The sequence below is a fragment of the Indicator indicator genome, chromosome 2 (genome assembly GCF_027791375.1).
Source record: "Indicator indicator isolate 239-I01 chromosome 2, UM_Iind_1.1, whole genome shotgun sequence".
Classification (NCBI taxonomy): Eukaryota; Metazoa; Chordata; class Aves; order Piciformes; family Indicatoridae; genus Indicator; species Indicator indicator.
The window spans coordinates 14442368-14586546 of record NC_072011.1 but is presented as its reverse complement, the minus strand read 5'-3'; the positions used below and the strand labels follow the sequence as shown (position 1 = coordinate 14586546).

Below are 144179 nucleotides of genomic sequence, written 5' to 3'. Positions count from 1 at the left end.
TCACCAGGGCAGAGTAGAGAGGTAGAAGAACTTCCCTCGACCTGCTGGACACACCTTTCTTGATACATCCCAGGATCCCATTGGCTCTCTTGGCCACAAGAGCACATTGTTGTTCCATGGAGAACTTGCTGTCCACCAGCACTCCAAGGTCTTTCTCTGTGGAGCTGCTTTCCAGCAGGGCAGCCCCTAACCTGTCCTAGTGCCTGTTGTTATTCCTCTCCAGATGTAGGACCCAGCACTTGTCCTTATTAAACTTCATGAGGTTTGCCTGCACCCAGCTCTCCAGCCTGTCCAGCTCACATTGGATTAATGGCATAGGACACCCTCATTTCATGACAAGAGAACCCACATACATGCTTAACTTACAGAAGTAAGTTCTCTGCCTGCTCAAACTGCAGCTATCCAAGTGAAGAAGCCACCACTCCCCATTCAGCCCCTGGTCTTCCCAGTACCTTATCATCAATTCCACCAGTTTAATACCTCAACTATTTTGCCAGTGTACCAGCTCATGTGAGCATTTACTAATTCAAGCTGGAAGCTTTGGAGTTAGTTAAGAAAATGCTCAAGCAAACCAGATCAGTTTGACCTGGCTTTGTTCAGTGGGTGACTATGTGGGCAGCTGTGCCAGCTGAGTAGAGGAGCAACCACTAGAAAGCAGGTGAGTTCATTCAGATCTGCTGGGAATGCAAAATCCCTACCCCTGTGCAGCTGCACCTCCAACGGGATGTGATGCATCATCAGCTGCTTGGACCCTTCCTCCCACAAGCTCAGGTTATTATGCTTGATAAAGTTCTTCTCTTGAGGCTTTGGTAAACTTTTCCAAGTGCTCAGCAGAGTAGTAATTGTTAACAATAATATTTACACGGGTGTATGAACTTCCTACATGCACTGTTCTGACATGCCAGGCAAATGTTACAAGGATTAAGGAGAAGAAAAATGCAGCACCACAGGAACTTGGTTAAAGCATACCCATCTGTATAATATTCAACCAGGGAAAACAAAGCAGACAAAAGTCTTTTCTAATCCTTAAAGATTAAGAAGCTTAAATCCGTCATGTAAAGACATTTTGTCTTATTATACCACCCTACTGCTGAGAAGCTGCTATAGAACAGAATAGAATAGAATAGAATAGAATAGAATAGAATAGAATAGAATAGAATAGAATAGAATAGAATAGAATAGAACAGAATACAATAGAGCAGAACAGAATAGGAATAGAATAGAATAGAATAGAATAGGAATAGAATAGAATAGGAATAGAATAGAATAGAATAGAATAGAATAGAATAGAATAGAATAGAATAGAATAGAATAGAATAGAATAGAATAGAATAGAATAGAATAGAATAGAATAGAATAGAATAGAATAGAATAGAATAGAATAGAAATATGGTAGAGTAGGGTAAGGTAGGGTAGGATAGGATAGGATAGGATCAGATAGGATAGGACAGGGTAGGATAGGACAGGACAGGATAGGATAGGACAGGACAGGATAGGATAGGATAGGATAGGATAGGATAGGATAGGATAGGATAGGATAGGATAGGATAGGATAGGACAGAACTGAACCAACTACAGTATTTCAATTGGAAGAAACCCACAACTATCATCTAGTCCAACTGCCTGACCATTTCAGAGCTGATCAGAAGTTAAAGTATACTGTGAAGGGCATTGTCTAAATGCCTCTTTAACACTGACAGGCCTGGGGCACTGACCATCTCTCAAGGAAACCTGTTCCAGTGTATGACCACCCTCTCCGTCCTAATGTCCAGTCTAATCCTCATCTAACGCAGCTTTGAACCACTCCCAGAGAGAAGATATCAGCACCTCCCTCTCCATATCCCTTCCTCAGGAAGCTATAAAGAGCAATGAAGCTACCCCTTAGCTTCCTTTTCTCCAAACTAGGAAAGCTCGAAGTCCTCAGGCACTCTGCACAGGACATCCCTCCCAGGCCTTTCTCTAGCTTTGTTGCCCTCCTAATGCATTCAAGGATCTTCACATCCTTATTTAATTGTGGGACCCAGAACTACACACAGCAGAGAGGTCACACCAATGCTGAATACAGTGGGATAATCAAGTCTTTGGTGGGCTGGCCATGCTGTGTTTGGTGCACCACAAGATGCAGTTTGCCCTCTTGGACTCCAGGCTACTCTGCTGACTTGGATTGAGCCTGTTGCTGACCAGCACTCCCAGATCCTTTCTGCAGGGCTGCTCTCCATCCACTCCTCTCCCAGTTTATACTTGTGCCCAGTGTTACTGCATCCTAGGTGCAGGATCCAGCATTTGGACTCATATTACATCCCATTAATCATTACCCAATGGCCCAGTTTACCTACATTTCTCTGCAGGACCCTCAAGAGAGCAAACCTGTTAATGGTACATTCAACTCCAGCATAAATACATTGCACAGAAACATATCTTACAGGGCATGTCCCAGGGGTACTCCAACCAGCAAAGTCTGAACAATAAATGTGTGACAACCATTTTCAAGTCCATCAGATAGACATTTGTGTTTTAAAAACTTCAGTCACAGCTAATGATTAACCACTTAACTCCTAAAACTTGTGAAGCATCTACTACATGGTCCCAAAACCCAGGGGCAAGGTTAAGACACTGTGATGAAGTTCGTATGGTTTGTGCCCTTGCACTATCGACTCCAGGACTCAAAAAGCCTCTCTGAAATACCTCCCATAGCGCCAGTGCAGTGTGCACCTATGGCAGTCAGAGGGAGCAGCAGCACTGTGGAGGAATGTCAAGGCTCAGCGTTGGGACCTCATTATGGCACCACAAGTTTTCAAAAGTGCAGTACAGACGTCTCTGGGTCTTGTTCCTGCATGTCCATTTTCTAATTGGTGCAGTTAAACCAGTGCAAGTTCTCGCACGCATATTTGTCATGCCCTGATCTCTGTCAAAACAATCAGAAGAAAATGAGAGTTCACAGTTGTACTATGTTTTTTTCTGAAGATTATACACTCTCACTTTAAAATCTGGACCACTTTCTCTGGCTTGACTCATAAAACTATACTTCCACGGATCAGTAGGTGAGTGGAGGGAAGAGAGAGGATTCAGTATTAATCTGGCCTGGGAAGCCCAGCTGCTTTAGGTGTAGGTGTGTGTTTGCACAGATGTGTCAGCTGAGCTTTGAAGGGACAAGAAGTCAGTCGTGCTCTCAGCCCAGGGACAGAACAAGGCTGGACTCTCCAGCATTCCTCTCCTGCCAGCACATTTTCACCAGAGAAGGTCAGGGATGGAGCATGCCAAAATCCACACAAACAACAAACCTCCACTGCAATCCATGAGGAGCAGAGTACAGCATGTAAGCACTCAGCAGTTCACAGGTGTTTTTGCATTGGGCTGTGCCCAGTGCTACAGCTATTAACTCCTACAGGTTCTAGGGATGGTAATGACAAGGAGAGACCAAAAGAAGACATTTGTACTTGACAATAGATTCTCCCAAGCCAAATTTTGTATTGCAAGTAAACTAAACTAGTCATCAAAGCCTTTGAAACTCTCCCTGTCTTCACCAAAATGCTAATTCTACCCTTCCACTGCTCTGTTGCATGAGGACATTCCTCCCTCCAAACGTGCTCTGCTGTACACTCTCCAGAGGTGAAGTGAGATGTTAATTTTCCCATCACCTCTTTCATGTCTTCAGCCTTCAGCCAAATCTCCATACCTTGTTGTATGAGTCAGATTTCAGATTCTTTTCTTCCTGTGAAAGAGATTGAGAGGGTAATACCTCATTAATAAGAATATCATAATCCTCAGTAAGAATTCCTTGTTAGTGAGAGCTCTGTTAAATACAACCAGACAAATTTATACAGTATTTGTTCTCAGTAACACCTGTACTCTGAATTTCTGATGTCCAGCAATTTTCTGACATACTAGTACAAATCCTCTTCTGGAAAAAGCAGGCAGAGCAACATTTCCACGAACTTCAGGAGCCAGAGGACAGCTACAATGCCAAGCTCCTGGCTTGGCTTCCTGGCTGTGCTGCAAGCTACTTCTTTCTCATTTGTTCCAGCCACAGATGCAATGTCGGCTCCTGAAAGCTTATTCTGTTAGGTTCTTCCCAAAGAGCAGAAAGATGGCTGAGTGATCCCACTTCACCTGCTCCACCTCCATAGACATGATGCTTCCTACCACTAAGCAGCCACATCACAGCACTACCAATATGCCCCCACTGACCTTCTTCCAGCACACTAGTAATGAAGCAAGGACCATCAGGAGATGCTCCCCTGGGCAACAGCCATTATGCCATTGACATCCAGCAGAAGGGGCAGTTAAGTGTAATTCCTTTTGTCCTTTCTTTTCCATGCAAATCTTGTAGAAAAGTAGTCCTCAGAAGGAGGACACAAGCATGTTACTGATGAGGCAGACAGAGCACAGAGGCAAAATAACTCAGCTCATACATACCCATGCTGTCCCTCTCCAGGACTTGCTGCACCCTCTCTGCATTGCAACGTGCACCTGCAAGCACTGATGTGCAGACCCAGCTTGACAAGTCTGGAAGGAGCAAGGTCCATGCCTCCCCAGCTATGAGCATCCCATTAGCCTCAGCACAAGCAGGAGGGAAAAGGTAAAGTGGAACAGGGACATTTCTAGGCAGAGCCACAGGAAGTTAAATCCAACAAGGCAAAAGTACTGCCAATTTTTAAGTGAGGACTGCTTACAAAAACATCAGGAAAAGCTGCCATAAAACTTTGGAAAGGAAGTGCCTCTTACTCTGCACTTTACTTGTACTCCAACCAACCTGGCTGCTGCACTACATTCAGCAGTGAATTGTAGCTTGCATGGTACTGACCATTGAGTTCCCATGTCCTCCCCAGCCATATGCCAAGGTTTGCAGCCTGCTCCCTTACAACCACTGGCCCAACCAGTCAGCCTAGCCCTGACTGCACCAATTGGAAAGGCTGCCCAGTGGAAAGACTCCCACATAGTTCAATATATTCTTTGGCAGAGAAATGAGATTAAAATGCAGGCTAAACTCAGCTACTATTTGTGTAACTGGAGTATCCTGGTTACAGAGCTTGTAACCATAGCAATCATTTAAACAAAGCTTTAAAGAAAATATTCTCTCATTATTAAAATGTTGATCCTTGATTCTGATTCAGTTTATTATCTTCCTCTTGTCTCCAGTCTCAGAGGTATTGTCTGTTTCAAGGTCTTACAGCAGGAGCAGAAAAGGAAAAGCTTGCCTCAGAGCTGCTGAGTATCCTGAACTAGTACTTGTGTCTTGTGCCAATAGATTGATGCTTCCTAAGCAATCAAATATGAAAGGATGTTTGTCATGTGGGGACTGAGAGATTGGAGGACATTACACAAGTAATCAGCTATTAGGGACCTCTCTCAGACAAAGTCCCAGGCAATTAAACTGAGCCTACTATTAATCACATTCCAAACACAAGGTATTACTTAGGATGGAGCCCAACTGATTTAAAAGCTCAGGCTAAAAAAAAAAAAAAAAAGAAAAAAAAGAAAAAAGGGGGGGGGGGGGGGAAGGGAAGGCAGAAATATTTGGAAATTTGTATTTAAGTCTCCTTGATTTTAAGACTTTGGAGACCTTCTATCTCCAAAGTCTCCATTCCGTAGTTATAGCTCCTGTATTACCAAGAGTCATGCAGGCATCGCACAGTGGCAGCACTGATTTGTTATTCTCTGCCTGATAATCAGGGAGATTTTTATTTTGAAAAGATCCTTGCAGGAGCCTTTTTTTTTTTCCCCAAACGCTTGTTAAATGAGTATGTAGCCAGGAAAATGGGACACAAGCAGTAAGATGGATGTGATCTGCACACGTGTTTTTCTCACAAGAAAACAAGTGTGGTGCATGTTTAACAAAAGGGAGTAGCTTCAGGGTCACATTATATAATGGAGACAGATGTAAACTCTTGAATATACAGCACTCCAGGCAAGTACATTACAAACAGGAAACATTTTTCTTCATGGGAGGAAGGAGCAAATTTTTTTCTTAGATCATGGCTCGAGAGCTACCCCTGGATGCCACCACAGCTGGTTCAGCTCCACAAGCTTTGCTCACAGGAGTGCTGCATCAGGCCGTTTGTGGGTTAAGGAGCTATATGAGCTACTGTAGTTTCTCTGCACATCCCATTGATGTTGGTTGGACATCACTGAATGAAAAGTGAGTGTGCAGGAAACCCAGTGACTAATACAAGCATCTGAGGCCAAAAAATACTAATGTACCAAGTCAATGACAAAGCACAACAATTGCAGCCTTAACAGGAAAGCAGGTTTTGTTTTTTATGGCCAAGTTTTACTAGCATCAAAATGAACAAAATTTGTTTCACAGAATACTGTCAGAATAGAAATAAAGTAAGAATATAGCTGTGTGAAACCTGGAGACGTATTTTTAGGTGTACACACCTACACACATATGCAGCCTGAATATTTCATTCCTCTCTTCTGATACAATCAGGGATGCCTCCAGCAGGAACATGAGCCCAGGCATGCTCCCAACCCAATTTGCCTGTGACACGCCTATTTTAACTACAGACTCTACCATGTAACAGCTTGAAAAGCTTTATTTCAGTGACGTTTTCTTTCCTCTGCGTTCTCACGATGCTATTCAGCCTCTTTTAGCAACACAGTAATTACCACAGCAGATCAAGCCTGAAGTTCTGCAATCCAGTACCAAATCTGGGAAAGACTGCAGTAATTAAGCTAAGGGAACAGCCTCCCTGAAATACTAATTCTCATTTAGTGTTCTTTCATAGGCTTAAGGCTTAAACCAGGACCCAAGATCCCTTTGGCAAAATATCAATATGGAATCACTGAATTCACTTGTAATTACTCAGTGGTAGCTTATTTATGTTTCCACCTCATAAACAGTTCCTACTTTATTGAGGCAGCTATCCACAGTACTTCTTAGAATCATAGAATCAGTCAGGGTTGGAAGGGACCACAAGGATAATCTAGTTTCAACCCCCCTGCCTTGGGCAGGGACACCTCACACTAGATCAGGCTGGCCAGAGCCTCATCCAGCCTGGCCTTAAACACCTCCAGGGATGGGGCCCCAACCACCTCCCTGGACAACCCATTCTAGGCTCTCACCACTCTCGTGGTGAAGAACTTCTTCCTCACATCCATCCTGAATCTCCCCACTTCCAGCTTTTTCTTGCAATTAACACAACACACAGCTTTTCAGCTTTAAGGTTATCCAAGCCAGTCACAGTTATCTGCTACCAAAATTAACCCTGAACAGCTACGGCTGGCTTTTTAGAGAGTGTTTCTAATCTCTATATCACACCTCAGCTCTCCCAAGCCATGGCAGATCGCTTTACTTTTTTTACATCTGCATTGCCTTGATCGTTCACATCCTTCCTGAACTTCTCCGTGGCAATACGCGAAGGCTGAGAAAATCATGCTGTAAGCAGAAGGAGAATGGTTTGCTACCACGCATCATTAGCTCATTTGTCTGCTGAAAACATGACACAAGAAGCAAGGATTTGAGGCTCCCTCCCTTGCAACGGGGTTTCTGAAATTAAGTGCTCATTTGTAACAAGAGAAACTCTTTTGCCTAGTGTTACTGTATTGTGTCATCTCTTATAAAAGCCCTTCTGATACTATTCAGGCACCAGAGGGCATACTTTGATTAAAAGATTCGAGCAGAAGTGAAGGATCATCCACACTGGTCACAGTCAGTGCAGCACTGAGGCACTCTGCCTGGGTGAAGGCAAACCTCATGAAGTTCAGTAAGGACAAATGCAGGGTCCTGCACCTGAGGAGGAATAACAACAGGCATCAGTACAGGTTAGAGATTGCCCTGCTGGTAAGTAGATCCATGAGAAAGACCTTGGAGTCCTAGTGGACAGCAAGTTCTCCATGGAACAACAATCTGCCCTTGTGGCCAAGAGAGCCAATGGGATCCTGGGATGCATCAAGAAAAATGCATCCAGCAGGTCTAGGGAGGTTCTTCTCCCTCTCTACTCTGCCCTGGTGAGACCATACCTGGAGTATTGTGTCCAGTTTTGGGCTCCCTGATTCAAGAGACAGGGATCTGCAAGAGGGAGTCCAAAGGAGAGCCACGAGGATGATTAGGGGACTTGAGCATCTCCCCTATGAAGAGAGACTAAGAGACCTGGGGCTGTTTAGTCTTGAGACTGAGAGGGGATCTGATCAATGTGTATACATATCTAAGAGGTGGGTGTCAAGTGGATGGCACCAATCTTTTCAGTGGTGCACAGTAGAGACAACGGATATAAACTTGAATATAGAAGGTTTCACCTCGCCATGAACAGAAACTTCTTTACAGTGAGGGTGACAGAGCACTGGAACAGGCTCCCCAAGGCAGTTGTGGAGTCTCCTTTTCTGGAGACTTTCAAAACCTGCCTGAATGCATGCCTGTGCAGACTACCCTAAGTAGTCCTGCTTTTGGCAGGAGGGTTGGACTCAATCTCTAGAGGTCCCTTCCAACCTCTAACATACTGTGGTACTTGTGATTCTGTGAAACTGCTCCCACAGGACACACTGTGCTGCAGGAGGGGCACCTCCAATGTCAACAAAGTGAACAGGACTTCTTCAGTTTGCAAGGGGACATAAGACACCCATACACACTTTTAGTACAGCAGTCTTCAAAATTATACATCAAAGTTTCATTTTAATTGACATGGAAAACTTGCTCTCACTGTGTCCTTTAATACTTATGGCAACTAGAGTAAGTCTCTCTACAAAGATCTGGCGTAATAAACCAGGCAGGAAAAGGAGGGAAAAAGAATCCACACTGTTAGCTGTCAGGTATTTATTTTTTTTTTTTTAATACAGAGAAGTCACAACAAAATATTCTCTAACAACACACGCAAATGATATCATAACCAATTATTTTAATTTCATCAACATTCATTTGCTATGTACATATTCTTCCATCTGCAAAAGTGCAATCCAAGAATGTCTCAACAAGAATCTTTATGGACAAGTGTATTTCTGAGGGGTTTTCTCACCAGTGGCCTTACAACAACATGTTTGTCCTCAGTTATCTGGTACAGCAAAATGAAAGGTACATGGGCAACAAAAAATATAAATTGGGTCAGATCTTTCCCTTGTAGGAATATTCCCCATTTTCCCAATTAATTTCATTATGAATACACTACTGGAGATGTTAATGCAAATAGACTATAGGATAGTCTATGGGCTGGCTATAGAACACTGTAGTTTTAATGCCTCTGCAGCATTAGATAGCACAAGAATTTCAGGCTGTTCACCTTGGTAGCTGTCAAATTATACAGCAGCATGTAAAAGATGTTCATCATGTTATCAAAATTTACTTCTAAATGTCCTACCAATAGATGAATTATTTTTGTACACATTCAAAATATGAAGTCCATCTTAATGCAAGCCTCTCCTATGGAAAACAAGAGTTAACTACTGGAAAGAAAAGCATCTGCACATGCAACTCCTATTACTATCACAAGGAGTATCGTGCACTTAAGAACTCAAGTACAATGAACCTCCAAATTCAGAAGATTGTATTCTTGGTTACAAAACATATTTCAGGCACAACTTAATCTAACCACAGGCCAGATTAAAAGGAACAAACAGCATCAGAAAAAAAGAAAGAAAGAAACTTAATGAAGAATAAACTTTAGCCAAACAAGCAAAGCAACTTGTTGCTGGTCCACTGCAGCTGGCATTGGTGTAACTTGGTTTGTGGTAAACACACCAGGACAGTGTTAGAAGTCTCTCAGAGCCCCTCCCATAATTCTCCTTAAAAAGGAAACAGGTTTTCCCCAAATTGTCATTAACACAGGAACCCCAGGGATGTGCTTCAGACCCAAAACCAAGCTCAGGAGCCAGGACAGAAGGAAGGGAGTGCCAGTGATGAGGGCAGCCAGAGCTTGCTAACACTGTTACTCAGACCAGCAGCAGATCACCAGTGTAACTGTACAAGATAGATAGTCCAGATGAGAAAACCATCAATGTGAGCTGGCTTGATTGCCAATGCAAGACCCCTGTGCAGCTTCAGAATGGCTAATATTAAAAGGAGCTAATTCTGCAGTGACAACAGCCAGGAAATAAAACTGTGAACTCAGCATTTTTATGCACAAAAAACCCATGGGTATTCAGTTTCAGTTTTATGTGCACGTCAATTTCTTAATTTAGGAGAACGCATCATTCTCAGCTTCTTTTTTTGCTTTCTTTCCCAGGGTGGCAGAGTATCAGGGCCATTTTCAAGATCATGACTTACTCTTTTGAAAAGACTCTAATTTGGGGAAAAAAAAAAAATTGAGACTAAACAAAAAATAATCCCACCTTGTAAACAGAAACAAACCCCACACCTCCTGAAAGGACAAACACTCCATAAATACACTATGGAGAAAGGCAAAAGTAACAAACCTTCCCTAAATCTCAACTGGCTTAAGAAATCAAACAAAAGATTAATGACCTATTTTAAAAATTTTGGCTATGTGAAGAAGAAATGGGAACAATGAAACAAGAACTGCAGAGTCTACAGGACAAAGCCCTGATATAAATTCACTGCCTGATGCACAGTCTGTGCACAGAAGCATGTAGAAAGTAAATACACTAAATTTGCTTTCTTTAGAAGTCTCCCAAGTTTTTAGATCTTGGACTTAATGCAATTTTGAAAGCTAAAGGTCCAGCCAACTGTTTTAAGAAGCAATGCCACGTTTCCTACTCAGTATCTCTCAGCTCTTACAGGTCTGACAGCCCAGATCCCACTTCATGGTCCTCCTTCCACTTCAGTCACACCAGTCCACAACAGGCAGCAAAGCCTCAGCCTCAGCATACAAACACAACCCCATTCAGCAAAACCTCTCCCTTCCGTAAAATGCCTGTGAAGAAATACCTTTAAACAAAGCATTTTAAGATCTCTGCATTGTTTTGGTATGAACAGATGATGTGGCTGGGCACATTACAGCCCCAGTGGAAGCAGCACTATTGCCACACAGTCCATCAGTGAGGACAACACACACCAAACACACATAGCAGGAAGACATTATGCACCACCATCACCATCCCACCCCCACCCCCCCCAAAATAAAAAAAATTAAAGACTGCATTTTCTGGCATACATTTACATTCACTTGTCACAACATCTTAGTTTACCCCATCTTGGGAAATCTGAAAGCAAGCCTGCTGAGGCAACTGGCAGCACAGGGCCAGCTCCTGTGCCCATGGGAACCGATACAAAAGGCTGAATGAAGTGAACAGTAACAGGGTGGTTTCTTTCCAAGGATTTCCCATTTCCACTAAGCTGGAGGGAGAACAACCCTACACAATTACCCACTTTTTAAGTGGACATATTTATTTGCCCTCTATGTCTCCCCACACCCTTCCTATAAAGTGAATTACGATTATACAAAAAAATAAAATGAAGTAATTTTTAGCTGAACTCTACCCCACACTGGGGATATATTCAAAGGCCATTAAATTGGCTTGCCTCCAACCTTTACAGAGATCTTGTCAGGACGATTCTGGTTTTAACAACATGTATATATACATATTAATATGTACACAGACAAAGAAGCTGCTCTTTCAGTTAGAAAAGAAATTAAATTTCATCACAGAATGAATCCTATAAAAAGATATGTAATAAAGTTGAAATACCCATAAAATAGCTATTACTAAAGCAAAGCTTTCGTCAATAAGCCTCCAAAACTTTAAATGAAGAAAATGGCTTCACGAAGTGGTAGTCTAAATTTCCACAGTGAGGACACTGCTGGACGTTGCTGTATTCGGAGAAATACTGCATGCCAATCCGTACATCTATTACTGGCTTCCCACAGTGCTTACAGTTCAGTCGAGCCTGCAAAAAAAAAAAAAACACAAACAAAAAAACCCTTTTGAAATAATGAAACTCGCCTCCGCGCCTTGCCCTTGAAAGAGAGGGCCTCACATGCAGCCCCTGGCCCTGCCCACCCGAGCAGGAGAAAGGGTAAGGCACGAAACCGGCAGTAATGGGACCTGCTGGTAAGGATATTCCTCATCTGGAACAGCAGCTCACAGACATACATGATGTTTTTCACATGAAACACCACCACCAAATTCTGGAGAGCAGGCTACCTCCCACTCTGACTGCTGAGGGGTAGAGAACTAACAGAGTTCATATACGCAAATCATTTTTTGTGTGTCTTAATCTCTCAATCAATTCCTCAATCCCCAACACAAGAAGTGCTGTCTCAATGAATCATTAACGAAGCCACAAAGTGAAGAGAGAATTTTACACTTGTGCCATGCAATTCAACCATTCAACCATTTAGGCTGATATTTGAACATGACCTGTCCATGAAATCTACCAGCTTTTAGCTTAATAAATGTATAAATTGATCTGCTTTATCAGCATGGCATGCTATTGTATCACTTTAAGTATCTATTTACACATTTATAATACATATCAAGTTATACAAACTAGATAGCACTTCAAGCACACAAACTCGTCTACAAAATCCAACTGAGAAAGGACCAACATTAACTGGGTGGAGATGAAAAATAGTTACAGGTCAAGGGTGAGGACACATTGAGCTGTTAAACGTTCAGCAGTAACAAAAACAAAAGAAGCCTTCAGAAGAAATCTAGCTGATAAACCCAACCCATCTGATGTAAAGAAATCAACAGGCAGTGTGAAAGCTCAGCAGACTGTTTGAAATACTCAAGAGAAGGAATTTGACACTGTAAAGGAGCTCAAGAGTAAAGGTGGAAAATGAGCATCGTGGGCTTATGATGTAGCACAGCTTAACCCCACAGCAGCTCTTTGCTGAAAAGAGCAAAACAGTATTTTCTGTGGCAATCTTGATTTCCATAATTTTCCTGGGGAAGAAATTATTAAACTATTATTGTTGTTGAGACCACACTTAAAAAGAAACAAAGCACCAACTCCACAGCCATCTGCTCTGCTTGGAAAGCAGAAATCCTAAGAAATACAATTCTAGCAGGGGATGGATTTATATGATTGTAACTGAAGTGTTTTCCCCCTTGCTAATGTCCAGCACATCAGCCAGGTGGTAGTAGCTTGTCAGTGGCTGCAGTTCATTATCCTACATCCACATTTGTGATGTGTAATTAAGTATTTTGAAATAAGGTGTGAAACTACTCAAAATAAAATCAGCAAGGCAATTTGGAGTTAAATTATATACCATATTTAAATGTCATTCCTCTGTATGCATGGAATCATCTGTAACAATCATAGTGAAACAATAATGTGTATTATCTAGCAACCACAGTCACTGCAGCTAATGATTTCATAGTCAGTTCTATTACTTACCATGTACTGTCACACTGTCCATTAATCACATAATTAAGGCTTTTCTATAATGAGACCTTAATTCTTGCCTTGTACCTTCAACAGAAGCAATTCAGATTTAGATTTGATGGATTTTGCAGATCTAGCTAGTCAGCATCAATGTTTTATCTTTAGAAGTCCCTATTTAAAAAAAATATTGAGCTTAAGAGGTACTAAATTTGGAGGCAATATCTGTCTTTAGTTATCATTTTTATAAATGTAATTTTAATCAGTAGCAGCAACATCACTTGTCTGGTAAGCAATAGGTTTTGGTAAATATGTCACATTTAAAATGAAACAGCATTTTGCATATTGACAAAGCTGCGGTTTAGATTGCTCCTAAGCACACACATTACCACAACCTGATCGTACTTGCAGTGTGTGTATCTCTGCGAGGCCCCTGTCCTAAACCAGTAACGACTTGTGGGTGCCTGAAGGTAATGACCCAGTCCAGAGCATCCCAAGTAGGGCACTGAGCCACTCCCAGACAAATGCTTTTTCCATGGCTGTCTACCCCTACCTGCACAAAAAAAGTGTTCTGCCCATCACATGGACAATTCTCTTGGATACTGATTACCCTGCTGCCTCAGGCACATATCTATTCTGGAGTAACCCCCAGACCTTGGGTCTTTCTCACCCAAAACATAGATTAGGTGAGCATTTAATGAAAATTAAGCTGCTTCAGGCTGTGGTGGATTACCACCACCACAATCACAGCAAAGAGTAGGTAAAGGTGGGTAATGTCCAAGCATGTGGACACTTTAGACCCTTTCATTCCCTTGGAGTTTTTGATGCAATTATCTTAAGGTAAAACATAATTCAAGCAACTAAAAGAAATCTGAATATATGAAACATCTGCTCAAAACATGCAATTGTTATTAAATTCCTACTGGAATTATATATGATGTCAAACATACTTGCTAGTGGTCATCCTAAGCATCAGTTTTAATTGTGAATGTTTTAAAAAAGGCTTTATTAAGAAACATAACATTAACCCCTGACCACTACATTGCTTTTGCCTAGCTAAATGCTGTTGTGCCTCCTAAATCAAGACAAAGGGAGAGGGACTTTCTTGTATTGGACTCAGAGGTACAGGCTGGAAAAGGATAGAACAAGGGAAGCAGAAGAGACACACAAACCTCGGCTTTATTTACCATCAGTTGCAATTTCACCTTCCGAGCCTTATTTACGTAGGGTACTAACCTGACAACAGGGAGATGCTGCCAGAATATCGTAGGTATACATAGTTCCCAGCTGATGCCAGCTTCCATCCCATCGGGACTTGCACTTAATGCAGATAATTTTGTGAACCCCTTCTAAGCAGTCTACACAAACAGCATAGAGGTGCATAAGCCTTCCTGTGGACAGGAAAGACACTTCTTAAGCAGACTAGAACAGAAGATTAAAACACATTTCCAGCAATGTGTGATCTGACCTTTAGTGATATAAATCACACCTTATTAAAATATTTTCTTTTTTATTAAAAAAAAAAGGAAGAAGAATGAATGATGAAGTAAAAAATGTTTCTCTATGGGAAATATATAGGGCTTAGCTGAGGCTATTTTCCATGGATACAAAACTCGGGAATCAGTTATCATCCTGCCCACACTCCCTTTCTCCATTTGCTGGGAGATCTTAGCAAAATATTTTAAAGAAGGAGTTACTGAAGCTCCATGAACAGACATCAGGTTAAACCATATGACCATCTGCACTATATCCAAAACCAGGATTGTGCTCTAGCTTCATCCCCATTTGCCAGAGGAAGTGGAAAAGTGTTGAGGCTGATTAGCAAGCTGGGTACAGATTCATTTAACAACTTGACAAAATCTTCCAGCAAAGAGGGAACTAAGGACCTTATATTCCTCATGGAAAAAAGCAACAGCCAGAAGAGCGATTTTTTTTGCATGTACTTTTTCCTGAACATTGATTAACAGTAAGTATGTTTTAAAGCATTATATATTACACATACCCAGACTTTAACATGCCCTTCAGAACTATGAATCCACCATGCCTTACCATGACCTTAGGATCTGTATGCACAATGATTTTCAAAACCTGTGCCATACTGACTTCCATAAAAATCAAGTGGTTCAGACTTGAAAATGAAACATCTCCTCTACATAAATGTGACTAAACTCACCAATGCATAACTCAAGATGCAAATTTCACACAAAACAGAAAGACCCACACAGATGACAAAAATATGGCATCTAGATTATGCCAAATTTGTAGCCATTAAATTTTTTTGTAGTTTAATAGTTGGTTATCAGAATTGGGCTGACAGAGTACTAATTCTGTAATATATTTTGCACTGCTGCGTAAGACAAAGCTAAGCTGTAGTGCAGTTACAGATCAGCTACAAAACAGGACTGCATGTAGTATGTGTTTATGTTGGACTGCAATTTCTGCTCTTCAGCACTGAACACATCACAAGCTGTAATTTAATGAACATGCACACCTTGTGCATCTTCTAGACAAAAGGGAATAAAATATCAACAATTTAGGATCAGTCCATATCAGACACTTTCAAAATTCATTATTTGGTTTTAAATTTCATTTAGTTTTTAAGGCAACTATTTTTTAAAAAATCAGAAGAAAAACACAATTCTTCTTTAAAAAAAAATATACATATATATATATCTGCTAAATAAACTTGCTAGTGTGAGCTGGTAAAAATTGAGTTATTCCACCTAGGCATGTTCAGCACTAGAAAATGTGATGTGATGAGACTAAAGAGCAAATATAATAAACTGTGTTCCCAAATTGAACACCTGAGATTGGAGAAGTTTAAATAATTCCATGCACAGAAGTTTTGTGTTGTGCAGAAAGATAAAATAACTTTTCCCTGGCTGAAGTTCTGCACTGTTCCTGCACATTAAAATGCTGCATTTTCCCACCATTTAATTTTCAGGATCCATGTCATATAGAAAATGAGGCACCTGATATCTCAAATATGCCTGAAGTAAAATAGTTTTCTGTAACAACCTGGAACAGCACCTTGCAAGCTCAATTTCATTTCAAAGAGTACTCCTGGTGATAAAACATTTTACCCAGGACAGGAGGTAAAAATGTTAACAATTAATTATTGATGGCATCTTGCTGGAGCAAATTTTTCAGCTGTACTGTCCAATAGGTAAGGAGCAGTTAATTTTAAAAAATTAAAAATTAATTATTAAAATTAAAATTTCACAGAGTCTCATTCTTAGTGGCAAACGTTAACAACTGATGAGTCTCATTATTACTAAAGCAGGTATTAGCACTGATAACATCACACAAGCACATTGTGCATGCCCACCAAAGCAAGTCAGCATTCTTATCTCACATATGTGTATCCTGTTTTTCCTGGAGCTTTTTTAGCTTGCATATCTGCCTATTACTTTTTCTCCTTAAAGTACATTAGGCAAGATGGAAACAATAATGTTTAGGGACGTAGTGCACAGTGATCTAAGAAAAAAAAGAATTTAAAAAAATACAGAGCTTGTTGAGCAAAGGAATGTTACATGACACATATTACAGCTCTGCATGAGATACAGTAAATTTTATTTAAAGGAGAAAAATTAAAATGTTAAAATACTTCCTGTTAATGCCTTCCCAAAGTACCTTTCAATATATTTTCAAAAAACCAAACTACTCGGACTTATTTTAGCCATGCTGGCTGACAAACAGGCTGCGGGACAGACACATTTTACTGTGTACCACCCTGATTATTTAGTTTGGGGCACAGCTTTCAGGGGGAGCTGAAGCTCATCCTAACCCACACCAATTTGCTTCTCTAGGAAGAGAAAATTAATACACGCTTTGGTCTCAACACAGCTCAGAGCTGGAACACGATTAGGATAAAGTCCAAGCAGGTAAGAGTTTGGAAATAAGTCTAAAATCCTCATTAAACCGTTGCTGATTCAACCTACCATATTAAAAGCCTACTTTTACTATGCTGAACTTCTCCAGGCTGGTACTAACATAGGCCAGATCACAGACTTTTTTATATAAAAAAAAATATTTTGCTATAAGTCAAAATCTCTAATCTGAAAGCAGATGAGAGTCATATTATTATCTCTCCAGTGGTACAAATATAACTTTCAGCCACGCTGCAGCACAGCATGCTTAAATTTAAAAGTTTAAAAGGTTGATGCATGTATCTTGGAGTAAAGCTCACAACAGCATGCACACAATGCCAAACAGATTGGCTGGAAAATCATTCCATGGTCTACCTAGAAACCAGAGGAGAAATTTCTTAGTTGCAAACCCGAACACAAGGCATGAATCTTTCTACATGGCATTTGCTTTTTGTAATTCCTTCTAAGTGTTTCAATCTGATTCACATGATTTGGATGTGACTCCAAGCTTTACAGAACTGCTTAAAAACGCAGAATTGGGATGAAAAATCTATAATGAGGGGGACAGGGCACAGAAGGCAGATCCATCATTTATGAGACCTAGCATGACTGACAGACAACCTGTACCTTGAAGGTGACAGGGAACATCATATTCAATCTCATCGTGTCTCGATGGGCTAAGGAACAGGGTCCCATCCACCAGCGGAAACTGTTCAAACACTGGCAGCACCCTGTGGCATAGCGCACAGTTTACAACGTTCCTGTGGCTGGCACTAAGAGCAGCAAGGATGAACTTCCGAAGGTCCTCCCCTTGGCCCACCTGGGCATCGTCTTCCATCCGCACATGGAAAGTATTCAATTTATGCCTGGGGATGTGGGTAAGCAGCTCAGAGAGGTCGAGCCTCCTCAAAAACTGCACGGGGGCATCAAAGTGTCCCGATCTATGCGCTTGCAAGCCAGCCGCTCCGTAATCAAAATGCGCATTCCTGAACATGCCCCCACCAGCCACATTCTTCTTATGGGGCTCCAGGTGAATGGCGTTCTTCAGAAACTCTCCCAAGTATCGTGAGGAACGAGGGCCACTGAAATGCGTGGGGGCAAGAATGGAGTAGCCAGTGGGTGGGGACTGGCCAGGAGAGACACAAGGTGAACGAACCGCATAGCTGCCACCCATGACCCCCTTCTCCTGGGAGTTCTGCCTGTCCATCGAGTGCCTTCGCTGGAGATCATTACTTAAGCCTTTTTGTGGCTTGTTGGCTGGCCTGCCCTTTTTGGCCTCCTCTGCTGACTCTGCCATTGACCTTCCTGTACTTTTCTCCAACACTGATTTCTTCTTCTTATCATCCTGCATTCGCTTCACCTGGTACCAGTCTGTGTCCTTCTTTAAATGACCCTGCCCACACCGACAGGAGCAAAAGCGAAAAGCCAGGTCATATCCTTTCTTTGTCCACATGTTCTGACGACACTGCTTTTCGTTCCAGCTCCTGGCTCTGCCAATGCAATTGAACTGGACAAGAATGCTGCTTTCCCATTCATAGAAGCACTGAAGGTGCATCCAAGTGCTGTACGGGCAATGCTCATTGTTGCATATAACTTTCTGGTAGTCATCCTTCTCCAGGTCCACCGGCCTCCCAAAGCTACAGATCAGTGGAGTAGCACAAGGGGCTTCTGTGGAAGGTAAAACAGATGCATTAGTAACTTCATGGCCCAGTTACTGCAATACTTCTTTAAACTCCGTGCCAAATACGCACGTGAGCTCTTACTCATGATCTGTATTATCGCAGGGCTCACAAGCACTACCTCTGGATCAGGGCAAAAAGCAGTCTTTGACAAAAAAGAAGTTAAGTATGTGAAAGGAGATACAAAAATGAGGGAACAAAGGAACAAAATGACACTGCACTTTATTTAATATTCCAAATCAAAGAAGCTCAGAAACATTAGCCCTCCTCAAGGGTTTGCAGATACCATTGCAAGGCCTTAAGATGTAAGGGGAAAGCTCTGTGGATGTTTCTGGAGGGTTGCTTTTGAAGCCTGAGAGGCAACATGGGGAGAACACAAAGAGATGTTTGTTTGAAAAACAAGTAGGCAATACAGCCTGGCTTAGCAATCACAGGGAGAAGCAGGAATTGATCTTTTCTTTGGGACTGATCAAGAGACAACAGCTAGGGAGAGAAGGAGGAAGCAATGACTTTGAAAAGCAAGACAAATAGCTTATGTTCCCTGTACAGAAAGGAGGGCCTTTGTTACAGTGCTCAGGCAAATACAGACTACACCACCATCACTGACCTCCTGAATAACTCAGTTTCACAAACCAAATAGTTCTGCAACACAGTCAGTTCAAGAAAACCAGAAATGCCATGTGGTCTTCTATCAGCAAAGTAGCAGCCTTTGCTATGTCCTTGAGCAAAGAACAGTTTACTTCAATTCTCTCCCTGCAACTCTACCAGCTTCTACACAAAAATGCTCTAGAAAAAAATGTTCTGCATTTATAAACCAACAATATTTTCCCTTCCCTCACCAAAGTATCATGAACTATACACAACTGCAGCCAGAAGGCACAGAAAAGACAGGAAATTTTCAGCTGGAGTTTCTATTGGCTCTTAGGAGTTTCTAATTATAAAGTTTTAGATGCTTACTCAAGTACTACAAATATTTCTCCTCTGTATTTCTGATTTCCTACTTCCTCCACTTCACCAAAAATTACTGATCCAACAAGACTGGCAGGCTGCCTTTTAACTTCTCTACTGCTGCATTCTAATACTATCAGGCTTCTTCAGGGTCTTCAATGTTCAAGTCCTACCTCACCCTGTTCAAAACAGTGCAAATAGGTTCCCTGCAGTTTCCTGGTCTCCACCACAGCTTCAGGACTGGCAAAAGAAGTACATCGAGGCTTGTGGGGACAGGCTGCCATGATCTAGATTTTCTTCCTTAGGATTTCAAATTTCTGCCTGGCATTGCTTTCAATCCTCCCTGGTCACTGCTAGCACAAATACTACTAAAGAATTTGCAGTGGGATGATAGGGTTTACATTGTTACACTTACTTTTACTCAGACTCTCAGTAATACACACACAACCCATTATCATTTGTCCTGTTGCAGCAATACACATCCCAGATGCTTTAAAAAAAGAGATATGTGCTGTGCTAGTGGTTTTGCCCTTTCCCAACAACCTTTTTTAAAAAAAATTTAAACATACAAATAATAATAACAAAAAAAAAAAATCTTCAAGGTTACCTTCAGAGCTACCATAATCTTTAATTTACTGAAGGGCCCAGAAGAGACAGGCACCAAGAGCATGTGAAAATTTTTCTGAGCCATTGCCTGGAAGATGCCACAGCCTTCACCTCATTTTTCTGCCTTTGTTTCTAATGCCAGAAGCTGCACAGTTGCACAGAGTTTTCTGCAGTACTTTTCCTTCAGGGACTACCCTATAAACTGAAAGCAAAGCACATTCCCCAAAACACTATCTTAAAGCAGAAAAAGCCTATTTTATTTCAAAATATGGACATGTTCAGTCATCAAAACAGATTACCAGAACAGAGATGAGAAGCTTTCCCTAGGGGCTCTTTGGAAGTTCCTTCTATACATGTGACTTATATTCTTACTAGTTGTCTCAGGTCTCTCAAAAGCCCACTAAGAAGATGCAGGCTTTGAGATGTCTTTCAGAAGCATTTTATTAGCGACTAATGACTAGTTTTTTCCTCTTTTTTTTTTTGGTTGTGTATAATTGAGTCAAGAGCAACAATGAATGGTAATTTACCTGCTCTGAAACAAAACCTGTTGTTTCACCAGTTCACAAAGTTCCCCCACCCATTCTCCCAGACTTCAAGTCGCAGTACACCACACCAAGCACCTCTGCAAAGTTTTTCTTTGTTGTCAGTCATTCTTTCATTATACTTAAGGTCTAAAAGTACAGTTTGCAATTATAGAATTGTTATGCAATTCATCTCAGAGAAGCCAGTTAAACCGAAACCTTTACAGGCAAATTATCAGAAGTCAGATGTGCAGCAAGATACAAGAGGTACCAGTATGAACAGTCCTCACTTACGCATTTCCTGTATTCATCTATTTTGGTACATATTCCTTTCCACCACTACCAGGAGGCAGGAAGAAAGAACATGCCAAAAATCCACTTATGCTCCCCTTGTGTTTTGGAGTGTAAATGTTCTAACAGTAGCAGGTGTAATTATAGCTGACAGCTGAGAAAATTGCTATACAGACGAGTCTAGAGATCTCCACTTTAGAATAAAGACTTTACACTTGTTCATGCATACTGGCATAGTTAACTGACTAAAAAGGAGAAGTGTTTCCTTGGTTTTCAATGCAAAACATATCATCCCTACCTCTCTGAGAAAGTTTACAGCCTCTTCATTATGTGGACAAAAAATTAAATTAATAAAATAAGTGGTTGAAATACAGGAAAAAAAAAATCACAGCCTGTGTATTCCACCACACACATCCACAATTATTTAATTGTATTCATGTCCTGGGTGTCTAGAGGCTATTGTGAAGACGACTTCCAGCAGATTTTTTCCCCTTTTCCTGGTTGCTCAAGGCTGTGGAATGAGATCTTTTCCAGCTTCTCATTGGGAACATACAGATGCCAGATTACCTGAGGAACTTCGCACACTGCCTAACAATGAACAAGAAAAAGCTTCAAGTTATGACCCTGATAAAAACAGTGCAGTATTTCCATAACAGAAACTGAGAGCCTAACATGGCTAATGAAAGTTAACTCAGTAGAAAGTTCTACTACTCCTGCAGTATCCTCACATTTAAGAAAGTACTATCCGAAAAGCGTATGTAAAACCTCAGGCCAGCATTTTGTTCTGCCTAATATTTCAAATTCCAGTAGGTCTATCTGTACAAAACAGACTGTGTAGGACTGAATATCCCTTGCAGACTTCTCTCCGTCCATGTCTCCTGCCAAATATAGTAATGCCACATGTTCCTGCATAAAGAATAAATGAGAAACAGAAAACAAGGCAAATTTTTGGTGCACCATTCCCAGTTCACAGCAACAGGTATGCCTCAGAAGCAAAAGAGCCAGCATTCACGTCACTTTAGTACGGGAGCCACATTAGCAAACCCAACCCTTGAAAGTACTCTGGGTTATTTAATCATGTTACAAATGAGACAGCATTACAAAGAACTACAAAACTTTAAAAATTCTTGTTATCAAGCCCTTCTATTTTGCATTAACTAGAAATACATTTTGATACTATTCTTCACAAAGTCAGAGCCAGGATCATTTTCTTAATGTTTTATGGTAACAGGACGATTATTGTCAAGTAAGACAATAAAGGGGATTAAATAGAAATTCCCATGGCCAAATTGCCCATCCACACCTGCAGCCCCAAGCTTATTTGTTACCAAAATACAAGAAGATCCTAGCAAAGCTGGCAGCTTGTGGCTTGGACAGATTCACTCTGAAATGGGTCAAGAACTGGCTGGAGGGCTGGGCCCAGAGAGTGGTGGTGAATGGTGCCACATCCAGTCACTGGTGTCCAGGGATCAGCGTTGGGACCCATCCTGTTCAATATCTTTACTGATGATCTGGACAAGGGAATTGAGTCCAGCATCAGTAAGTTTGCAGATGACACCAAGTTAGGAGCAGATGTTGATCTGTTAGAGGGTAGGAGGGCCCTGCAGAGGGACCTTGACAGGCTGGATGGGTGGGCAGAGGCCAATGGGATGAGATTTAATAAGGCTAAGTGCAGGGTTCTACACTGTGGCCACAACAACCCCAAGCAGCGCTACAGGCTGGGGACAGAGTGGCTGGAGAGCAGCCAGACAGAGAGGGACCTGGGAGTGCTGGTTGATAGTAGACTGAACATGAGCCAGCAGTGTGCCCAGGAGAGCCAATGGCATCCTGGCCTGCATCAGGAATAGTGTGGCCAGCAGGACAAGGGAGGTTCTTCTTGCCCCTGTGCTCAGCACTGGTCAGGCCACACCTTGAGTCCTGTGTCCAGTTCTGGGCTCCTCAATTCAAGAGAGATGTTGAGGTAGTGGAACGTGTCCAAGAAGGGCAACAAAGCTGGGGAGGGGTCCGGAACACAAGCCCTGTGAGGAGAGGCTGAGGGAGCTGGGGATGTTTAGCCTGGAGAAGAGGAGGCTCAGGGGTGACCTCATTGCTGTCTACAACTACCTGAAGGGAGGTTGTAGCCAGGAGGGGGTTGGTCTCTTCTTCCCAGGCAACCAGCAGCAGAACAAGAGGGACACAGTCTCAAAGCTGTGCCAGGGGAGGTCTAGGCTGGATATTAGGAGGAAGTTCTTCACAGAGAGAGTGATTGCCCATTGGAATGGGCTGCCCAGGGAGGTGGTGGAGTCACCAACCCTGGAGATGTTCAAGAGAAGACTGGATGAGGCACTTGGTGCCATGGTCTAGTTGACTGGATAGGGCTGGGTGACAGGTTGGACTGGATGATCTTGGAGGTCTCTTCCAACCTGGCTGATTCTATGATTCAATTTACTTCAAGGGACTAATAGCTCAACAGATTTCTGGTTTCCAAAGTTATGAAACAGAACTTCAGGAAAAATGAAAGATTACCAGGTTTCAGAGCAGTATCCGTTATCCCAGAAGGCTGTTCAGAAAGAATGCCTAAATGGTCATAAAAATATCCCCTTTTTACCTCTCTGTCTCTAGATGGTTTTTACAGCCTAAGAGAAGAAAACAAGACAGCATGCAGTTCTGGGCAGCAGAACAGCTTCAGCAGACACACGGCTGTAACAGACTGCCAAGTTGCAACTACAATTGCATGCTGCTTCTTTCATGAATTTATGTCTCCACATAAAAAACAAAGGCTTTACCATACTTCATGGACATGAGCTTGATCAGTAATTGTGAAAATAGTTGCAAGGGGCAGCATGTAAATGTCTTCTAAACCAGAAATAACACACAATATCCCAAACAAATGTAAATTTGGGCAAAGACAGCCCATTGGTTTTAACAAGGTTATGGTTTCTGTTTGACAGAAGTACCATAAAATTAATTTTTCTTTCAAAAATGAGAACATCACAGATGACTGCAAGAAAGCTGGTTTGGATGTTTTGGTTTTTCTCAGTTTTTCTGTTCAGGTTTATAAACATGAGTAAAAGCCAGGAACAGAAACAGGCAGTTGAGATAAATCTCCTTCAACAACCACCTCCCAACACATTCATCAGTTTCTACCTTTCAGTAAAAAAGAAAGAGGGTATGTGAAGATCACCCTTCCCATTTTATAACCCAAACGAAGGCAGCAAAACAGCAGCTGCCTGAGGAACTTCCCTCTGGTGAAGTAAATGGAGGAGAATGTTGTTTACTTCTGTTTACACACCCATCATAAAACCAAAGATGCACCCAGCAAGCCAAATGCAATGACTCCATGGCTTCAGTTTCGTGACTGCTCTCATTTGTTCCAAGTACTCAAAGCAGATGCCTAAAGCAAAATTTGCTCTTCCCCCACCACATTCCCACATTATCCATTGTGTTAAGCACAGAGTTTTTCAGTCACTGGACAGAAAGAGATAATTATTTCCTGTACTTGTCAGCGTAGGTTTCAGTTCACCACATAGATTTGTGATCATTGGTCTAGCTTGGGGGTGTTAAACATCTGAGGCTGGGGGCAGAGGAGGAAGAAGCACAGCAGCTGTGAGAAGAGACTGCTGCTGCTGTCATCTTCAAACAACTGTCAGGCAACAGTAGGTTGTTATGGTGCTAGAAAAAGAAATTATTAAAAAAAAAAAGTAAGATCTTGGCACTGGACCAGCTGCAAGACATTTATTATGGCTTCCTTTCAGACTACCATTACGCCAGAATCTCATCAGCTATGCCAAGGACATTAGCAAAGCCAGAAGGGTACCTGTGGGACACATGCTTTGCAAGTCAAGCACTTTAACCTCTACTACCACTTTCAAATGAACAGTGCTCTCTTCAGAACCCTACACAACTAGGAATTGTTCACTCTGGCAAGCTCAAACCAGAGCCGAGTCATTTCTGGGGAAGGCTACTCTCTACTCACCATCTGCATGAATCTTCTGGATTTCCTTTGCCATCAGCATAGCTTCAGTTTAACTGAAGTTATACAATATTATTGTGCTAATACTGTAATGCAGCTGTAGAAAATAAACCACCAAATAACAAAATAATAGACTGAACAAAACACTTGTCCAGTGTTGGTGAACCCAGAATACAATCTAATATTCAGAAGATTGCCAAGATGTGACAAATATTGCTGCACACATAACTGGTTAAACAGCACAAATAATATAGCAATACAGAAATGATGATCCACCTTCCTAAAAGCCTGAATGCAGTAGGAACAATACAATGGGCAAAAATACGTCACAAGTGGATCCAAAAGGCAAGCTTGGATCTTCAGTGCAGCAACAACAAACTGCTGACAATTTCAAAACAGCTAAGCTCATGGCTTATATTGATCACACTGATGATGACTGATATCTCTCCAAAACTTCTTAGGCAATCTTTGCAGACTGATCAAGATGAAAGTTTCCAGTCATTCTGCAGGAAGAAGGGAAAAAAACAAGACAGCACTACCTAATAAGCTGCCTAAAACACAGGATTTCTTGTGTGTCATGAGACTCCTCTTTAGTTCTTGGAAAGGGAAGTCAGCATTGGCATTTCATCTCCAGTGAGAAACAGACCAAGCTCAGGCTGGTGTGACATCCAAGACAGACCCACCTGAAACATCCTCTGAGAGTCACTGATTCCAGGCAATGCCTCATTGCAATGGGAGTCTGACTGATAGCTTCCCATGTGTTAAACTCTACATACTCACACGTCTATCTGGAGCTCCATCCTGTGCCCAAGGACTAAGCAGCTTCAGTCAGCATTTATGCTCAGAAAGGACTTAAAGAGAACAACGCCATAAGCAGCCTGGCTTTCCCTGACACACTTAGCCCATGTACAAGACACTACTAGTTCTATTAGGCAGCTAGTCACATGAAGTGATCACCTTTCCCTAGAAAAGATTTCAGGTAATTTGGAGTTGCTAAACCCTAATTCACCTCAGAAGTCAGGTAACAGGACTCCTGAAGGGCTCAGCAGATGCTAGAACTATGTTTGTGCACTTCAGTTCTGCAGACCTCAAAGGGAGTCTCTTTATAAAAGAGAAACAAAACCAAGAAAAAGCCCAGCAACTACACAGCAGTGGGAAGATGCCATGGAAATCATGAAGGCTTAACTCGTACCTGCCACATTAACGCCTTCTACTTGCAGCATAGTCAGAGCTATTGCCCATTTATGAGATCAGCTATTAGCATACGGTACAAAGTCAATTATCTGCATCTCTTATTCAACCACCTACTCCCAAGCTCAGCCATAACCCCACCAAAGTAAGTCAGAAAGTCAAGGGCAAAACTGTACGAACTAAGAAGGACAGACACTTACATGTGCACGGTTCTGCAGCTTGCTTACACAGCCATCTGTATGCCAGGCTGGACCAACTGCCTATACTGCTGAAGTTCATCATAAGAATTCACACGGTCTTACAGAAGTCACTGTAATCTGGGTAGTTATCATCTAGCCAACTGAGTCAACTTCTTTCCATTTAACACCTGCCATGCAAACACAGAGAACAACTCGATCACCAGCTCTGGCTTTTGTTTAGGATATATAGACCTCCTCTGCATAGAATCTTGCCCTAGCTTGTGCTGCAATATCCCCAATCCAACTGCAAACATCACCAGTTCACAGTACAAAAGAGAACAGGTCTGAGCCTCTACCTGTATCTGCACCAGGACAACTAATGGAAATGCACTCCTGATACTCTCATGTGAATTCTGAGTTGGCTTAACCAGGTCAGGTGACAATTGGTCTGCTGTGCCACAAGCAGTTGTGCCCAGGCCAGGAAGACTCACACTCCTCAGCAGGAGGTGGGTTCTTCCAGTGACCCCTATCATGGTAAATGCAGTAATCAGTTACCATTTCAAGACTGGTGGGGATTAATGTTATTTTGAACACTGGCTGTTGCTTTGTCCACACAAGAATCATCCTCACAGAAAAGCATTTCAACCGTAGCCTTCCAATAGCTTTTAAAAACTTGAAATGCTATAGAAAGCCAACCCTGAAGCCTCATGAAATAAACATCCTAATAACTCAAGCAGACACTAATGCACCTGCTCTAGCAAGTTTTCAGCAGCAAATTCTAACTCACGGTGGGAAAAAAGAGCTAACTGTGGCAAGCAGCAGATGCCCTAATACCAAGCACGGATGTAAACCAACACTGAAGGCTGGACATGACCATATTCAGAGCTAGGTAGCCACCAGAGAGGAGAGGCGAGAGGAGGAGAAAAAGGCTAAAAGGTTGAATCAGGTGGCATCACCACGTCATTCAGTTTCAAGTCTACGGATGTTCATGTCATTACTCTGTCCTTCCCAAGTTTCAGTATGATAGTATTTTACTTTCTATGCTAAAGGCTAAAGCAGCTGGTAGAAACTCAGTGAGAAACAGCAGATGCAGTCACCCTAGCTGCAGTACCTAGCATCACTGCAACAAAGCAGCTCTGAAGTGTGGAGCTGTCGGTTCCGATAGACATCTCCCTCATGACACTGTGCTGGCTCCCAGCCCTGCCCATGTGCCATCTTTGGCATCTGTGCAGAGACCTTGACTGTACATTGCTCCCAAAATGGGTATCAGTAGCACAGAAGTGTTGATAGGGAGCACAAGGTACACTCAATAGCTGCTTGAAGCTACCTCCTATCCCGACAGGCATTCAAGACACAAACAGCAATAGCCCTCTCAAGCCCTGGAAGTAGGACTGATAGACCTGACCACTGTAGGAGACAAAGAGAAAGGTAAAGGCTGAAGTGAATACTCGCAAGGCAAATGTCACCAAAGTCTGCCAGAAAATGCCAATGCTCCAAAGTCCCACAAGCCTTCAAAACAGAATTAGCTACTCCAGTAACCAGATTACTCCTTTAAAAACCCTTTTAATATTATGTTAATTTCTATCAAAACTGTTTAAAGAAAGCCCATGCCCTACTAATTCTGCTGTAATTTTGACACCTTGCAGATTAGATGGAGGATTTTACTCTTGAGACGGATTCAAAGTTTACCTCTATTTTTTTCCCCTCACATATACTGCAGGAAGAAAAGCAGAGGACAGATGTCTGCCAGTCATCACAGTACTTTAATATCAAAGGATGTCTCAATATGCAAGGCTGTAAGTGAGGCTGAGGAAAGCTTACAAATGTCTCAAAGGACTAGAAATCGTTTTGTCACAACTTGTTAGATCACAGGGAGGAAGATACAAGATGAGTACAGACAAAGTGGAGCAACCAGTTCAAAAATCGTATTTCCTCATATGAAATCTAACAAACACTAAGCCTAATCTTTGCGCATGCAAGCACTACACTTGAGCAAATGACTAATAACGTGAACATAGAATGCTGTCAGGGCACCAGTGGCCATTCTGATAGCAAATAACTGTTAAAAAAAAATAGATGGGTGTGTACTTCCTTGCATGAAAAGATCGTATTTATTTTATTCAGTAATACCATAGACCTGATTCCATTTGCAAAGATCTGCAGTGCATGAATTGCATTTGCTACAAAAGCAAGTAATTGCATAGTTTTAAAAATTCTAAAACTAACATGAAAGTCCTTTTGAACTTGATTTGCATTGATAAATATAGTGAAATTTGCATTCAATTATTTCTGCAGTCGGAAGAACTCAATGGAGTTACAAAGCAAAATGGTTTTAATTCAGAAAACTAATAGGTATTAAATTTTGTAGTGACTGCAACAGAATGGAAACAATTTTCCAGGTGGTCTCACTGATCTCAATGGGAATCCCTTAAACTAAGTAATAAGAAGGTGCCAATACTGAATATCACTAGAGTGCCAAACTGGAACTGTATGCTATTTACAGCAGGGAACATTTGACAGCAAATATTAATCTGTACCTTAACATTACAGCAAATTCATGCTCTAAAAATACATTTTTAAATTAAATATTGCACTGCCAAAATGTTTGGCCCTCTTTAACTCTCCCACCTCAAAAATATAGCTTTTTTTTTTAAATCTTAGTTGTTGGCCAGTCACAGCTTTCAATGTTAGTCACTGCTGTGATGACTGATTTTCTTCCACATATATTTGTCCTACATTAGCATTTTTATTTGAAAGTAAATCAGTCTTACAAATTTGTGAAACTCAGGTGAGAGTGCAGAAGCACAGCTGGCCTTTTAAAAATACAGACAAGTTCAGAGCCTGGCCAGCTGTTCACACAACCCCTCAACTGTTGTGACAGGAACTCTCACCCTGGGAAGCTATGCTCTAGTGAGACCTAAAACAACCACCTCCACCAGCTCCCCTGCAGCCTTTTTCCCCTGAACAACTCCAGTGCCTGGGGATCCTGTACAAGTCTGACCTCTGGCAACTTCACCTGACAACCCACCAACTCACTAGCTCAATCACTTCTGCAGTTTAAGGGCTCACCTGTGCCAGAGGGCAAAAGGTATGGTCTTAAAACAGCCGGCCAACATACTGTAAAACAATGATTTAGACGCAGTTAAGCCGTATATTTTTTTAGTTTAGTTTAGCTGACTATAATGAATTCCAGGTTAAAGAAGAAAAGCACAGATATAGAGAGCCAGCTTCTCCCATCTTCGCATAGCACCAATGCTGGAGAGATTATAGTGACCAGGACATGGGGACGAAAGAGTAAGGTGCTAAGATAGTGAATATCAAAAGCAGGAAGAGGACTTGGGTCTACTGGACAATGAGACCAAAAATGGTAACAAGGCAAGGAAAATAGATGGAAGAAAGAATTTTAGAGTCAGAAACAACTGTATGTGGAGACCAGAGCGAGAAGTTTATAGGATAAAGGGATAAAACAGTGGGAGCTGAGAATGTAAAAGTGCCCAGGTTCAGCAAGGCTGAAACAGAGAAGGAATTTGACACTCAAAGCCCTCAGATCTGAAGTAAACCCTGTGGACTTTCCTCTTCTGCTGCTCAGGGCAAATTATCCACAATATGTGTTGTCCCCTCACACTTGTTTATATCTACAATAAAGGTAACCAACTACTGCCATTGTGAACACTGGTAATACCCAAGGCTGGAGTCAGGGGGGTAAGTGTAGAATCTCACAGAGCTGCTGGAGTAATTTTACATGGTGACAACTCAAGACTTTCCAGTTTGATTAAGAAAAGTAACCAAGAAAATTAGCTATAAAATTTAAAAGATACCAGGAATCTCATTCAACCACTCTGAAGGCAAGGAATCCAAGAAATGAGGCTTTTTGTGACATTGCATTTCAGTCTCCCTGTGCACTGCAATACTGTTAACACACATACGACCTGTCCCTCATTCAGTGCAGAACATGGATGCACTTTGGTCAAGAAAGATTTATCTAACATACACAGAATTCCTGCTTGGTCTGATAGAAGAGATACAAAAAGAGGGCACAGCTATAGAACGTGAACTACCCTCGTAGGCGTCATCCCAATATCTGCTGAAAAGTTACAGTGCAGATGGACAAAAGCTGTCATATCTGGTCAGTGGTTATGCTCTCCACCTTCCTGATCCTCATGTGGAAGTCTAGAACTTTTTGATCACAGCTTGAGCTCTAAACACGTAAAAATTAAAACACTATCCAAAAAAGTATAAGCAGATGACTTTTTCTGGAGCAGGGGAAAAATGATTCTACAATTCTTAATCTTCATGCCGAAACATGACTGACACTTTGAGCAAAAATTGCACAGGGATTGAAGCTAAATTTGCAAAACATAAAATGGAACAACTTTCCATCGTAAAGGGAGTGCTCCGATAGCAGTTCCGTATTACGTGGCACCGCTAGTCAGAGCTGCACAGAGAGGCCGAGGAAATTAAAAATTCTGTTTCGTTATGACACACAGATGGGGGGCATGAACAATACGAGGACTACATAATGAACTGTGATGACTTAAAAAAAAAAGTACCTGAATCATGAATCCTTCCCTGAATGAAGAGGGTCCTGATGGGACTGTATAATTAGACTGTCATATTGACACGATGCAAAGCGAAGGTTTGCCTAGACAATCTTAATTTTGCAATTCTTAAATCTACTGCTTTCATCTCTGCATACTTCTCTCTTGTCACATTAATGAAAGAAAACAGGTTATGTTCTAATGATCATCTACTGCTTTTCCAGCATAGAGTAGGAGAGTGGGAATACTAAACACATGCAAATTACTCTAGAACAACACAGAATCACAGAATGCTTTGGGTTGAAAGGGACCTTTAAAGGTCCTCTAGTCCAACATACAGTGATGATGCAGGAGAGAAGAGTGAGCCCAGGGATGACAGACCCACAGGACCAGTGAGCCTGTAAAGCACAAATCACAGCATGCAGCTGCACAGTCCAAAATCAGTACAGTGAAGAGCTTCCCTGAACCCAGCACATTTAATCCACAACTCAGATAGTCTCCCACAAATAATCAAGAGTTGAATCTGTACAGCAGAACTCTATTAACCTCATAAATTCCTGCAGCAGCCGTGTCCTCCATAAACTGCTCAGTGATCAAGCAACTCTACACGCACAGCCTTTTACAAACATCTTGAGCCTAGTAATGAGGTACTTGCCTCCAAGGCCCTGGTTACACTGCATAGCTTCATTTCAGATTCATCCGTTTGGAAGACTTGAGGGAATCCGTTATCATCATCGAATCCTTTCCTTGTACATGAGAACCAGATTCCCAGCTCTGTAGCACAACAGGAGCAGTTTCCCCTTTCATCTCCTGAACCCAAACTGCCAAAAGCTTTGGACTTATCAGTGACAATACAATTCATGAGACTTCCAGCACAAGATTATCTGATGGACAGTAGCTAGCAATCACATCCCCAGTCTTTATGACTATCTGAAATGAAAGATATGACTAGATATAATGATCCTGTCAAGCTAAACATCAGGTGCGCTGACCAGGCCCTTACAGCGAATTCCAAAGCCAGTCTTGTACCTCTTTTGAGAGAGGGGAAAAAAAAAGAGGGGAGGGAGGGGAATTCAAGGAAAGTGTCAAGGATGCTTCTGACCACTGAAGTCATACAGAAGCAGGGAGAAAGAGAATAAAGGAACATGTAAGGTTAGCTCTCAGAAAGGCAGTCTCAACTTCTGAGGAAGCTGGCCAGCATAGACGAAGGATATGTAATGTACCTGGGACACACAGTCTTACAGATGAAGAAGTGACAACCCATCCATCTAGCAAGCTGTACCACTACCAGGGTTCACTGGCATCACCCTCAGTGGCATCTGCACAAGAAACAACACTTCAATATCTTAATGCTAAACAATTACACTAGAAATGAATCTCTGCTTTCACTTCTACTTCGGTGTAAAATTTGGAAACAGTCTCCCTACCTTAAAAATCAAATAAAAGCCAACAGTGACATGTATGAGACACCACCTTCAAAGCAGACGTTGCACATGTTACATCACCAGACTGAAGTAATCAAAAAAACCCCAAAGCTCTACAAATCCTCTAACTCCTGCTAACCTTTCTCAGTATTTTGTTTTTCTGTTGTTCGTTTGGTTTTGTTCTCCCTTGTACGCTCACTTAGAACAAATAGTAAGAAAACACAAAACCAAACAAACTCAAAAAGGAAATTCTAAGCATTCCCTAATTCTCTCTGAACTAAATAATATTCTTACAAAAGCAGTCTAGCAAAAACCTTGTAAGTTACAGTAATTTGTAATTAACTGCTAATATTTCTAAGGAAAAGTTTCCAGGAATAGGGCATCTTGAAAACTGAAATAAGATGCTTGGCTAACAGTAGTCAGGCAAAACTACCACTACAAAGTACGAAACCAGCTGTAGCTACACACCTACTTTTCCAAAGCATTTAGAACAAAAAGCATAAGCCCAACTTAGGATGGGAAAAAAGTACAGTAGGGACTCTGCACTGTAGTTCGTAAATCCAATATAGCACAACTAAGATGGGGGTTGGGGGCTTGTTGGCTTACCAAAAAGTGATAAAAATCCTAGCCTACCTTGAGTTTTAACCTGAAATATAGTTCTGCAGCAGGACTATCTCCAAAAGTGGATAGCAACATAAGTTTCTGCAATAAAACACCTCACCAAAATTGCTCTAATCCAAAAAAAAAAACAACCCACAACCAACCATCCGATGGCAGCATAAAATGGTTGATGAAAACTTAATATACTACCCTGACAAAATGCTGTAAAACGGCAAGTAAACCGGACCTAAAAGTGGGACTCCATTTTTATTTGTGCTGAAATAAAGTCGGGATTTTAAAACTAAGCATTGAATAAGCCGCGACGCGGCCGGAGCCGGCGGAGCCGCAACTCCCGTCTGCCGCCGGGGATGCTCAGTCCAGCTGACCGAGCTCCCGGCTGGGGGACCCCCCCTGCGCTTGCCCGCAGCTAAGGCGGACGGGCGCTGCGGAGCAAGCAGGTTCCCGCAGCCCGCGCGCCTTTCAGCACTGCCGCCGCGGAGGCCCCCGCCCTCCGGCGGGTCACCGGGCGGGGACACCCTGCCGAACAGCCCCCCGCCCTGCCGCGCGTTTCGGGGAAGTCCCAGCGGCCGGAGCAGCCGCGCAGGGCCTCGGACGGCGGCCACTACCTTATACTCCTAGCCCCGCCGTCGCCCCCATCCGCACTCCCGCACATCTCCTCTCGTCGGGAGTTCCCTCGCCCCACCAGGCTCCTCCACGCCACCTACACGGCCCTCAGCCGCTGCCTGCGCCACGGCGGGCAGCCGGAGGCCGCGGGGCCCGGGCCACCGCTCACCGTTCTTGATGTCTCCGGGTGCCGCGCCGCCTGCAGCCGCCGCGCCGCCCGCTCCGCCGCCCGCCCCACTGCCACCAGCCGCCGCCGCTCCGGCTCCGCTGCCAGCCGCAGTGCCGCCGCCCGCGGCCGCCGCGGCTCCGGTGCCCGCCGCCGCCCCGTTCTCCTGCTCGTCGCCGCTGCTGTTGGCGCGCTTGTTCTTCTTGCCCTTGCCGCCCTTCTGGTTCGGCATCGCGGGCCCAGCCGCCGCCGCGGCGGGGCGGGCGGCGGCGGCTGCGGAAGGCGCCGCCGCCGCTACCTCCGGCTCATGGCAGGTCCACAGCGACCGCTCTGCGCTGCGCCGCGCCCGCGGTGGGCGGCGGGGCCCGAGGGGGCCGGAATGGGGAGGGAGAGAGGCGTGTCGCGCTTCGCCGGCCGCCGCCGCCCCGCTTTCTCCCAGAGCAGGCGCGGGCACTAGCGGCGACGGGAAGCGGAGTGCATTGGCCGGAGGGGGGCTGGGGCTAAGCCAGGAAGGAGGAGCGGGAGGGGCTTATCGGGAGGGAGAAAGCCCCGCTCTTGACAGCACGGTGTGGGGGGCTGTTGCTGGTAGTACGAGGACGGGAAGGCGACGGCACCTCCCGGGAGGGGGCAGAGCGCTCCCCGCCACCAGGAGCTAGCGCAGGAACCAAAGCTAGCCCCTGCTGCAGCAGAGGCGGAGTAGGCGGCCTCGCCGGGAAGCTGCCGCCGTGGACCGTACCGAGAGCCGGGGACAGGGCGGCGAGCGGTGGGATGTGGGGACGAGCAAGGGGAGCTCGGGGCTCAGCGGATGCCAAGGGTTCCCGTGCGCGCTTCTCTCCGGAGCCCGGGTAGCCGCTCTCCCGTCTCGGTAGCCCTGGCGGCCTGAGCGGGCAGCAGCTGGAAGGTGCAGGAATAAAAAGGGAAGGGGGAATCAAATTAATGCAGTCTCGTGTTTAGAGGGAGCGGGTTAGGGAGCGAAAAAAGCCTCACAACATCAGAGCTCTGACTGGAGGTTCTTCATCTCGGGTATTTTCTGGTGTGGGTAGCTCCGCGGGTGCTGCGTAGTTGGGGTGAACCTTTAGGATGCTGCGTAGTTGGGGTGAACCTTTAGGATGTGAGTTAGATGAAGACTGTCAAACTTTCACAGAGGGAAGACACCGCGCCTCAACAGAAGCGTTGTCGAGGGGCAGCAGCCTAAGCTTCTGCAGGAGCCTCGGCTCGGTGGGAGCCATTGCAGAAAATTGATAACAAATATTCACGGGATTCCTGCACCCAGGCAGGAGAGGTGCTGCCAGTCAGCTGCAAAACAGCAGCACTTGTAACGTGCTGTTGCCTGGCTGACGAGCAGTGGCTCCCTTCTCCTGAGTGGCATTTGCTGGTGTGCTCATCTTGTTACCTACCAGTTTGTCCAAACAGAGAATAAAATATAAAGCCAGTTGTAAGAATGGCATGCCAGCTCCCAGGCTGAGAAGTTATTCAGGGATCCTTTACGTGCACGTAAATGATTTTTTTTTCCTTCTCGCCCAGACCCTGCAGATTAGGTTTCCATGATTTCCTTTTGGAAGAAGTACACAGGCCTGCGAGAATACACCTTCATAGAGCAGTTACAGTTACTGGTCTGTGGCTGGAAGGACAAGAGCTGCCTGGGCCCTAGAGGTCAAAACCAGTACTGAGGTCTGTCTCATGGGAAGGTGTGGGATAACTGCCTAGCTTACCATGGGATAGGAATGCAGGTTAATTTAGTGCACTTCAGGAACAAGGTTGAGATGCTTATAACCAAGAGATGCTTATGTTCTCTGGGAATGTAAATCCACAAAACTGGCCTGCCAAGCAGCTGAAGGAGAGAGTCTTGTGAAGATAAAACAACCCTGTTTCAGTTAAAAGAGATGTAGCAAGGCTAAAACAATGAAAACACACAGCTTCAAAACAGATTTTGAGGGCTATAGTGCCCAAGGGAAGACCTTTCCCTAATTAACTGCAATTTTAATACTAGAGCTGACACCCCTCAACATGATAATGAGCCAAATGGAGTACATGCTGAACATACATGACTGTTACTCATGCTAAACATTACCTGGAAGGCAGAGAGAGCCAGGGTTAGGGTATTTTCAAATACTGTTGTATTTTCAAATATTCTTGAAGGAACTATTGCAAGAAGTTTTGAGTCCCATGGCCTAGTTTCTTCACCTGAAGACAATATTTAGAGATGTTTTAAAGCAGTTTCCTGTGTTGGTGGAAACCAATGGAAATTATGTGCTTCTCAGTATCTTGCATCCCTGTAGCTAAATGTCCTGCCACCCATAGTTCACAGCTTTGACACTTCTTAATTGCATTTCTGTCTAGAAACCAAAGGAACAGAGGAAGTACAGCAGATTTCTAAGGCCATGTGTTTGGGCAAATCGTAGTCCCAGCCATCTCAGCTGCAGAATTTTCCATGTATTTTGGCAAGAGCAGATTTCACCCCCTAGTTTTTTAGGCTTCTAAGACCAAGGCTTTTCTTGTTCAGATTTGCTTAATGAAGCAGTGACAAGCCCTCTATGGATACAAGACATCATTGCTAAACATATATCCAAGATGAAAGGCTGCTTGTTATCATTGCTGAAGACAAAACTTGCTGAACCAAAGACCTTTGTAGGTTACCAAAGAACATAAGGGATCCAAGTAGCAGCAGGAGGACTGAAGGAGGGTCCTACATAATCAGAGCAAGATGAAATTTCCTCTCAGAAGTTGTGTGATGTCTCTAAGCTGACTTGGTAAAGACAGACTGAGTATCATTAATGGTATGCCTGTGGTCAGCACCAAAAATCCCCCATGGCACCAGAAAGAGAGTAGCACAAATGCCTTCACTGAGGCAGTTCAAGAACTCCCACCACTCTGAGCCAGCTATGAGTCAAGTTTGTGACCTAGGACAGGCTTTTGGCAGAGCACTGAGTAGAAGCAGGCATGCCAGGCAGAAAAAGGCTCAAGGTACATACTAGTTTTGGACTGGGAAAGTCAACTGTTTTTGTGCTACCACATATAATGCCTAATTTCCCTTGACTGGTCTGGCAGTTAAACTAGTCTGCCACAGTCCGCTAGTACAGTTCCTTTCCTACTTAGACCTGTGTATTTTATAGGATCATGAAGGTGAGGTGTCTCCACCAGCCTGTCTGCAAAACCTTCCCGCTCCTGGCCCTTGGAAGCAAGGTGGCTCTGTGAGGATCCTTCCTGCACATCGTCAGCCAAGGCGTCCTGGAGATGCATCTTTCTGACAAGTGCAGTTTGTCTACATCAGCTGGCACCACAAATTCTTTCTCTACAGTCCAGTCCTTTGCCTTGTTTTTCATACATCAAAAATAAGCATCTCTTTTTCTTTCTATATATAGTGCACAGAGTAGTTGTGACCATTTCACTCTGAAGGGTAATTACATTATTCACACACATTTTGAAAAACTTAACAGGATTTCTGTTCTTCCTTGGATCTTTTCCATTTATAGTACTTTCTCAAAAGTTCATTTATCAACATATATATATTCTCGACCTTTAATAAATATGAGTAAGATGTTAGCAAAACAATCACCTTTCCCAGCGTTTTATTCCTGCTTGTTTGTATTTTGTTGTATTTTCTTTCTTTCTGTATACAAAGGGCTAGCAACAGTTCCAGAAAGCTGCAGACATTCACAAATTCATTAAATCTCACCACATTTTTATTTAGAACATAAAAAGCACCTTAACACCCAGCTGTATCAGCATCACCTTTGTATCCTTCAAAAGAGGCCCACAGAAACCATCAAGAGGGTTTGAGAAAAGGTAGTAAAAAGAGAAGAAAAATTCCCATAAGTAATATATTTTGGATTTAGAGATATTGACCAGAATTTAATTCCTGGTGTCTATTCTCCTTTGAGGCTAAAAAATGAGCTTGAAAACATCAATAACATAAATAGCTGCACCTAATCAGTATGATGATATAGGAACAGACAAGATTTTTCTCAATAGATACAGACTTGAAGTCAGGGTCATACTCTGAAAAGAGGCTCAGTTGACAAGAAATGGGAGTAGATAGAATAGTGCCATTTTACTTAAATTGCTGTCAAAGTGAGTGCCATATTCCACTCTATGGCTGTCAAAAACTGTAAGCAAGAGCTAATGGGAAGATGTTGTGAATAATTTTGGGATCTTCCTATCAGAAAATTTTAATGCAAATGTCTTGTATTGTAAACCTTCTATTTAGGTACTGCTATGGATGCATAGGGTTAAAAAGAAAGAATTAGATTAAAACAGGAAAAACACAAACTCAGACCTCTGCAGTTCTCATGCACAACAAAATGTTCATTCAAGTCCAATTTCAAGCTGGTTAAATGGAACTACCTGTAAATAAGAAATAAAAATAAAACAGCCTTTGTGGGAAAACTAATAGACTATTTTAACTGGTTTAATTTTTTTGTTAGTTGTTACTCCAGAAACAGGTTGCTGTTCACCCAGCTACTTAAGATGACTGAAAACTCATCTCTGGACACCAGTTAGTTAACTCTCAAAAGAGAGATGAGTGCCTCATCCTCTCCTTCTCCAGTCCTCATCTATGGTTTCTACTGGTGCTGCCATTTTCTTTTTGTTTCTTATCTCCTGTTACTAGAGCCACTGGTTGAGTACCCATAAACATCTGTGCTGCAGCTTCTTTCTCCTCAAATGTCTCTGGCCGAAACTCATAAGCAAGAGATGAAGTGACCTTGGTTCTTCAGTCTACTCTCTCTTAAGTAGTTTGGGTCCTACAAGTCACTAATTTTTCCTAAGTGGTGTTACATGAGTTCTTCCAAGTTTTAAGACAATAAAAGCCGGGTTTCCCAAAGCATCACTCTCTCTCCTTAGTGTGGAATAATGGCAAGCAGGTTGTTCTCGTCGCAGTTGGTCATTTAATTTTGCTAGGGAAAAGTGGTTTAATCAGAAAATATGAGCATCTCAGCTCAGAAATTATTTGTAGTAACTGTCTGAATGCAGACTCTTGTGAAGCCACAAGCATTTTTCAAGTCCTGGGACTGTGGTCGCACTTGAAGCTTTTGCAGGGGAAAATTTGTGACATTTGTTGCTTTCTGCTGGTATTCAGAAGTGGGTAGGTGATGAAGATAACAGACGTTATATTGATTTCACATAATCATTGATGAGATGACAGGCACCACATGGATTTTCTAAGGGAATATCATGCCTCTGTGAAAAATACCTGTTTTGTGGGAAGTTGCAAAATACAAAATTATCCAAACCTGGAAGTGTTTCCAGTTCTCTGTGAGCATTTATTGCAAAGAAACTGTTATCCTTTTTTCTGTGCTTTTCTTAACATGAAAAGGAAACACATGTAGCTGTGAGCTGTTACTCATTCTTTGAATAATGGATGCTATTTTTTGCACAGCCAGCTTTTCACTGTCTGTAGGAAGGTGGTATAGGAACAATTAGGAGAGGGAGATGGAGTGTTTACTTTTGAAAAACTGGATTAAGTTTCCAAACTTCCAGTGGGGAAGCATTTGCCATTCCTGGGATCTGTGACCTGTGCTGAGGGGAGTGACAGGCAGGGGACTGGTCATTTGCTATCACTTAACTGTATGTAAATGCCTCAGTTTGGGGATTTATAATGAGATCTCAGGAGATGGGTTCTGCTATTACTAATTGCTATTAGTCATTTGAACAGGAAGATTAGTTTAGACATCTGTGACAGGGAAACTGCAACGCACTGCAGAACTGTATATGAAATTAAGCAGAGTAGTGTGTGCAATCATAGAATCATAGAATTGTTTTGGTTGGAAAAGACTTCTAAGATCATTAGTCCAGCCATCAACCTAAGACCACCATGGCCATTAAACAATGTTCCAAAGTGGCTTTTATACACAGTTTTTGAACACCTCCAGAGATTGGTTACCCCACTACCTCCCTGGGCAACCTATTCCAGTGCCTAGCCACTCTCTCAGTGATTAGATTTTTCCTAATAACCAATCTAAATCTTCCGTAGCACAATTTCAGGCCATTTCCTCTTGTTCTGTCACCTGATACTAGGGAGAAGAGACGGACACCCACCTCACTACAGCCTCCTTTCAGTTAGTTGTAGAGAGCAATGAAGTCTCCCCTCAGTCTCCACTTCTCCAGACTAAACAATTGCAGTTCCTTCAGCCACTCCTCATAAGACTTGTTCTCTAGACCCTTTGCCAGCTTTGTTGCCCTTCTCTGGACACGTTCCAGTGACTCAATGTCTTTCTTGTAGTGAAGGGCCCAAAACTGAACACAGTGTTCAAGGTGCTCAAGTGAGTTAGTGTACTAACAGTCAAAACTGCAGGCTCTGACTCCAGCAAAGCATAAGCATGATGTTCACCTTGTGCTGAAACCTGTTTCTGCTACCCCCGACCTTATTTCTCAGTATTGGGAGCAGGGCAGCTGTGACCGCAGCACAGGCAATAGGGTTTCTCCAGCCTCCTGAGTGCAGGCAGTGGAGCAGGCTTACCTGTCCCTTCTCAGTCACAAGGTAAAGCCCTGCGTAGTGATCATGGGCAGTTATTCCATATTCCATGTCTGAAGACATCACCAATGTTTGTTACCATTGCATATGCCCTCCAGTGTAAGCAGCAGAACAGTTTGTGTTCAGCATTAGCTGTTCTCCCACCATCCTCACTCTCACAAACAGATGGGCCTCGTGTACAAGTCCTGTCTCGGTTGAATTTAGCTAACAAAAGCAACAGTCAAAATCACCACGGCATCCACAAAGAATAATGATGATTAGAATCTCGTCCAGTGTTCCGGGAGGCTCATTTGCATTCCCTGATCTGGCTATTCCCCCTCTTTCCTTTTTATGAAAGGACCCCCCAATGTCATTCTGTCTCTAAGACAAGAGAGCTAAAAAGCTTTCGTTGATGGGGGAGAGTGGAAGATCATGTTCATCACATCTCTTTTATACATAATTCTTACACATCATACACTTCTGCCACAATTATCATTTAATTTATGCCTCTCAGAAAAATACACCAGTTGTCTCTGCGGTAGCCCTGTTTGTCATCTCTGGCTGCGGGAGCCGGTACTGGCCAGGTGCAAGGACAATGGCTGGCTATTCATTTCTCTGCACCAGCTGTTCCCCTCAGCATGCACCAAGTCTGGGTCCTGCTGATGACAGCTCTGTTACGGCTGCTGCTACTGCGAGGTTGATTTTATTTTAAGAGCTAACCTAGACTCATCACTCTGAGAGTATGTGTAAGTATACCAAAGGGTAAATATATTTTCCAGCAAGACGTATCCCAGGCTTTCTATATGTTGTAGGATAGCTTGTATGTCTATGTGAGCTTTTGGGATTTTTTTTTCCCCCAGACTGACAGGAGAAGTGGACTGGTATGATTAGATAACACCAGGTAGTGGATCACTACCCTGCTATCAGCATCCAATGAATTCTGTCTCCCAGCACATGGGTAAGATGTGCCTGACAAAAAATGGGTGGACTCCATCCCATGCACTACGTTTCAACCCTACAAGGGCTATGGAACCAGCAGAACCTTTTTCTTGTATTTGCTCATGACCACAGGAGTCAGTGTGCACTGGGCAGCTTAGAGGTCTTAAGACAATACCTTTGGCTTTCTGCTACATGGATCTGCTAAAAAGGAGGAGAGATGTGAGGTGAGGCAAGGCAGAAAGAGGAGAGGTGAGGAGAGGCAAGCTGAGGAGAGGCGAGGAGAAGACACAAGGAGAAGATGAGGAGGGGAGGGGAAGGAAGGAGCCTTCCAGTATTTGGAGGGGGCCTACAGGACAGCTGGAGAGGAAGTTTTGACAAAGAATTGTAGCGACAGAACTACGGGTAATGACTTAAAAGTGGAAGAATGTAGATTTAGATTAGGTGTTAGGAAGAAATTCTTCACTATGAAGGTGGTGAGGCACTAGAACAGGTTGCCCAGAGAAGCTGTCGGGTCTCCAACCCTGGAAGTGTTCAAGACAAGCTGGATGGGGCCTTGAGCAAATTGGTCTAATAGGTGTCCCTGCCTGTGGCAAAGGGGTTGAAACTGATCTGTAAGGTCCCTTCCAACCCAAACCTATGATTTTCTTTCTCCTTTCTTCTCCCAGCTCAGTCTATTACATTATCAGTCAAAACTCCCCACCAAAGAATGCACTTCTGCCTCTGAGATTTCTGCTCACTTCCCTCTAGCTGAGAGAAGGAATTTGCCAGTACTTTGACCTTTCTCTCTCTGCTAATCTAATTCAAGTTGGTAGATGCCAAAGGTAGCTTAGTTATTTCATATTTTTCCAGTTTTATCTGCCAGTAGTCCATCATTCTTTATATAGACTCAGGTGTCTGCAGAATAGTACACTCTGTTCTTCTACAAGCCAACAAAACAAGTCAATTGGCATGTTGTAAATACAGTAATAAAACACCCAAATAAATGAAACTCAGAGAGGGCTTGCTCAGAAATACTTTCAATTCCAGTAGATCTTGTATTAATGACTCAAAATCATCTACATAGCCAATTAAACTGGTAGCTCATGCTGAGATACAGAAATGGGGGACAGCTGGCTATTTTTTGTGAATATTGACTTTCCTTCCAGGAAATCTACCTTCTCTTCCCAGCTATTCCACATGGTTATGGTGTGATGTTGAGCAAATAATCACCCTCTTTAGTTAAAAAATTTCCGTTCATTAGATTAAGAACCATGATATGTCTGTCCTTTGTAAAATGCCTTGAAATCCATGGATGAAGTCAAGCCTTACACTCAAAATATGCATTCAGAGAGCAACTTCTAAGAGCCTCAGAATGCTATCCTGGAATCATACAAAAATGTGTGCATGAATTCAGGAGTATTCTAATTAGATGAAATTGCCTTAAAATGTCATATTCAAAGTTCATAGACAATTAACTTTTTTTTTCTTTTAATTCAGTTTTGGCTTAAAGCATATTAATTATTAACACATCTGAAATGGCAAGTTGCAAGGGAAAAAAAGAAAACAATCAGAAATACCAAAGAAGGATGGGTCAAAAAAACCCCCTACATTCCTGAATGAATCCTGCATTATACACAACAGGTGCCTCAGGAAGCAGATAAAGAAATCTGCAGGATGCCTGAAGAGAACCAAACATGCCTTGTGATTTTAAATTATTGTTCCTATTCTTTCTGTGTTTGAACCCTGATGATTAGCCAAAATTCAAGGTTCTGTAGTCCTTTCTGTTATAAAAGAGAAATAAATGATGAGAAGTGAGTGTCTTTGACACAACTCCACTTGTTTACAAATAATGTACAAAATCTTGCTTCCTTGAACAAGGCAGAAACCAGCAAGCTGCAAACAGCTTCTCGAAAGGGAGGCAAGTATGGCCAGCCACAAGCACCTGGCTCAGCAAGATCCCAAGAGATTTTCCCAGTACCATTTTCCTTGAGCTTATTCACACTGTAACTTATGCTTGGCTTTACCTTCTTCCTCTCAGGTATGCAGGTCCTCCTGGGCTGCTTGCACAGAGGCACTGTCCAGGTAATGAATGCTGCACCTTGAGGCCTCTCTCAAAGGCCCCACTGCTGGGCATAGCATCAAATTAATAGAGTCCACCTCTGATAATTTCAGGGAAAAGTTGAAAAAAGCTCTCAATGCAGTCTGAAAGTACAAAAAGGAGAAGATAATAGAACAACCCACGTCTGCACTAAACCTTCAAGTAAAAGACAACCAACCACCTTCGCGTGGGACTGAAGAAGGGAAAATCCAGGCACCACCCTCCCTGGATCAGGAAGAGTTGAAAGCAGCTGCTTCTGCTGGGGTTCATGCTCATGCCACAGAGAGCAGCCTGAAGACAGCCTGCCTGGGGGATACGTGCACATATGGCAACTAATCACACTCTGCACATCAGACTAAAAACAAAGACCAGTTAATCATCTCTTCACCTTGCCAGGTAGGTACATACCTTCATCTTACAGTAAAAATGAGTCATTAAGCTGTCAAAGAAAGGGCTGGGGCCAGGGCCTGGACCAGGAAACAGGTATCCAAACTCTCCAATGTGTCAGCTTTCATCCTGCTTTGTTCAGGCAACAAAACTGATCTCTTGTGGAATCAGACTCAAGCTAGCTCCTCTGGAAGAGCAGGAGGCAACAGCCAAGCAGTCCTGATGTCCCATGGATTGTCTGGGGCAGATTCTGCTCTTTGCCAGGAGCATGTTGCACTTCCTAACTTTGGGCTTTTTGTAACTTGTTCTTTCTTTGTTGGGAGGAATTGGGGTCTTGAGGAGCCCCATGTGGTAGTTCCAGGGACTTCTGATTGCTTCTGTAGTAGCAAAGTATCAGGTACAAAAAACCCCACAAACAGTGACAAGCTTTGAAGACCAGGTTATGTTTCATTTTTGTTTTAATTTGCAGCATTCCGTACGTGTGCATACAAATGCAGGTGCAGATAAAAGCTTCTCATTAAAAACTAAAACCAATAGCTTGGACTTTCCTTAAACTTGAAGGCACCACTAGGCATCATGTTTCATGGGTCCCATAGCTGACTCTGCCTTTTCAAAGGCAGACCAATACAAACTCCTTACTCCTGTTGTTATAACTCAGTTCATCCTACAGATTCACTGCTTGTAGGCCCATGAGACTGCCTGTCTTCAAATAAGCACACAGATGTTGTTCAGCTTGCAGCCCTCTCCTCTCACAACAGAACAAAGAAAGAAAATACAATGAATAAATAAGTAATGTTTTAAAACCCCCACATCAAACTTAGCAGAGAAAACAAGATGCTTGGCCAAATCAAATTCTCTAGGGGAGCTGCCAGTTGATTTACCTTCCTAACACATCAGTAATTCTCTGTGCTACAAAAGAAGTATGTGGTTCAGCTTGTTTGCTCTTGGAGCTGCTGCTGAAATCCCCTTGCCACATACTCAGGAAAGGATCCTTTCATCAGAAAAAAAGCTTTGGTTTTTTTGCACCACAAATATTGTATGCACCTGATCTTGCCCTTCCATTATACCCTTGAATGGGATTTGCTCTAGTGATGTGGCAGTGATGAATTGACAGCAGAATTTAGGTCTAGTTTGATAGGATAAGGCAAATACACAGATTTTGTCTCTTATGTTCAGGTTAATACCAAGGAGCAGGCCTCTGTGGACACTACTGGCTCACTGGGAAATTCTGCTGGCCCAAATTGAAGTATTCTGGGAGAAATGGAAATAAGGGTTCAAAGGCTGAAGTTTCTGCCACAGCAGCAAATAGAGTTCACCATAGATCTGAGGTTACATATACCAGAGGGGACGCTGGTTGTATGGGGAAACAAAAGTGTGGTAGAGCAAAAGAAATATGAGGCAGAGACAAGGGTTTGAACCTGTCTGGAAGAGTTCTTCTGTAGACAGTCCCAGCATGAGTGAAGGTGATGTTTATGTGCACAAGGATACAGGGGCTGGATTTTGGGCTTGCAACCAGTTAGGGAAGGCAATAAACTCTCCCCTTTTCTTTCCCAAAAGTAAACATATAGCCTGTTGTGCATTAAAAAAAAAAGGAAAGAAAGGGAAAAAAATTAATTTCCACACCGGACTGTTCTTACTCCACCTGTACAAGTACCTTTGTATCCATTGGCAACAAATCTGGAAGGTCCATCTGCTTCCAGCCAACACAACACTGTCTGATCCAACCTCACATGTACTTACTTTATGTCCCCTCACTTTACCAGATCATAAAAAGGGAGAAGGAGGGAGAAATACAGCAGATTTACTCTAATCCTTGTATGCGGCTTTGGTCTCAGAGCTGCCCCTTTGTTTATATAAAGAATGCCCTAGGGTGAACATTGAATATGTACAGCTTGTGGAGAAGAAAAAGGAGAAAAGAAAGGATAGTGAGAAACAGAGACAGTATATCGTTTAATGATGTGTAATATAATAGTGGCAGTTTGCATTTTATGCCAAAAAATCCCAACAGTTTTCCTTTTTTTTTTTTTTTTTTTTTACTAGAACATGCTGAAATTAAGAGGCAGAAAATAATTTTACAGACTCTGATATGTGTAGCTGAATGATAGAGCAAAAAGCTTCAGAAATACCTTTTACATTCAAATGTACAAACTAATGCATCTTACGGTTTGTACCAGCCTGACTTTCAACAAGTTTAGGATTTAAATGTAAAACTTTGCCAAACATAAGGAATTTTTAAGGCTGTTAATAACATAGCCCTTTTTATAGTGTGTGAAGTGATGTGAAACCATTGGGGAACATTAATACCTTGCAGGGAGAGTTCCAGGTTAGAAGGCTGCAGTTTGCAGCACTGCGAAGACATATAAATCACTTCAGCTACGGTGGAATGTGATGAATTGAAACCATTGAGTTTGGAAATGGAAAAAAGGCATTATCTTGAAAGATTCAAACTGCTTTAGATATGCTGAGCCCAGTCCTACATCTCTGATTGAGACATATTCAATAAACATCAAAGCGCAAGCTGGAAGATCAAATACGTTCTGCTGTAAATCTTCCAGTAAAACTTACCCTTTCTAGCTCTGCATATATTGAGAAACCCCAGGCCTAATTGTACAGCAGTTTGCACTTGGCATAACCTGCTGTTGTGCAAACTGAGCACAAACACCTCCTCTGACCTAGTAATAATTGTACATCGTTTTGCCATGTTTGTGAGGCGCAAAGCCACAGTGTATGAGTGCTTTCTTCTGCAAGGAGAAAGAAGTTAGAGAGACAATTTTCTTGCTTCCATGAGATTGCCAGGCTGTAATAGGCATTGTATTTCAGAAGTTGTGGCAGTCCAATGAAGTTCCCAGTGACTGGCAAAGAGGAAACACAACTCCCATTTTTAAAAGGGAAAAAAAGATCTGGGCAAATACAGGCCACCCAGTCTTACCTCTATGCCTGGCAAGATCATGGAGTAGATACTCTTGGAAGGTATACAAAGGTATAATAAAAATAAGGAGGTGATTGGTGGCAGCCAACTTGATTTCACTAAGGGCAAATTGTGCCTGATCAATTTGGTTCCCTTCTATAACAGGGTTATAGTACTGGTGGATAAGGAAAGAGCAACTGATGTCATATCTTCATGGATTTATGCAAAGCACATGACACTATCCTGCATGACATCCTCATCTCTAAATTGAAGAGACATGAATTTGATGGATAGAATAAGAAATTGTCTGAATGGTTGTACTCAAAGAGTTGTCAACAGCTTGATGTTGAGGTGAAGATCAGTAAAAAGTGGCCTTCCTCAGAAGTCAGTGTTGGGAACAATGATGTTTAACACTTTTGTTGGCGACAAAGAGGGTGGAATTGAGTGCACCCTTGGCATGTTTGCTGACAATGTCATGTTGTGTGGTGTGGAAGGAAGGGTTTCCATTCAGAGAGATCTTGACAGGCTTGAGAGGTAAGCCTGTGCAAACCTCATGAGGTTCAAGAAGGCCAAGTACAAGATCCTGCACCTGGCTCAGGGCAATCCCAAGCACAAATACAGTCTGAGCAAAGAATGGATAGAAAGCAGCCCTGAGAAGAAAGACTTGGGGGTGTTGGTTGAGAAGCAGCTCAACGTGAACCAGCTATGTTCACTCTACATTCAGTTCTGAGGCTCACAACATAAGAAGGACATGAACTTGTTGAAGTGAGTCTAGAGGAGTGCTACAAAAATAATCAGAGTGATGGAAAACCTCTCCTGTGAGGATAGGTTGAGAAAGCTGGAGTTGTTTAGCCTGGAGAATAAAACACTTTTGGGAGACCTTATAACAGCTTTTCAGTATTCAAATGGGGCCTGTAAGAAAGGTGAGGACAATCTTTTTAGTAGGGCTTGTTGTGACAGGACAAGGGGCAGAGGTATTAAACTAAATAGGGTAGATTTAGGCTGGATGTACAGAAGATTCTCCTCACTGTGAGGGTGGTGAGACACTGGAACAGATTCCTCAGAGTGGCAAGTTGTGGATGCCCAATCCCTAAAATTTTTCAAGGACAGGTTGGATGGGGCTTTGATCAATTTGGTCTAAGTGAGAGCTGTCTCTGTTCACTGCAAGGGCATTAGATTTTTAGGGCATATGATATTTAAGGTCTCTTCCATATTGATGGAATACCATGATTCTATGATTCTACAATAAGAAAAAAATTGGAAAGATGAATGACACTCACACAGTTGTGGAAGTTGCATAAAATGGAAGTAGAAGAAGAATGGAAGCACAGCAGCTTCCTTTCTATGACCAGTATCATTTGGAGAGTAGGAAAATGTTATCATCTTTACCATCTGGTCTTCTAACCTTGCTTGCAGGCAGCATGAGCACTGGAGGGAAAAAGCAGCTTGCATCCAATTTATGTATTATTTATGCTGGACATGCACTGTCTGAGATCTAGTATTGTGCTCATAGGAAATGTTAAGAAAGGAAAGCTCTAAAAAGGCTTTAGGAACAAACAGCTGCCAACAGGTGATGCTCAGTAAGATGTAATTAGTGACACTGGATCAGATGGGATGTATTCAAACACTACGCTTGCTTCTAAAAGCCATTGTGTATCCACACAGAAAAGAATAGAACATATTTCCAAGTTTACCAAAGTTCTCAGCATATCAAAATCATTCTTCTTCTGAAGTTTCCTGGCCTTTTGCCATGACTTAGTTCAGCAGTGAGGATGATATAAAGAGCAACCTGGACTTTTATGTGTAAGTTGTGAAGAGTTACATATTTAGCTTGACTAATACTTGCTATTGCAAAAGATATCTGACCTTTTTTTGGAGGAGCTCAGTTGTTAACTTTGCCTTGTAACAAGCTTTTGCAAGTCTGGAGGGGAGTGAAGCTATTTCCGTGAAGCTTCATTCGAGCTTGGACGACAAACTGTTTTTCAGGTTGCTTTGATCCTTCTGCCATCTGCATTTGCACTGCCAAGAGCCTGCCAAAAAAACTGAGCATGAGCCCTTTTGAAGGAGGAGGACAGAGTGTGCTACCAGAAACAACTCATACATGGATCCAGAGTGAAATCCTATTTATTCGTCTTCCTCATGGAGGACTTATATGTATAAATGCTTATCAATATGTATACATGCTTGTTCATACAGCAAATACACAATATGCTCTAGACTGAGGTTAAACACTCTAGACACCTTCCATGCAGCCTTAATTCAATTCCTTGTATATCTGCAACCGAAGATAACCTTTAATTAAATGTTCTTTTTTTACAGTAATCTTGTGATATGGTGAGAACAGTGATAGGAAAAAGAAGAAAGACTGGGAATTAATGAGGCTCCTTACTTCATTTGCTCCACCATGTAGGAAATTTCTGCAAAGAGTAAAGTCAGGAGACTGCAGGAGAGAGCATGTCATTTGGAATGCTACAAAACAAAACTTCTTTGTGTCCCTGTCACTGCTACAGACTTCCTCCATGACCATAACCACAATTCCCTCAGTCTGCTTCACAGGCAGTGAATCAGCAGTTTAAACACAACAGGGTGGAAAAGAAGTGTGTGGGTCAGTATAACATGGGCCAACATTAGAGTGCCTGGCAGCTTTGAAAATCAGAAAAGACTGAGTCTTTGTAAGAATGAGAAGGTGCAGAAACAGGCCATAACACCCAGCAGGATTAGCTATCTATTAATATCCTAAATCTGCATTTGGAAAATTGCCCTTGGGACAGTGTATACACTCCATCTAGCACATGAAACACCCAAGTCTTGTGAAACACCAGTTACTTGTCCTGGTTTGAGTTAGATCAGAACTAATTCTGTTCAGTGATTTTACTTTTACAACTCAGTCTCTTCTGAGTAACCACATTTTTTAAAGTTAATGGTATCTTTTTACAGACAGTGTCTGCTTCTAGAAGTGATAACACGATGTTTATAGCTGGTATGCAGAAAGGCTCTTGCTTATACTTGTTCTTGTGGAGCTGTGTTTGAGGTGCAGGTGATCCTAAATTGATCAGCAAGGTTTTCCATTCCATACATGCCATGAAAAGCCAAGGGATCGCCAGGGTCAAGAGCTTGTCTTTAATGGTCAGTGTGCAAGGAGGACTCTGTCTGTTCTGCCTCTCACAGAACCACAGAATCAGCCAGGTTGGAAAAGACCTCCAAGATCATCAAATCCAACTGATCACCCAACCCTAACTAATCAACTGGACCGTGGCACTAAGTGCCTCATCCAGTCTTTTCTTAAACACCTCCAGGGATGTTGACCCCACCACCTCCCTGGGCAGCCCATTCCGATGGCCAATCACTCTTTCTGTGAAGAACTTTTTTCTAAGATCAAGCCTAAACTTCTGCCTGAACAGCTTGAGACTGTGTCCTCTTGTCCTGTCCCTGGTTGCCTGGGAGAAGAGACCAATCCCCACCTGGCTAAGACCACCCCTCAGGTAGTTGTAGACAGCAATGAGGTCTCCCCTGGGCCTCCTCTTCTCCAGGCTAAACACCCCCAGCTCCCTCAGCCTCTCCTCATAGGGCTTGTGCTCCAGACCCCTCACCAGCCTCGTTGCCCTTCTCTGGACACATTTGAGCAACTCAACATCTTTCTTGAACTGAGGGGCCCAGAACTGGACACAGTACTCAAGGTGTGGCCTAACCAGTGCTGAGTACAGGGGCAGAATGACTTCCCTGCTCCTGCTGGCCACACTATTCCTGATACAGGCCAGGATGCCATTGGCCTTCCTGGCCACCTGGGCACACTGCTGGCTCATGTTCAGCTGCTGTCAGTCAGTACCCCCAGGTCCCTCTCTGCCTGGCTGCTCTCCAGCCACTCTGTCTCCAGCCTGTAGCTCTGCATGGGGTTGTTATGGCCAAAGTGCAGAACCTGGCACTTAGATGTGCTAAATCTCATGCTGTTGGACTCTGCCCATCTGACCAGCCTGTCAAGGTCCCTCTGCAGAGCCCTCCTACCCTCTAACAGATTGACACCTGCCCCCAGCTTGGTGTCATCTGCAAATTTACTGATGACTGACTCAATCCCCTCATCCAGATCATCAATAAAGATATTGAACAGGATGGGGCCCAGCACTGATCCCTGGGGGACACCACTAGTGACAGGCTGCCAGCTGGATGTGGCACCATTCACCACCACTCTCTGGGCTCAGCCCTCCAGCCAGTTTCTAACCCAGCACAGAGTGCTCCTGTCTAAGCTGTGGGCTGACAGCTTGTCCAGGAGTTTGCCATGGGGGATGGTGTCAAAGGCCTTGCTGAAGTCCAGGTAGACTACATCCACAGCCTGCCCCACATCCACCAGGCTGTCACCTGGTGATAAAAGCAGATCAGGTTGGTCAGGCAGGACCTGCCCCTCCTAAATCCATGCTGGCTGGGCCTGATCCCTTGGCCAGCTCCACAGTCTTGCCTGGCACTGAGGTCAGGCTAACAGGCCTGGAATTCCTTGTCTCCTCCTTCCAACCCTTCTTGTGGATGGGTATGACATTGGCCAGCTCTGTCCTGATCCATTTTTTCCTGAATCCAGTTGCAGAATCTAGCTCCTGAATCTGATTCCCATCTGTTACTGAATCCAGTCTGGGACTTCTCCAGTGCCTGCCACACCACAAGTGATTACAATGATGTAATTGCCATCAGGGGAGCTGGGTTTGATATTGGGTTCGTGTATATTTGCATATATTTAATCTTATTTTTATTTTTCACTGAAGTAGTTCTAGTATTCTTTTCCAATCCATAAGTCTCTCCCTTTGGGAGGGGAGAGGGTTAATAGCATCTGTCATATACCTAGTGGCAGGTCCAGCCCTAACCCTTGACACTACTCTACTTGAAAACAACAGAAATTACTTTCTCAATTTTTCTTCCTGTTACCACTCGTACGTTAAACAACTTCTGTTCAAAGGTGAGCCAAGAAGTAGCTTAGCTTGTTGGGAGCAATAAACTAAAGATTTGAAAGCATCTGTGCAGTGATCCTGACTGGGAGACCTTTGTGCATTGAGGAGTCAGTCATCCACGCCACAGCGTATCTAAGCAGTCCCAGGCCTGTACTGTGCCATGACACATGTCCAGCATGGCCTTCACCTTATGCTGTGCTGCAGGACAAACTCAGCCACCTCATCATAACAGAGGAGCCTGTGGGCAGGTCCCACTTGGTACCAGTGATTATGCCACCTACCTTACCTTTATCTGAAAGTGCAGCAAGGAGTTTTCCTGCAAACATCCTTTAGGAACAGAGTTGTTTTCTTGTAAGGAAATTATTTAATAGCTCAAAGGACCCAAAAGGAGGAATCTCTCCTTGGAGGGATCTGCCATGTGAAAACTCATCTGAGGCCTGTCCAATGCTGTACAAACACAGGGTGCCCAACATCTGAAAGGACATAAGAATTGCTCGTTATTTATGTTCCTCTCTTTTTTTCCTATCTTATTACAATGGCTATTTTATTAATCTATTTGCTGATAAGCCTTTCTTGCTGAGATCCAGAAAGATCCATGGGCCATCTTTCTCTCTCTCCATCTCTCTCACCATACCATCACTCATGGTACAAAACAATATCTTGTATGGATTTTTTTTTTAAAAGGTTTTGCTGCTTTTTTGGGAAACAAACTCTGAGAAGAAAAGTTATTTGGAAAGCTGCTAAGTGTAAGTTTAGATTATGCTATCATTTGTAGATGTTCCAGTCAAGACTAGACTAGTAGTGCATAACATGCATAGAAAAATTAAAATAAACAGTACTTACTCGAGAGAGTTTTCACCAAAAAGCCCTAGTGCTATCTGGAAAGCCACAGGTATGGGCCTTGTGGTCAGATGCCTTCACAAGAGTTTCTTGTAGAATTTAAGGGCTAAGACTTCTCAAAAGTTATTTTGTCTACCCATTATGCAAAGATGGAGATATTTTGCCATATAACAGATAGGGTTATGCTGCTTGGGCTTTAGGGGATGGAAGAGAGCAAGGAAGAATGTAATACTGTTAATTTAAATGTTTACCCTAGAGATACAAATCAAAATGAAAAAATAGATACCTGTAAAATGGACTGCTGTTGTTAGAGAGATACCAACTCACACTTTCTCCAAGAAGGGCAGACAGTAAACCAAATACTGTATCTCAAAGCAGTGGGAGGTGGACAGTAAACCAAATACTGTATCTCAAAGCAGTGGGAGGTGGAGACACTGTGGATGGCTGAGTGAGAAGGATCTATGTGGGTGTTTCCCAGATAGAGACAGCAGTCTCACCAGAGTGGAGACCCATCTCGCAGCCATGGGCAGGACTGGGCTAAGCACCCAGCTGTACATCAGGCTCTCTCATGAGCTTCAGCCTGGGCTTCTCCCCAAGGTCAACTAGCAGCCTTCATACCTGTACTAGCCTAGTGAAGCTTTAAACTTGAAACACATATCATGCCACGTGTACTTTATTAAACAACAATGTTAATGGGTTAAAATGGTAATAAAAACCTCTCTCATGAGACAAATGTATCCAGAATAGTGTCATACATCCAGGCTGTGTTCTTGTTACCATCTGGTCAGTGATACTGTGGTCATGAAGAGATATCGTAGTGTTATACCTGAACATGGCTCACAAGCTACCTGTGCTGGGGATGGGAACATGAATAAATAGCATGTGCAGTGATGAGACCTGTGATTTTCAGACTGACTGTCCCCTGGCTTCTATAGCCACAGCCACATAGCCACATGGCTGGATCACATGTGAACAGCCTCATTGACTTCTAAACACTTGAGAAACTAAAGGTCCTATGAAATGAAAAAATATTCTTAGAAATTTGATGCAAAAACATGTATTTCTCTTGTGGCCTTACCTTAACAACAGAATATCCTCAGATTTTAGATTTAATAAAAACCTTGCCCTTGTACTGCAGTCAGTGGCTTAGAAATATGACCTATTCACAGCCAGGAAAAAAAAAGGAAACTAAAGGAAAAGCATCTCAAACGTTCTTTACAAAAGAACTTTCCAAAACCTCATCTTTACATCAGCCTCTCGATATTTTCACAGCCTGACTCATAAAGTGCTGAGTGTGTGTGGGAGATGTGGAGTAGGAGTGAAGGGATGGCACTGCCATTTAAAAAATTGTTATAAATAGATAAAGTGCCAACTGTCTGCATTTTACCCTCAAGACATCATTAGCTGGCCAAAATTCTTGCCGTTGACTATAACTAATAATGCAAAGATGATTAGCTTTGTTTCTTAAATTTAAAGGAGAGTGTTGTAAGACTTGACAGCAATACATACAGGTTAAAAGGTACAGCTCAAGCCAGGTTTTTTCTAGACCATTTCAGTGCTGTTTCCTTTTTTGTCTAAAATTGAGATTATCAACATAGCCATTTAAAATATATACTGCCATGATCACAAGCAGTCTGGATTGCAGTATAACAAAAATTCACATTCTTATTTATTTTGCACTGTTTATACTACTCATTTCCTCTTGCTTCTGCTGAAGTAAACAGGTTTCATTTTCTCTTCTGCAGAAGCCCAAGGGTGTGTTTCAACCCTGGCTGTCACCCATTGCCACATCCTGCTAGTGCTCTGGCTGCAGGCCACAGAGGGGAAGGTCTGGCTCTAACATTCAAATGCAAATCCTGCTGTCTTTGGCTGCTTTAAAAATGTAAGGAAGGCATCTTGGGTACAAGTTTAAAGTTAGTGATGACAGTAGGACTGTGGTATTGGCATTTTTGTAACACTTCATTTTCTGGGCTGCAGATTGTTATACTTCTAAGACGAGATGTGTTCAGTAATGTCAACAAAGTTGTGAAGACCCTTACTAAGGCACACATCTATGAATAGTGTCCTAAGCATGACTGGGAGCTCCTTTTCTCACTGTGGAAGGTATTTGAGAGGGAACCGATTTGATATGTGCTACAAATTTGGAGGTCTCTTCCAACTTGAGGTATTCTGCGATTCTACAAACTTTCAAACGTGTTTACAGAGAAGAAGGCAATTCTGAGAAGTCCCACTACAGCAGTTCCTCACTATCAGGTGCTTAAGTGTAATACAATACAAATGTAAGCACAGAGAGTGGCATTGTTTTCCACAATGCAAAGTAAAACACCAGATAGGGAATCCCACTCTTGGTGCCGAGCAAACCATTCAACCATGGTGTTGCTAACACAGGCACAGACCAACTTCCCAAGGAACTCAAGGCACAGTTTTTTACATTATGATTCCATCTGCTGGCATGTTTTCCAGCACACCATGTGCCATGCAAGGGGTAAGCACATGGGGCCTAGCAGCAACTTGCACCCACCCTTCAATCTAGAACCATTTGTCAAGATATCAAAAGGTCTCTTAGGAGACTCTTAAGGAGAAAATTACATTTTTTTCCAAGGCCTAGGACTACTCAGTGTCTATACTTCTTAACACAGATCGTGGGGAAGCTTAGGCTTAAATGTGCACTGGATCCCCTCTGCACTTTGCTGTTCAGCACAGACAAGGTGGCAGTGTCTCTGGGTATATGGAAGCTTGCAAAGTTTTAGGTTTCCAGTGATTTTCCAGTCAATCCTTACATGCCTGTGGATTTGCAGCTACCAGAATACCTTGTAGATGTCACAGAATCACAGAATGATAGGGGTTGGAAGGGCCATCTGGAGAACATCTAGTACAGCACCTCTGCTAAATCAGGTTTACTTAGAGCAGGTTTCACAGGATCATGTCCAAGTTTTGAGTATCTCCAGAAAAGGAGACTCCACAACCTCTCTTGGCAGTCTGTTCCAGTGCTCCATCACCCTCAAAGTAAAGAATTTATTCTTTATGTTTAGATGTAACTTTCTGTGTTCCACTTTGTGCCCATGACTCTTTGTCCTGTCACTGGGCACCACTGAAGAGTTTGGCCCCACCCTCTTGACACTCACCCTTTAGATACTTTTAAGTATTGATAAGATGCCCTCGCAAGTCTTCTCCAGACTAAACAGCCCCAAGTCTCTCAGCCTTTCTTTGTAAGAAATGCTCTAGCCCCCTAGTAATCTTTATAGCCCTCCACTGGACTCTCTTCAGTAGTTCCCTGTCTCTCTTGAACTGGGGAGCCCAGAACTAGACACAGTGTTCCAGATGTAGCCTTGCTAAGGCAAAGAGGAGAACCTCCCCAACCTGCTGGTCATACTCTTCTTAATTGTCATGGGTTGAGTCGAATCTGCTGCTGTTATTCATACCATGATGAAGTCATACCAGCTTCAAAAACGAAAGTGCTAACTGGAGCAAAGTATTATGGGGCTTGAAGTTCAGACTGCAACAGGAGAGGCTTCCTGTTCCATTGCTGCTTCTGGGCTCTGGGCCTTGGGTGTTGCCTCCTTTCTGTAGGCACGGCAGTGAGACAGGTGGGAGTCAGGTAGCTCACTGGTTTCAGTGTTCTGTTTTATGCTGGGTTTTTTCCTGTATTTTGCTGCACCACTTCTGCAAATAGGCTAAGCTAAGGTAATCATGCATTGTATTATTAATCAGATTAGCTAAGGTAATTATGTATTGTGATTATGATATATTAAACTTTTATCTCTTTATCTCAACCCTGAGTTTTGCGTTACTTTTCCCCTCACTTTTGTGCTGGGGGAGCAGGCAGGTTAGCCCTTCCATTAACCCATTACATTAATGCACTCCAGGATACCATTGGTCTTCTTGGCCACAAGAGCACACTGCTGGCTCATGGTTAACATATTATCCACCAAGTCTCCCAAGTCCTTCTCCACATGTCAACCTCTACTGGTGCATGGCTACTTGTCCCTAGGTGCAGGATCCTACACTTGCCCTGTTGAGCTTCATTAGGTTCCCCTCTGCTCAAACTCTTCAGCTTGTCTGGGTCTTACTGAAAGACAGCACAGCTTCCTGGTGTGTCAGCCACTCATCCCAGTTTTGTATCACCAGCTAACTTGCTGAGGGTACACTCTATCCCTCCATCAAGGTCACTAATGAATACGTTGAACATGACTGGACCCAGAACTTGTTGAACACTGCTGGTTACAGGCCTCCAACTAGACTTTGTGTTGCTGATCAATATCCTCTGAGCTCTGTTATTCAGCGAGTTCTCAATCCACCTCATTGTCTACTCATCTAATTCACACTTCCTAAACTTACCTATGAGGATATTATAGGAGAGTGTCATAACCTTGAATTTAAGTACTCCAATGCCACTTAAGGTACCTATGATGTAGTTATTCCCATGTGTGGATCTTGGCTTCTGTGTCAACTGATACATAGTGCTGAACTCCTGCTGAACAGTGATGTCCAACTGCTGTTGCCTTTACATCGTATTTATTTTTTTTAATGCCAAGAAAACTCAAAGCAGGTTTTCAAAAAACCATACTGTGCTCCAAAATACTTTATAAAGGAAGTTTTTTAGAACATTAGGTGTAGAGACAGACCAAGGCCTCTTGACTAATACAGATCTGGCAATAACATGTCTCCTATCACACACCAAAGCTTCACAAAAGACCTAATTCTGTAAGACACAAAGTGTCAATTAGTCTAATGCGCTCTTCAGTGGCAGTTAGCAGACTTAGCAACGACCAGAAAATGCAGCTCACTATTCCCATTGAAACATAATTGTTTCCTGACTGCAAAAAAGTAGTCAGGTTTTGAGTGCCTGTTGTACCAATATGTATGCATAATATGCATATGAGAGTACATGGTACATACTATTGTTCTCTTTGGAGAACAGCTTTAACAATGACAAGGTGGCCATAAGATTCTTAGTGTCGCTCAGCGTGCAGATGCTGTACAGGAATAAGCTCCAAAAAGGAGCAAGGTCATAGACATAATGCTGCTGTATTTGTGAAAATGCTGTACTGGCAAATGCTCAGGTCTGACTCTAAGCATTTCTCTGAAAAGAGGTTTGATCCGGATCTGATCTGACAAGACTCTGGAGTGTGTTTGTAGATGGCACTACACCCTCCCCAGGTTACCAGCCTGGTATTTAACCTTCCCAAGTTGCTCAGGTGTTCTGGCAGTGATAAGTATAATCTGCTGTGACATCTATGCTACACTGCAAGACAATGCTGCTTCTGGTGTGTTATGCAAAGTAACTTGCCAGGACAATGTTTCAGCTGCTTAAGTATGCATCTACAGTGCTTTTGCGTACTCAGGTGTACCCAGTGGCAGAACTAAACTGAACTGCCACCCTCAGGAAAACTTCATTAAAACGATTTCACGTTAAGCAGTTTATGTAACTAGATCTTAAATACACTTAAGGAAAAATTCTTTACTTTCAGGGTGACAGAGCACTGGAACAGGCTGCCCAGAGGGGTTGTGGAGTCTCTTTCTCTGGAGGAGATAATTGAAAACCCACTTGGATGTGATCCTATGAAACCTACTCAAGACGTGCCTGCTTTAGCGGGGGTGTTGTACTAGATGATTTCCAGAGGTGCCTTCCAACCCCTGCCATTCTATGATTCTGTGATTCTACACTGGCTTTCTAGAAACACTGTCAAATGCTTATTCTTAACTAACCCGTTCAGCTTTTTTTTTAAAAAGAGGACTACCTGGAAACATTGACAATTTCCTTGAAATTATTGCACTAGAGCAACTCTTCAACCTGCTACTGATTTTCTTTGAGTGTCATTTCAGATCAAAACACCGAAAATATTTCACCTTGAAAGTCAAATCCTTGGAGATCCAAGTCAGAATGGGTGCCAGATCTTCAAGCAAAGGCAGATCATTGTTTTCCAGTGTCACCTGTAAAATTAACAGTCTTGACTTTGATCCTGTCTGTATGTATTGGACAGCACTAAGAAGTTCTTCTGTCCTTATCTTTCTCTCTGGTACATAATAAATACACCAATGGAGACAGTTTGGGTCTTTTTCATAAGTTTAATGTAGAGTTCCCAAAGTAAAATTTGACTGGTCTGTACAGAAGCAGAAAAAAACCCTGAGAGCATTTTGTCATATAACATCATTTTCTGGGTCACAAAACAACATATGTCATACTGACTTTTGTCCTGAAAGATATTCAGGCTTAAATATGCCAGTGGGTCATCAAACTCATCTTCTGGAATCTAGCCGGATCACCTGTTCCCAATAGCAGTCAGAGCACTGCAATATATTTTTTGGTCTAGAGGTTCATTTTCCTTCAAATTATTTTGTTCATACTCAGTTCTATCCTTTGTGGCTGGCTTTAGATGAATTGCTTTCTTATACATCAGAAGAAAAAGACCCTTTAAAGACCAATATCCTTTTTTCGCCTGAGAAGGACACGAACAAGAATTTTGCTAAATTATTGACTTTGTCAGTGTGGTGGTTTGGCCCTGACTAGGGGCCAAATGCCCACCAAAGCCACTCTATCACTCCCCCTTAGATGGAGAGGGGAAAAATATAACAAAATCCAGCTATAGGATAGAAGCAATGTAATAATAATGATAAGCAAAAGCAACAGGCCACGTGGAAGCAAAAAGCGCAAAGAGATGCTAGTCTTTACTTCCCATCAGCAGGATGATGGTCAGTCTTGGGAAGCAGGGTTCTCTACGCTTGGTGGTTCCTTTGGAGGACAGGCACCATGGACGAATCCCACCCAAACTTCCTTCTTTCACTTCATTCTTAGCTTGGCTGTATCCCCTTAATGTTCTCTTGGGGTGGGGAAATGTAGGAAAAGCACAGCCTGGGTGCTCGGCTCAGCAGCAGCCAAAACACTGGTGTGTTACCAACATTCAGCTACAAGCATTGCAAAGCACAGCACTAGAAAGATGCTTTGAGGAAAATTAACTCCAGCTCAGCCTAAACCAAATACAATCAGCTTCCCAAAGAATTGCATTTTGGGCTTTTTTTTTTAAGTCCTTGAAACTATGATTTCCATCATACGATTATCAGACAGGATTTTCAGACAATGCTGAACATGATTTATGCTGCAGGGTCTAGACCAAACCTTTAGGACTGTTTTCATACTAGATGGATGTGATATAGAGATATCACGAATAATTAAGTACTTTGATATGGAGCTGTAAGGTTGGTCTCGTGGCACTCTGGTTCATGCTGCCTTGTCTTAGAAAAGGCTCTGCTAACTGTTTAAACAGTCACTTTGTGACTTAATAGCCACTTTGTGCTGCTGGAGTGGAAGGGAATCTCAGCCTATCGCTGAAACATCTAAGTATGTTAAAACAAAACTTCTAAGTGTCACTTGCAATATAATTACTTTTCAGCATGTAAGAATTTCCTGCTCCTCTTACTCTTGTTCTTTCCTTCAAGTGCTTTTTTTTTTTGTTTGTTTCAAAGAAACTAATGAAAGATAATCAACTCAACACGGATAGGAATGGCAAAAATGACATTGCTGTCACTGGGACCAATGTCTTGAAGCAGAAAGCACGCTTTCAGCAGTGCCTTGGAAGGTAAATAAGAAACAAGCAAAACATAGAACACATTTTCAAATTCATTTCAATGTAAGAGGAATGTAGAAGATAACACTGCAGACATTTCAACTCTTCCTTTGCTCAAAGTCCCAGAAAATAAAATCTATGCTTACACGAGAAAGAGCTGTGAAGCTTAAGATGTTATCATCCCTTGCCAGAGGTCACACCAATATGCACCTCAGTGCCTTCATAGCTTACTCAAAACCATTTTTAAAAGCACTTTTATCTCAGTCACTGTATTTTGCATGGAAACAGCTGCGATGAGGTGAGTGCATAAAATACTCTAACAGACCCTGCTGAAGATACACAGTGGTAACATTTTAAATTGTACTGGCTGGATTTGTCTGGAGCTCATCTAACCTCTCAGGGTTCCACCATGCTCTTGAATCTTACAGGCTCAGTAATTTCCCAGCACTACTGACAACTCTTCAGCTGTTGGCAAAGATCTCCATATATTCCTACTACCCAGCAGTCAGGAGAATGAATTGCTGTTTTGGAATCACTGGTGCTCCTGACTGACCTACAAACTTCCTTCAGACTCATGGCTGGCAAGGTCATGAACCCCTCACAGAAGACTGGCGATTGTCCTGTTTACAAAAATAGGTAATACCTTCCCCACAGTTAGCTTTTCCATTATTATGTCAAATACTCCATAAACTATGTTTTGTGTCCAGGAACTGTTTGCTGGTGGCATGGTACCACAGATGTGGAGCAATGCAAGTATTTGATTTTCTTTCGGGAAAAAAAAATGTTTAGAAATCAAGTCTAACTTGAAGTGAAGAAGCCTACACAATTCTGAGGCCAGTAGACACATTAAGCGTTGCACGGAGGGCAAGTCCTTGAATGTACATACTTGCTCATGTTGTTCCTCTTCTGCTTTCAGAAACAGGGATTTGTTTAATCTCAGCTCCCCCTAGACAGTACACAGTCATACCTGATACAGATTGGGCTTAGTGCCAGTTTTCTCTGTCTCCTTCTACACAGTATTCCCAGAAGCCCTGAGTGCATTTATTAGCATTGTTAAGAGGATAAATCCAAAATGAGAGAGATATAAAGGTCTCCTCATAGTACCATCTGAGCTCAACCTCAGCACTAAGCCTTAAGTTTACTGTTGGGTTTTGCTTTTTTTAAGCTATATTTTCAAGGCTGACACCCCTCCAGTGCTTCAAGAGTGTTCAAGAACACACACAGGGAATTATACCATGGCTGAGGCAGACTGGTGTCCTCCCATATTAAAACCAGCATCTCAATCAGGAAGTACTCAGTATCCACCAGCATATCAGGCTATCTTGTAAACCCAGATAGAGACTCGAGATTTTGACAAAATAGAGGCAGAGTGGAAAATTAACTGTCATTATCTGGTAACTCACAGCTACCTGGCTGCACCCCTAATGCAGAAGGCCTGGGTCTCAGTCCCCCTTCTTTCCATCTGTGGAGCACAGGGGTGCAGGCACTTGTCAGCTCAGGTCTGCAAGCACAATAGCTGCTCTGGACTCACAGGACACTGGAGACAGTAAGCTGTGCTGAGCTCCTGCTTTGCTTCTCTGCTCCAGCTGGCTCAGACCCAGACAGCTCAAGTTTCTCTGTGTATCACTTCCCTGCTCTGCAGATTCCGGGGCCAGCACAGGCAGAGGCAGCCCAGATCTGTTTGTACACAGGATTTAAGTTGCTTTCCTGTTTTATGAAGCTGAGCAAACAAAGATGAAAGGAGCAGCAGCTGGAATTACACAGCTTTGTAGAGATCCCATGACCACGTGTGCATTTTCTGTATCTGGAAATAAGGATACACTTTTCAAGCATTATGCATTTGCAAAAGACAGCTAAGTAAAGAGGAAATTCACCCATCCTACAACTTTCAAGAGCTGCAGCTGCAAAGTGAAAACCCAGAGCAGTAAGCAGGTTGCTTACCCACTGCTGCTTTCCTCATGCACCAACTCTTTCTCCTTATTTGAGGAAGCATTTTTACATGCAAAGAAGACTTATCAGTAAACAATTGAAAGGGGTTTTTTTCTTCCCCTCCCCCTTTTTGCCTGGAGTGATTTAGAGAAAGTATGATTTCTGTGAGGAAAATAATTGCAACATGAAGTTGCTGTACAGTCTTTCTGGTTAACAGTGCATTGAGGAAGCTCTTCCCCCACTTCCTTCAAAAGTCTAGAGGACAATAGAAAAATGAAAACGTATCCTCCTGCCAGAGGTGAATATGGTACTTTCATCATTCGTGGCTTTCTGTGCATAACCTGGTTACTCTGAAGGACAGACATTCGTCAACTGAATCATGCTGCAAAATTATTTCTCTCTCATGGTCATGCTTTCTGCATAGTTAACTATGCTTGTTACAGGAATTCACTTTGCTTTCATTTCATATTGCAAGTAAAAAGAGAAAGGACGGCAGTAAGAATTACATATACTTAAGAATGTGCTTTTATTTTATAATTGCATGGCACGTTTTGATTTGTAAACATTAAATTACCAGTCTCCTTCTTCATATGTTGACAATAACCACCAGACATTGGAAAAGAATACCTGAGATGTTTTTTGTTTTTTTTTTCAAAAAGAGAGATTGGCATATTTTACCTTACTCACATACAGTACCAATTTAGGAAGAATTACAAAAGGGAATGTTTTTCAAAATAGGACAGTTTCCTTTTGACTATAAAGCCATAGAAAATACAACAGAACACTTTAGAATGATCAGCCTTATTCAGAGGATGTTGCAAGTCACTGTGTCAAACAATTCCATTGATGCATAGCTGAAATACTTCATCAGTCCTGTAGCAGCATGATATCAACGTTGTCATGAACACCTTGTAAAAGCAGCTCTCCATTATAAGTGACAATCTTCCGTCGTTTTGCAGCCTTAAGAGTTCCCACTAGGGCTTCAAAGAGGTTTGCACACTTTTCATCAGCAAAGAGCACACCAAACTTCACACTCACTCGTCCATCAGCATCTAATTCAAAGATACAACATGAAAGCACATGCAGGTTTTCCTTCAGTCAGGAGATTACGAGGGAAACAAAATGCCACACCATCAAAATGCTGAAAGTAAATCCCATGGTGTTTCCTAGTTTATTGGGGAACATATCATGAATGTTGACAATAAATAGTAGACTGAACTCCTCCCTTTTTTCCAGAGGCTCATATTAACGACCACATATTTGCTATGTTTGTTTTCACTGATGACTTTCTAAAACCTGTGACCAGTACAGGCAACTGAACTGCTCTGAAGCGTAAGGATGAAATTTAGTTTTATATAATTGTTAATTCATTTTTCAAAAATAGTGTCCACTTCCTAATATTTAAGGTACACATTGAAAAACCTGCAATATGAATTCATTTTTCATACAAAATAATTTAAAAATACGTTGTAAGGTTGGCTAGCTTGTTCCTACAAAACACAAGATGTATGTATTTGTTTAGGTTTTGACAAAAAAATGGAACTGAATGAAACTGCATCAGAACTGAATTATGAGAGCAGGTAGCACACACACACAAATTGCATAAATATTTGCAAAGAGAATTTTTAATACTCAATAACAACCTTAAGAGTAAAAGCTACCTCTAAGTAAGAAGTTGAGACTACACTTACAACCCCTGGATTAGTTTGAGGCATGCAGAGGTTTAAATGTTTAACTTCATAACAGAACTGCTTTAAAGGATGAGACACAGGGAGTACCATATAGTCCCACATTAAATATATACACAAGTTTTCAGGTTACCTGAGCCTGTTTAATTAAATGTGCCAAGTTTGCAGGTTGATATGACTACATCTGTATGACGTGTATGTCACATACACACATGTATGTACAATATGACTACATCTATAAGACCACAGATATTGCAATACTTACTCTTGGTTCCCAACCGCCGAATCTCCTCAACTAAGAGGCTAATTTCATGTTCCACATTCATTGTGGTCTAAAAAAATAAAAGACATTTTTACAAAGTTATTAGGAGATCTGTGAATCTCCTTTGTGTCATCTTGGCCCGTTCTCACTACATCACGAATGCTGCAGCACTTTGCAAATTCCAGTAGCCTGGAGACATGTGGCTACAGGATAACCTGAGATTTCAGTCTTGAATTGATAAAGAACCACAACACCTCCACATTTGTGAGGAAGGGGACAGAGACTACAAGATAAGTACATTCTAAACACAAATATAAGGAGTTAATCTCAACATAAGAAAAATGTGGTTGGGATGGGGAAGAGGGAGTGTTTGAAAGAATGAGCTTAGGCTGCCACAGAATCAGAGCATCTTGGTAATGTTACAGGTCTTCAGGAGCTTTGCAACTTTCTATGAATGCCCTGAATAAAAACAGAAAGTCATCCTTTAAATTCCTCTCTGGCATATGTGATAGATTTGATTTTTTTAATCACACAACAGCTTTCCACTTATCCTGCCAACACACTGCAGACATCCAGCTGATTACAGCAGGCCTACGCGTGTGGCACAAGGCAGCTCAGCAGCTACTAAACTCCTGCTACCGAGAGTGGAACTGAACCAAATATGAACAATGCAAGCATACCAAGAAGGTCAACAATTATTTCCATTTATAGTGATCCCAAGGAACTGCTACACTGCCAAATATATGCTGTGTATCCTGTTAAACACCACAATTTTCATCAGCTTGCACCAATGCCTTTTGACCAGGTAGATGGCAAAACTACAGTCACACAAACCACTATTCTGCTACAAAGCCTTCACGGTTAGTAACTGCAAACACCTGAAAAGTGTTTTGGTATCTATGATGTGCAAAGCAGTATCAACACAATGAAATCTTTAGCTAGGAAACTCTGTAAGCAAAAACTGGTGTCAAGGTAATAACGAAAAACTGGGAACCACAAAGCAATGAGTCAAACGCAGCTTCCATAGGTGCTAACAATGCAGCCTGGAACAAAAGGTTGAGGGAGACTTCCTAGAGCTAAGCACCGTCCAAAAGGGGCTCAGGAGCACTGAGACCGTCTCTATTGTTCCAGAAACTCGGATTTCTGTGCAGATCTGGTAAGTAACCATAGTTAGAAAATTGACATCTGGATGTATCACAAACTTCTTAAAATAAAAACTTCCCCTCCCTTTTTAAACGAGCAAAAATAGGTAAGAGTGACACAGTTTCACCTCCTGACCCCTCATGACTTATCCAAGAGGCAAAAATCATTTAAAATGAGCTAATTTTCAGATTTCAAATTCATTTGCAAAAATCTGTCTTTTTAACATGAAAAACTGAGAATGTTTAGTATCAGCATTGGCTTCAGCCAAGCCACAGCTCAGGTGGGTATGAACAGGCTCACACATGAGATTGCAAGAGGATGATGCATTGCTGTGGTAGCACCTCAGCAAAAAGCTGCCTTAAATGGACATGGTAGCAGGGCCGTGCAATTTTATTGTTTAGACGATTTAGACGGTTTCTACAAACATTCAGGTTCAACCGATGTTCAACCGAGCATCAAATACATTGTACAAGCCACTGAGGAAAATATGACCCAAAAATCAATTTGTCATTCTTAATTTGTCAAATTTTATTACTGGTCATTACAATGGCATAATTAGCTTCTATTTAAAAATGTTCTTTTAACTTTAAAGCCTTTTTTACTTTAACTCTTTAAATTCACATTAAATTCTTTTCACTCATACACTATCAATTTAAATAGCGATGATTAGAATTAAAACAGAGTAAATTCTCCATTATTATGGAAAAATTTCGAGACTGGACGACGGTGGTTGTGTAAGGCAGATGGGATTCTATGTAGTTAAGCACACTTAAATACTTACATTATACTGTCAAATCCTCGCCACATCAACAATCAAAAGTGTATGTCAACTATTTAATATTTCTGATGCAAATACATAGCTGGAAATCAGCAAGATTTTTCAGTTCGCAGCACGAGAGATAAACTTCTCTTATTCATGTAACGGTTAATTAGCAGAAATCCACCTTTGCGAAGCAGCCGCACCGACCTCGCTCGCTGCAGATAGCGCAAATACCGCAGATACCTGAGAAGATGGCTCCTCGGCGGTCCCCTTCCCACCGAGGGACCCCCCGGCAAGACCGCACCGTCCCCTCGCGCTCTGCCAGGTTCGGAGCTCCCACGGCTCCCCGCACAAGAGCGCACCAGGAAGCAGGCCCTACCCGGATGGGGGGAGCCGCAGCCGCAACCCTAACCGCGCCCGCCCGCCCCTGCCCGGCAGGCTGCCCGAGCAGCTGCCTGGGCAGCGCCTGCATTTCCCCAGAACGGAGCGAAGGACGGCTGCCCCGGAGCGGCGCCCCAGGCCCGCTCCCCGCCGCCTCCGCCACTCACCCGCTGCCGTGGCTGCTCTCGCCGCGAGGTGCCGCCGCCAGCGAGAACGGCGTCAGGCAGCACAGGAACGGCGGGCAGGCGGCGGAAGGTGGGGGCAGGGCGGGGGGCGGGCGCCGGTTACTCGGCCCGTGCCGAGGCCTCGCCCCGTCCGGCCCCCACCCGGCCCCCTCCCGGCTCTGAGCTTCGGGTGCGGCGCCCCCGGCCATCTTGAGCTGGGTGGGTGCCCGCTGCAGCGGAGTGGCGCTGCTTGACCGAGGTCCCTCTTCCCGTAGCACGCGAGTGTTGCCGGGCATCAGCGTCCCGCCGGCACGGCGCCGCTGGCGCCGAGCTCGTGTTTCCCTCGGCGCCTTGGAAGGGGCTGGCCCTGTCTGCCCAGGTGAAGGAGCGTGATGTTCTTCCCGTGAGGGCTTCACTGCTTTTCGCAGACTCCCTGTCTTGTACCACAACTTGACCAGTAAGCATCGTTCTTTTCGTGACAAAAGGCATTAGGGAGAGAGTTCAGTAAAATGCCGCCACGGCCTTCCCTTCCTTAACTCCCTCCCTTCCTGTCGGTGTGCTCTCAATAAACCCTGTTGCTTCAGTCAGTATCTGTCACCGTACTATGCCCCACATCCTCCACCTCTGCTGGCTTCCCCGCGTGACACGATGCCACTTTGTTTTTTTAAGTCCCTCATGTCTGTGTTCCAGAAAACCGGTTCTCTTTCTAGAAAAAGTCAATGAGCTAGGTTGCTAGGTTAACATCATTTACCTTTGAGAAATTCATGGTTTAGTTATCTAATACTTCAGCATCACAACCTTGCACTCCACACTGTGGAGAAAATGCAATTTAATTTTTTCCATCTTGGTATTTGCAACTGGTCTTGTCTCGCTTCCTCTTCACCTCAAACGTTTACAGGTTTTCTCAAGGCACAGGCATTAAAACCGAGAGTTGCATTAACTCCTACAACGTAATGAGGCTGCTGTCAACCAGCTAGTCAGAGGCAAGGTTCACTCCAAATGTCTCCAGGAAATTCTCTGCACAAGTCTTTCGCTCCCAGCTGTCTCTCCCACATCCTTATCAGGCATGACTGCCCTTAAAGCACAGTTGGTATGAGAAGCTATTTCCAGCCCTTGCAATTCACATTTTCGTGCATTAGCTTCTGAAGGTGAAGCTGAGATACTTTCTCATCCTCTGAGCTGTGCCGGTTAGGTCTGGTCCCTTACTACGTTCTCCCATCCCTGGTGTAAAGATGAGTACATAGCTAAAGTCATCGTAAAACACTACAGCAAGTTCAGCTAGGGTTCATTTGGCAAAACCTGCAGCTAGGAAAATAATTTTGCACAGTGGAAACAATGCCAAGAAGATCCCATTGTTATCACTCCAGGGATGTATAACCACAGTCCAAGTCCTTTCCTTTTCCAAGAGATTTTTAAAAAAATGTTGGTGTTTTTATTAAAAAATTAACTTTTCCTTATAATAATCACTATATATCAGTAAAAGAATCTTTAATTATTAACTCCCACATACACACTTCAAGGAGCTATATATTCAGCAGGTGATAGCATATAAAAACATATTCCCAGATTATTTTGACATCAGTAATAGACACGCTTCAAAAAACAAACCCTGAACTTAAAAATACAGGCTAAGATTGAAAGAGTTGTCCTACAACAATAATGAACTTAATGTAATAGAAATCTGTCTGAATTGAATCAAAAAACAATGGAGAATACTCAGAAAAAAAAGTAGTATCTAAAAAAGCATTGATGCTCTGTGCATATGATGGTATATGTGCTTATATTAAGACACTGCGTTTCTTAAGATCTTAATTTTGGTGGTCAACACAATGATAAATACTACAGTACAGAATCATAGAATCATTAAGGTTGGAAAAGACCTTGAAGATCTTTGAGTCCAACCATTAACCTAGCACTGCCAGATCAAGGGTAAAAAGAATAGAATTTTAAGGAAAATCTGAGATTCTCTTTTAAAAGAGAATCTAATTAGTATTCTTGCAAATATGGCAAATATTCCAGTTATTTAGCAGTATAGAATGAAAGTGAGTATTTTCTGGTTTTATTATTAAGAACATGGTTTCAGGTGTATCACGTCTGTACTCTAGACTTCTTACTCATCAGAGCACCGTTGCATTTGCACAAATAATGTAGGCCTTTACTCTGCATAATGTGACTGTTATCATGGATAATTTATGTTTGATCAAGTAATAGTTTGGGACTTTTCAGACCAAAGGTATGCTGTTTTGAAGGTAAGTCTGTTTTGAATCATAGCCCCTAATTTATAAGAAACAGATCATAGAATCATAGAATTGTTAGGGTTAGAACAGACCTCAAGAATCATCTAGTTCCAATCCCCCTGCCATGGGTAGGGACACCTCACACTGTATCAGGATGCTCAGAGACACATCAAGCCTGGCCTTAAAAACCTCCAGAGATAGGGCTTCTACCACCTCCCGGAGCAACCTGTTCCAGTGGCTCATCACCCTAATGGTAAAGAATTTCTTCCTAACATCCAATCTCAATCTACCCATTTCTGGTTTTGTTACAATCCTCCTAATCCTGTCATTACCTGTCACCCTAAAAAGTCCTTCACCAGCTTGTAGGTCCCCTTGAGATACTGGAAGGCCACAATAAGGTCTCCTTGGAGCCTTCTCTTCTCCAGACTGAACAGCCCCAACTCTCTCAGTCTGTCTTCATAGGAGAGGTGCTCCAACCCTCTGATCATCCTCGTGGCCCTTCTCTAGATACGTTCCAACATGTCCAGATCCTTTTTGTAACAGGGGCTCCAGAACTGGATGCAGTACTCCAGGTGGGGTCTCATCAGAGCAGAGTAGAGGGGGATCAACTGTACCTCTGAGAAAGATGAACAAAAATCTGCAATTCCTTATTTTATTCTAATTTTTTTTTAGAAGGTGCAATTTATTTATTTTTAACTCTGTCTTTTGAAAAGACAGTGTCATGTACCAAACTATTGGTCCCCCATCAGGAGATTATCAAAACACACTATGCTTTCATTACTATTACTTTGATGGCCCTTCCTTGTCATGTATTATTCACATAATTCCAGGTAAATCAGTATTCAAAACCAATCATTACCATGTCAATTAAGGGAACAGTGATGCTACCAAAATACAAAAATGAGCTTGGCAGTATCAGGACTAAAGAACTGACGATATCCTTACAGGGCAGCAGCAGAAAGCAGGAAACGTAAAAATTCTGAAATTGTGGAGATGGTAATTTTCAGTTGTTCTGCTTCCACAAAATGATACTTTAAAAAAAAAAAAGGTGCAAAATAGTCCTTTACAAGAAGACAGGACAGACATGCAAATATTGCTCATACATAATTCATATCACTATATCACTGGTTAAGGTCATCATTAGCCTCGTAATTCATATTCCCCTTTCTGTGTTACCCAAAAGCCTTTAAATTCTGTGCTAAAACAGACTATTCTAATTTGTGCATCCTTAGCATCTCACTGTACTGTTACTGTCCCTGCAGATGCAGTTTTACATCAAGGCAAACAGAGGAATTATGCAACATGATTAAAAAAAAACATAGCTTGAGAACACCAGAGTAGATATACTAGATCTGATCAAACAGTCAGCTTAACCCAACATTTTGCTTCCATCAGTGACCAAGAACAGGTCTTCTTTTTGGGGATTGAACTAGTAGAACAGTCAGCATTATTCAGCACATGGTTATAGCTTATACAATTACATCATGATGTTTTATGTTCCATTCTCACGCCTAATAATTAGAAAGGTTTTACTTGCCTTTTTGAAAAGTGCTGAGCATTATCCACATTGCTTTCAAAAACTATTTCCAGAATGGTAGTAATTAATTATGCTGTTACAGATATTAGGATTATTTTCCTTCCAGTATATTATTTTGCATTTTTCACTACCATTGGCTGTTTTACCGTGTGATTTGAAATAGAATCACACAAACTTTGTAACCTGTTTTCCCATGTCATCAATGATAGCTTTGAACACGACAGGTCCAAAGATGGTACTAAGAGCACATAAGTAATTTCTCTCCCTCCTGAAAGTTGACTGTCAGTTCTGCCTCTTTGTCTTCTCCTACTTTCAGCTGTTTATTAATTCTGAATGCTGCCTGCCTTCTTACCCCCTGAGATAAAAGTTTTGTAAAAGTACTTAATGTTTACAGTAAACTTATTGCAAACATACCTGTTGCAAAAGGTTTCTCCAGAGATTGGGAGGTAGCAGCAGGGGCCAAGCCTGAAACATGTAGGAGAAATTTACTAGTATTTCTTGATAACCCATACTGTTCTTGTTTGTACAATACTATTCTCCTGAATTTTTGTTGCATTGTAAGTGCTTGTGGATAGGCAGATGTGTGCACCATACGTGTACACCCAGTTTTCTGTTGATATCCTCCCCTGCTAAAAACTATTAGAACTGCCACCATGATTTGCATATTTCATTGCTAGAGGAGATCATCTTATCTGCCTTCTTACACAGTCCAGGTTTTATGTTGTCCTTTCAACACAGTTTTGTTCAACTTGTTGATTTAGTAGAGACAGGAGTTCCTGCCACATGTGCCTGTGTCCAATCCCTTTTGCTTTAACAGCAGCAATTCACACCTGTGCAAAGTGCCAGAGATTCTCCTTACTGTCTCCGAAGCTGGACAGAAACTACAGTGCTGTGATTCAACCAGGAGCTTGTGTGTGTATGTTGTCTTAGCCCAGGCCCATCACATACCTGTGCCTTTGGCTTGCCATGAGTCACTTAACATGGGCGTGCTGTACTGTGCAACACACTGTAGGGTTATTACTCAACATGAAGTTGTAAAGCCACTTCAGCCCAGGCTAAAATAGGTCTTTAAAAATAAGTCTCTGCATGATGTAAAGATTTCAAGTGGTAGAGGATCTACTACATTCCTTATTCCTGTAGACTTCGTAATACCACAGGAAAAGTTAGATACGTTCTCCTAGAATAAGACAGGGTCCTTGACTACAATGACAAAGAGCAAAACCAAGTACAACAAAGCAGTGCTATTGTAGAAATCTGAGAGGAATAAGCAATATTCAGAGAGTTTGTTTGTTAGAGATAGTCAGAACAAGTATATTGTTTGACATAAGCCAACCAACCAGGAAAATAGCACTCTATTCTCTTATGAGCTCCATATCCAAAGCATCTCCATTATTTTTGGTCCAGTCACTAGTCTTACTTGTTTGCTCTCTCTGTCTTAAGTCAGTAGTTGTTTCAAGCGAAGAAATTATTTTACTGAAATGAAAAGTACAGTTATGGTCTGGAAAAGGTTCCCGTAAATCCATGTTTTAAAATATTAATTGTATAGGCTCTTAGCTTTAGGTTTCCTATTATAACATTTTTTTTTTTAAATGAAAACAAAGAAAACAACAACACCCCAAAAACAGTAAGAAAACTTCACTTTCTCTTTTTTCTCCCTCAATGAGTTGAAAAAGTAGTTTGGCAAAACATAGCCATTTCTTTTAGTGTAAAAGAAAACATAATGGAGCAGCCTCAGAACAAGAGAGACTACAAATACAAACACAGTGACTGCTGTCTTGGCACTTGAAATAGCACTTCCATTGAGGTAAATAGAGTGATCTATGTACACAGTTACTCACCTGCGTCTGTCCAGGAGAGAGGACTTCTTTCAGAAATGGTCTCAGGGCATCATACACTTCTTAATATCCTCTAGGTGCCTCACACAGTGTAATGCTGCTACTTCCTAAATTAGGCAAATAAATCTTTACTGCTCTTGAACAGAAAAGATAAACTACTTAAAATCTTGATGTAAATCAGCAAAATTACTTGTTCTACACCTAAACCAAGAGTAAATCTCTGTATGGAATGGCAGAAAGATGCTGTATCAGTACAAGCTAAAAGACTGGGTTCATAATGTTAGTTACACAGCACACACTGTAAAAAGAGGATCTTGATAATCTGTCTGAGAGGAGTTTCTTGAAAGCTGTAAGACTGAACCTCCCTAAATATTCTCAAAGTCAGAATTAGTAGGGTGGGTGTTTTGAGCTTGGGTGATGCTTTTCCGCATATGAAGAGGATATGCAGTAATGTCTTGAGAGGTAGAGCATCAAAAAGTGTTTGGAGACAGTTTACGAAAAGAAAAAGAAATCTATAAATAGCTGATTTTATTTAATGTGGTTTATGGTGATGTTTGCTATAACGTCTGAATATGAGAGAGAGAGAGAGAAGAGGAACATGAAGACTAATTACTTTCTCAGATTTCTAGTATCAAAAAATCTTGTGTGGCAAGCAAATAGCAGTACATCTCCTGATCTTCAGACAGCATGGTAACAGCTGAATCACAGAATCATAGAAACAGAATGGTTTGAGCTGGAAAGGACCCTAAAGATTGTCTAATTTCAACCTCCCAAAGCCCCATTCAGCCTGATCTCGAGCATTTACAGAGACAGGCATCCACAGCCTCTCTGGGTACCCTGTTCCAGTGCAGCACCACCCTCACAATGAAGAATTTCCTCTGTATATGTAATCTAAATCTACCCTTTTTCAGTTTGAAACTGTAACCCCTCATTCTGTCACTACCCTCTCTGATAAACACTCCCTCCCCATCTTTCCTGTAAGTACTTCCCCTTTAAGTACTGCAATGCTGCTATAAGGTTCCCTAGAGTCTTCTCCAGGCTAACAATCCCAATTGTCTTTGGCCTATCATCATGAGGTGAGGTGCTCCAGCCCCTTAGTCATCTTTGTGGCCCTCTGCCCTGCAATTGCAGGTCCATGTTTTTCTTATGCTGGAGACCCCACTACATTCCCTCTGTACTCGTTTGGTGTATATCATGAAAAAAAAAATCACCTCCCCTTTTCCCTTCCCCTGTACACATTTACACACACATAGTGACATTCTGGGGACTTTTCCAGAAAACCAAAAATACTGGCTTTGCATAAAGATGTCATATAATTGTAGCAGAGATGACAGTTACATTAATATAGAATTACTATTCACATCCACATCAAATATAGCTCTAGGTGTAGTATCTTTATTTATTAGTTTCATATACATTTTCTTCCTGAAGCTCAGGCATTTATAATGACTCATGACAGAAGTACATCAAATCTTTTCCTGAAGGAAACATTACTGAAATGGAACCATGGACTGAGATTTGTCAAAATGCATTTATTTAACATATGAAATCTTGTCACGGCAAAACTCATTACATTAATATTTTTTTTAGTGAAATGCCAAGACGTCCTGTTGGCCATCCAAGAATACTTCACAGAAATTTACGGTCGGCTAAAAAAACTATAAGAAAACTTTCCTTATCACTGGATTAATTATAGTTAATAATCACTTAATGCAAAAATCCTGTTTATAAGCATTTTTAGGGATAAACCTGTAATTTTGCTAGTCTAGTTTTCAGGTTCATAGCTCAAAAACTGTGCTTAAGGTGCACTTTGGATCATTTGAATATGATGATCTTTGTAATTACGCTGATTTCATACTGTATTTTGAAGCCAAGTATAGGAGGATTTTATTGGTGCCTACATATGGCAAAGTGTATTTTTAGGGCCAAGTTTGTATATAAACTGCCTTTTAAGAATTCTATTCTGTTTTCAAAATACAGCTCTAAAATACAAATGAGGTTCAAATTTGTAACTAATCAAACTTTATTAGTTTCACTGGCACTGCAGCCACAAGCCTTTTGATCCTAAATAATTTAATTTCATGCTGTTTGAAACCGCAAGACAGAACAATGATCAGACTCCCAGTGCAGCATTCCATAGAGTACTGCTGATGGTCTCACCTGTTGACCTAACTGCCCTGGAGGAATTTACGTCACAGTGTAGAAGGTCAAACTGTATGCTGATTTCAAACAGTAAATATCTACTAGGAAAGCACTATGAGAACATCAAGTTAGTTTATACTTTTAAACACACCATGTGGGTTGATTACAAATGATGTCCCAGTTTTCTCCTTCGTCTAAGGTTTATGAATGTTCACACATTTTTCATCTGCAAAGTTAACTGTGATTGTGAATCCCAAACTTCTGGAATAAGTCTTACCTTTTTTTATTTGTTATCTTTCCTCAAGGAAATTTTGTCTAAGCATTTCTGATGTGTTATAGGAGCTTAGATTTAAAAAAATTGTTAAGAAAATTAAGTATATCCATCTTCCTTTTTTGTTCATTGTTATCCCATGTAGTTCTGTTACATGTATATGAACAATAATTGCTTCACCGGGTGTTGTGACATCATATTTTGAAGCACAAAAGCTGTCTTGCAGACAGACAAGAGTTTTCTCCATGAAACTGAAGAACTGGAAAGTTACAGAAACTTCCCAATGCACTTCCTCTGAATCCAAGTCTTCTTTATGCAAGTTTAGACCTGCTTCAACTTCCTTCCACTATTAGGAACCAGCATATTACTCCATTTAAAGAAAAAAAAATTAAGCTCCATTTTGGATTTAATGGAACCTTGTAAAATAATATTAGATGACATGAAAATATGCTTCCGATGGTCTGCAAATTTGGCTGAAACAATGGGGGCATGCATGTGTGTGCTGATGGTTCAGAATTTATATATGTATTTCTGATCAAAAAAACATAAATAACTGCAATTATAGTGTAATAGGAAACAGAAATGGGCAGTCAGTTGTATCCGCAGATGCTAGCAAATTAAGACTGTTGTGATCTGTGTAGAGAACAATTAATCTCCCTGAAAAGACAGCAGGCATTGAAGAAAACATTGGGTAAAATGCAGCAGCTAAGATTTTGGATAGGAGTTGGAAGTTTCCTCATTTTCAGTCAGGCTTTTAAATTGTATTAGCTGTGCATACATCTTATATCAGCATTCACCTCAACAGACTTTAGTTACCTGAAAGTATGGTGTCTATTTTAAGTTAGTTACTTGACTCACTGCATGTATAGTTACGTCTCTATAGTAATGAAGAGAGAAAAATACTTCACCTTCCAAAAAGTGACACTATAGACAGTGCTTCAACAAGTATGTCAGAGATGACAACTCACTTTTAATAACTAAAGGCATATACAACAAATAATAATTCTTTGCTCACAGCTGTAGGCTAAGAGACATATAAACAAGTATCAAGTCAGTACTGTAGATTATCAATTAACCAAAGATTCTCTAAGCAAGTAAATTAATTGTCCTCAGTATTAACAGCTTCTCACCATAGCGAAGGGTTAATGATAAAGAATTGGTACACTGGTTAATTGCTTACTACATATCAGACTGTTTCCATCCCAGAGGCAACAGAAGATGGAAAGACCAGGCTCACAACAGAAGAAATGCAGGCATTTTTTAGTTCACTTACTTTCTAAGGAATACAAATCCTTTGTTTCTTTACTGGGAAATAAAGTCTGTATGTGTTCCCAAGCTAAAAACTGACTGCACAGGCTATTTTTCTCACAGGTCAGATGTGAGGAAACAGAGCTATTTCACTTCCTTTGAAATCTCTATATAAAGAGAAGAGGAAAATGGGACCAGACCTATTGTTCTTACAGTTTCCTGCCTCCTTTTTCACTATGCCTCATTCAAAAAAAGAAGTCTGCCACTTGGAGTGCATCATGTCTATTTAGTGTATTTGGATATCTAATTATACACAAATGGCTCTTGTAGTACACAGACAATACCAGAAAAGCCTTTATTGATAAAAAAGTTGCACGTCAAAGGTAGCTGCTACCTGTTTTTTTCTTTCATACAACACATAGTAACTCTTCATTCAGTGTTCTCTTTCTTGTAAGATAGTAAGACCAAACTGTACAAATAAATAACCTTCTCACAAAATCTTAATAAACTATTTTTGAGTTTCTCTGCTATTTTTCCTAAGTCTTCAAATTGTTTGAGTGGCTGGAGTATCAAATACAAACAAGAGAAAGGTTTGACTTATTAAGTGCATTTGGCCCACTCTTGGTTACTTTAGTCCCAGGCTTTTTTCATTGGAATAAAGTGGGAAGTGGTACAAGAAGTTTCTGCCCTCATTCGGTGACAAGCTGTAACTGGAGATCTGGGGAAGCAAGCATGAACCTACCCTACAGTCCCAGCAAGCCCTGTTTTGCTGTCCGTTGCTATTTCTTCTATCCATATGAAACCCTCTTCAAAAGAATTGCAGGTGGTGTGCCTGTGGCTTGTCCTTGCAGTCTCTCAGACATTTGTGAGACATCAATAAAAACAAGCACTACCCAGACACCTCCCAAAGCTGGCCATGAAGAAACCTGCTAGTACATCTCTCTCTGTGTTGGGAGAGGAAGAGGAGGATGAGATAGCCCACTTCTTTCTAGCACCTATTCATGCTAGGATATCTAGGCTGCCACCTTAGCCAGGTAACAGCAATGCTTGAATTCCTGCAAAGAATCAATATCACCTTTTATCACAAACATTGTTTGATCTATTGTAGAGTACAGAAGAGATACCAATTCAGGATACAACTTCCATTCAGAGGGACAACTATATAATGAAATAATTTTTCTCTATAAGAGATCCAGAGTGTTCTTAGCCTGAAAGAAAAGGCACATGGGAAGAGTAATGATGCAAACAGCTGGTTTTCTTTACCTTTGATTTCACCCTCCAGTAAAAGAGAAATACTTCATGCACTCAGAGTATCCTCTCTCCTATGTTGCAGACACAAATTCTGGCAAAGCACTCTAGTGGGAAGCACACACAAGAACACACACAAGTTAACAGATTGAAAAACACATGGACAGGAGAAAATGTAATTTTCTCTCTGTATTTATGCACAAATGCCATCCTGCCAGTTTCTAATACTATTAAAGAACTGTAAGATCTGAACCTTTTCCTAGAAAGAATAGGGAAAAATAAAGTACTTGGCAATGATTACACTTAAATTCAGAGAGACATAGCACTATGTAGGCTTAGCCTACCAAATAGAGTCCCTCTGAAATGACTGGAACAGAACACGATGCTTCAAAAATAAACATAATTTCTTTAGAATATTTGAATGTGTGCTAATTAAGTATATTTCCACTCTACTCAAATAATACATTTAGTTTAGACAATATTAATTGATTTTACATTACAGGACTGTCATTAGCATTTGCTAACTGAATCAAGTTTAGCAGGAAGTTCTGACGGCAAGATCTTTGCTTCAGGAATTATTTATACACTAACAGGAAAACTATGTCTTTATTCTGTGACATTTTGATACTCTTAATGCAAAGAGAAATATCAGTCCTGTGTATGTTGTATGTATCTTACTGCCGAACTCAAAAAATGGGGTTTCTGGGAACAGGAACGTTGCTACCCGTTCAAAAGGGGTTTCTGCTCGCAAGTACACTACTGTAAATACAAAGTTACACTCCTCAGTGTGATGGAATTATTCTAACTTTTACAACAATATATGTAACTTTGGAACATGGAAGTGAGGGCAATAACCTAAATTTAAGTAGAGGTTTGGCTGTGAATGTCAGGGCCAGCTGCAAAACAGCTGTTGGATGGGCAGCCATAGCCAGGCCCAATCTTGTCCCATGAGAGCTTTCTTCATCTGAGGCCCTGCTGCAGGGCCTGTCTAGACCTGCAGCCCCACTGCATCACAGCCCTGCAGCCCCACTGCATCACAGCCCTGCCTGCCCCACTGCATCACAGCCCTGCAGCCCCACTGCATCACAGCCCTGCCTGCCCCACTGCATCACAGCCCTGCAGCCCCACTGCATCACAGCCCTGCCTGCCCTGCCCTGCCCAGTGCCCTGGCTGGGGGTGGCAGCATGGGACTTTTGTCAGCAAAGATGGCCACTGCCTGTCTTGTCATCACACTCAGCTCCTGGCATCCCTTGCTAATCCCTGACAACAAATGTGGATAAATAGATGTAATTTGAAATAGAAACAGATCTTCCAAATAAATCAAGATGTTCAGAGGGAAAAAAATTAAAGAAAAAGATAAGACAGGCAACAGAAAAAAAACCATAAAATTAGAGAATGTGAAGAAATGAGAGTCTATAACATATTAAAGCAAAGCTACATAGAGAGACCTTTAATTATTAGACTCCTTCCTACAGCCATTACAGATGCAGCATAGACCATTCTTAATATCTCTCCTATACCTGACTCAAACATCAGAGAAATGTCGTAACAGTGGGGTTTTTCAACAAAAGAAGCAGATCTGAAAGTAAATTGGATGTTTTTGATCTAGAGGACTTTCAGAAAAATAAATAAATAGATTGTTGCTATCCTAAACAAACATAAGACACAGGGGGAGTTTTACATTTTATTTATCTTAACATGTCAAGAGCAGCCCACATGGTGGCATGGACAAAAAGGATTGAAATCCTTGGGAAACTGAACTTAATGTAAAACAGCAAAAAGAACAGGCTGAGCAAACTCTGACCAGGAGGCAGAATCCCACTATGAAATAACAAAGTGGTGAATTCTGAATAAAGAAGGTACCAGAGCACAAAGAAAAAGTGAGTTGTACTGTGAACACTTAAGATTACCAATATTGTGGAAGATTGTATAAGGAAAAAATATGTAGAAAGATTAAAGGGGGGGATTAAAATCCTTGAGTAAATTATTATAGCTGAAAACTGTTAAGGAAAAATAAGATGGAAACTAAAGACAAGTGATGTGGAAAAGGGAAGATGCATTTACACATGCAGCTAAAAGCAAAGAGTAGGAAAAGGAAGAGGACGTGAGTGTATGTGTAATATGGGAAACAGATATGTGAAATTTTGCTTTCAGGACTTTTCCCCACCTTGCAACCAATTTCTGACAATTTCAGTAATGTGTCAGAAGTTTCCTGAAGTAGCCATTAACGACCCTCCCAGATGAGGATCGTTATTTAATGGAATAATGATCCATTAGGAAGGGATAATATCTTCTTCCATCAGCAAGTTACAGTGCACTTCCACATTCAGGGAGCAAGAGGAAAGAGTAAAAAGTAGAACAATGAGAACTGCTCAAGGATTTGGGGATGTGGGAGCCAAGTAAATAAAAGTAATGAAAGAGGTATAAGATGGTTTTCAAACTAGCTGGGGGCTTCGACAGTGTAAATCTTAGGGCTTCAAAACAAAGAAAATATTAAGATAATATTTTTACCTCAAGCCAAATAATTAAGAAAAAATAATTTGACTATTAGCTTCAAGGCAGTTCTTACCAATATATAAATAATTTTATGAAGAATTTGTGTTAGTACCAGAAAGTACAAAGAAAAGTTAAACTACTTACCCTTCCTGGCTCTGTGAAATTACAGAGCACATATTTATAAAAGAAGATGTTGTCTTCATGAATAATCTGTAAATAAATACGGTAGCAAGGCCAGATGGATTTATAGTTAAATGTTGAAAGGCTCTAAATGGAGTTTTAATTTCTATAAGAGATGTATTTGATAGTATAATGCAAGCATGAGACACAATTAATGTTTATAAATATGTAAAGGGTGAGTGCCAAGAGGATGGAGCCAGGCTCTTCTCAGTGATGCCCAATGACAGGACAAGGGGCAACGGGTGGAAGTTGAGGCATAGGAAGTTCTGTGGAAACATGAGGAAAATGTTTTTCACTGTGAGTGTGACAGAACACTGGAACAGGCTGCCCAGGGGGGTTGTGGAGTCTCCTTCTCTAGAGATATTCAAAATCTGCCTGGATGCATTCCTGTGTGACCTGGTATAGGTGATCCTGCTCTGGCAGGGGGGTTGGACTAGATGATCTTTCAAGGTCCCTTCCAACCCCTAACACTCTGTGATTCTGTGATCATCTGCTTTTAGAAGAAACAAGGATAGTTTTAAACTGTAAAAAGAGGTGGGATTTGACCAGCTGCTAAGGCTTTTGAGGCGCTCAGGTAATTATGTAGCAGCGCTCTGTTGTCAATTAATTCTCTGAAGGAATTCCTTCCTGGAATCTATCAAACATATACAGCTGTGCTGAGATGAAATTTCACATAGAAATCTGCCAAAATCATAAAGCAGTAGGGATTTGTCCTTTTCAGTATCTTCCACTTTGATTTTTCTAATCACAAACGTTTTCCTTTGGAGACTTCCATTTGACTACTTAATCCTTTCAATCAATTGACATATTTGGATGAAAAAGAGGGCAATTTTTGAAATATGTACAACTTTTAGAAGGACCATGGTAGATACATGCCAATTAAAAGCTTAAAGGAGAGCAGATGTAATGGTGAATGATACGGAAAAGGTACTATTCATTCTCCACTGAGGAAACTTACACAGAGAAATATGAAATGCTTCACAGAGTAGGTGTCTCCAGCCAGGATTCCATACATATTTTGGTGATGGCACAACATACTATGAAAGCTGCTGAGAAATAAATAATTATTTTCCCTTTTGGTATGTGTTGGGCAAAGGCACTCCCCTTGTACAATATCCCCCTCCTTGTTACTGTCTGCTACATGGCTCTGTGTGGAAAGGATTTTTTCACCCACTATAGCCTTAAATGTGGGATGTCCTTCTGACGGAGAAACAATCCCAGCAGGACTAGTAGAACAGAGGGTAGGTTCTTTGAAATATGGATGACATTTTTGTAGAAAGTAAAATCAGCAGCAGGTGAAATCTGTCCATACGACAAACAGATGTTTTTCAAAATTGCAAGAATGTAAACATCAAGGTTGGTTGGAAGGAGGTTGTGAATTGTAGCACACAGAACATACATACAGAAATATAGAAATGTATGAGTACAAACATCTGCAAAGTAGTTATACTTGCATTAAAACATTGCTTCTATAGAAAGGAAGTAAGGATGCTTTTAGAAAAGCAGAACAGGGGCTTCTTGCATTGGTAAATGTTGACATCATTCTCAAAATACTCTTCTATGTGGGAATAAAATAACATACCTAGAAAGGCATCTTCTTTTTTGAACAGATCAGGCAGTAGCAATAAACAGCTGTGAAGTCTGAGACATCAGACTTTAAAAATCTCCCATTCATTTCTAGCCATAATCTACTTGTCTTTCCACTAAATAATCAGGATAGAACAAGTTCCTGTAACTCCTGATGAGCCACAAGTAAAGGAGTATATTGGCAGAGATTGTAAAACCTGCTCTACGACATTATGTATGCGGAAGAATTTAGAAAGGCAATGACAAATAACCTTGGGGCCATTTTTCTAAGCTTGGGGAACCAGGTGCAAGATGGAAAGTAGACCCAAATACATACTTAATAAGGTTGAAAGTTATTCAAAACTGTTTTGATAAAATAAAAACATAAATCAGAGCATATATCTTACTGTAGGGTAAATAAGATAGTACAGGAGACCCACTAACTGTAATAAGAACTCAAGAGATTGAGAGGCCCATCAAAAGCAGGTAGACCCTAGACATGGCCCTCACAGTCGATGAAGACTAGACCCTGCATATGTGTATGATTTTTTTGTTATTTTTAGAATTGAGTCTCAGTATGTGTTCCAACTAGATTTTAAAAAACAATAGTAATTTCACAGCTGACAAAGATACTGAAACCTGAGCAGTGTTTCAACTGGCATTTCCCTTAAATGAATAAAACATTACTTCAGAGGGTTTTTAGTAGACATACATATTTCTGGTTGCATATCAAGTTGGAAAAGTATTCCTTTTCTAAAAAAAAAAATATTCTATTGATGTACAATTTGGCTCTGTTTCTAAGTGCCGTTATGGGCAGCAAAACAACTTTGTACTTCTTTCCATCTGGGTCATTAGATTTGCTTTTCCGATGATGATGATAATTTTCTCTGATTTGGACCTCTTAAAAGGATAACTGCTTTGATATTAATGTATGTCACATAAGAGTTGCCTCACAGACAATAAAAAAACACTATAATTGGGCATTTTGTGGGGAATAATTCTTAGCTATTCAGAGCTCTCAATTCCAAGATACATTAAAAAGAGAGAACAAAAGGCACAATACCTAAAGAGCAAAGAAAAGTTTATCTTCTTACTCTGTTCAAATAATAATTCAAGGATGTTAAATCAAGTTTTGCATGTACCAAAGCCTGAAATTTGCTGTATTAAAAGTCTGTCACTACTGATACCTTTTGTTGGGCATTTTCTCCATAAAATCTTAGTAACTAGGTAATAATAAAAAAGTTAATTATTTCTTCAGTATGGTGTATTTTGTATTTGTATAACTAACTGAGAAATGTGATGCTTGTGTATGGTTTCACCATTAGTATCACTCAGAGTCACAAAAGCTTGATAATGGCACATTTCTGGGAAGATCTTTTTGTCTGTTTACTGTGAGCTAACATACCAGTGGGTTTTGGAAACTTTACTTAACAGCAAAAGGATATGCTGCGTGTTGCAGATGGCAAGGAAGATCAATGTCTAAGTTCAGAACATGACTACCTTAAGAGGCAGAAAGGATGAAGTGCTTAAAGGAAGTAGAGCAATTGCCAACAACAATCTGTAAAGAGAAAAAATGAAAGAGTTGTGATAGATGGTGAAATGGGCAAAAAAGGATAAATTAAAAATGAGGGGTGCTTCTGATTATGAAATAATGGACTGCCACCATAGCAGGATTTAAATTGTATAACAATCAAAAGGTTGTAACAAAAGATCGTGGCATTCTGCATATGCCCTTTACTCTGTCAGAGATCAGTTAAACTGCCTCCAGAAACCAAGGCTACTTGGAGGGAACTTACAACGTCAGCATATTGCAGCATAGATTCACCCAGGGAAACACAGCAAGTCCAGGAATATACAGCCAAGAGGTGTGCCAAGTGAGGGGAGCTCCGGCTGAAGGCGTAAGCGAGGGCTGCCTGTCCTTTCTCAGATGACTGACGCATCTACAGTTACTATCCGGGCCACTTGTGTGTGGCATGGTGTTGGGAGACGGCATGGAGTTAGGAGACAGCATGCTGAGGGTAGCAGTCACTTGTAGCTGGGCCTGTATAGCAGAACGGGTAATTCTTCACCAGTTACCAGGAAAACTGTAGCGGTGATGGCCCCGTGTGTCGGCACCCCCTTGGAAGGACGCTGCTCAGCCCTATCTTATCCCCTCCCGCTGGTACTGCTGGCTTGCTCTAGCCTGCTTTCCAGACTGGTCCGCAGGAGCTAAACGCTGTGGAGCTTCCAAGCGCGGCAAACGACCCGCAAAGCCTTGCGGAACCGGGCTGCCCGCGCATCCCCGCGTGGTTTCCTCGGGAGCTTCCTCAGGGCCCTGAGTAGTTGGCGGCAGTCATAGCTACGATAGCTGTCCTGAGGATAACGGGAGCTCTCCCCGGCAGCTGAGTGCCTGCCTACCAGCGCTATAGGCACGGCACGCCGAGGAGAGCTGCAACGCAGGTCTAGGCGTCTCTGCACCTGCTCCCCGTACCGCCACGCCCATAGGGGGCGCTGCCACGCTCGGCCGCACCGCATATCCGGGACCCAGAAAGGGGGCGGTGTGTCCAGCCAGCCACTATTCCACTCTGCCCCGTGACGGGCGCGTTGTTGTTAGTGTCGACACCGCACCGCGGGGTACACTGTTGGCCTTTTCCCCTATTAGCCCCATCTCCCCGGGCCTGGCGCTTCCGCCGCCGCTAGTTCAGTGGGGACCGGGTCCTCATCGTGCGCAGGAGTTGGTGTCGCCCAGCACTGGGCGCTCTTTCCCTGCACCCTTTCTGGGGCGCGCTCTCGCCGGGCGGTCGCGCAGGCGCGGGGGAAGGCGCAGGCGCGCCGCCGTGTGGGCGGGAGGGCGGAGCGGGTGGGCGGTTGGTGGGGGGAAGGTGTGAGCGGCCGCTCGCGCGCGGCGGCGGTTGGTGGTGGTGCTTCCCCCCTCCCCCCACCCCCGCGACGGGCCGGGGCGCGAGGCAGCCCCGCGCGCTCTCCGCTGTACACCCACACCACCGGCCGGGCCGCCGCCGTTGGATGCGGGGCGGCGGTGGCAGCAGCAGCAGCAGCGCCGCGCGGAGCCGGGGTGTAAGATGGAGGGCCTGACGCTGAGCGAGGCGGAGCAGCGCTACTACTGCGACCTCTTCTCCTACTGCGACACCGAGAGCACCAAGAAAGTGGCGTCCAACGGGCGAGTCCTGGAGCTCTTCCGCGCCGCGCAGCTGCCCAACGACGTGGTCATGCAGGTAGCCGTTGCGGGCTCCCGGCGGGGGCAGCGGGCTCGGGCACCGCCTCGCCGTTAGTGCCCGCGGGGAGACAGCCCCGCTCGGAGCTGCCGCCCCTCCCCTCTGCCGCGCTCAGCTCGGCCCTCACCCCTTTGCCCGCCTCAGCAGCCCTTTGGCAGGGGTCATCCCGCCAACGGTGGCGAGGCCGGGGCGGGGAGGCCGGGGCGGCACCCGCCAGGATACTCATGAGCTATTGTCCGGCCCAGGAGCCGGCCACCTGAGGCCGGGCAGGAGCAGAAGGGTTGAGTCTCGCCGGCGCGGAGGGAAGGGCGGGGGCTGCGGCTAGTTGCTGTGCTGAGTGTGACTGTAGCAGGCCCCCGCGTACGTACTTGTGGGGCCTCTATCTACAGGGCTGCGAAGGGCTACTGATAATCTCTGCTGGCCATGTCCAGCAACTGGTAGGAGAGCGTGTTGTTTGCTTCATGTCGCAGAGGCCGTCCAAAGCATGAGAATCCCAACGCATTTTTGGGGACGTGGGTCAGATTTATCCCACAGTCTGCTGACGAGGAGCAGCATAGAAGGAAATCTGGGTTTGTATTGTTGGGTACTGATACTGATCCACTTCACCTAAGATGTGCAGTCTTTTTTGGATATCGATACCCAGCAGGTATTAACTTACCTGTAGTCATCAAAATGCTTCTAACAATGAAAAATGCAGTGTTAAGAATGACACGAACCTATACTTGCAATACATATCTGTACAGTTTTCACACTTAAGTCCTTGGCTAGATTATGTCTGAAAGTAGTAGCATTGTAGAGCTGCTGACCTACAGAAGGGAAAGTCTGTTCTGATGTGCCATGTGTAATTATTTGAGGAAAGTATTCCCAGTGAACTGCTCTTCTGAACAGCTATTTGTAATAATTTGCTACTTTTGCAGTTCCTTTTGTTGTTGTTCGGTGCTTTAAAGTTTATGTAGTTTTTAACTGCTGTGGGTAAAACTGTATCTAAAAAGCCATGCTGCCTTTTATGCAGTTTCATCCTCAGCCTAGTGAGATAAGCAGCCCTTTTAACAGAGCTTGAAAAGTTATTGTAGCCAGAAATACATTTCACAAATTTCAGCATTCTGCAATTTAGTACCAGATTTAGGAGAATACTTCAGTGCTATGTAGGGTTGCTGTTGATGTGTTTTGGGCTGGGGTAGTTAAAATAGTTTAAGATGCTAAAAAGTGGAAGAGGGATGAATAACAAATGCTTCTTTCTGGCAAAACTAGTAATGTCTTTGATGACTTGTTAGACTGGACTAAATGATAAGAGAGTCTGCATGCTCAGTGAGTGAAGTTTCTCAGGAGCCACCCACTGCTTCTCTTGTATGACCAACCAATTTTGGAAAAATCATCCCTGGAGAGTGAATGTTTACTTATTTGTTGTATTTTAAATCTGTTTTCCATAGAACTTGCTCGCATCACTGTATAGGTAAAGCAGGCTAGTGCTAGAGATTTTGTTTTATGCAAGGATTTAGTATAAAAGCTTGAAAAGACTTGGAATTTTAAATACAAATGGCCGCATTATGTCTTTATCTGTTGCAGAGAAGGTCAGATATTTTCTGGCAAATTAGATTGCATCTGAAGAGGAGAAACTATTCAGACATCATTCCATGGGTTCTAAATACATTAACTCAAGAAGTAGACAGACCTTGCTTATCACTGTAGTGATCTTAAGTAAAACCTTGTAGTTAAAATGGCAAACAAGATATTAGATTGCCTCAGGAATGAGACTGTAAATAATACAGAGAAACTCAAAATGCCCTTAGAGGTTTGACCCATTTTAAGTACCTCACACAGTCATTGTTGATCACCTGTAAAGTGCCTTGTACTTCTGAGCAGAAGAATCTATTTGTCTAGTTACTTTGTTCTCTTCAAAGGATGGTTGTACCTCAGGTTCACACAGGAACACACTGGATGAGGGCTTCTTTGAGAAATTCCATTTGACGTTTTGGAAGCTGTGACTATGTAACTAAAACCTCAAGATGATGTAGTTTAAGAAATAAGGAAACTCAGTGGAGGAGATAGAATTTTCTTTTGACTGCATAGTGCAGTGTTCAATTGAAGCACCTGATGCTTGTGGGGAAAGGAGCTTGATTCAGTTACCCAATGCTAATATAATCCTTGAGTACAAGTGTAACAGCCACTGGAATGCTAAGTACCTTGGTAGGTGTGCAAAACATAGTGCAAAAGTACCAATCTTCAAACTCACCAGGCCCAAGCAGTCCTGAGGATCTACCTCAACGTTTTTCCTCTTCAAAGGTATCTACAGACCCATACTACTGAATAATTCAGAATTGAATGTTAGAAATGAAAATGTGTGACATTTGCATTTTTAGATTTGTAACTTGTTTTGCTTGCAAATCTGTTGTTGCATGTATATCCAACCTTTAAAGCTTTCCTGCAAAGAGTTATATTTGTGAGATACCTGTCTTGAAGCAGGAAAAATTAATATATGTGGGTAATTGTTCCTAATCATTCTCATTTCTGTCTCTAGGAGACATTGTTAGCTGACTGTTAAATGGGAGTAAATGAATCTCTGGAAAACAGGAACAGTTATGGTTGCTGAATACAAATCATATGCTCACAAAGCAACAAAACCATGTGAAAGAAAAGCTGTATATCCACTTGGTATACATCTACAAAAAGGACAGCCTTGTTACCAGAACAAAAATACCCCACCGAAGGTGTTACCTTAACCACATATGTGAGAACACTAGTCTTCATTAACCCATATTTCTGCTCTTTTGTGCACATTCCTGAAATCGGGATTTGCATAAAACAGTGGATAAAAATGTCTTGGGAGAACAAGTCCAGCTACTTCACAACAGTTAAACGAGTCTTTAAATTGCTCTCAGGGTGTGGTTTCACATTGCAGCTAAACCAATCTCCTGGTGAGTTGCTGCTAAAGTAGGTTGGTTCAGTTCTCCCCCCAGCCATGTGCTCCTGCTGCTATTTCTCCTTGCAAAAGTGCTAGCCAGTGCTGTTGTATGCTGTCATCAGGGGCTGTGCAGGCAGAAAATTAATCCCAATTTTTGATTTTTAATAGTGTATCAGCTAAAAGTGGGGCTGAATGAATGTCAGTGCTGGCATGGGGGAGGAAGCAAGACTGGAGTAAAAGAGAACTCTCTTTTTTTTCTTGAGCAATTAGATATTTCAGTTGTGACCTGGTGTGGGTTTCATGGTAGCTTAAACCACTAGAAGCTGGAACTGCCTTATGCTGGCACTGACACTCATTTGAACAGTGAGCTGGTTCAGAGAGCTTGTTCAGCCGGAAGTTAGGGAGTTTTGTCACGTTACTTTTCGCTTGACTTAGCTGCACTCAGCTGCCTGAATTATGGCTTGGTTACATGTGCATCAGTGTTTGTACTAACAAGTGGTATGACAAAAGTGATGCTGATGAGCCACCATCAGCCTTGTGTATCTATTGCAGAAGTTTTCTTTTGATAAAGTTCTCACCTGATTTCATAGACTGAACATTAGCTGGGATTCATTGGGTGCACTCCTAGAGAGTATTTTCTAGGTTAGCTTCATACGAAAGAGAACTAGTTGCCAGTTCTGGAGCTGCTGCACGGCATGAGCCAGAGCTGGGAGGATGGCCAGAAAATTGACTTTCAAAGCACATTTTACATCTCACCTAAAACGCTATTGTAGATATACTCTTAAAGTCAGTTAGTTCTTGGTGCCTCTGTAGTTATAGTGAAGTTGCTTGTAAAAGCTACAGTGAGACAAAAAACATGTTGTGAAGTTTGTATTGTGTGCGTACTATATACAAATACATACTGTGTACAGATACATTGCATTTGTATTATTCATGGGAGTAATAGCTCTCCTTCTTGTTCAGGACATTCAATCACAGAATGTTCAGTCTTCGATTGTGAATCACAAAACAAGAAGCAAATCAGTTGTGCATTTGAAATTGAGACAAGGCATGTTACCTTAAGATACAACATTACTATAAAACAAGAAATACATGAGTATCTGCATATACTTTCTCAAAAACGAATTGTCAGCTTCGGTGTTGACATTGTACAGCAATTGACTTCTAATTTAGTATTAGAAAGTCTTTGAAATGATGAATTGTACAATTATGCTGAGGGTCTTCAATTCCAATATACTTCCGTTATCCTGTTAAAAACCTAGTGTAAAGCCTAATTTTGGCCCTTTTTTGGGGGGATGTGTGTGTGTTTGGTGTGGTTTTTTTTAGTTCTGAGGAGTCTACAGACATTAGTTTTGATTGTTCTCATATCATTGATGGAAAAAGTTGCTGTCGCTGGTTGTCTGCCTCAGGTCTATGAGTTTGCTGCCTTCACATCAAAAGTTGCAAGAAAGGACATACTTGTGATGCAGCTGCTTCCTGGCAAAGTCCAGGCTCTTAGCACAAAGCCTTGTTCATCAACTACAATTTCTGAATGACAACCGCAAGTAGAAGCTGAGCACCTGTGAGGCACAGACATGAGGAAGACTCAATCTTGTTCTAGTTAATTTGATGAATTTATTATCTTTTCAGAACTGGTGGGGTAAGAAGTTAGAATTCTTTACATGTGTCAAATCACTTGACTTCCCTTCAGCATTTTGGATCTGGAGTCTCTTTAATAAAAATTACATAGTGCTTTTAGATCTTTAAAAAACACGGATGTATTCCTCTCCTAATGTTAAACTCTACCTAATCTGTAAAGAACCCCAACTTTTAAAAAAGAAATCACTCGAGTCAAACTAAAACATTTTGGATTTGTTGACTGTTTTTAAAGCTCAGAGGTTTTCTACAATTTTAAAACAAAATATAATTTCTTCTGAAACAGTATTCACAACTAATGCCTTTTCTAGTGTAGAAATGTGTAACTGTAGGATTTTTCTTACTAATTCATAGTATTTTTTGTGAGCACCATAAAGTAGATGAGTCTGTAGCCTTTATGATTATAATCATACATAATTTATATATAAATTTTATACGTAGTATTTGTATATTTGAAGGATGTTTGTATATGTGTTATGCTATAACTCGGTTCTTGTTTAGGAAATAAGAGTTGTTAGGAATCTGTTGTACATACAAACAGTGCCTGGATCTGCAGTTAAGAATATCCAGTTTGTGAATTGCATGGGTTTTCCCCCCTCAAATGTTACTGCAGTAGAGTATTTTTCTTTTCTTTTGGCTAAGCAGTAGGTTCATTTTGTTTCTCTGTAATGATGAGATATATAAGCAGTCTGCTTTCTGTGCCAGAAATGGCACTTTGTCTGCTCTGCATCCTGTGAATTGTGCTTTGAGCTTTCTGCCGAATTCTGGTGAAATGTCCACTTTAATGATGTTACCTTCTCAAAGGTTATAGCAGGTTGCAAACTGTTTTCGCTTTGCAGTTAATTAGTTTGAGTAGCTTCATATCTCAGCAGCATTTAGTCAGAGAATAATTTGTGAAATGAAAGGCAGCAAATTAATAACAAAACTTTAGGAGTGTAGATTAAGTCTGTTAGACTTCTATTTATTTTTGGCTGACTTCTCAGTATAATTATATTGAGCCCTTGAATGCCTTGACTTCGTTTCCTACTGCATAGTTGCTTATATAGTAAATAATTCCTTCATAATTACATGTGCTATCAAGCACTCAGCTAATTTCAAGTATCACAGCTCAGCTTTGTTTGAAAACAGTTTATTTTTTTCTTTTTAAATGTGCTGTCAGATGACAGCAGGGAAGATTAATATCCTTCCTGACATGACTGGATAGAATTCTGAAATCTATCCAGAAATATGAGGGCCTTTGGCAAATCCAGCTGTCTTAGAATTAAATAACCTGTATGAAATCGTGGACTGTAAACTTGCTATTTTTTGCTTGTAAAGATGATGATTTTTGTATTAGAAATTTTGAGCACTTCACCTGTTGCCAGTGAAAAAGTGGAAATACGCCTTCATCTTAGTCTAATAAATATTACTGCAGATACTAGGAAATTATAGGACTTTGCTGGCAGTCTCTGTGAATTTTCAATTATGTTTGCTGGCTTTCAAGACATTAGCCCTTATAGACAAGCATCACACCTGTTAGGTCATAAATATTAGCCATTTAGGTTAGTCCTTCTTGTAGTATTCCTAGACTTCAGATTGGAGTTCTGCTGTTTGCTCAAGTTTAGTCAGAAGTGAGTGTGGGAGCAATATTCTGACTGATTTTTCTTGCTGGAGCTCCAGTAATGATTTAGTGTAAGAATGTATTTTTCATTTGTTCTTTCTCCTTACAATTTCTTTAGATCATAGAGATATTAAGCCAGCAGTGTCGTTCTTTCTAAACTAATGTACTGAACTGATGATCATGTTTGTGACTTGTTTGTTTTTCCAGCTGGGGTTGGTGTTTAAAGAGTTAAATTATCCCCTGCACTTGTTACACAAAAAAAACCCTGTAAAACTTAGGCATGCCTGTCTCTGCAGAAGAGCTTTATTATTATAGGTTAAAGGGCTTGACAAAGATGACAGTCAGACCTAAATTTCTGAGATAATTGACTTCTGACAACTAAAATACTCATGAAGTATGGTAACAGCAACGAGTAGACCTGGTTTCAAATACATCTTTCAGCTTCTGTAATCCCAGAAAAGAGTGACGGGACCGAGCTGTGTAAAATTTAGCATTAGGTGCTAACTTAGTCCTGATTTGGACTGTTAGTCATGAATTTTGTAAGTCTGTTCTTACTGCAGTAGTGTGTATGACTTGTTTTTTCTTTTTTCTAAAATAAAACGTCTAAAATGGTTTAAGACTCAGTGTTAGCGGCTCTATTCTGAATTTCAAATACAGCTCTGTAAATGTGTGGATTTTAGAACTTTTAACTGTGGTTTAAACTTTGATAGACAGATTGTTAACACTTAATAGGGCTTGCTTGGGAGAAGGACAGCAGTGCAGGGTGAAGTAACTAATTAACACTGGTTAGATTGCTCTGAAGAAAACAGATTGAGATGGGAAAGCAGTGTAAAGTAGTGGGTGCCGTAGCTTCAGGCAGACTTGTATAGAAGTGCCCAGGAATAACAAGACCAGGGCAGTGCTATTTGGCCAGGCCATAGCATGACCACTAATTCTGGGATCTCAGAATGCCTTAGTCTTCATTTGATATTAGCAAAAAGCCAGAAGCTTGTGTTTCAGGGTTTTTTGTCTTATGTTTGTTCTGGCATAATGATGAGAGGTGGTGTGGGCAGACAATATTAAAATGGGAAAAGTGAAAAAACAATTACTAGCAAGGAATTTCAATTACTGGAATGCCTCAGTAATAAAGGAGGTCCAAAAGGAATCAAAATGTTTATATAAATGCTGTTCTCTTCGGTATTTAGCACTTACAGAAATTTTGCAGGAAAAATATACAACTAAATACTTTGTGGCCGGAGCATCCACAATTAAAAATTTAAAATGCCCATGTGACCTCTCTTGCACTACTTGTTATTTGAGTAATAATTTAAAATGCTAAATATATTATCTTTGTAAAATATCTCTCCAGCGTCTGCTGAGGCTAGCTGCTTTCTTGGTGCGTATATGGATACATTGCCTGCTCTTGCTCATTGTAGAAGATACAATCCCACCAGTGTTACAGAATCCTTGTGGAGTCTCAAATCATCACAATCTGGCTCAGGCATGAGCTTTCTTGCTGAAGTGTCTGTCTTTATCTTCTATTGCTTGAACCTTTCATGGCATCACCAGGAAAAAGGACATGCCCTTGTTTTGAGGGCAACTCTTAGCCTTATGTGTGAATATATCTTTCTGAGGAGAACTTTGTTGGGCAAGGCAAAAAAGTTCTGCCTTTTCTGCCCCTCCTAAATGCAAAGCATACAATTTTCTTGAGACTGCAGCATTACAAGAAGTTTAGAGACAAACTTGTACAGCCATGTGTTCCCACGTGCCTTGTAGCTGCTGAGGTGTTGGTTGTACAGTAGACAGATGGCACTTAATAAAAGGGCAGATAACTAACGTAGTAGCTTTCTGTTGGCTTACTGAGTGGAGTAATCATGCTGTGGGATCAGATAGATGAGCAACAGTTAGTGCTCAGGAATGGGTAATTGTGCAGCTGAGAGCACAGGAGGAAGGATCTATTTACGTTTAGTAGTAAGTAAAATTGCATGGTAAGAGGATATAGGTATGTGGAATATCTACTTTTAAAAGAGCTTCTCTTTATGTTTCAAAAATTAGTAATGGGTCTCATAGGTCTCCAGGCTGTCTTTTCTGTTTCAGATTTTATTTCCTTATCTTGCTTCTTTATTGCCATTACTGCTTGTAAGGTACCTCTCTCATGAACGCCTGCTGTGCCAGAACAGCAGCAGAGAGAATCTTAATGAAAGTAGAGAGCAACTGTACCTTGAGGTCTTTTGGCTATGGCTTTTTACTTGGGAGAGCAGTAGATCCTTTCTGAGTGAGTATTCATCTGGCTGTCTGGACTTTCTGTTGTTGGTGCTATTGAACATGTCAGAAAAGAATATGCCTCTTTGTTCTGTTCTTTTTTTTGGAGGATATTTGGGAAAAAATTTGGTTTTCAGTTGTAGTCAAGTAGGACAATCTATGGCTCTAGATCTTTGGAGAAATGGCCCCACTAAACTAGTATCTTGAACTTTTTTGTAGTTGTGTAGGATGCACCTGCTCATCTTTGTCCCTTGATGTGGGTTACAATGTAACACCAAATCAAGAAGGGAACTACTGAGTTGTGTAGCTCTGCAGGTAAGATCCATGTGTATCTTGTAACAGCCTTTGCAGGAGCCGTTAGCAAGAGCACAAATTTTGATTACAAATGGAAAAATCAAAGCTACTGCATTAGGAAGTGTCTTTGATAAGTGAGGCTAATCCACCACAAGCATACATGCTATCAGGAACAATACGAGATGCTGCAGACTGCTTTTGGAATGGGTTGAGATCAGGAATAACCTAAAATAATTGGCTTAAAAGTACTAGAGTAGGTGAAAATTCTGTGAATTTCTTTTTTTGGTGTGGTGTTCAACACAGTAATTTGCTAAGATGTGTATGTATCACATGCCTTTGTCATAAATCAGAGTTAAATTTTCATTGCTTTTTGTCTTCTGCTTTTCTGTTAACAATGGAAGCATGATTCCACATCTGCCAATGCTTACTCAGGGAGTAGACACCCTTGTAAAACAGATCCCAAAATACAAGAGCTGAATCATTCCCTTGAGGCTTAGAATACTGGGTCTTTTTTTTTTTTAACAGCTAATTCTTTATTTCTGATGTGATTAATCCTGAAATTTCATTTAATTGAACCTGAAATGTCCTGTGGAATGAGAAAGTTTAGTTCTAAGTATCTACAGAAAATTGTCAGAGCTGCTGAGTAGCTTTTTCTCCCTGTTGGTATTTTAGCAGTTTGCTTCCACTGTGGATGTGTGCAGTCTGAAAATCAAGGGTGGAGAAGTATTAGGAGAGGCTCAGTCAGTAGGAGACTCTAAATAGTTTGTTTCCAGAAAGTGTGTTGTCTTGGAAGTCCTCCAGTACTATTGGCTTTATTTCTTTAAAGGTTTGTGTTCTTAAGCCAGGTTTGTGGCATTGAGTGAGATCCATCTTCATGATACAGTTTGACTTAAAAGGGAGGCTTTACTATTTGTTACACAATGAAGTACAACTATGTCCCAAATATACTAAGAATTCCCAAGCACAGGATATCAAGTAATGATCTATATTTACTACTATACTTCTTAAGTACCTAATAAGGTGTTTATTAGAGGTAATGTTATACTTGCAGTTCAGCACATATATGTTTACTTCTTTACACTCACTAAATGTAGTACTCAATGTCCTTTATAAATCCATTTTGCAAACGGTCTTCAGATAGGTCTAAGACTATTTAAATGTTTGTCACATAGTGCTATTAGTGCTGAAACAGAATTCAGAGTGATACTTGGACTTTCTAATGAATTTTTTTTTAATCCAGTCTCCTTTTATTATTTTTTTTTCCTTGTGTGTCACCATGTGCCAGCATTTCTAGAGCCTTACAGAGAACTGGGTCAAAGACTTGATTTAGTTAAAAATAACTCATCAAAAGGAGAATCTTTGTCGGTTCTCTGCCTTGTTTTTGCTGCTCAGTGCTGTCAACTGTTGCATCTCAGAAAAGCTACCATTGAAGTGAGATTTTTCTGAAGGAAAGTTAGAAATTGGTGATGAATAATTAATCAGTGTTGCTTTCTCCAGTTGATGATGGGTGAGAGATTGTGGTTAGAAAACTGCCAGGCTGTGGTATGTAATAGTGAGGCAGATTGAGGTACCTGAAGTGGCAAGAATTGATCTATTAAACAGTGGTTGAAGAGTAACAAGATTAGAATGTAACAAGTTACTAGGAAAGAAACATAGTCGATCTAGCAAGGTTTTTTGTAGGTCTGTGGTATATAGTGATGGTCAGGTATTTTTACCCTGCTATATCTTTGGTGATTAGAATTTTTTTTTTTTTAGCTTTCCTTTATACAGCTCCAGTTTACATTACACTGTAGGGATGTGGTTAAATTTTGTTGTAGCTGATGTGAGTGGATTACGTGACTTCAGGAACCTTTGTTGTACAGCATATTCTAGTACCCAATTTGAGGCTATATTCTAATAAACTTCTGTTTTGGAAAACATCCTGTCAGGTTTATTTAATGCTTAAGTTTGCAAAGAGCTTTATAATTCTTGTCAATGTATTGCTGCCTAAGGAACATAAACAACATTGTTGACATGATCATGCTTTTCATTTTAAACTGTGAATCACAATCAAGCTAATCAGTTACATTTTTATTAAATAACCTAGAACTGAATGCAATTTTTTCTTTTTAATGTTTTGGCATTTTTAGCTGAAGTAACTGTGATCTTTTTTAGAAGGAAATGTATTTCTTGCTTTTCATTTCAAGATTATTGTCAATATGCACAGTAAAACTCAAAACTAAATGCTAAAGGACATGTATATTCATATGGCCTAATTTAACTCAAATTTGTATCAAATATTGTAAAATAAATATGAAATTTTGTTTTGCATGTCTGATGCATACTTTATGATACTGTGCATGGTGTTTGTTTCATTTAAATGTAAGGGAAAAATGTCTTATGTAAAGGTGATCAAGCACCTGAAGAGGTTTCTCTGAGAGGTTGTAGTCTCTCCCTCCTTGGATATATTCCAAATCCAACTGGACATGGTCCTCAGCAATGTGTTGTAGCTGAGCCTGCTTTGAGCAGTGGAAGTGGAGTGGATGATCTCAAGGACCTTCCCAAGCAGGTGATTCCAAGCAGGAATTCTACGATTCCATGTAGGATTTCTATATGTTTATTAATTACACCAATAATAACCACATGAAAATTCATGTCAAGTCACAGTAGGACTACTAGATTGCCCCAAATGAAGAATTTGTTAGTAAAATAAGGGCCAAATGTATATTCAGAATCCCAGTTCTACTTTCTTGCTTCATATCTATGTGATTTTTTTTTTTTTAATTTTGGGCTGGTGGTTTTTGTTGTTGTTTGTTTGTTTTTTGGGTTTTTTTTTTGATCCTTAGTGGATAGATTTGTGTTAATGTCATAGTTTGGATGAGGTGATACAAAAGATCCTGTTATGAGTTGGTTCACTGCTCCCTCTGTCAGCATACACCATGTGTGTTGTAAGTTCCAGCCTTCTGAAACTGCCATAAGGTCTTGCCTCTTACTACCCTCTGGTATGGAACAGTAGGTACTTCAGTAACTGTCAACAAAGAGAGTAAATTTTTTAATCTTTAATATGCAGGTGGCATGCATGTTGCTTCATTTATTGTTTTAGCACTGAAGTCATCCCTGCCTAAATACTGTTATGCTTTTGTGGAAATAATGCTTACAAGTGATGGGTTTGATTTGCTTTGTAGAAGAACCCTGGGGGCAGGTGGACTCTGATATTCTGGAAAACTCTCCTAGAGAGTTTTCTGAGTTCTGGAAAGTGTGTTTCATCACGTTTGGTAGAGATGTTTTTTTCCTACTTCACTTGGAATTTTTAAAGGTTCTCCAGTCTTAGTGGTTTTGATTCACAAATGTTTCCAGTTCAAGGACCTCTTGCTTGAAACTCGTAAGGGTTGTGAAAGGTATGTGCTTGAAATGGTGTCGTTTGTCAACACACTGTTTCCTGCGCCTATCTGATCTGTACCAAATTCTGGTATTGTTGATGCTGCTGTTACTTCAGTATGATGACTACACGTGCAGTTTTGTAATTTACAGTTACTGTGCTGAGTAGTGCTTTGGTGTTTTTTTTGTGGGGGGTTTTGGGTTTTTGTTTGTTCGGTTTGGGTTTCTTGTCTTTTCTTTGTATCAACAGCTTCTAGTAATACTGGAGCTACAGAGTTGCTTGCCTTAATCCAACTAATTGCAGTAGTGTGACCTCAGGATCTTCATATCTAAGGCAATGATGGAATATTTGTCTTGAAGATGGCTCTGCAATCCTTGAAGAGTTTAAGGAAATTCCTTATCCTCTCTCCTTCTAAGAAGATGAAAGCACTAAACAGAGATCTAGGAGAAGCAATCCCTTGATTACTTTATTATTCTCCTCCCCCCATCAGTGTAGCTTATTACCTGTTGAATGTTTAAATCCTCCTTCAAAGAGATTATAGATTGGCTGTTTTGAATATGTTCAAATGTTTTGGCAGCAGAGAAGTCTTCACTAGATGTTTGCATTTGATGATTTTCTTCAACCTTCTGTCATATTTCTGATTGGATTGTAATCTGTTTGAAATACAGAACTTTTCTGGCTATCTGTGGGTGAATTTTACAGCTTGTTGTTTAGCAGCATAAGAGCTTTCTTTTTTGTGAATTGTGGGTTTTAAAAATATTCTTAGCTTTCTCCTTTTTGTGCTACTTAGATGTGGCATATTTTCTGCATTTATATCTATTTAATTTGAATCCATGCTTGTCTTTCTAGTATTTATCTGTCATAGTAGCTTAATTATTAGTTCAGCTTGTAACTGAAGTTTTTTCAGTCTGGCAGTACTGATTAACTCCAAACAAGATAATTTCCAGTCCAATGCTAGCTTTGAAACTGACCAAAGCTGTCACTGTTTAATGATACCATAGGCTCCAAATGCATGTCATTGCTTCCTTTCATAAGAAGCTTTTCCAGAATCTGCTCAGTTATTCATCTGTCAGGGCTAGGCCACTGGATCCCCAAGCTTTGTCTCTGTTGGGCATAGTCAAGTACATGGATGTTTATCATTCTTTCGGGATACAGTGCTTTAAAAAAAAGGAGTGTTTTTTTACTATCACACTGGTTTCAATTGCTATCTGTCTCTTTAATCTCCACTGCTCTAGTTCTGGCAGTTACTTAAACTCAGTGTGGTTATTTTGGACATTAGGCCGGGTACAGGCAATTTATCTTAGATGCTGATGCCTGAAAATTTTATTGTTCGAGTTGTTACCTCTTGATTTACAGTCATTTCTTTCCTTGCGGAATTGAAGGAGGAGAGAAATTATTAGTACTACAAGAAGATTGGTGGATCTTTTGAGAAGTTTCAAGCTCATGATATTAGATGGGGCACTTCTGAGGATGCTGAGGAAGCTAACCATTTCTTAGAGTAGTTGTAAAGATCGCAACACAACACCACTTTGTTGTATTTCTTAAATGAAACAACATCTGTGGCATTGTTTGGAGAACCTGAAGTTCTGAATTATCCTTCCATGTTGAAATCCATGCATATGGGTGGATACTTCTTTGTGTACTGAATGAATGCTTTGTAGGCTTGTTTTAGAAGTTGAAAGTGGAGTTTTATCAAGCCTGTATCAGAAGAGGCTAGAAGGTATCATTTGCAACTGTCTAGCTCTTTCCCTTTTCCTAAATTCTAACTTTGTCACTGAAATCCTTTAGGGGGAAGTTTGGAGGCAGACTGTTTCTCTGATTTCATCAATAATGCACTGTTCAATTTTGAGAATTATTTGGAATTCTTCATTTTGTGTTTCTGGATTACATCAACAATATAATACTAAAAATGTTGAATGCTGTTTTCTGTTGCAGTGGAGGTGGGAGGTGGTTAAATTGCCATCCATGGAGATGTTTAAAAGATGCGTAGATGTGATGCCAAGGGACATGGTTTAGCACCAGGCTGTGTAGCTAGGTGTTGGTTGGACTCAACCTTAAAGGTCTTTTCCAACTAAAATGGTTCCATGATTCAATGATACAACTTCTAATGGATTAGCAAATAGTGACATAGGACGTTTATGATGTGCTCTTTTGGCTTTTTTTTTTGTGGGTTTTGTGAAATTATTTTGGGGGGAAGAGGAGTTTGCTTTTTTTTTTTTTAAAGGAGCATGACCTCAGTTACTGTCTTGTATTCTGCCTTACCAACTTTGGAGAACCTCTAAAGGGTAGGTGAAATGAAATGTGGATAATTGAGAAAAATATAAGTTTTAGACCTTGTGCTTTTGCTTTTTTTGCATGCTCTTGACTCCTGTCACATAATATTTAGAGGTTGCATGTGAAGTTGTTACTGTAAGATTGTGTATAGGAAGTTGTTACTAGCATTTTATGCAAGGCAGGGTGCTGTTTAATGTTTGAGATTGCCTCTATTCATGTTTTAAATTTCTTTGTACAAGTAACTGTGTTTTGTTTCAGATCATGGAGCTCTGTGGCGCAACAAGACTTGGCTATTTCGGAAGAAGTCAATTTTACATTGCTTTGAAACTTGTTGCTGTGGCCCAATCTGGTCTCCCTCTAAGAGTGGAAAGCTTAAATACAGGTAAATCACAGGATCAGCAGGAGAGAGGGGGTGTGTGGCATTAATTTGATAAGCAGAATTATTGTATCCTTGGCTCACAGATTCTTGTAGATTAACCTTGTATATTAGCGTAGTCTGTCTTTTTATACATGTTGCTAACCTAAAAATTGCAGAGAGTCTATGAGGAACTTTATTCATAGATTAAGATAAACATTAATTTAAACGCCTTACTGAATGTGTATTCTGTTCATCATGGGCTAAATAGACAACTACTGCTGCCTGTTGAGTAGGTACAAGTTCATTCTATAGATGCTAATGTGAGAACTTGGGTTCTTCTGAATATACTAAAGGGACTAAATGTAAATTGGAAGGAAAAACAAGAATGCAGTCTTTTGTGTAGTTACTGAGTTTATGAAGCCTTGATTGCAACAAATGAAAGATCATATTTTATAAAGTCACGTTCCTTTGCATTTGACCTGACAATTTTTTCCCTTAGCACAAATACGAAGATTAGGGGTTGAAGATTTTTCTAGTTAAAACCTGACCTGTAAAAGGCCTTTGAAGTCTGTTATCAGCCAAAACACCTGTTAATCCTACTTTTCAAAGGTCAGCTGTGGTGCGGTGGCCAAATAGGATCAGGGAAGGGATCACTCTAGGAAAATGGTTCAGAACAGCAGAAAGAGCTTTGGTATGAGGCTCTACTGTAGCTTTCTGAGTGACGTAAGTGAATCCATGTCAGTGTTGCTCTGTAAGGTGAAAAGAGCCTTAGGAAGATAAAGTAGTGAGTTTTAAGACTCTGTAGCCTTTTGTGGTGTAGTACACAGTTCACACTTGAAAATATCTATGGAGTACAGCTTTGCATTAAGGTGACCTCCTTAGTAGATTTTGTCTGTAGAATACGTTATGATATCACTTATACATGCTAGTAATTAAAAGAAAGCTTAGAAGGTTTTTGTCTAAAGGATATAGATTAAACAGTAGTTAAGGAAACTGTTAAAAGCAATCTGATAGGACTGAAGTATTTGACAAAGCTATAAGAAAAAAGAAAGGAATTGTTGTATATACTTTCACAGTTCTGTTTATTCTAGGCTTGTATAAACTGTACATACTACTTTCATGGGATTTTTTGGTAGCTGTTAGGAAAAGTGCATGGTTTCAGTCAACTGAAACAGGTCTGCTGGTGTTCAAGCTCATTTCTGCTCATAATCCACTCTGTTTATAAATTATTTCCCTAATTTTTCTTATGAGTGTTCCAAACTCTAAGGCTTCAGTGCATTGTAGCAGAGAGCCTCAGAAATCAGAAAGTTGGAAAAGGGACCTCTGACTCTTAATATCAGATAGAATTGGGACTTGATAAAACAATTGTGAGATTTCTTATCAAATACTGGAAGACAAAGACTAAAATCTGTGTATGTGGCTTTTCCCAGGGTTTTTGTATGTTTGCTTTTATTTTAAGGCAAGATTCCTGAACTGAATGGAAATTTTATATTTAAAGAAAAAAATGGAAGTAATTCAATTGAGGGTACAGAATTAATTTCAAAGTATAAAACATGTTGCTGTAAAATTAGCAGCCACTGGAGTTTTTATAACGGAATGCGTTTCCTTGATTCTTGAAAAAGCTAGAAATAATTGTAACAATTTCTGGACTTCTAGGAATTATTTTCTTTAACTGGTTCTAAACCTGCTAAATACGACAAGTACAATTGACAGAACATTTATTTTTACCCTGTTTTTAGCTTTGGTTGTCGGTTGCCTTGGTTGCAGTGGTTCCAGTTCTATCTACAAAGTTCCTGCTTCTAGAATGGTTCGAGTGGTGCTGTAGCAGCCACTAAATAGCTAAAATGCAGCAGTCTGAAGACTTATAAAATGGTCCTGAGCTTTGAAAACTGGGATTCAGCATCCTGGCCAACTGGGCTCTGCCCACATGCCACTTCAAGAGGTCTAGGACGGGAACTATTAGAGCCATCCTTAAGTAAACTGTATACTCTTTCTCTCTTCAAAGTAAAACATTTAACATTAGTTAAAGCTTATCTATTAGGACATCTGCTTTTTAGGTCTGTGTTCTATGCTCATTTTATTCAATGATTTTCCTAATGTTACTCTTACCTTGGTATCTTGCTCTTTGGTTCACTGTGTGTCTCTTCAGTAGACAGGAAGCTTGTTTTATGCAAGTTGCTGAGTGGAGATTACAGTCAAATTTTAAGTACTAAGTCCATCCAACACAACTGTCATCCATTTGATTCTTAATTAACTTTTTTTGCAGTGTAGTAAAAATACTAAGTTTAGTAGTTACACTACAGGCCTCAAAATCTGGTTTTCCTTTGCTGTCCCAGACAAAATTTTCTTCTAGGAAGGTAAAAATTGAGAAATTACTGAGTGGCACCTATTCCAAAATAACGTTCCTTTTCTAACTATGGAATGCAGTTTTTGCTGGAAGAAAATTTGCATGTATATGTATGTGATATATGGTACATATGAAGACCCTGTACACTTCTGTATGCAGTGACTTTTTCACATATTGTCTGGCTGTAGTTCACTGTTTAGCTACATGAATGACTTTCCTAGTGCAATGTGGAGTACAATGCTAATGTGAAAGTTGGCATTTAGGTATGAGGAAAGCATCAGGAATTGCTTCAACAGTGTATCCGTGTGATGGGTAACTGCAAATTTAGCAAAGAAGCTGTGAACATCCATCTCTGATGCTGTTTGGCATGTTGAATTGTGCTTGGTGACAGAGGCTTAAATCAAGAATTTACGTTCTTACTGGAGCATTGTTCTGTAATACTGGATACATAAAGATGTCTGTGATGCATAGTTGTTGGATATTACAAATACTATGGATTCTTTACAATTCAGTTTAATTTTAATGTAGTAAATAGTATGCAATTTCATCTGATTTTAATGCAATTGGTAGTAGCACTGATTCACTTTCAATACCAAAAGTAACCAATGTAAGCAGTCAGCGAGAGAGTAAATTTGAGTGATGCCTGTCAATTTTTTGTTGGAAAAATAGACTATTTGAAAAAATGCTTGAGTATAGCACCAGTCTCAGTGTTTTAAACAATTGAGACACTTTTGAAATTAAACTACAAAATAGAACCATGTTTTTGTTTTTAAGCATCATACTTCTGTATAGTAAATGGCCTGCACTTTTTTCTTTTAACAGTAAAAGACCTCCCTCTTCCCAGATTTGTTGTGTCAAAGAATGAACAAGAATCAAGACATACAGCCTTGTATTCTTCAGATGCTGATAACTCAGCTTCGTATTCAGGTGTGATTCCTCCTCCACCTGGCAGGATACAAGTCAAAAAAGGCTCTGTGAGCCATGATGCAGTTCAGCAACGTACATCAACTGATCAACAGGTAAGTTAACTTAAGATTAAATGAGACTTTGGACCACAACTTCATGTAGTCGTCAGTGATGGGGGTCTAAGCTTTGTTGCTTTCAATGCAGTTTCTTAAAAAAATACTGGTATGGACCACGCATGCTTCTGAAATACTTCCACGTGGGAGGTGGCTTTTTTTTTAAGTTGTCTAATCTGTGTTCAAAATGGTAATGAACAGAGAATTGAGACACAACAGAAAATCAGTGCATAACATATGATAGCAAAAACCAAGTTGAAATCATGATATTGATACCTCATTTATTAGATCACATTGGCTTCCAGGTCATTGGAACAGTGGTGCTGAGTGTGTCGCAAGATTGGATTTCTAGTCCTTTAACATGCTCCAAAACCTCTAAATTTGAAGCATTGTGTTTTAGAAAAAAATATTTTAAAATCTCACAGTTACTTTTCTCTGCCTTACATCTTATTGGTCAGCTATTTAATTGTTGAGACAATGAGAACAAGAAATATCAGACAGAAGCTTTCACACAGGTTTTTTTGTTTTTTTTTTTTTTTTTGGTGAGCTCTAATGACAAAATTAATTTTCTTCTGCTTGCTGGTTTTCACCTTCAGCTACAGGATATTTGAATGTTGAAAAACTGCAAAGGCTTACAATTCTGTCTCATAATTCCTCATTTTTATAGCCTTTACACACCCTCTTCGTAGGGAAATATTTTCTTATTACATTCAGTGTTCTTGCTCGTAGAAAAGAAAAATACTAAATTTTAGTTGGGTGCATGTGTGTCTGTGCATAACTTCTGAATGACCAGCTTTCTTCCCCATGGTATACTCTTTCCTGAGCATCTCTCTGGGAGTCAAGCATTTATTAAGCTTTCAGGAAACAGACTAGACTGATTCAATATCAGGAAAATCCATAATCAGTGTTTGTCTGCCACTTCCTTTCTCCCAAACTGAAGGTTGAATCTAATGAAAGGAGGGCTGGCAGTAGATTTGGAGATACCTTGTGATTGTCTAGTCTTTGGTAGGGGTGTTAAAACTACCATGTTCTTCGTGAAGAAATTGACAGCCACAAATCTCATTGATCTGATGATAGCTTTTTAGTTTGGTTGAAATAGTGTTTTGTATGCTTCCATCACAATACTCAGTTTAAGTGAACAGCTGTAATTGAATAAAAGAATCCATGCTGGTGTGAACTTCAAACCAACAACAAACTGAGGTCTTCCAAGTTCTGGATAAAGAAGCTACATATTCACAAAGATGTATAAGCATCCAAATTTCATTCCTCTGTTGTGGCTGATAGAAGCAGCTTGGTACAACTCTTTCACACAAGCCTGTATGGGGTCATGAAACTAAAGAAACTCTGTATCAGTTCTTTAAGAGGTCTGTCCCAGAAAAGATACTTGGAGTAAAAGTAACAGATGGCATAACACTGAGCCTAGCAGTTTTGAGCTGTATGGTCTGGAATGTCGGGGAAATACTGTCTGAATTAGCACCTTATTGTAAAACTGTGTTTTCTGTGACTGATTCTGCATTTCTGACTATACAGTGAATCCATTCAAGCATCCTTCTTGTCATCCGACACTGTTAGAAACAAACTGAGAGAGACTTGAGTCCGGATTTCTCACTTAACCCTGTCAATACTCTTAATTGGGTTATTTTCTGAAAGATTGATGCAGCTTTTATTTGTGATTTTTTTTTTTTTTTTTAAGAAATTGCTGATCCTGTTGTCTTTACCTGAAGATACCATTCAGGTTTTTAAAATCTAGAATGAGGTTCAGACTGTGAATTCTCATTAAATGCCACCTCTTTAAGTGATGAGGACAAAAAGAGATGAAGTCTGAGAAGTGATTTATAGCATGCCATTTTTCTAGGGATCACTGTTCTTTCTGGAAAAATTTAAATGTCGAAGTTAAGCTTGGGTATTTCAGTTTTAGAGACAGTTATGTAACTATTAGATACTGACAGAATCACAGAATGTTAGAGGTTGAAAGGGGACTCCAGAGATCAAGTCCAGCCCCCCTGCCAAAGCAGGATCACCTAGGGTAGTCTGCACAGGAATGCATCCAGGACGGTTTTGAAAGTCTTAAGAGAAGGAGATTCCATAACCTCTCTGGGAGCCTCTTCTAGTGCCCTGTCACCCTCACCGTAAAGAACCATCTCGTGTTGAGGTGGAACCTCCTGTGTTCTAGCTTGTACCTGTTGTTCCTTATCCTGTCACTGGGCACCACCGAAAAGAGACTGGCAGCTTCATCTTGACATCCACCTGTCAAATATTTATAGATGCTGTTAAGATTCCCCTCTCAGTCTTCTCAAGACTACTCCAGTAGTGAATTTGTTTTTTCCTTAAAACTGTTTACTGGCTTTGATAATATGTCTGACACTAAAAAATACATTGATTTCAAAACATATTCTGGCTGTAATACTATTTGTTTGAAATCAGAAGGTACCTTAATACGCATCTTTAAGAAAATGGATTCATTCATGTGCAACTTTTCATATTGGTAAGATTCATTATGCATAGCCTAATACATATACAAATAGTTTTGTAAAATAATTTCATTTAAAGTATTGTCTACTGACAATAGCTAAAACAGTAGTTTCTTTATCGATGCATTATTTTGGCACCTCTCCTCGATGAGTTTCACCTTAAGGCAGGGTATCAGGAACTGTCAATCAGGTTGTGTTTCCAAAGAACAGCTATAAATGAGTTCATCTTTTAAAGTTAGTGTGAGCTAAGTTCAGTAACATCTTTTTTTCCATCTGTAGCCGTTTTTGTGGTGTTATTTTTAGTTTATAATGGCTAAGTATTATGTAAATATAGCACTGTCCAGAAGTTTATATCCTGTTAATATTTTTAGTGTTAATAGAAGATGACTGAAGTCATGCCCAGCTGTCATGGAAGCTACAGAACTGATTCTAGGAGTCAACCCATGTAATGAAAAATGTCCTCACTCGCTAGTTGGCATGTTGACTGCACATCCTAGTGGAGATAAACAACTTTTTTTTTTTCTTCTAAAAATAATAGGGCTTGAGTATATTTGAATACTTCTGCTGACAGTGTGACCTGTATAGGAGCACTTTAGTTGACACAATTATTGTAATGTACTTATACATGTCTCTATAACTTGATAGGAGGAGCTGTGCTACTAAAAATGTTAATTCAGGCAAATCATGAGCATTTAGATTACATTGAGTTCTTCTGGCTTTTTTTTTTTAATAAATCCTTCTAGTAGAATTGGAAGCTGTCATTGCAGATGGAAACTTTTTGGTTGCCTTTTTTTAAGGAATAAGAGAAATGTGCTGAAAACACTTTATTGGAAGAAGCAATAATGTGATATTAGGAAGTATTTTGTGACTTCTGGAAGTAGCTTACAAGTGACTAAATGTTCGTAGTATCAGTCTGTTATATAATACCTTTGGATGATTTTTGTGTTTTCCTGTTAAAGACAAAAATACTTTTTCCAGGCGTTGTGTGATCCAAGTGTTAATTAGGTACTGCTTTAGGATACTTTCACTTGGCTTGCCACATGTTTCAGGAAAAGGGGGTAGTTAGTTTCAATAGAAGTTGAGGCTCTACCAGCTGAAGCCCATTTGGAAAATGCTCATAGGCTAAAGCACGCTATATCCAGGTGAAAACAAAGTATTTAAAAACAAAGCTGAAAGTACTTACCTACCTATGTGCATTAAGCATAATACTGGCACTCTAGAATAATACTAATTTGTTGTCGTAAGGGTGCAACCTTGAGGGAAACAGCTCAAATTTGTCACCTGTTGCAGTCAAAAGTCGATAATTTCAACTTTGTAACTGTGAGAAATTGTGTGACTTTGTTTTAAGATTTTGCCAATTGTCCATTTTCATTTGTTTCTGTTTTGTAGATTGGAGGGGTAATTCCAGGTAAAATATCTGGTATTAAAAAAACTGGGAACACAGAATTGAAAAAGGTCTTGTGTCATTGAGACTAATCTTCCGTTTTCGTGAGGAATTGTATTAGATGAGTTTTTCAAAAATAATCAGTGTTCTTTCTTGAAATTGTGACCTTTTATCTACCCTGGCCATTTGGGAGAAAACTATTTCAGAGCCTTAATAGTAATATAGTGGTTTATTTGTGGGAACGTGGTAGAAATTCCCACTTTGATCAGATAAATATCTGTTCTTTTAACAGCTGCGGAACATCACCAGTATTTACTACAAAACCATTTGTATTCCCTCTTAGCTTTGTTTTGCTTTAGTCCCCAGTCTCAGTTTTGTCTCAAACTAGTTACCATTAATCCTCATAATCACTTTCTCTGCCTTTGATCTAGTCTGAAGTAGTTCTTACTGAAAATATTTTACTAGATTTGTATTTCTTATTCCAAACAACATCTTGCTAGTGCTAATACCATTTTTTAGGGTACTGCCCTAATTCTGCTTAATATATCATTTCTCATATACCTTAGCAGTTGTGAATAAAACCACTCTGTTGTATTTGACATGCTGTAGTGGTCTGATAGTTGACCTGTGCTTTCAGCTGATTGATTCTCATGATGCAGTTTGGTATTAATTTCCACTGTGCAATAAGCTGTATTTTTTTACTGTTGCCTATGTACTGGAAGGAATCTATCCATCTAACTCCTTAACATACATTCTCATAGCTCGTCAGCATGCTGTGTAGTGTGCATTATCAGTTCCCTAAAGTATCAAAGAAGGTCATTCCCCAAATAAGTCATTCAGGGGCATAGTTCCCCAAATAACTCATTCAGTCACATAGTTCCCATTCTAATGCAGTGTGGCTTTGCTCCTGTAGCCAGTCCTGTTGCACCTTATATTCTTGTATTAGTTGCCACATTGTTGAAATTGTATGGCATCCTACTCATGTATGCTTGAGGTTCAGGTTAAATGTAGTGCAGTTCCTTTGTCCAGAAAATAGTAAAAATAATATCAGCCATCTTAAGTAAAATTTCCCATGCTGTGATTCATCCCTTTTCCACTTGTATCTGTGTTTTCAGTTGTTGTTTTCTTCAAAGCCTGATCTGAAGTCTTTCAAATTATTCAGGTCAGACAAACTAGGTTGTCATTGGCTGAACCACACCCTTCCTGTCTCAAAATGTGTAGTGCTGCATGTGGAGAAGTCACCTTAAACCAGGGACTATTTTGTTCTTCATTATGAGTGCTACTTGATTACAAAAACATGGGTTCTGCAATGCAATTAACCATCTCTAGCATAATCTTTCTTCATGATGGATCTGTTCCCTGACTCTTATGCAGGCTGTGTGGTATCAGGACCTGGATCCCAACACCTTCGGATACCATGTCTGGCTTCATTGTCTCTGGAATTCTCCTTAGGAGGCTTTCTTCTGGCCTGAGGTGTGAGATCCAGGAAAAGGTTTATAAACTCATTTGACTCATGTATGCTTGCAATACCCTTTTGAGGTTGAGATCTCTCCAGAGTTGCTTTAGCACAGTGTTGTGTTGCCTAACACCAGTCTGACTTCACCTAAGGTGGTTCTTTTAGAGCCATATATTATGTCACTTTTAAAAATTAACATACCATTTTTAGTAACTGCTTGTCACTGAAAAAAACCTCCCAAGTTCTGAATCCTTCATAGTGTCTTAGTTTTGCAATTCCAGTTTCACAAAAATCATGCTTTTTTAAACAACTTTTAAAGTGTTTTCTTTTAATTGATAGATTCTTTAGGTTTTGCCTGCTAGATATAACCTTTTTCTTTATTGGTTATTTAGAAGAATGTTCTGAGCAGTTTGTTTTTAATATAAAAATGTTAAATAGTTATTAACTATTTATGTCAACATACTCTTACATAGATTTGTGTTCTGAAATAGTGTAAAGAGGAAGAATAAACATCTTAGGATAGCAAAAACCAGGCAATTGTAATTGCTATGATTTTTATTGAGGTTTGGAGAGAAATGAAAAGCTAGTGCTTTTAAATATTTATAATTGCTTGGAAAGTGCTAAAACAGTTTGCAGAAACATGATTTTAATAGTAGCTGATCTAACCAGTGGTACATCAGCTACAGTATATGGAGGGTGAGTAAAACTGTCAAAGTTCCCGATGAGATTAGGTGGGTAACTTCTTCTAGAATTCGTGAAATTCAAAATTCCTGAGTTATCAGTAACACAAATTAGGCAAATTGTAGTTGTTACATGTTGGGGTTTTGAAGTGCAGTTAAATTAGATTCTCTAGCTTACTGTTCTCAGGAAAGTCTGATCAAAGATATTTCAGGCTTTTCATAGATTGGACAGATGAAAGTGAAACAAACCTACTTGCTCAGCTGCAGTATATTCTCAGACTCTCGAAATGCTCTCCATTTATGAGTGTATGTAGCTGTTGAGCAACAGAGGTGGTTCTAATGAGCATACTGCTTCTCTTTGCTGAAGTGTGAAGCTGACTGCAAAACTGAAGTGGAATCTTTGTAAAACAAAGCATGTTTTCTAGGCATGAGGATATGAAAATGATAAACATAGTCAATCTTAACCTATATGTAAGGAGTGAATGCACCCAAATGTAATTACAGTTTCAGTAAATCCCTACTTGCTGTGTTTTCTGTGACTCCTTTTGAATGACAACCAGTGTTGCTACAGTCCTACCTCCTCCTCTGTCTTCTATGGCTTGCATCTTCCTTCTTTACACTTTAATCAAGCCTTTAATATTTTGACTAAGCCATTAAATAGATACGTGTACACACACTTATGTTTGTGTGTATGTGTAATAAGATACTTTTTTTTTTTTTTTAAATTGAGTTTTAGTCCTCCTAAACTTTCAGCGAGCTAGGTCAAAGATTGTCATGAGTGATATATGCAGGTGACTGGCATTGCACTAGAGAACACTGGTACCACAGTAATACCATCTAAATTTGGTTTAAACTGTTTTGGGAATATGTCTTGTAATGATGGTAAGGCTGAAGATACAGCTTGTCACTCTTCAGAAGCTTTTCAACATCAGAGTTTGTGGCATGCTTTTCCTATTTAATAATTTTGGAGTTTGTAAGAGGAAACTCCAAATCAGTTGTGTGAAATTTCTAAATGTTCAGAATTTTTATGTAATGTTGACTGTAGCATTGCTGGTACATCTGATCTCATTACTAATATTACATGCTTTGCAGAGTTACACAAACAATGTGTAAAGTAAACAGAAGAATTGAAGTTGAGGGTTGTATTTGCAATTTCTTCATATGCCTTAAGCATAGGCCAAATGTTAAGAGACTTACTGAATAGTCACAGTTGTCAGCCTTGTTGGAGGCTGTTTCATGAGGTCTTTGTGTCAAGAGTTCAAGTGTTCACGTGCAGTTGCTAGAAATAGGGAGTTGTTTCATTTAGGTAGACTATAATGTATTTGCCTCAGATTTTCTTCTGTGTATTTCTTGATCATCTGACTTACCAGAGTAAGACTGCTAGAGTAAAGGAGTAGTGTCTGTGACCAAGCATACCTTTGATCAAGGTTTACTCATGGTATTTTGTCTGAAAATTCAAACATCTTTCAAATCTTTTTTGATAAGAGAAGATTTGTATAAAAGTCAATAGAAGAGAAAGCTTTTGATTCTAGTGATGCATCCTGGCAGCTGTTGCATTGTGCCAAGCAGACTAACCATACAACCAGGGTTCTGGCTTCCAGCCTGCAAGTGGTACTCTGGATACTCTCTCTCCTTCCCCTCTTGCCCCCATGTACTTGTAAGAAATTATGTAACCTAAAATATTTTTTTTTGTCAAGTAAGATGAAGAGAGGAGGAATATTCAGGCAAATTTCAGAAAGACTTGCAACTGCAACAACAACAAAAACAAAAATCTAGAAGTGGTGGGAGATACTGGAAAAACAGTGACTTGGACTATGGCAGTCAGCTGGTCCCTGAATTTAAAAGTTGAAGTGAATTCGTACTGCTCTCAGCCATTTTGTAATTCCCTGCTAATACTCATGGGCATCCTTTAAATGTTTTGAATGCAAAGTTCAAAACGTTATAGCCTAGAAACTTACTTAAGGAAACCCAACTCAATAGTCAGAACTTTAAGAAAATAACCTCATTTGCTGAATCAACCAGGAAGGCCCTGTATCCCAGGAAATGCAAAAATCAGAAGGAGGCAAAAAAGATGGAAATTTACATCAACACATTAGGAAGTAACCAGTTGTCATGGCCCTAGAACTTTATTGTAAGAATGCATGTAGTTTTAGTATGTACCTCACATGGAGAAAAGCTTATTTATGGTACTTTCTCACCCACTTATAGACTTTTGCAGACTTGTGTAATACAGTTTAAAAAGCATAATGACCTTTGTAAACCAGTTCAGTATTGGAAATTTTGTGGAAGCCAACAGTTAAGTCTGGCTGTTGATAGTATGTTACCAGTTGTTAGCACAGAGACAAGGTGCCAGACGTTTTTTTTATCTCCTCTGTCTACTGCTGAAACAGATTTTTGAGATTTTTAGCTTTGTTTTTACTTTTCAGGAAACTCGGAGTTCAAGCTTCACATTCTTGTTGTGCTTGTTTTCACTCATACAGTTTAGTTCAAATTGAGAAATCTGGCAAACAGGAATTCCAAAAGATCTAGATACTTGGAGGAAATTACTTTCAACTATATAAATACTTTGTAACAATCTTAAGTCATTTTTCATTTGTTTTTTATTTGAAATGGAGTAATCTGGTAATCTCAATGTCTCATGAGAACTGATTCTAGGTAGAAATTGCAGATATGATTCTTTATTTTCCTGTCTCTTCAGGGAGAATGTAGTACAATATGAGATTAAAGAGAGGCTTGAGTTTTAACATCAGGGCAAAACTGACTTGTAATTTGTACAGCAGAAAAGTATATGCTAGATGGCATTATTCTTTGGGAAAAAATACATCTGGTTTTGTATATCAAAAACGTGGCCAATCTAGTGATTTTTTTCAGCACTTTGTTCTTGCTGATTGTCAATCATTTCATGAAAATTAACTATGATAGTAAGTTGTACAGTAAGTAATCTTTCCTTTTGAGACCTGGGTTCAAATCTAACTTTTATCACAAGTGAAAATGATAGTTTCCTTTGTAACTAAACCACTTAATTCGGCATTGTTCTTAAGAATGCCAAACTAAAAATACATTAGGTGACCTTGGTTGAAGTGAACATGTCCAGTCTCAGGCATACTGTACCTGACTTCTCCTGTTCCCTCATTCTAATAAATAGTAATTTTTCACTCGAAAATGAGACATGAACTGCAGTCATGATTATTTCTAGAAATAATGGTTTTAGATAGGCTTTTATGTATTTAGTTACTTAGTAAAAAACTTAAAAGGTTCCTTTGTTTTATTAGGAGTCCACATCTCCAGTTGTTTCACCACAGCAATCCCCACCAACCTCTCCACATACATGGAGGAAGCACAACCGCCATCCCAGCGGAGGGAATAATGAACGACCTCTTGCTGGACCTGGGCCTTTTTGGGCTCCATTTAGTGAAGCACAACCAGGTATAAATGTCTTCTGTTATGCTTCAGCTGTAACCCAAAGTTGTGGAATTCTTAAATATATTAAATGAGTTTAGGTAATTTTTCGTGTGTGTGTTTTCCAGTCCTGGAAACTTTCTTGCAGCTTCAAATATTCATGTTGATGGTAGTACCTTGGAATCCATAGTCTTGTATGTGGCTGATCCATTTCTTAGTGTGGTATGGGAGATGCTTAGAGTTTGGAGGGAGGGGCAGGGAGTATGGAAGTGTCCCAGTGGAAAATTTTCTAATACAAAACTGACATCCTATAGAAATTTTGCAGGAACTGTCAGTGCACCCGAAACCATGGGGAGCTCAAAGGAAATGTGCTGCCCAGGGAGGTGGTGGAGTCACCATCTCTGGAGGTGTTCAAGAGGGGATTGGACGTGGCACTTGGTGACATGGTTTAGTAGTCATGAGGTTTTGGGTGACAGGTTGGACTTTGATGATCCTTGAGGTCTTTTCCAACCTTATTGATTCTGTGATTCTGTGAAAAACAGCTGATAATGTGTTGTTTGTTTGAATTATGTTTCTGGTAGATTAGATAAATTGCCAGAAAAACTAATAATCTTAAATTTTTTTTTGCTTTCTTTAAAGTTTATGTAAACATAACTGGAGCTACTGTATCTCCAATCTGCCATGGTAGAACCACTCATTTCAGTAAACCTTTTTATCTGTTATTGTTCTGCATTTGACATGAGGACCCTTCCTGTTGTTGTATAAGTGTGTTCTGATTTAAAAGCTTTCTCCCTTAATATCTATTACTTCAAAAAGTTCTGTTCTCTTACTGATACCTGGTGGACTTAAACTTTGGAACAGCAGAGCAATTCTAATTTAGGTTTTGTTTTTGCTGATACTGCTAAATAGTATGTTGCATTTTGTAGTCTGTAGTTTCAGACTGAGCTGTGGTTGGTTGGTTTATTCCCGTTGTGGTGACCCAAAATTATCATTACCTTTCAATTTATTGTCATTCTGTAGTTAGAAACATCCAGCAAGGACCAGGAATTCTGTAATTAGAATTAGCTGAGTAAGGAAACAAAACTTATTTTAGAAGTGAAATAGGTTGTATGCAAAGATTTCTGCCAGTGTCCTGAATGTTGTTTGCTAATAGTTCTAACTTGTGAAGTTTTACCAACTTACGAATTGAAGGACTCCAGGAAATTCTGCAAGTTACTCCTACTGTTGAAGAGCTCAGTATTGTCCTCTTAAAATTGTAATACCACATTAATATTTCAGTTTGGCAGTGCTTTCCCTCTGTTGTCTAATGGATAAAGTTGTCAGTAGTAGTTGCCTGAAAATAATTCTGAAGTAGTTGAATATTCACCAATTTTGTATTCCATACTGAAACATGTTCCTAGTGTGTTTAAAGGAATTCAGATACACTGTTACAGAAAGATTGTCTGCTCTGCCTGCACTCAGGATAGAGTGGATTTTCATATATTAGCTTAACAAAAATTGTCATCCTGATTCACTGCAGATGAATTTTTTTTTTCCAGCTGATCTGGACAGTCTGTAATTCCGCCCCCCCCCCCCCCACCTAAGCTGACTTTTTAAAGACTGTATTTTACAGAAAAATTATGTTCTGCTGACGTTTAGGTAGAACCAGATAGACTATTGGTTACTTTTCTTGAAATCAACACTGCAAGTTCATCTTCATTCCAATGCAAGCCGTTCTTGAGAAATCAGGTAATTTGTCAAGCATGTGATGATATTACAGTAGGATTTAAGGCAGGATTGTGCCATTTCACTTGTGATCCAAGAAAAAGAACCCAGGTCTCTCTGCTTGTATTTCATATTGCATGAAACATTGTTTGAGGGTAATGAGGCTGTGAAACACATGGATCTGCAGGTGTGAAAATGTTTCTGATGGGTCTAATACAGTGTGTTGCCTTAAGCCAGAAGGACAAAAGTCAGAACTTTTGTTTGGAGAAAGATTGTTTAGACATGAAGATTCTGTCTTATGCACATTAAAGAGACTCCATTGCGTCATTATATCCCCACCATGAACAAAACTACGTTGTGCTTTCTGTATCAAATTGGAATGTAAAATAGTTATCAGGTAATGACTCAATTGTTGTTTTCAAAAATCCTACATCTTGTCTTGTATCAGTATGAAGCATAGCTTATAGCTGTAGTTCTCAGTTTCTTGAGGAAGAAAACTCAACAGAGCAAAAGAATTTGAATTTTACAGTATTTTTGCTGTCCTGAATCCTGTCCAGTGATTGAGGATGGTGTTAGTGATGCTTCACAAGGAGCTGTAGTCTGAGGCATATTCATGACTAGCTCAATGTGCTTACTCACATGAAATCAGAAGCCAGGGCTTGTTACCATCTTTCTTTAAGCCTTTTTTTGTAAAAGAGCTCCAAAGGATGAGTGTATTTTACCTTAGTATCAGGAAATAAAAGTCCAGTGTGAGACATGGATTGCCTGAATAAAGTGAAGTTTGTAGTTAGTTTGGATCTCATCCCTAAATGTCAAAGTCAATTCTATTAAAAGTCTTGAGTGTCTGAAGTCTTCCAGGTGCCTTTGATTTAACAATTTAAGATAAAGCTGTTCAAAAATCATGTGTCCCAGTTCTGAGTTGCATCTCATCTGGATCAGTTTTCACAGAGCCTCCTGTTCCTATATAGTAGTTACAAGAGATGAATAAACAAACCTCCATACTTCTACCTTTTCAGCTCATTTTGCAGTACAGCTTAGCTGCTACAAGGATGCTGATTGTAACAAACTTGACAGAAAGAGCACCTTCCTCACTTCAAATGGTGGTTGAATGCCCTGTCAGAATAGGGACTAGAAACTGTTACCTTGTAGTCTGGACTGGAAGCAAAGCAGAGCATTTATGTTGGTAGTATCCAAATAGTGATTTCAAACTAGCAAAATAATCCTGAGGTCTCCTGTTCAGTCATAGGAGCTCTGTTAGCTTTCTTTGGCATTATACCAAAGTTCTGTTTTAATGTCTGAATATGTATGAGAACTTGCAGCCTTAAGCCACACTTCTTTCGTTTCTTTGGGAGAAATTTTGCTGCAGTTTTTGAAATTGAGAGCAAGAAAAGTTCATAGATGGAAGTGGAACGTGTCTGCTGTGCTAGCAGTTCACTTACATCTTTAGAGTCTTTAGATCTTTACTGTGCTTGCAGGGAAATGAGTAGTCCTTTGTATCCTAGTTACTACTTCAGTAATTGTTGAGAATTAGCCTTGTTACAAGTTAAGGATTATTCTTACCTGGACATGATTATTCAGAGAGGGGAGAGCTCAACAGCATCTTACCTTATTACCAAACTTCTGGTTTTGTTTCATCACAAATTGCTAGTTTACAAAGTTGGCTGAAACTATTTCTTTGAGTAAACCCACATTTGTATAGTTACTGAAAAGTACAAGCTGCTTTGGGTAGACCATTTCTTACACTTGTATTTGTGGCTTTAAGGAGGTTACTTCTCTCACACAGGAAAATGGACAATTTCCCACAAGTTACCAATGTGTTGGTAAGATTTGAGTTACAGGAAGAGGATATAGAGCAGCCACAAGAATTCATGTCAGGTCTTCATACTAAACATGGTGCTTTAGACTTCACCAGCTAGTTGAAATCTGATAATTGGTCTTAGGCCTACTCTCCAATCAGAGTGCTGTTAATGGTATTCCAACTGATGAACATGCAGAGACCATTGAAGGTTGTTTCTTAGCTGGGTTACGAATAATAAAATAAAAATGTACTGGTTGTTCCAACTCTCCTCTGTGATCTAGTTTTATTCCACCTTCCCTTTTACTTTAGTGTTTCCAGTCTGGCTTTGTAGTTTGAGAGCAAAGTGAGGGGTGACTATCTTGAATTCAAGTGTCCAATAGATGTAAGCTTGAGAATTGAATTACTGGCAGGTGACAGTCTATGAGTGTAGTGAAGACTACTAGTGAAGTAGTCTTTCTCTAGTGTTTTCCAGCCTTTTCGTTCCGTGTGCTAAAATATTGCATCACAGAGTAGATAACAGGGATGGCAACACAAGAGCATTCTCATTGGGATTGTTTCAATAGGGAAGAAAGAAGCAGCTCTTATAATACTTATAAAGTAATCGAGATATGACAGTTTGATACTGCTAGCATCTCCATCCACCAATGGACAAATTAAAATGCACTAAGACAAGTTATTGGGAGAAGTAAAGGTGGGGTAAAGGTATAGGTATATAAGGTTAGTGGTAATAATGTTAGTGTCTGAGGGACAGACAGGGAAGGACTTGTGTGGGTCTTACTCTCTGTTAGCACTATGCTGAGAGAGACCAGATGGATGGAGAGACTCTGTTTTCTGCACATTTGTTTATCTAGAGTTAGGTCAGCTACTGAAGTAGAACCCCAAGGCAAAACCACTGTGAAACTAATTGCCTTTATCCTCAGCAACTTTGGATAAAGTCACAGTTGCGTTTTAACCCCAGCTGTAAACTGACCACCTCTCTGGTGGAATGTGGTAGAGAACTGGAAGGGAAACAGTAAGAAAAGGTGTGGGTTGAGATAAAGACAGTTTAATAGGTAAGACACACAAGAAAGGAAAGCAAAGAATTCATTCACTGCTTTCAATGGACAGGCAGGTGTTAAGCCATCTGAAGGAGCAGGGCTGTCACAAGCTATGATTAATTGGGAAGACAAAATGCTCAGTGTCATATGGGAGAGAATCTCTTCAGCCAGTCAGGGTCCTGGCTGTTTGCCCTCTCAATTTCTTGTGCACCCCCAGCCTACTTGCTGATGGGGTAGTGCTAGAACCAGAAAAGGCATTGACTCTGCATAAGCACTGCTTAGTGGTAACTAAAACATCCCTGTGTTATAAACACTGCTTCTAGCGCAAATTCGAAACACAGCCCCATACTAGATGCAGAAAATTAACTCTACCGCAGCCAAAACCAGCTCAGTTGCTAGAAGCTCCAGGCCACATCTAGAGCTTCCATCACTGAAGAGGGCATATTTGGGGGGGGGAGTGATTAATAATGGCATTTTATTATAGTAAATTTAACTTTAAAAACAAACAAAAAACCTTCCATCAAAAAAAAAACCAAACCCTGAAACAAGCCACAAAATTCCCTCATTGCTAATCTCATGTTTTGATGAAATTCAGAATTAAGGTAACTTGCAATTCTGCATGTTTGACTTAACTCCTGCTTCAAAAAAAAAATCTTTCTCCCCCTGTAAATCTCAAGTTACACTCTCCAGTGCAAGAGTGTGTTGCACACACTTACAGCTATTGTATGTAGGAGGAGAGTGAAGATAAACCTGTTCCAAGTGTTAAGCATTTCTCTTATTACTTTCTCTAAGGAAAAAGGTCATTTATGGAATAAAAGAGAAATTGCATACTGCCAAATATTAAATAGCAGTTTTGTATACTAGCAATGCTACTTGACTAGATGTTAGCCCCCAGTGTGCCTCACTGATTCTGAAATTTCCTTCACTGTTTACTGCAGATTATGTAGTATTGTCATCAGTCTCCAAGAACCTGAAATTTTCTGTCAGTTTCATACATTACATGTAAATGGACTTCTTATAGAAATGTTTTAGTCAGCATCTTGACAATAGATTGGGGTTTATTGCTTCGATTTACATCTTTGAGGCAGGATTAAAATCATGACTCGCATTTCTTATTTGTGGATTGTACACGGAGGGTTTACAGAAACTTGTGGGAAGCTGACCTACCTTTTGAAAGGAAATCTGCTTCTGCAGAAATTCCTGTATGATTTTAACACACATCAAGAGAAAGTATTCAGTTGTGCAAGAAAAGTAGATTAAAGTAATCAATTTCACAACTGCTGTTTAGATGTACAGAGTTCAGCATTTCTTTTAGGAGTTAGAGTAGAATGGAGTCCTAGGATTCTCCTAGGTTTGTTCAAAATGGTTTATTTTCCCCGTGATCTGAGTTCCCTAGATGTTTAATTTGCAATTTCAGAGAATTTTGAGGATGTCGTATAAAACAATGGGCAGCCAAATCTTTTCTGCAGTTGCTTCATTGTTATTTTAATAATAAGACATTGAACATCTGCAGTACTGCAGAAGTAGATTATAACAAAGGTCAGGATGAATCCAAATTACTGTGTTCCAGATAGTTAATACATAGCAGATGGCAGCACTCTACATGGATGCATTTTATTATTCTTAGCCTGTTTTTCAGTAACTGAATTAACTTAGTCTAGAAATCATTTAGAAAGAAATCTGTGCCACAATGCCTGATTCTTAAGAGGAATTGCCAATACTTTGGCAAACTAAAACCTAAAAGAAAGAAGTGTAATAATAATGGTAATAAAGTTGTATGCTAATGGTGTATGCCACTTTTAAATAGCTGTTTGTCCATACAAGTGTTGCATATTTCAATCAAATGAAAATGAGGAGTATTAAATAACTCATTCAAAACTCATTAAATGGGTACAGCTCAATTTACATCTTACATATGCTGCAGTAAGCTCATTAATTCTGTTTTTTTCCTGCATATTTAAGCTGACCTAGTATGAAAAACTACAGGAGTAAGTTTGTGAGGAGGTGAACGTTGTCGCCCTGGTGCATTTTGGTTTTCATTTTCTTCATCTTTCTACAAGTGTTTATCTCCCTGACAGGAGCATGTGTTTCAGGATATGCGTTCTGTATCCATGGTTTTTTTACTCGGTTTTCAAGGATGTTTTTTGAAAAGAAAATGTTTCTTCTGCTTTCAGGCTCATCTACTTCTAGTGATCCCATATGGTCTGGCCACTCACCACCACCCCATCAAGAAAACTGGGTCAGTTTTGCAGATACCCCACCAACCAGTGCTCTTTTAGCCATGCATCCTGCTTCTGTCCAGGTGTGACACTTTATTGGTATTTGATTTGCTTCATTCAGACTGATGTTGCAATTTTTTTTAAAAATAATTTTCATTGCAGATGTTTGGTGTGTATCTGTGTTGTAGTCCCTTCAGTCTTATTTACCCAAAAGATACTTGTTTCATGGAGTTGACTTCGTTTGGTATAATTAACTAAAAGCTACTAATTTTTTTAAATGTCAGCAATTATGACTTTAAAACATTTGTTTCAGCTTTTTTGCATATGTGCCCTTTTTTTTTCTGCTTACATATTCGCAGTCATTCCTATCCATATGTATCAGTGTGCAAAAATACCCTGCTGTTATCCTGTAGATGCAATCTGCTGATGGTTTCCTGCAGTTTTTTAGACTACTACGAGATTTAACTGTGCTTTGTTTTTGAAGGCAAGAAGTTGAGACTTCATAGAAGCATTTTTAGGTAGATAATACTGAGGAAAAATATTTCATTTCAGGACCAGACAACAGTCCGAACTGTAGCATCAGCTACAACAACAAATGAAATTCGTAGGCAATCAAGTAGTTACGATGATCCCTGGAAAATAACTGATGAACAAAGGCAGTATTATGTTAATCAGTTTAAAACCATTCAACCAGATCTAAATGGATTTATACCAGGTAAGTTACTCTTTAAAAAAATATAATTGCGGGTGCAGCAGTTCTCTTACAAAGGCTTTGCTGTGTGCTTAGGTTTGCATACCATTTGGAAGCAAGTTACGCAATTTTACTGACAATTCTGTAGAAAGCACCAGTGTAATTCAATAAAGGTCTTTGAAACTAATTTGCCTTCTTTTTCCCCTTCATTTAACCCTAATAATTAGTGACATCTTTCCCTAAACCTTTGATAAATAGCTGATGTCTTTTACCATAACTCTGAAGTCTTCTAGTGATTTCAGTGGCTTTAAATATTAAAAATGACTGTTGTAATTTTTCAGGGTCTGCAGCTAAAGAATTTTTCACTAAATCAAAACTACCTATTCTTGAGCTTTCTCATATTTGGTAAGTGTGATGTGTCTTTATTTGGGATAATTACTTAGGAAGATGTCTATCTGGCAGTCATTGAATAATTGACTTACTAGAAGGTGTTACTCAGATTTCAGTAATACTCTACTATGTTCAGTCCTACTCATGTTTGTACCAGTATTACTTTTAGGGTCTTCAATGGGTCTCGGCTGGCACTATTTACAAGGCATTTTGGGCTTTTAAAGACTTTTCATAGTAAGAAGTAATTTATTTGAGATTTTAATTGTTACAAATGCATCTAAAATCTAAAGAATTTTTTTAAGTGTTATTTATTCAAGTCTAAACAAAATACACAGGTGCAAATGTCTTTTGATACACTTAGTTGGACTTGATGAAAGATTAACCTTTGGCTTGGTGCATTTATATTTTGGAACTTGTACTGCATTATTGCATGTTATCATTAAATGGCTTACCTTGGCAGATTTGACCATTCTTTCAATGTAATGATTTCTAATTCAGGTATTTTCCCATGTGAAACAAATAGTGTTGCCTCAATATTATTGTTTCCTTGGTATACTTTGCCAAAAAGCTGAGGCCAGTAATACTGTGTATTATTGTCTTTTAAATAAGTGAAAAACTTGGAGAGATAAGAGGGTTTAAAGGATGTTTAAGAAATGTTACTAATGTAGACTCATCTTCTTCAAGGAGTAAAGTGTGTAGCGCTAATAAGTGTTATTGGGGTAAAATGAAGTATAAACTTAGTGCTTTCAAGTAGCACAACAGAAGTGTGCCTTTTGGAAATAAAATAACCTTAAAAACTGTACTTATATTAAGTTTTCTCTTTTAGGGAACTATCAGATTTTGATAAAGATGGTGCATTGACACTGGATGAGTTCTGTGCTGCATTTCATCTGGTAGTTGCTAGGAAGAATGGGTATGATTTGCCAGAAAAGTTACCTGAAAGTTTAATGCCCAAACTGATTGACTTGGAAGACTCGACAGGTAGGATATACGTTTCAACACAAATTTCACTGTTTTCAAATGTACAGTTGTTAAGAGTGTATCAGGAGATATTTATAGGTTTGTGTGAGCATAGCACATTAGTCAGTATGAAGTAAAGCAATGTGCAGGTTTGAGAAATCTTCATGCTCAGAGGTAATCTGGCATGTATTTCTGTACAGGGAGGTGTTATTTGGAACAGTACACACACTGACCGTTAGTGTCCTTGAAAAGTTAAGGAAAACAAAATTGTCACAGTATGGCTTTTATTACATTGTGATCAGCTATTGTAGTCCAGATTCTGATCTAGCTATATATACTTCGAACTTGCTTTCAAATGAATGTGTTTTCTGTTCACCCTTATTTCTGAAAATACAGCATGAATTTCTAAGTCTTGAAGGTACTTAAAATATTCCTGGGCTTGGTGCTAGTATTGTGGAGTTTAAATACAGGCTCAGCAGCAAAGATTTTTTTTTTTAATAATTCTACTGACTCGACACTGGGATTTCTCCTCCATTGTTTTGGCACCTATTGTTTCCGTTCGCAGTCCTTTACCTTTGGCTGCTTCCAGATAAACTGTTGAACTGCTTGTTAATACATGCCAAAATGCTTGGTCCCAAAACCCAGAATGTTTGTGGCCATCTTCCTTTTTCTATTTTCAAACAGGTAAATGAAACTGGATATTTGAAAACTGCTTTAGGTTACTTTTTAACAAGCAATCTTTGCTTACAAAGTCAATGTTATACAGTGAGAATACAGTTTCTATGATTTCCTAGGATTTTCTTTGATTTAGTAAAAAGGGGGTTTCTGCCTGCTGTGTTTGTAGGATGTCAGAGACTTTCATCTGACAATCACTGAGTTCTTCAACTAGATACTGTAGCTCTTACCTCCTTTCCTTTAATAATTAAACCATTTTTTGTGGGAGAAGCTTGGCTTCTCAAAGCAGTCAGCTGTAGCTGAACTGTTTTTGTTTTAAGTAAGCATTTTGCTATGGCCAAAACACTGATAAGAAATATGTGCAATTAACTGGGTGAATACCTATCAAGAGGCTAAAACCTAGCTATTCTGTTTGATTTTTAAGGTGATGGTCAAGCATAAACCTTGATGAGAAATGAAATATTTATTTGTATAAACCATTGTTACTTCATAAAAACCCAAACCAAAAATGAACAAACAAAACCTCCACAAACAAAACCCAGGAAAAAAAATCAAACAACCAAACCCCACAACTGTATCTGCACCTAATCTCCTGCTGCTTTCATTGATAGATTTGGAAGATTTTATCATTCAGCTGAAGTTGTCTGGAAATTCTAATGTTTATAAAAATTTGGCATTAAACCAAAACGTGTTAGCTGTCAGTTTATTGTTCTTATTTTACAAGCAACTTTGTTAATACAAGACTTTGGTTTATTTTTTCGAGGTACAAAGTGGTTTTTAAATTTGAGGGAAAACTACTCATATTTTTAAAAAAAATAAAAATATTTCCTCTGGCATTAAATCAGCTACCTTGTTCTAGTTAATTTTCAAAGAATTACCATACTGTGTAAGAGTTGTGATTGATACTTGATTCTGCTGTTGAAAGAACTGTCACTAAAAGGAAAAGTGATAGTCCTTGCAAACTTGTTGAATTTTATCAAATCAACTAGATGAGTTTTATTTTTAATTTGAGACACCTTTATTAGAAATAGCTGTTCATTTCTGGCACCTAACATGATCTATCACCAGAACTTGTATGCTTAATTAAATGCTTTAGGAGATGTTACTGACATGGCTGTACTTTTACTTGTAGTTAAAACATTCCAAATCTCTTTGCTGTTTGTATTTAAAAGTTACTCACAGGCCTGTGTGCAGGCTAATGTACATGCTAAATTACATAGGTTCAACTTAAGGACTGTAAACCAGCCTAGAAAGATCAACTGGTAAAATTTCTGTAATTTTCCTTTTAGTGCCTGTAAAAACTGTTTCAGTAAATCTTGTTTCCAACAGCCTTCTCAGGCATAGAAACTGTGAAGTATGACACCTGAGAGAGTTTTTGAGGCCCCTTTTTTCACAGGATACAATCACAAAGAAAATTGTAAATATCTCCAGGGATGGTGTCTCTACTGATTCCCTGGGCAGCCTGTTCCAAGGCTTGACAACCCTTTAATTTGTGTAATTTTTCCGAATGGCCAATCTGAATCTCCACGGGTTAAAAATTGAAGCCATTTGCTCTTGTCCTGTCACTTATGTGGGAGCAGAGACCGACCCCCACCTCCTTACAACCACTTTTCAGGTAGTTGTAGAGAGTGGTGAGGTTTTTCCTTAGCCTCCTTTTCTCTGGGCTGAACGACCTCCGTTCTCATCATAACATTTGTTCTCCATACCCTTCACCAGCCTTGTTGCTCTTCTTTGGATGTGCTCCAGCACCTCAATGTCTTTCTCATAGTGAGGGGCCCAAAACTAAACAGCACGTGAGGTGTAGCCCCACCAGCACTGAGTCCAGGGGAACAGTTGCTTCCTTAGGCCTGCTGGCCACACTATTTCTGATACTAACCAGGTTGCCAATAGCATATTTTCAACTGTTGAAGAATGTGAATTACTTGAATATTTTAAAAAATCGCCATCTTGCATATTATTTCAAGTGTTAACAATACCATTATTAATTTTGTCCTTTAATTAGAAACTTTCTCCTTGATCTTCCGCACTTCTGCTTGGTCCTTGAAGCTTTCTGTCTCTTTGCATTTTGACTTTTGAACTAGTGGCCAGCAGAAGAAAAAGTAACATAGGGCTCCCAGAACCCTTCATCCCTGCTCAGAGGGAGGGAAGAACTTTGGTCATCTGCTCTGTCATGCTCTCCCTTATCAGCGCTTGTGAATCTATTATGTGACCAACTGCAGGTGTCCCAAACCCATTAACATGTAGGTCTTGTCTTGCATCTAGTTTTGTCTGTTACATGACATATACCTATTGTATCATAAAGAATCCATATAGTTGGTCATTTTTCTTCCTCAGCAGAATTTTAATAGAAAAACGAGTTGTAACTATCTTTCTGCTGGCAGATTTTGAAATTAGCATATTATTTTGTGTACAGTAAGCACAACATGTTATTTGGCTACTTGGTGAAATCATTGAGCCTGTAAATATCAGCTTGATGTAGGGTTTGTTTTTTTTTCCCTCCTTCCCAGAAGCAGGTATTAGATGTAGTTTCTGTTGAAATACTTTGTGAAGACCTTTTCTCTGCAAACATGTACATAAGATGCTAGGTGCTGAGCACAATTTTGGGAAAACTGAGTCTCAACCTGATGTCTGGTCATTTGCAGGAAAAACAAAACCTTGAAATTTTGATGAATTACTGGTTTCAGTGTGTGGCTTTTTCCTGTCCTCTGTCTGCCTTGGCCCCAAGATGGGACAATTAATTTCTTTTTGGACTTCAGTGTTTTGACTGTCCCAAGCGGCACTTTGGAGACAAGAATGGGTTCTTGATTTTCCAAGGTGCAGTTGGTCACCATTGACTATTGCAAGTGTTTCCAGTTCAATTTGACACTGAATTTTTTAGGAGTTTTCTGAGTGGAAGACAGCAGGCAGAGTATTGAGCTATTGTAGCAGAAGAGCAGGCTGTAGAGTTCATCTCTTCAGGAGTCTAAATCCAATTTTTTTTTCTAAACGTTAATCAGTTTTTGGTACAGTGTATTACACATGTTCTTGTGGCAGTCATCTTCAATCACATCTATCAAGCAGTCTTTTAAATGATAATTTAATTAAGCCATCTCTCCTGTTGTGCTGTATTGTTCAGAGTTATAGTTCTTTAGGTTGCAAACATCTTGATAATATGTTGAGCTACTTTTTCAGTCCCTCTTTCAAGTGTTCACGTTACTTACACTACACAATTGTAATCCAAACTTCGTTTTTTTTGAGGCTTTACCTTTGAGCTTGTATTGTGGTGTCTTGCAAAATAGAAGACACTGTAAGCAGGATTTTACTGGAATGCTTTATCTGTTGTTCAGATGTACCCAATTCTATTGCACTTTGAACAGAACAAAAACAAATGTGCTACATCATGGAGGAGTGTTCCTCTAAGGAAGTGTACTTGCTGAAAGCTCAGAAAAAACTGACATAACAGTAACAATGTACATTTGTAATGTGACAGCTGCTAGACTGCAGCAAAATGTAGTGAATGGAAACACCATTGTTTTACACAATGTTTTACCATTGTTTTAAATAATCTTTGGGGAATAATCTAAGGGAATGGTTTTCTCCATCCCTGTTTTCGTATATTTGCTTTGTGTTTGCATTGTAATAGTAGTTTTGATTTAATCTTTCATACAAGAAGTACTTTTGTCTGTGAAACTTCTCAGTGCTGGGATTGATGTAATAAATAGTAGTTAATTATGTTTTCTCAATGTAAGAAAAAATTGCATTTATTTCTATGTGAAATGAAATTCTGAAAAATGCTATTTAAAAGCCAACACCATAATTTTCAATGTTTGATTTCCAGAAAGATCCTCAGAGTAAGAGTAGCACCTGATAAATAGGATATTTGACTTGAATTAGTGGGTTTTGTCTGCTGTTAAGTAACACTTGGGAAAGAAGAAAACAAATGGTGCTTTAATGAGATGAGAACAACTTGTCTGAGAGTAAACTGAATGCAGTTCACAATTTAGGCTTACAGTGATTCCTGTCGTTTCAGAAGTGGGAGAACAGACTGGTGAGGTAGGTTACTCCAGCTCTCCAGCAGAAGCACCTCCAAGCAAGTCTCCATCAATGCCATCCCTAAACCAGACCTGGCCTGAATTGAATCAGAGCAGTGAGGTTAGCACTTCTATTTAAGAGTTGTTTTCATTGCTAGTCAATAACTAAATTGTGGATTGTTGATTATTAGTTGGCAAGAAATTAGCATGTTAAATTGTGAAAAAGGTGCAATGGTTTCCTTCTGATGTTTGTCTTCGCTGTGAGACAAGCTATTATTTAATATGTTGTCTTTAATGGTAATTAAATTTATATTAATAACAACATGTGCTCATAGCATTTTTTTTTAAAGCTGAATTAGTTTCTGATATTTTTTTTATTTAGGTCAGGTTCTTGTTTGGGTGGTTTTTTTGTTGCTTCTGATGGGCTCTTAAATATAAAACATCTGACCAGTAGTGTACAGAAGTCAGCTCTGGGTTTCTTTCGGAGGCAGAGACTCCAAATTGAATCTGAAGACAGCTGTTGACTGAATTTGTGTATGTTTTAAACTCTTACTGTTATGTACTGCTGCTTTCTCATACTTTATATACCGCTTTGCTATATACGCAGTCATATGTAATAAAGCCATATTTTGTGAGAATTTGGAACTGCAAGTTGCTGAACAAAATTTTTAATATTTTTCCACATATATTCATTGTTTGAAAAGCCTATAAGGGGCTGATTCCTAGAGGTTGTTTTTGTTGGTCTGTTTTAACAATTCTGCCTTTGACATAGGGCAAACCTGTGTTTTATTCTAAGAGCTACTTTAGAGACTTGAATTAGAGTTCCTGACTGTAGCCATAACACAAATATGATGTAGGCCTTTTTTATTATAAGGGAAGCAAAAAAAGGAAAGAATGTTGGAATTATACTTTGAAACCTTTTTAATAATCTGAGACTCTCAAGAAAAATCTAAAACTTGTTTTAACATCTAAGATACTTCTTTCAGTAGCTGAGTATTCTTACCTGACTCTCTTATTGAAAGATCCTTTTTGTGGCTTTCTTCTTTCATAGTTAGACTTTAGGTAAATAGGAGATTGGTAGTAAAAAATACAGACAAACCAAAGGAGAGTCAGTATGAAACAGAAGACAAGCAGATTTTTAGGATTAAAGTTAGGAGCAGAGGAATTTTCCTCTCCCAGGAGAAAGGTCTTTGTAAAGTCTGCTGTTCTTCTTAAGTGCAAATGATAGCCTCACACTGGTGTCATTACCACATAAATGTAGGAAATGAATTAGTGATTCTTAGTTCTTTTATTTGACAGAGTGACTATAAGACTTCCTGGTAGGAAGTTATTTCTTAGGGAGGTGAGCAGATAGTCAGTTGATGCTCAAAAGCTGTATGTGTCTGCAGCTGCTTTTAAAGATGCATTGATACATTCCTTTGTGTTTGCAATAAAGATTCAATAAACTAATCATTTGGTAAGCTGAATTGCAATCGAACAGATTCCTTCAGTGTCCAATGCCACTCAAACCAAGGGAATGGGGTAATCGCAGTAGCAGAACAAGGTTAAAGACCATTCTGTCAGCCAAAATCTTGTCTTAAGTAACTGACTTTGTCCATTTGGATAGACAATGTGGTATTCTATTGATGAAAATCTACTAAAACTTCAAGAGGTTTGGAAAAGTTCTCACACTAGGTGTACTACCATATACTAACTACTAAATTAAGATGTGAATGTTTATTAAGAGTTTTTTGTTCTAACACAGAATTTCTGATTTTTCAGCTATATTGCTGTGCATGCTTCTTGCTCCTTGGCATTTTCTTTTGGCATGAGTTAGTTAAACTGAAGTCCTCAGAGTTTGGTGTTACTGCAGGCACCTGTCTGTTTCCTCTTAAAATCTCTTATAGCTGTCATCACCAAATGAATTGCTTGGAAAAGCTATGCATCATCTGCCTTTCCAGGACATTCTATCCCCATTAGTATCAAAACTGTTGTTTACTCTGTACTTTCTAGGTTATAGTTGGTTTTTAGACTCCAGTTTCCCAGCTTAGTTACTATAAGCTCACAAGTGTGGATGGAGGCATCAGTCTCAAACTTCAGAATAAAGAGCACCATGAAAGTCCACCTTACTCTGGGTACTGCTTGCTTCACACTCTTACCTCTTCACTCATCACTTTTCTTGATTCATACATCTTTTCCATCTAGCCTCAAGCTTGAGCACTTAGTTCTGAGAGCTTAAGAAAAAAATTGTAAAGTCTACTGATTTTTTTTTTTTTGTAAAGTCTGGTGTCATACTAGCTTTGACAAAGATACAGAGATTTGCTTTTGAATTTGCAACTGTTACACTTTGGTTCAGTTGCCTTGGTGTTCTTTTAGTAGTGATTCAGGTTGCTGTGAGTTCTACTTCCTAGTAATCCTTTGGAAGTATTTTTGAAAAAAAATTTTGCAAATGCAGAGGACAAATATTTTTAGTTTTCAGCTAATAGGACTTTTATGCTAGCAAATCAGTTGTATTGTCAAAGCTCTTAAACTTTGCAAAAAGTTTGAGATACAGTCCAGTACATCTTTAATATATGTACCTTTCTATTAGCCAGAGCATTAGCAGTAACTAGCTTCTAGTAGTATTTTGGGATAGAGAACAATAGCATATTAGTCAGGGCATTCAGGAGATGTTGGTCCTCCGTTGTGCCCAGCTGGGGAGTCTGAGGACAATTAAAAACTGTCCTGCAGTTTGACTTCAGAGGAATACAATAAAAGGTAAATTCAGCATCCATCTCTCTAAGAAATAATATTTTAACATTGGGTTTAACTATAACATAGGTGCTGTAAATCTTTATGAAGGGTTAAAAAAAGAAATTAAGCAGCAGTACTTGATTACAGTGTAATCAAGTGTTCTGTTTGCCAGTCTCACTGGTAACTCTGAAGTCACTGGCCAAGCCAAGTTTAAAAGGGCAGTGGTAGTCTGAAAGTAAATGTTAATGCTTGTTTCATGAAAATAAGCAGCTGTGTAAACGAGAGAGGCCAAACTGGGGAAAAGGCTGGCAAGAACCCCGGCCATTAAATTTTAGACTTAGTAAAAACTGGCTCACTCAGCAGGTTTGTATAGCTAAAATCTACCTCTTCATGAAGGGGTGGGGTGACACAGAGACAAACTGTTTAAAATAGGGAGTGGGATAGAGCAGTTAGGAAGGGAAAACTTGCATCCTTACTAAAAAGGTTTTGTTACATTTTGCCCATTATCTGCATTAATTTAAAGTTTGAAATCAGAAGATAAGGCTCTGTCTCTGCAAAGGAGTGGGACCACACATGAAATCACTACAAGTTCAGTTAATCTTTTTCTTAATTTAATTTTAGCTGATTGAGAACAGTTACGTCCACAAAGAGTTGTTTCTGAAATACCCGTTTAGACCAGGTTGACGTAGAGGCCGTTCATTAAATATGTGTTTCTCTACATTGAACTATGCTAGGTTGCCTAACACTGTACAGTTTGTCCTGTATCTTAGGATCATTTACATTTGATTTGCCCATAGAGATGGGACAAGAATATTGATTTGTTTTCACAAGCATACTAACATCATTTTAATCAAATTTTCTGAGCACCAAAATTCTTGTATTTCTCATTTTTGTTGTCGTGTTTGAAACATCATTAATATTTACTTGTTATTTTACCAAAATACAACGAGTTTAGCATTCCTATTATGATTTGTAATCAGGTTTCTGGATCACAGACTTAATTTTATGTACTTCAGTACTTTGATCCAATTGTGGCTGTAGCTTGACTTAGCAAGCGTGAGGACGCTTGATAATTGTGTGTTGATACACCATGCTTACACCTTACAAAGTTGTTCAGAGATTGACTTGTTTGCTTTTAGCAATCAACAGTATGTTTGAATTTAATTCTTTGCCTTGACGGTGATTTTTAGATTTGTAAAAATGCTCTTTTACAGCATAGAATCACTTCTCAGGGGTTGCACTGGCAAGCTGAACTGGTATGATTGGAGTACTCAGTGTTCATTTCTCTGGGATATTGTAAGAAAACTGGCATTCACAAAATGTGTTTATTTGGCAGCTACAAAGCTGAGGAACCTTTCTGTGGATTTTACAATGGCGAATACACGTGTCACTGGTTTTATCTTTACAGTACTTGAATGGCTTACCCATTTTTTTCACTTGTGTGAGTTTCCTTGGTGAGCATGAACTCTGAAGGTACTTCTGTATTGATGGCACACCTGTATCTTCATTACAAAATGTGAATGGAAAGATTAATATTGACTGATGGCAAACTTGGTCACCCAACAGTCTCAGACTGAAACTGTGTACTAGAGTGCTTACCAAGTCAAGTACTGTCCAGTGCAAATAGTTTCCAGTGCAACCTCCAAACTACTATGCCAAATCTCCTCAGTGATCTTTTACTTCCATCTTTCTCATCATGCTGACTTCTCTCCTCTGTCTGTTCAGCAGTGGGAGACATTTAGCGAACGCTCTTCAAGCTCACAAACTCTGACCCAATTTGATTCTAACATTGCACCAGCTGATCCTGTAAGTCAATCACTTAGCTTGCTTGTTTGAAATTAATTTTATTAACACTGAATTTCCATTCATTGTATTTAGCTATTATGCATGTTTCCACAGACTTCTTTTTGGGGAATGGTGGCAAGCATCTTAATTTTTTTGCTTATTTTAGGAATGCAAATTTTCTAGTGCTGCTTATGTTTAATATCTGAGTGCAAAGAATGCTTTTTCACCTCAATTTTGATGTAATAGAACACTGCTATCAAAGTCTATATTACACAGAGTATTTAAAATATAAATAAATGTGTAAGTCAATGCAAGGGCCACTCCCAGTGATCAACCAGTTCCATTTTAGATTTTTTTTCTTCGGTGTTATTTCAGGTTTTCGTGTTACGGAGCTTGATTTGCACAATCTTTAGTGGCTGTGATATTTCGTCTTTCTAATGTTTTCACTAAGTTACTTTGTAGTATTCCTGCAGCTAATCCTGTGCTGTTTTAATGCTTTACTCAGTGAGGAGTGCTCTAAAGGATTATAGTTAAATATCTTGCCAAGTTTGGGAGCTAGCAATTCACTGCAGTGTTTCAAGTTCTGCTGGTTTTAAACTTCTCAGTGTGACATTGAAGCAGTTCTGAAATGCATTAAAATTGTTTCAGTACTAAGCTGCTGTTTTCCTTCCACTTTTCTTACAGATTGACCACTCCTAGTGTTTATTTTAATTACAATGTTAGTGTCCGTTTGGTTATATAATGAAATATAATAGGTATACCTAATAAATACTTACTGCTTTTAGTATTAGAAAGGATAGTTTTGAAAAATACATAATACATATATTTTAAATACATCAGTGCTCCACTTAGTCCTACTTAAAGTGAAAGCCAGCATTTTTGTCTGAGGCAGACTTTTTTGGTTTAAAGGTAGTGTATTTATATGTTTTGATGAAGTAAACATGATGGAAATCACTTTCTAGTTGTTTCTTACTGTGTATAATTTATTGATGCTAAAGAACTATCTCTGTCTTGTTTCTGCAATAAGAGAGCAATATATTTTTATGCAGAATTAGTAAATGACAGAAAACTGAAGCTTGAACGTGTTTTGTTGTTGTTGTTGTTGATACCCTCAAAAGTTGAACAGTGATACATGGAAAACTCTAGATGTGTATATGCACATGTGTATGAACAAATTCAATAGAAATACAAAAAAAAAAATACACTGGGAGATTGCCCTCTGGAATTGTTTTCTTAAAATCCTTGTAGGTGAGAAAAATAAAAAAGAACCGTGAGCATCTCTGATGCTTGCTAAGGTACCACTTTGAGAATAGATACTTTGGAGTCTTTATTTTGATATAAAAACGATAAAAAATGACAGCAAGATTTAAGCAGCAGTGTGCAGACTTCTTAATTTAGCAGACTCAGCAGTGACGCATAGGACTGATTTAGTGAACCATTCCTGCTTTCACAAAGTACAGTATGAATAACTTACAACGGAGGAAGAAGGGGGGAAAAGATGTATTTTAAAGTTACAGCTAAAAGCCTGGTTCAATGAGTGTTTGAGCTGTGACTAGAAAGTGGGTTTAAGTTTACATTTGCAACAAGAGTAGTGCAAGTCACTTTAAACTGTTTCAAAAAAATATTACTGTAAATACATTGTGCTTGGTGAAATTGATCTACTTAAGAAGGTAGAAGAGATGAATCTTCTGATACAAGGGTAATTTGAAGTTTCTTGTTATTTCTGGGAACAGAATACAATCTGGGAATTTTTTGGTGGTGTTACTGTCCCATTAATGTATTCTGAATATTGATGACAATAAAAACCCAAACCCCTCAGACAGATGTGTTCATACTTTTAGGTTACTTGTGAACAAACAAAAATTTTGAGATTTTAAGCCACCTACACTGACCAAACAGAAAGAGCTGTTTATGAAGTACATTTAAAAATGGGGTCCCCTGTCTGAACCACAAATTGAAAGTGAGGTCAGCACCTGTCTAGAGAGATATTCCATAGGGTTCATGATCCCAAGGTTTAGAAGACTTTACAATTGCAGACTGCCTATTCTGTAGAGAATTACTCATACTATATAAAGAGGCTATAACTTTTTGAGACATTTTAAGTTAAGCTGAAGAGTGAAGTTCAGAGATAGTGGGTTTTGTGTAGATTTGGTTGAGTTTTGGATTACCTGTTTGTTCGTTTGTTTTTGATGCACTTTAACATATCCTCCAGAAATCTGGTGAAATTCAAGTCCTGTTTACCTATAGAAACACTTCTAGTGCCCTTTTGAAGTATTATGCTAGCTTACACCTTAGAAAGAGAGAAACTTCAACTTACAGAACAATTCCCTGGAACTGTGTAACAAATCAAATTTACAAAATTATGTCTAGAAGTGGCATTTCTATGGTGTCAGAGAATCTTAATAGAACAATTTAAAGCTAACATCACTTAATTCTGTGATCTCCTCCACAGGACACTGCAATTGTCCACCCAGTTCCCATAAGAATGACTCCAAGCAAAATCCACATGCAGGAAATGGAGCTTAAAAGAACTGGAAGTGGTAGGATATTTTCTCTTGCTTGTGAGGCAAATTTTGTATGATTATTGTTGGTATTATGTTCTTAAACACACTAACTTTCTTTTTTCCTAGAAGAGTATATCTGGAGTTCTAACCAGCATAATTAATGAGATTCTCGGGACTAAGAATTGGAATATTGTTCGGATAGGTGCAGAGTTTGAATTGGCCATTTGCTAGAATGAGTGGTTGCACCATCTATAGGAGATCACTGCTTGGAGTAGTTTAGGAGCATGATTATATAGATTTGATTTGGGCCTCGGGGAGTGTGTCTGTGTTTCCTTATTAAATACTGAAGGAGACTTTGAAGATGGAGAACATGGCCTGCATTGATAAACCTTGCTCTTCTGTGGGCAGAAACGCTGCATGTATTAGTTTGAAATCTGGGAGTATTGGCAGGTGCTTTTTTAAATACTGTGGTCAGTACAAAGAAAGATGGTTTGATAATTTTCTTTAAGGAACAGTGAAGTCAGAATTTATAGATGTGTCCCCATCAGTCAGTATTTTGTGAAGTCATGTAACTCATACAGTCTTCAACATATGAGATTAAACTCTATTATCCACAATATGTTTCTTTTAAACCTTGTAAATAGGTAGAGATTCCCAATTCTTTAATGCTGAGAAATAGAAACAATGATACTACAATGTAAAACTTCAAAGTTGAAATAATTCACACATCAAAAGTGTTACAATACAATTTTAGGCTAGTTTGTTTATTTGGATTTGTTTTTCTATCTAGATCATGCTAACCCTACTAGCCCACTACTTGTGAAACCACCTGATCTCCCAGAAGAAAATAAAATGAGTTCATCTGTAAAATTTACAGCTGGAAATACAGTTAGTAAGTATTGGTATCAGTGTTGTTTCATTAATGGATAGTCAAAAATATTTCTTCTATAGTATTTCATTCATAGGTTCACTTTTTTCTGCATTGTACAGAAGTACAGATTTAGTGATCAAAATGTAGGTGCGCATTAATTATTTTACTCCACATAGTTTACTGTTGCTGGGTCAATATATTAATAGTGTTTGAACTGAGAACTAATGAAGATTTATAAACATCATACTGATGTTGAGAAATTAGCATTTTGTCTTTATTTTCCATGCTTTCCATCAACAGTAATTCAGCTTGGAAGTTAGAAATTCGTAAATAGCAGCTCAGACCTAAGGTAGGAAGTAGGGCCAAACTTTTCCATTGCGTGAGATAAAAACTTCAGTTGGCATAGACACTGCACAGTTGCCTTTCTCTGTGAGCTGTGTGATTTGGAACAAAGGGGAAGGGATCTGTAACCTCAGAAAGTGGTAACTAGAGAAGTTTGCCAGTAATTCTTCTACTTGCCTGACACCCATAGCATTTAAATTGTTATTATGCAAGCAAAAATAAAAGCAGAATAAAGAACTGCTATTTCCCCAAATTGTTCTAACTTTAAAGCAATATGCTACTTTCTCATTAATAACAATTTGATGAATGTTATTTGAGACTCGTGCTAAATGATATAAACAAAAGCATGAATACTGCAGTCAAAAGGGGAGGATAATCTAAATCACCTTCCTTTCTAATGAAATACGAACAAAGCTAGAGACTAACTTGTGTTAACTAACATTGAAAAGTACAAACCTCCCTTGAGGGCAAAAATAACATTGCACAAGTCTCTGTCTTTGATAATAGGACCTTTGACTGACTGTCACACTTATGTTACTGGAACTACTGAAAAAGGGTTGTGTTAAAGATTGTGTTTGAACTCATGAGTTTAGATTAGCCAATATTGGTACACTATGAAGGGTTACATTTGCTAAGTAATTGTCCTTTGCCTTATATAATGATTAAAACTGTTTACTATCCAAGTGCCTTTGAAATTGGTTTAAAAATGCTGCTTCTGTTATCAATGTTAACTCATTCATTTTGTACTGAAATGATCAAAATCTTCAGTTGAAAAGGGGTTGCTTTTTTCCTCTCTAGAAGTGTGATTATATGAATTCTTGTTTGACTACCTTATATTACATCCTGAGTGGCTTGAGCCAGTACTAGAGCCGTTTGGATTGGAGAGAGATAATTTCATATACCATGTAACCAACTTGTGCTTAGAAATTAATTTTCTCACGTGAAATAATTCACTTGAAAATTTAAATGCCACCTCATGGTAGGCACTCCTATGTCTTCTTTTTTTCTTTTAATTTTCCATAGCACTCACTGAATAGAGACACAGCAGTAAACCTGCAAAGTAACTTCTAATCTGAAATTAACTTGAAATAGTGTATGCCTTAGCTGACCTAACATGGGGAAGGTCTCCACCCAACTTCGCTAGGTTGATGTATCTACAGTTAAGAGAAAAAAGAAAGGTCCTAGGAGGTTAAATAATCTGGTGAATATCATTGCTCCTGGTGACTTTCCACCTTGAATTGTGCTTTATCAGGTGCTCTGTAATAATCCTTTGTGATAAATTGCCCTGAGATAACGTTTTTGTCTATATTCACTCCACACAAATTTTGTGATTTTAGTTAGACACTTCATTTCTGGGGAAAAAAAAATGTTTGCACAGCTTTTAAGACCAAGAGCATCCCTGAGGAAGCTGTCTATATGATGTAATTTTTATAGGTGACTTTAATCAAAGGCTAAAAGCTTTTGTAAAGATTTAGTCCAAACCAGAGCTAACTACCAGCCTTAAAGGTTACAGTAGTAGCAAAGCTACTGAATTTGCTTGTGCGCTCTACATGTTTTTCCCTTTTTCTAAGAATTTTAACAATCCTTCAGTGCTTCTAAAATCAAGCATTTCCTACTACTTGGCTTTTTTTTTTTTTTCCTTGGTTATCCCTTTCTCTTATTGGCTAGATTGAAATTATACAATATCAAATGTTTAAAATTTATGGAAAGTTCGTTTTCTATTTTGAATACATTATTGACATTGCTTATTCTTAAGTACATCCCAGTAGTAAGTAACAACTTATATTATTTGGCAAGAGGAGTTGGTGTGTATTGGATCCTTCAGTCATTCAGACTTGAGGATTTTCAGTCCTGTTAAGATGATAATTTACAGAGAAGCAATACAAGGACGTAAACGTTTTTTTAAAATAAAAATTGGATACTTAAAATATGTTACCTATAATGATGCAAAACAAGTGTAAACTTTGTACTTTCCTTTACCAGCAGACGGTTACAGCAGTTCAGACTCCTATACTTCAGATCCAGAGCAGATTGGAAGCACTGTTACACGGCAACGGTCAGTAGTATAGCAACTGAAAAAAAAAACCAAACACATAAAAGGTGTTAAAAGAAGCCTGTTTAGAGCTTCTGATTGTTTGACAGCTAACTTGTAAAATGATGGCTAAAGAGGTTCTTAACTTGAACACTGGGGAATCTGAAGGCAGTCTGCTTTCTAATGCATTATGCTGCACCTGGTAATGTGTAAACTGAAAATGAAAAATAATGTATTCTAAAAAGTTGTTTGGGATTGGTCAGTCAAATATTACTCCACATTCAGTCAGAAGTCTATAGACTTTCTTCTTAAACACAAGGGAATGGAAATACAGGTGATGTTATTTGGAAAAAAAATTCTTACATTTTTAAAAATAACCGTTAGGCGTTTGTGAATGGGAAATGGCCTTGTGACTTCATAGCATAAAAGAAGAATAAAACATAAATTAGAAGTATCCCACTCAGTCTCTTTAAATAGTGGGCTTTTATAAAATGAAAGGCAATCCTAGGTCAAACATACATTAAGGGATTGGAGGAAGCTATCTGAGCACATAACCAACAACTGCATCATTTAACATAAGAGAACGTGCTGTACTAGCTGGTGCTAATTGTTCCCATTAAATCTGCCTGAATAGGATTAAAAAAACAGCTATGCCATTAACCACCTTACAATCAGTTTCAGAAGTAAATTTCAAACCAAAAATAATTAGGGTGACTTCAACAGCAAAGGAAGATTTGCAATTGCCTTTCAGTACAGCAGCTTGAAAATTTCTTTTCTCTACTTTTGCTTAATGGCAAATGCTCCTGTGTATGTTTTTGCACTATCAACATGGTTTCCAGCATGTTCTTTTAATCTCTAATTTTGGGTTGGGTTGTCTTGCTGAACTTGCGTAGAGGACTGAAGCTTTCAGATGAGTTGTCACTTTATGGCACAAGAAGATCTGTACAAATCTGGCAGTGTCCACTCAAAAGATGTTTTTCTCCTACTTTCTCTTCCTTCCACTGATATCTCTTCTATCAGCTGCAACTTTATCTGTAGAGATGACATTATCTTTAACCCTACCATTAGCGTAGAGTACTTTTTGTATTTTCAAAAGGCAAAAACTGATCAGGCTATGTCAGTTATGTGGTTCTGCAATAATACTTCAGAAGTGTCTTCAAACCACTTTGTCCCGTTTTTAATCATACTTGGGCCTTTTGTACTGGACTAAGTAGAAGGATGTCCCTAAGAGTCAGTGTAATTAGATTTGTGTTTCATTAGCTGGAGGGTCAGCTTGTGCTACTCTCCATGACAATGCTTCATATATTAAGCAAGCAGATTTTTCTATTGTGATAATGCAATTTTCTGTCTAGACATACATTCAGAGATTTCAGGGTTTATGTGAAACTTAAGTACCTCTTATCTCTCCCAGTTTTATATCTTAAGATAGTTACAGAAGAATGTCGCTGAAGTCAGCATAGAAAAGATTTTGTCATTTACTTGAGTTAGAGTAGCTGTGTGCATTTTAGTGATTCAGTAAATCATCTTGCTTAGATTTCAGTATTTAAGAAGCTTCAGCAAGATGTTTTAAATTACATATACAATAAATCCTACTCAAATGGCACTTAGAGCAGTACTTCGTCCTGTCCTTTTTCTCTCTGTGCTCAATGAACTTACAACAGGTATCCACTAGATGGTGATCCTGCCTAAGAATGAGTTAAAGTTTCTGAAGATGCTACCCAGGAATCTTGGTTTGGAAGACTTAGGCAGAGAATTAAACAGGTGTCTCATACCCTGAGATACTGCTTGAGCTCGATATACATGGAGGCAACAGAAACTTAATATTTATTTCAGAAATATTGAACGTAACCATTTCAAACCTAATCAGGATGTTGACTACATCTTACATGATTTGCAAGTTATAGTGGCTATCATCTGGATGGAATTACCATATTTAGGACTGTCTGTTCCTGAAGTGGTTGAGATGTGTGTCAAGTTACTGGTTTCTCAAAGATAAATTACTACTTGTAATACAAGAATAATTTGCATAACAGATTTAAGTAAATAGAAATATAAAAAGATTGTGAAATCAACAAATACCAGAAGTTTAATACTGATTTTTCCATCTTTGAAATCAGCGGTAATCAGGTTCTTATCTATCTGTCAAACTTTGTTTTTAATTGCATACTTTGAAGAAAGATCTGTCATAGCTGTTGCCATCACTACAGAAGCTTATATGTTTTGCAGATCGCATTCAGGAACGTCTCCAGATAACACTGCCCCGCCGCCACCACCTCCAAGGCCTCATCCTTCTCACTCTCGATCATCATCTTTAGATATGAACAGATCCTTTTCAGTTACCCCAGGTAGACATACTGTGTTCCTGTATTGCAACATGTATGCTCTGAAAGCAGACAATCTAAAGAAAGATTTAGAGTGTGCTTGTAATACATTGCTTTTGAATGAAAAAGCAGGAAGTGTTGTTGGGATTTCTTTTTTTTTTATATTAAAATTTGTATTCTGCTTAACCAAATAATTTACTTCTAAACTCTGCTGACATTGTAGTCCTCTGGATGATGAATGAGAAGCAAAGTCAGGAAATAATGTTTTGGTAGGCCACCCCCATGCAATGAATTGCAACTGCTAGTAAATTTTCAAGAGGAGTCATTTCATTATCAGATGTAGTAGAGATGGATGCTAAGTATTTCAATTCAGAGGAAATTACTAAAGATCACTTGTAAAGCTGTGTTTGTACTCCTGACTTGTTAGGACTTTTCAGCTCAGGATCACAAAGTATGAGAAAATGCTAAGTGCATATAATGAGGGTAAAAGCAAAATACGTATCTAAGATCAGCAGAGTATGACCATGTCCATACTTGGAGCTGGAATGATTCCATGGTCTGATTCCTTATTTTGTCTTACTGCAAATTTGAAAGGATATGACGTTACAATGATGGTCCTCTATCTGACAGGTTGATACATAGACAAAATGCAGGATGTCTTCATGTTGAGAAGTCAATAAGTTAGATAGCACTATTGTGTGAAGAGTAATAATCTCGGTCAAATGTGATGCCTCTCTTACAGGACAGCAACAAACTGGAGTTGTTGCCTATCCCCCTGCAGTGCCTCCAAGACCACAGCCTTCACAGGTGATGTTGTCACTTTTGAAAAACCGTACTCTTACTCAGTGCATCATTTTTATCTAATGTTGAGTTTTAATTTATCTCTAAAATGAGTAGCACCGCATGGTATTTTTTGAAACCACCAGGATGTGAATGATGGCAAAACCTAGACTATAGCCAAATGCTAGCCTTTTCTGAGTAAAGAACTCCTTCTGGCAGAACCATGGGAAGGGATTACAGTCAAGACTGAGGAGTAATGAGTGGCTCTGAGTTGTAGGAAAAAAGATGAAAGTCACTCTTCATTTCATTACCTGTCCCTGTATAGGTAATGAACTGTAACACAGATTGAGAGAGTAGTCTTTCAAAGTTTTTTGAAGTAAGTGTTTGTCCTCCATCTGTCTGGCACAGGCTATACATAAAATACCTGCTCCTGAAAGAAATTATCCTATTTCTTCCTTTGTCATACACTTGTTGATCTTTGCAGTCCTGGATCAAGTCAGTTAGCTGATCTGGTAGAAAACAAATCTAGAAAAAGGTGTTTTTCTTTGTCTCAACCAGATGAATCCTTCATCTGCTTGCAGATCTAACAAAGGACGGATAAAATAGCTTTTCAGTTGTTTTGCAGCAGCAGTTAATTGTTAGAATATGGGTAACCATCAGCTGAAGTCAGTCAACGGATTCAGAAATCTTCAGCAAGGAAAGAGTCTTACTCCATACACTGTGGCCACATAAGCCTGTTTTCCTATGGATCTAAACTAGAAATCTGTATCAAGCCTAACAGAGCTAGGCTGGGCTTTGTTACAGCAGAAACATCTTCTGTCCAATGAGTATCTAGTCCTATGGTGTGTCTACCTTTGGTCTTGTTCTTTGGGTTACAGCACATCTGACAGAACTTTCTTTTCTCTTAAGTATTTCTCTGGTTTTATAGTCACAGGTTGTAGTTTGTCTGAACCTTGGATGAGATGCACTTTGTCCTACCGACAGGATACGAATCTTTGTCTAACTAAAGAGACACATTCTGTCACATGCTATTGTCTCACGAGATTCTTTCCATCAGATAACTATGTTAAGAACAATGTCACTAAAACTGGGGTTTGGTGGTGGGTTTTTTGTTTGTTTTGGTTTTTACTTTATTGCAGGGTGCAGGTCCTCATGTGCATCGCCCAGTAGATGCTGAAGGCCTGATAGCTCATACCAGTACCTCACCTCAACAGATACCAGAACAGCCAAATTTTGCAGACTTCAGCCAGTTTGAGGCATTTGCTGTTTCAGGTGTAAACAAAGAGGAAGAAGATGAAATTGAAACGCACTCAGAAGTGTTGCAGGTGAGCTGAAGTGAAAATCTTGTCAATTGCTTAATACCACCAACAGTTGCAAGACTTTGTTAAAACTTGTTTCTGCTATTTTAACTCAGTGGGAGTTTTTTATGGTGGCCCAGTCCATCACTAGAGAGTAATTACATTACACACTGCCACACATTTAGTAGCTGGCAAACACCTAGGCAGAAGAAACTATTTTTTTCTCAGTTCTTGATGTAATTCAACAGATTTTGTACTTGGTGTTGAGGTGGGTGGCCAACAGTCACATTGTGTTGCATTGGAGGGGTTAAGCTTTGCCAGTTAAAAGGTAATGGTGGTAATGTGATAGTAGAAACAGCTGTAGCAGTTTATCATGAGGCCACAGCCTCTTTTGTGCTACACAGTGCTTCATAACATTGGGCCTTTGACTTTGTTCAGAGGTCTTCCAACATCAGGAATACAGTGCCAGAGAGCAGAGTGCTTTTAGGTGACTTTGTCATCAGTTGTTTTAGAGCCAGTGTTGAATCTTAATTTCTGTATCAAATGACAGATCTGACTATTGATTCTGTAAGTACAGCTTTTTACTTATGCACCTTTTCTGTAAGATGCTCGCAGCCCACAACAGTGCTTGTGACCAGGTTAATTTGAGATGAGTTATCTCCAAAGCATGTATTGTTGTATTCTAGCTTGTGCTTCTAAAGAAAAGCTGAACTGGATTTTTAGGTGTTAACTATATTCAACTATCAGAAGCACAGCATACTTGTACTTATTACAACTGTTACTGAATTAAATACATGTTAAGTAGTAGTTTACTAAATACAGTTTATATTCCTTTAGGTTGAAAAGTCCTCTGATTCTGCAAGTTCTCTTAGAGTTGCCAAAGCAGATGGAAGAGTTGAAGACAAAGCACCTGCTAATGTCCCCACTAGTGCGGTATGTTATGTATACTTGGAAGGAGTGCACAGTTGTCTGATACCTATGAAATTGTGTCTGTTTTGGTCTGCAACAGCACTCCTGCACTTGAACCCAGTTTGCTTAGGTCCAGTATGTGCTTTAGACGGGCATATATATGGTGAATTTTTGCATCAGATGATGTCAATAATTAGCTTTATTATTGAAATAGCAGAAAATTAAGATATGTAATAAGGGTTCAAATTTTCAAAACGGAGCATAAATGCTAGTGCAGAACTTGGGTAACCCATGCCTTTTTTTTTTTTTGTTCGTTAAAGACAATTACTGAAGGGAAAGCATCCTCTGAGATGCAGATTTGCAACTCTTGGTAGTACCATGGTGTTTGTGTTTGCACAGTTCTTTGTCAGTGTTTTTCCAGGCTGTATGAGAATGCAGCTAGATGTCCACCAGAAAATATGTACTGGGTTGTAAATTCAGTTAGCTCAGTAACTGGTTTTAAGAACGTCTAACACAAAGAAGCTACCATGTTATAATCCAAATAAAACGTGATATGTGAAAACTAATAGGTTGTGTTTTCCTCTTTAGGGTAAAGGCACTACCCCACTTGCTCCACCACCAAAGCCTATTCGCAGAAGATTAAAATCAGAAGATGAGCTAAGACCTGAAGCTGAGGAACATACACAGAAAACAGGTGTCATAGCTGCTGTTCTTGCTTCACAGCCATCTATTCCTAGGTAACCCAAGAAGTGTATAAATACATCTGTTACTGGAAAATTTACATTTAAACACCATACACACTTTCTGTTCCAGGAGCTACAAACAATTTCCATGTTTGAATTTAGATTAATTCAACAATTTAAATGATTTGGGGGTTTGGAGTTTTGTTTGGTTGATTGTTGTTCGGGTTTTTTTGAACAAGATCGTTCTGAAGCCTCTCCTGCTGGGAGACCTTTTAGAGATCTTGAAGTATGAACTCTTTTTAACTTCTGTGAGTGGTGGAAGTACTAAGATGTAGTGTTTATTCTAAGTAATGGTTGCTGCTATGAACAGTCCAAAATGTGCAGTCTTTATGTCCTAGCATGAGAGCAGACTATTACATTAGTCACTTCGAGATAAACAAATGTGGTGCTGTGTGTTGGGACATCAGAAAACTGATTATGACAAGCTTTTAAAATGTGCAGTTTGCTGTTTCATTGAACCCAAATATGTGTAGCTTCCATGCAAACAAACAAGATTAACCAAGCCAGGCAGAAGAGGGAAAATTAAGTGTATTAAGTTAAAAATTGGGAAAGAAGATTCTGCTCATCTAAAAAAAGGAGAATTTTAAATGAAATGTTCAGCTGAAGTGATGCAATGACTTACTACAATACTCCTAATATATTCTCAGATCAGTGGGGAAAGACAAGAAGGCAATTCAGGCATCAATCAGACGTAACAAGGAAACCAACACTGTTTTGGCCAGATTGAATAGTGAACTACAGCAGCAACTAAAGGTAATTCCAGAATTTTTATTTGTTTTAAGAGGAGAGCCTGAGAGGGCTTGAGTGATGCACAATAACAGGCATCTCTGCAAACCGAAAATAGACATAGTAGAGGACACTAATATATAATATTTAGTAGTTTTGTAGATCATAGAATATACCTAATTTTCAAACTTTGTGAAATTAGAAAGGACACTTTTACTACTGCAAAATATATTTTTCAGTGTAATTTGCTTTCAGCTACGCTGAAAACAAACAAAAAAAAAAACAACAACCCAGCTGGAGATAGCTGTTGTGGTCAGATACTTAAAAAGCATTATTGAGAGTATCTGAAGGAGTTTACTTGCTTCTGAAGTAAAATCAAACCTTAAAGTCTTAATAAAATTTAAAAAGTATTTTTAAATGCAAAACTTGCAGCTTAAAAACAGTAATAGCAACCTGCTTATCAAGTCAGCTCATATTGTTTAGGGTTTATCTGTAGGCAGCTTCTTTCTCTTGCCATCTTCTTAACCTTTCTTGCCTTAAGATAGTAAAAAAATCAGTTGTAAGCATAAATCAATGTGATGCTGTCAGGACTGGAAGGTAGGCCATTTGAAAAACTATGAAGTCTGAATTTCATTTGTTACCATTTGATGGTGTATAAAATTTACATAAGGGGAAAAACTCAGGGGTGGTGGGGAAAATCGAGCTTGCCATCCTTGAACTGAGATGAGAGCTTAGATTAATATATTAGACTAGATTTAAAAATAGTGTAGCTGGGTTTGCAGCTCTGGGAGGAGTTATCAACGTTCTAGAAAAGATGTTAGGTCTCAAAACTGAAGCTGACATTTACCAGTCTTGATCGCACAAGGAAATTTTAAAATATCAATCCTCTCTGGACAGTCAGTAGAAAAATCTTTCTTTTATAGGATGTTCTTGAAGAGAGAATCTCCCTGGAAGTCCAACTGGAACAACTTCGACCCTTCTCTCACCTCTAAGCCTACTGCCGTTAACTGTGAATTTACTAATTATGAAAGGGGTATTGGTTTCAAAGCCTATTTAAAGATTCATGCATCTAGCTCAGTGCACTCTACATTAAATGTTGTGGTTCTCTTTTTTGTCAATTTGTCTACTTTTGTATTTAAGTATTTTAATTTCAGTACAAAGAAAAAAAAAAACCACAAGTTTTTCCTTGAATGTGACACTGCCTCTTATGACATTTTCTGTGGGCATCCATGACCTCTGTTGGACTTGAGTTTGCCACCAAAATTTCCAACTGGAATTTTTTAGCAGGTTTTTTTCCCCCTTTGTAGAACAGAAGTGCTGATCATGACTTCAGAATTCAAGCACATAACCCCTTCTTTCACTATGGCGTTTATTTTACTGTGCCAGAAAAGACTGAAAACTAGTAATCTGTCATCAGCCAATGTCATTCCTGAGATACCTTTCACAATTGGAGAATTGTTCACAATTCCAGAAAGCCTGCTCTTTGCAATAAAGCAACTTATTCAGGTTGACAGAGTTCTTGCAGGCTGTTTGCTATCTCAGCTGGATTTGATTTTGTGTTTTTGTTGCATACATTATAGAGTATGTAACCACAGATTGCCAGGTGTTCACATTTTATCCATTCATGATCCTGATTCACCCGCATGTATATTTATGGCACAATTGGAAGCCTATCAAACAGACCTTTTTCAGTCCTCCCTCCTGTGAAAAGAGTTGGGTGTAAATCCCCAACATATTAATGACACATTTCCTGAGCACCACCTGTAATTGCATGTTTCACACATTACCTTTTAGTAACACATCACATCCACCAGTCTTCACTATAACAAATTGTATTGTCAAGTAATGTGTCAATACCTCTATGAACTTCTAATTCCCAGCAAAAAAACAAAAAACAAAAAAATTAAAAATGAACAGTTCGAACAGTTTGCTTTTTTAGGAATTCTGGGGTACCTTCTGCCATCTTGTTTCCAGGCCTTATTTCTCTGGCATATAGACAGGCTTCACTATTAACAGAGTTCCCTGAGTGTATCCTGCTATTCAGGTTGAT

General features: G+C 40.0%; 3 protein-coding genes across 7 annotated transcripts; 1 reads left to right on the top strand and 2 right to left on the bottom strand.

Moving 5' to 3' along the window:
* Nucleotides 1–11570: 11570 nt before the first annotated feature.
* HECA (hdc homolog, cell cycle regulator) lies at nucleotides 11571–34039 on the bottom strand. The gene is made up of 4 exons (XM_054398030.1): nucleotides 33811–34039; nucleotides 17716–18756; nucleotides 14456–14610; nucleotides 11571–11779 (listed from the first exon to the last, which is right to left on the bottom strand). Exons 1-4 carry the CDS (start codon nucleotides 34037–34039, stop codon nucleotides 11615–11617), a joined length of 1590 nt encoding a protein of 529 aa, XP_054254005.1. The 3' UTR covers nucleotides 11571–11614.
* Nucleotides 34040–62365: 28326 nt separating this feature from the next.
* Nucleotides 62366–66258, bottom strand: ABRACL (ABRA C-terminal like). Of its 2 annotated transcripts, none has more exons than XM_054398421.1 (3): nucleotides 66236–66258; nucleotides 63788–63854; nucleotides 62366–62886 (listed from the first exon to the last, which is right to left on the bottom strand). In XM_054398421.1, exons 2-3 carry the CDS (start codon nucleotides 63846–63848, stop codon nucleotides 62702–62704), a joined length of 246 nt encoding a protein of 81 aa, XP_054254396.1. In that variant the 5' UTR covers nucleotides 63849–63854; nucleotides 66236–66258; the 3' UTR covers nucleotides 62366–62701. The 2 variants fall into 2 exon arrangements, with proteins under 2 accessions (XP_054254396.1, XP_054254405.1); XM_054398430.1 differs by lacking the exon at nucleotides 66236–66258 and adding an exon at nucleotides 65931–65963.
* Nucleotides 66259–84051: 17793 nt separating this feature from the next.
* Nucleotides 84052–143223, top strand: REPS1 (RALBP1 associated Eps domain containing 1). Of its 4 annotated transcripts, none has more exons than XM_054392367.1 (20): nucleotides 84052–84204; nucleotides 98767–98890; nucleotides 102036–102232; nucleotides 111496–111649; nucleotides 118336–118463; nucleotides 118933–119095; nucleotides 119413–119476; nucleotides 120288–120442; nucleotides 125106–125227; nucleotides 129544–129624; nucleotides 132056–132143; nucleotides 132898–132999; nucleotides 135307–135376; nucleotides 137579–137697; nucleotides 138416–138480; nucleotides 139593–139778; nucleotides 140589–140684; nucleotides 141249–141397; nucleotides 142051–142156; nucleotides 143053–143223. In XM_054392367.1, the coding sequence occupies exons 1-20, from the start codon at nucleotides 84052–84054 to the stop codon at nucleotides 143119–143121; spliced, it is 2391 nt and encodes a 796-aa protein (XP_054248342.1). In that variant the 3' UTR covers nucleotides 143122–143223. The 4 variants fall into 4 exon arrangements, with proteins under 4 accessions (XP_054248342.1, XP_054248335.1, XP_054248350.1 ...); XM_054392360.1 differs by having other exon boundaries at nucleotides 135304–135376; XM_054392375.1 differs by lacking the exon at nucleotides 129544–129624 and having other exon boundaries at nucleotides 135304–135376.
* Nucleotides 143224–144179: the final 956 nt, after the last annotated feature.

Bases quoted from the DNA above. Each gene is read 5' to 3' on its own strand.
- HECA (XM_054398030.1), bottom strand. From the start codon at position 34,039: ATGCCGAACCAGAAGGGCGGCAAGGGCAAGAAGAACAAGCGCGCCAAC. The intron at 14,611-17,715 runs GTACAGGTTGTC...TCCTGTCCACAG, and splicing joins TGTTCCCTGTCACCTTCAAG to GAAGGCTTATGCACCTCTAT. The intron at 11,780-14,455 runs GTTAGTACCCTA...TTTTTTTTGCAG, and splicing joins CAGCATCTCCCTGTTGTCAG to GCTCGACTGAACTGTAAGCA.
- ABRACL (XM_054398421.1), bottom strand. From the start codon at position 63,848: ATGAATGTGGAACATGAAATTAGCCTCTTAGTTGAGGAGATTCGGCGG. The intron at 62,887-63,787 runs GTAAGTATTGCA...TCTTTGAATTAG, and splicing joins TCGGCGGTTGGGAACCAAGA to ATGCTGATGGACGAGTGAGT.
- REPS1 (XM_054392360.1), top strand. From the start codon at position 84,052: ATGGAGGGCCTGACGCTGAGCGAGGCGGAGCAGCGCTACTACTGCGAC. The intron at 118,464-118,932 runs GTGTGACACTTT...ATTTCATTTCAG, and splicing joins TGCATCCTGCTTCTGTCCAG to GACCAGACAACAGTCCGAAC. The intron at 132,144-132,897 runs GTAGGATATTTT...TTTTCTATCTAG, and splicing joins GCTTAAAAGAACTGGAAGTG to ATCATGCTAACCCTACTAGC.